The 124,647-nt window shown below is 37.6% G+C and overlaps 7 protein-coding genes and 1 pseudogene across 13 annotated transcripts; 4 read left to right on the forward strand and 4 right to left on the reverse strand.

The window, feature by feature from the left end:
• The first annotated feature begins 4,833 nt into the window (after positions 1-4,833).
• On the forward strand, positions 4,834-9,684 carry LOC114300736 (isopentenyl-diphosphate Delta-isomerase I-like). The gene is made up of 6 exons (XM_082922543.1): positions 4,834-5,182; positions 6,799-6,854; positions 7,052-7,143; positions 8,261-8,363; positions 8,485-8,622; positions 9,140-9,684. Exons 1-6 carry the CDS (start codon positions 4,860-4,862, stop codon positions 9,391-9,393), a joined length of 966 nt encoding a protein of 321 aa, XP_082778669.1. The 5' UTR covers positions 4,834-4,859; the 3' UTR covers positions 9,394-9,684.
• A 4,861-nt stretch (positions 9,685-14,545) lies between these two features.
• LOC114299533 (Pentatricopeptide repeat (PPR) superfamily protein) lies at positions 14,546-19,732 on the reverse strand. 4 transcript variants are annotated; one of them, XM_082922549.1, is made up of 4 exons: positions 16,242-19,732; positions 16,014-16,132; positions 15,214-15,281; positions 14,546-14,980 (listed from the first exon to the last, which is right to left on the reverse strand). In XM_082922549.1, the coding sequence occupies exon 1, from the start codon at positions 19,497-19,499 to the stop codon at positions 16,653-16,655; it is 2,847 nt and encodes a 948-aa protein (XP_082778675.1). In that variant the 5' UTR covers positions 19,500-19,732; the 3' UTR covers positions 14,546-14,980; positions 15,214-15,281; positions 16,014-16,132; positions 16,242-16,652. The 4 variants fall into 4 exon arrangements, 3 of the variants coding, with proteins under 3 accessions (XP_082778675.1, XP_082778682.1, XP_082778671.1); XM_082922556.1 differs by having other exon boundaries at positions 15,998-16,132; XR_014365422.1 differs by lacking the exon at positions 16,242-19,732 and having other exon boundaries at positions 16,014-16,235.
• Positions 19,733-28,760: 9,028 nt separating this feature from the next.
• LOC114300732 (Ribonuclease E inhibitor RraA/Dimethylmenaquinone methyltransferase) lies at positions 28,761-32,366 on the forward strand. Of its 3 annotated transcripts, none has more exons than XM_082922566.1 (3): positions 28,761-28,929; positions 30,177-30,597; positions 31,622-32,366. In XM_082922566.1, the coding sequence occupies exons 2-3, from the start codon at positions 30,555-30,557 to the stop codon at positions 32,134-32,136; spliced, it is 558 nt and encodes a 185-aa protein (XP_082778692.1). In that variant the 5' UTR covers positions 28,761-28,929; positions 30,177-30,554; the 3' UTR covers positions 32,137-32,366. The 3 variants fall into 3 exon arrangements, with proteins under 3 accessions (XP_082778692.1, XP_028101394.1, XP_028101393.1); XM_028245593.2 differs by lacking the exon at positions 30,177-30,597 and adding an exon at positions 30,882-30,994 and having other exon boundaries at positions 28,762-28,929; XM_028245592.2 differs by lacking the exon at positions 30,177-30,597 and having other exon boundaries at positions 28,764-28,929.
• A 2,606-nt stretch (positions 32,367-34,972) lies between these two features.
• Positions 34,973-40,070, forward strand: LOC114300739 (F-box protein At3g07870). The gene is made up of 4 exons (XM_082880039.1): positions 34,973-35,109; positions 35,263-35,341; positions 35,464-36,117; positions 39,598-40,070. Exons 1-4 carry the CDS (start codon positions 34,973-34,975, stop codon positions 39,670-39,672), a joined length of 945 nt encoding a protein of 314 aa, XP_082736165.1. The 3' UTR covers positions 39,673-40,070.
• Positions 40,071-40,134: 64 nt separating this feature from the next.
• LOC114300738 (Putative adipose-regulatory protein (Seipin)) lies at positions 40,135-42,670 on the reverse strand. Its single transcript, XM_028245601.2, has 2 exons — positions 41,953-42,670; positions 40,135-40,939 (listed from the first exon to the last, which is right to left on the reverse strand). The coding sequence occupies exons 1-2, from the start codon at positions 42,502-42,504 to the stop codon at positions 40,253-40,255; spliced, it is 1,239 nt and encodes a 412-aa protein (XP_028101402.2). The 5' UTR covers positions 42,505-42,670; the 3' UTR covers positions 40,135-40,252.
• Positions 42,671-68,827: 26,157 nt separating this feature from the next.
• LOC114300748 (putative WRKY transcription factor 34) lies at positions 68,828-74,680 on the forward strand. The gene is made up of 5 exons (XM_028245610.2): positions 68,828-69,630; positions 70,772-70,954; positions 72,578-73,233; positions 73,355-73,513; positions 73,711-74,680. Exons 1-5 carry the CDS (start codon positions 69,211-69,213, stop codon positions 74,435-74,437), a joined length of 2,145 nt encoding a protein of 714 aa, XP_028101411.2. The 5' UTR covers positions 68,828-69,210; the 3' UTR covers positions 74,438-74,680.
• Positions 74,681-75,288: 608 nt separating this feature from the next.
• On the reverse strand, positions 75,289-75,609 carry LOC114300749 (protein METHYLENE BLUE SENSITIVITY 1). Its single transcript, XM_028245611.2, has one exon. It carries the CDS (start codon positions 75,607-75,609, stop codon positions 75,289-75,291), a length of 321 nt encoding a protein of 106 aa, XP_028101412.1.
• Positions 75,610-78,979: 3,370 nt separating this feature from the next.
• On the reverse strand, positions 78,980-93,262 carry LOC114300757 (pentatricopeptide repeat-containing protein At5g04780, mitochondrial-like; annotated as a pseudogene). Its single transcript, XR_014365434.1, has 10 exons — positions 92,955-93,262; positions 92,741-92,809; positions 92,432-92,572; positions 92,075-92,173; positions 91,848-91,920; positions 85,350-85,435; positions 84,290-84,372; positions 83,996-84,055; positions 82,889-83,073; positions 78,980-81,863 (listed from the first exon to the last, which is right to left on the reverse strand). The product of XR_014365434.1 is annotated as a pentatricopeptide repeat-containing protein At5g04780, mitochondrial-like (transcript).
• Between the last annotated feature and the right edge of the window lie 31,385 nt (positions 93,263-124,647).

Here is a 124,647-nt window from a genome sequence, read left to right on the forward strand (position 1 = left end):
ATCTGAAAAATCCACTTTTGGCGACTAAAGAGGGACTTTTGGCGACTAAAAATTTAGTCGCCAAAGGTGATTTTTGTTGTAGTGGTGAGTGTTTGATAAAAAAAACTTAGTAGTTTTATTAGGATGTCTAGGATTTTTCAAAAAATAAAAATAAAAATAAAAATGAGGGCCATACCTACTCCCAAATTTAATAGCCATTCTGATTTATGACAAGTTTGTTTTACATAGTGTAAATTAGCTTAGCTTTGATGGCCTCATTTATTTATTTCACATTGAATTATTATTTTGTAATGTTAGTCAGACATGTACAACTGTAATATATTACAACATGGACTTTGGACTCAGATGGCAAATTTGACTGAGACCATTTCCTCCAAGGAAAATTATTCACTTCATATGTGATATATAATATCACAAATTCTATTTTTGTTATGATAATATCACAAATAGGTTTCACACAAAATGGATAGCTTAGATTAATTCCCACACATATGGACAGTCCAAACCTATTGGTGCCATGATCACATCATTGTCGGGATAGAGAAATTGGAACTCCTTAAAAAAAAATTTCCTTCAATTTAGTGAATTTATAATTTATGATTATGAGCTACAATTAATTGTAACAAATTAAAAATTAAAAAAAAAAACTTTCAGAAAGCTAAAAAAATATTTTTTTAACTTATTATTTTAATTATTAAATTATAAAAGATTACACCAAATCAGTCCTTTACTTATGTTGTGCTTTAGTATATGGAAAGAGTAATTGTCCTTCTGTTTAGGAAGAACTTTTTTAATTTAATTTTTTGACTATTTTAGTTTGGCTAAAAAAGTTTTGTTTGTGATGAATTTTTAGTTTTTTTTTTTTTTTTGTAGTTTTGTGAGAAAAAAAGTTAAATCATTTGATTTAGATGTGACATTTTATTTTATTAATTTTTTAGTGTATTTTATTTTTTAGTATACTAAATTAGCCCAACCATTTTACCAAACGAAGGCACGGTAGCCAAATTTAGGCCTTATTTGACCTCAAAATCTAACGTAACATTTTATAATAATGCTAGAAACACATAAACTAACAAGGGATGTGATCCACATGTCACAAGGTATAGTTCCTACACATGTGGACCCTACCCTTTGTGAGAGTTATATATTTGATTTTTGTATACATAAAATTACACTAAAATTTAATATAGTAATCTTCTTCTAAATAATATTGTCATGAATTATTAAAAAAAGTAATATTCTATAAATTAATAAATTTTACAAAAAAAGAAAACCATTTATTTATTGATGTTACCATATTATTGAAGTGGACCATATTTCATATTTTGAATTTTATTATTAATTTTATTTTAAAATTTGTTAATAAAAACTTTATTATATGGATTTTGATAGGGGTCATGACAAGGTATAGCTCCTCCCTCACAAAATTATGCATCCTTGTGAATTAACAATCTTCAAATCTAAAATTATCTTATATATACAAAAATAAAAACAACTTAATTTATTATTAATATAAATTGAAGGGTAAATTACACTTACACTCCATGAGATTTGAGTTTAATACATATCATCTCTAACGTTTGAAAAATTACACTAACCTCCTTGTCATTGTAATTATTTAGACGGAATGAAGACATTAAACTCATGCACTATTTCTTTTATTGTTTTGCTTTACTTCTTCTTCTTCTTCTTTCCCTTTGTTTTACTTTTTTTTTTTTTTTTTAGTGTAATTTTTTCTATTAGGAGTTGTTGCATTTTATATAAATATGGAGTTTGTGAAATAAGACTATTAACCATAGGGGTGGAAACACAATTTTCAAAGCGTTAGGGTGAGATGTAATTAGATCAAAACTCAGGGGTGTCAGTGTAATTTACCCTAAATTGACTGGATGATTATGATTTGTTGGAGGAACAACACGTGTGTCACGTGTATGCGATGTGAATAATAGAGAATCAAGTCCTCGTGTCCCTCGGGTCTGTTTTATGAAATTATTATTTTAATAAAAAGTGAAAAAAATAATAATATCAAAGAAAAATATTTGATAGCTCAAATTTGTGTACTTCGAATGATATGAATATATTAAAACGAATGATATGAATATATTAAAACGATGTCGTTTTACATCAAAATGATATCGTTTTGAGACATTCGAGTCATTCGGACTATCAAGTATTGTTGAATATCAAATTAGTGAAAATTTCTGAAACATTAAAAAAAAAATTATAAACTTTTGAAAAAATTAATGAAACATCTCTCTCCAACTTTGTATAGCAGAAGATGTTCAAAATGTTTTTTTTTTAATTAGCTAAGGTCCCTCAACATTTTCACAGGGCCAAATTTCTCTGAGCCGGACAAAATTTCTCTGAATCGAATTTCTTCTGTGAAAAGGGACCTTTACTATTATGAAAATATCATTTGTTCTTTATCTTATAAAATTTTAATATTACGGACCTTAATGTTGTGTTTGTTTGAGAAATTTGGAAAGAAATTTATAATATTTATGTGATAAATATTAATTATTATATATATAAATTCCCCAACCAAACACAGTATAAAAAAAATTTCCCTAAACTTTACTACTAAATTTACATTAATTATTGTACTTTCCATTAATAATGTTTTCTCAACATTTTATTAAAGAGAGAAGTGTCATTTATTATCATCTATATTTTTTTTACCATTTTACATCCCACCATGTCAATATTTATGTGATAAATATTATGTATATATAAAACTCATTGAAATCCATCGGGCCACATAAAAAAACAAATGAAAATAATAAATTTGATAAAATATTTTAGTAAGCTCTATTCAAATAGGCTTGTTAAAATGGACAATTTTATGGTGCACTGTTTCTTTTAAAATGTGGACACTACCCTAATTTAAAAAATAAAAAATAAAAACCAAGTTATTCCTTCGTTAATCTATTGATACGAAAGATTCAACGGGAAGGAATGAAAAGTGTCATTTGTTCTACATGTCTAGATTGTATTTAATGCATTATATTTAATGTCACAGAATACTATGTTACGTTATTTACGTTATTTGTTAGTAAATAGAGTCGAAGTTAGCGATCAAACTAAATTAAAAAAAAATTAGTTCATTGGCAAAACTTAAAAAGTTTAAACTTCAAAAAAATTAGTGTGGCAGTCTAGATTGTATTTAACGCCACGGGGTACTCTGACAAATTGAATTGAAGTTAGCAATCAGATTAAATAAGAAAAAAATTAGTTCATCGACGAAACTTAAAAAATTTAAAAACTAGTGTGGCAAGGGCACTCCTCCTAAATATTGGGACATAGGTTACTTTTGTATTTTAATTTGAGATTTATTATAGATTTATTTTATGGTCTGAATCGTTCATTTTGTAGGATTCGTTGAATTCTTCATGCATGCCAAAAATTATATTTATCGGATATCAATAACTCTGTGATCGGATTGTATAATTTTTATGTTATTTCTCAAAAGAAAAAATTTATTGTTTATTTTTTTATGATAAATATAATTCGATCATATAGTTATTGATATCCGATTAATATGATTTTTGATATATATAAATACAAAATAACGATTTGAATCATAAAAATAAATTCATAATAAACCTCAAATTAAGACACAACAATTATTGTTGTGCTAATCACTCATCCTAAGGTTGGGTTTGGAATGTTCTAAAAAAATGCACTTTTTGATTTATTGGCTTATATAGGTTGGGTTTGGGTTGGATTTGATATGTTGTGTTAGAGAGGTGATGTGATTTAAATAAAATGATGTGATTTAAATAGGATAGCGACTTTTTAACTTTTTGTATTATTTAGATTATGCCAAAATTTATTGTGTCTGCTATCCAGGGCAAGGGGGCCTACTTGTCATCCTTTGGCCATTTGGTGTGTACTACTCAAGATCAGCTCAGGCTATTTGGGATTTCGATTGTTTTGCATGTTTGTCTTATGTAATCTATTGTTTGTATAGATTAATTTTGATTTTGAGTCACCATGCGTTTGAATAGAGGAGGTTCCCTTATCATTAAGAACATGTTTGATTGATAGGATTAAAGTATGAGATTGAGATTATTAATCCGTAAGCTCAATAATCTTGTATTTATTTTGAAATTTTATTTTAGGATTATTAATCTAACAAATTTACAAGATCATTAATAATGGGATAGGGGTGAGATTATATATCTTAAGTTGGAAAATAAAATAAAATGATCCAATGTAAATCAAACAATGAATAAAGGAATAATTTATTATACAATTCTAATTGGATAATGAATACCACACTAATTTAATGAGATTATTAATATCTTTTCTATTAATCTTGTAAATCAAACATGACCTAATGGTATTGGTGGAGTCGAACCTTAATTGCTTTTCCAATCTAAAAAAAGAATTAGTGTGACAATTAAACAATATTTTATCATAATTTATCTTAGATTATAAATTAACAAAAAAGAAAAAGTCACTTAAAATTAATAGACAATGCGACTATTTAATCCGAATTATTGAATGATTAGGAGTGAGAAACAAAAATAGAAAAGGATAAAATGCGTGTGGAAAAGAATTGTTTGGGGGAAGAAAAGATAGGAGAGCCAAAAAAAAAAATAAATAAATAAAGGGTTCGTTTGGAAAGAATTAAAGTGAATTTTTTTGATTATTTTAGTCATAAAAAATAAAATAAATTATTTTAACCACAAAAAATAAAATATCACATCTAACCCATAATCATTACACTCTTCTCTAAAAAAAAAAATCAAAAAATTAAAAAAATCTTTTTCAAACCAAACTTTTTAACTCAAATTAAAATAACAAAAAAATCAAAAAAACAAAAAAACCCAACCCAATTCCTAAACGGAGGCAAAATGTTGTTAACATCTCATTTAACAGCCCCTATCTCTTCTACTAGATTTTGTTTCTCCTCTTCATTCACTTTGACCACCACCATATTTCCTAAATCTCCTTCCTTCTTCTCCTCCTATTTAAGATCAGCATCAACATCATCTACACCATCTATTCTTCTCACAAACCCTCCCATCTTCACGACTACTACTAGTACTAGTACTCGGAGGAGGACCTTCTCTCCTCGCTCTTCCTCCCCCTCCTCCGCCGCCATGGTTGACGCCGCCGCCGCCGCCTCCGATGCTGGGATGGACGCTGTCCAGAGGCGTCTCATGTTCGAAGACGAGTCAGTAACATTCACTCTCTCTCTCTCTCTCTCTCTCTCTCTCTCTACTTGATTGAATTTCGTTTTTTTTTTAATATTGTTTTTATTGTTTTGGACTGTTGATCTGTTTGTTTGTGTATTTGGTTGATTGGTTCATGAGAAGGTTGTAAAGAAAAAGAGAGAAAATAGCGATTTTTATTTTAGATACAGTTGTTGATCTGGTTTTTGATAGTTTCGACAGTTGCAGTGCAACTATACGAATCACTGTCGTAGGAGGAGATTTCGGGTTTTTAATTTGGCTGAAGAATCAATTTTTTTTTAAATTATTTTTTTAATGTTGATTGTTTGATGAAGAAGATTGTAGTAAAAAAGAGAGAGAAAATGGCGATTTTTATTTTAGATACAGTTGTTGATCTGGTTTTTTGATAGTGACAGGTGCACCTATGTACGAATCACTGTAGTAGAAAGAGATTTCCTTGCATCTGCATTTAATTTGGGTGAAGAATCATTTCTGATATATATATATATATATATATATTTGTATATACGATATATAAATAAAATACTATTTTGTTGCTGGTTTAAAAAGAGATTTGAAGGTGAAGGTGATTGACTGGAAAAAATAAAATTATGGAAGGAGCCAAACCCAGTATAAATTTGATTGTCAGTTTGTTACTAGTTTTGGCTTCCTCTTGATGAAAATGGTAAAAAAAAAAAAAAAAAATGGAAGATGTGTCATTTCTTGTGTCCTTCATCTTGCTTGAGTAGAAATTTAAGTTAAAATGATAGCGAAAACAAGTTTTTATTTTTAACCAAAAAAAAAATTTGGGGGGTTTAAGAAAAGGGATTTTGTGCTTTTTGTTTTTTGTTTCATGAGAAAATGACTATTTTGAGGAAATTTGTAGGAAAAAACTATCATAAACATGTCACCAGCAGCATGATTTGCTGTTTCGAGAAGAAAAAATTGTTTTTCTTTTTTGAAACCAAAAGTCATGGTGGGCTCTTGGGTCTATGTGATGATCATTTATGAATTAGAGGCAATGAAGGCTGGACTATTGATGGTCTTAGTGGTGTATGGAATGGGTTCCTGTCGAAGAGCAATAGACAGTGGATATAACTGAAATCATGGGGTTTACTTGGGAAGTGGTGGTGATTTCGATGTAACCTATGTGAATTAGATTGTGGTATCAAAGTACTATGGTAGACCTGTGTCGTATTTGGGACTTTAATATATATATATATATACATATTGATCAGTAAGGTAAGGAGACCCAGATTTGATTCTCTTTATTGGAAGAATGCAACATATAGGGAACTTATTTGTGACTATTATTATGAGTCTGCTTCTACAGTATGTTTCAACTTTTATGTTCCCTGAAACATTAGAAAATCCTATATAAATGAATAATTTGCATGCCCTGTTTATTATTTAGTTAAAAAATATCTCATATCAAATTTTGATTTTTTATGGACATTATGCATGCAAATTCTTCTGATGCACTGAAATGATTCTTTAATTTTGTTTTCATTATGCATTGTTAGGAAGGAGCCATTTGTTCTGTATACAGTTGGTTTTGTAAAGAATGTTTTTTGCTTCCTTGGTTTTAATAAGAATACTTCCACTTAAACTTTTGCAGGTGTATTTTGGTGGATGAGAATGATCGTGTTGTTGGTCATGATACCAAATACAATTGTAAGTAGATTATTATAACTAGATAAGTAAAGATGTTCTTCTAAGGCCACTTGGCTCTGGTTTAGGTAAATGAGAGGAACACTAATTTGACAATATTACATGGACTAATACCTAGATACTACAAAATTGAATAATTTGGCATCATTAAGTGTGAGATTGATTTTACCATATTTGTCCGATCATTTTCTAATATGCAGGTCACTTGATGGAAAAGATTGAATCTGAGAATCTGCTGCACAGAGCTTTCAGCGTATTTTTGTTTAACTCAAAATATGAGTTACTCCTTCAGGTATATATTGAAGTTTTATTGAAAGGAAATGTCAATTGATAGTATTATGTAACATATGTACAATTTTGGTTTCTAATTGTCCAAATATGTGTTTGTTTTGAAATAATGTGAATATATGAGGAAGGGACACTTTTGATTCTGGAAAGTTCTCCTTATAAGACTAGAGAAGTTAAAATCAAAAGGAAGTCTATATGTGTTGTTCCTAAGTGTGTGGAATCGTGCTAAAGTATGAATGTTGTTAAATATATAGTAGCATGTTAGGCTCCTATTCTTATCATGGTAAATTGAGCCTCAGATTTTTTTCCCCCATTTCTTAGTCGCTGTTCTTGTATAGGACAAGAGGTCAGCGTAGAAAGAGATGGATGATTTTTCTGAAATCATCTGATGTGGATTGCTGTAAACCCAATGGATTCAATTGATGGAGGGAAGGAAAATATTGGGATCAAGGTTAAATCTTGCCCAATATGTTATTTGTGGTCAGAATAAGGTTATTATTCTGCTTGGGTATGGGAACTGAGATCTGAATGCAGCTAACTCACATACTAAGAATATTGGGAGAGTGGATCCTTATTTATATCATGCAATAATGGATCTTTTTGAAATGACCATTGACAAGGCTACATTGGACTTGTGGCCATTTGTTTCATTTCTACCCATTAATTCTCGCACTTTATCATATGAGCGATCTCTAGCTGCCACTGCCAGCTCGGAACCTGTTAGGAAAACTTTTCACAGAACCTGAAGTTTATGACCAATTTGATGTTGAAAGGCATTAGACCAAAAAGTCTTATAATCTTATTGTTTAACTTAGTTCTCTTGAATACTTTATCAGAATTTATTGACCCATGGAGCATAGATACTAATACGAGATGTGCATAGGATACGATATGGATATGGTGATAAGAAATAATCTAAGGAAAATAGGATACTGGACATTGAAGTTTGGCCTTTGGACTCTATTACTCTTATCCATAGGATAAGAAAGAATCTAACACAAATATAATTTTTGTTTGGCCTTTGGACATTGAAGTTTTCCTTTTTTGGTGGGGCTTTTATTTAGGTAATCATTAATAGGATATTTATATTTTTAACGTTGTAACCTCTCTTGTATGAGCAGCAAAGGTCTGCGACCAAGGTAACATTCCCTCTGGTGTGGACAAACACTTGCTGTAGCCATCCGCTATACCGAGAATCTGAGCTTATTGACGAGAATGCCCTTGGTCTCTCTCTCTCTCTCTCTACATATATGTGTGTGTGTGTGTGTGTGTTAACTGTTGACGGACCATTATACTCTTATCCATCTGGACTTCTCATTGACTTCCATGGTTAATTACTTGCCAGGGGTGAGAAATGCTGCACAAAGGAAGCTTTTGGATGAACTGGGTATTCCTGCTGAAGATGTGCCAGTTGATCAGTTCACCCCATTGGGTCGCATGTTGTACAAGGCACCATCTGATGGGAAGTGGGGAGAGCATGAACGTAATAACTCTTGCTTTAATTCAATCTGAACCTCAGCATGTTTGTATCTGTTGATTTGCTCATCTTTTTCATAAATTCTGAACTAAGACCGTGATGCATCTGACCATTGGTCTGCCTGAAAATCCATTTAACCTAATTCAAAGTTGCAATGATGCCAAATATTTGATGAGATTGATAATCTCTACCAGCGGTAGTTTTTTCCGTTCTCTTATTAGACTATGTCTTTACATGGTAGAGTTATTAGTCATCAATGATCAGCCTCTGAATAGTTTCTTAAGAGATGATAAATTTCCTCTTCCAAAAAGAGGTGTTATTCCAGAATCTGCCTAAAGCCCTGAGTTTTTCAAAATTTGATCTCAAAATTTGACAAGCGTGGCTAGTCAGCTCAGTTGTTAATTGTTGAATCTGTCTTGACTTGATTTCATTGACATGTTATATACATTAGAGAACTGATCATGGAATTATTATTATTTTTTTGGTATACTTCAATGCTAAATCTCTTATACTCTATTTGCAGTTGACTACCTACTGTTCATTGTCCGGGATGTTAATGTGAATCCAAACCCTGATGAAGTTGCTGATGTCAAATATGTGAACCGGGATGAGTTGAAAGAGCTGTTGAGAAAAGCAGATGCTGGTGAGGGGGGTTTGAAGCTGTCCCCATGGTTCAGACTAGTTGTGGATAACTTCTTGCTCAAGTGGTGGGACAATGTGGAAAAAGGGACCCTCCAGGAAGCTGCTGATATGAAAACAATTCACAAGTTGATTTAAAATCCCTTGTCTCCCCTCCCTATGGGATGCAGTGCGTTTGTTGGATCATGATCTTCGGTTTCTTCAGACAATAAATTTATGTTGCATGCCGCCTCAGAAAAAAAAGGTTTTGCTGGCGTTACAAATTCTGTTCTGTTCTTGCCCAAACAAAGTGTTGTCATTTTGTTTTGTGGTCCTTATGTTTTCTCTTTAAGTAGTTATTGTGCTTCTAATTTAGATTTGATCTAAACCTTTGAGAACACAAAAATAAAACTTTTTGTGGAATGTGCAATTGTAAGATGAGTTTTATCATATCATTATGGTGGTTTTTATTTGGATTTGGGTAAATAGAGTTTTGATTGCCTTCCTTGAAATCAGCTCTCATGTTCCACAAAGGTTTCACTATTATATACAATGGAACTCTGGAAGGTTTGCTTGAGTTTGAGTCCTGAAATTTTGCAGCTCATTGTTGAATTTCTTCATGGTTTGGTTTTTACGACTAGATGTCCAACCTATTTTAATGGATTTTTAAATGGGTGTTGTCACGTCCCAAACCCACCCCTAAAAGTTTCGGGCATGACTTATTCAGAAACGGACACTTAACCTGATATACGTAATATATGGGGCCTGGACGGAAGCATTAATAAAATTAAATAACATAAAACATCATCCATTGAGCTACCATTACTATGCCAGGACCGCAAACATTACATTAGGTAGATAATACACAGGAAGCATACACCCGAGCTTTAGTTATAGTCATTTACATTCATACAAAAGTACTAAAGAAGAAAGGGGTTATTTACATTCAACCATAGGTAGACAATCAAAGCATAAACCGAAAACCTAGTTAAAGCTTTACAAAATGCACGGGTTCCATCTTAAGTGCCTGGACACACTGAGATTGACAAGAGATAGACAAGTGTCAAGGGTTAGGACTGGCTTTCCAGTTGGTTACCTACAGAAACAGACAAAATACAGAGTGAGTAAAACTCAGTGAATAATAGCACATAAATAATGTAATGGTTAACTTAAATAACAAAGCATATAACTGTGAAGGCATATGATTAATTACATTCTGTAGTCATTTCTAGAACGGCCATGGGCCCAATTTCCTTAACCGAGTGGCTTTAAGCCCAGTAATACACAGAACGGCCTAACGGCCCAAAAATAACAGAACGGCCTACTGGCCCAGAAATAACAGAACGGCCTATCGGCCCAGAAATAACAGAACGGTCTAGCGGCCCAGAGATAACAAAACGGCCTAACGGCCCAGAAATAACAGAACGGCCTAACAGCCCAAAAATAACAGAACGGCCTAGCGGCCAAGAGATAACAGAACGGCCTAACGGCCCAGAAATAACAGAACGGCCTAGCGGCCCAAAGATAACAGAACGGCCTAACGGCCCAGAAATAACAGAACGGCCTAGCGGCCCAGAAATAACTATGTATGAACTCAAGAGGTGGCTCGTACAGATTCTAGAGGTGGCTCCCACCAAAGTGTAGCACTTAATTCCATACAACACTTTGTTCCATACCAGAAATCATCAGAACAGATTAACTTCAGAATCATACAGAAAGTACATACATTCTTCCCATTGTTCACATGAATTACCATCGGTAATATAAGTTAACAGAACGTTGCTGATTATTGTTAGCAAAAGGTAACCACATTCCAGAGATACGTAGATACCATAGTTCCATAATGCACATACATCCCATTTGCTTGTCATGAACCAATACCACTAACTTGCAAATAATGGAATGTCAACATTAACTGTCAATAGTAAACAAACGTATGATCCAACGATGCACTTAGATTTCCTCATGGTTTTTTTGTAGGTCGACATACTTGTCTCGTAATTAGCAGAACATTAATATTACCAATAGTCTGAAGGTAAAGGTACCATTACATCAATAGGTCGGAACAGTTCATAACATAACATGAATCACGTAACAATGTTATTGATACTCAATTTCTTTCTATTAACCAACTTCACAGTGTTAATAGTTTGTATGCAATTCTTATGCAAAATCATGAGTAATTCATAGGATGGTACATTCACGATAATCATTAGCCATAGCCAGAATACAGCGTAGGTTCAGAGTCATACTAATGTTCACAAAAATCTTTCAATGTCCACACTGTTTCCCAATCAACATAATATTAACATAACTACGTCTGAAGCGCAAAGTGTTAATAAAAAGAATAATTAACGGTAATCAAATGTGCGATTACAGTACTATTACTCACAGTGTACAGGTGCTTGGTCCGCCCCTGTAGCTGACCCTACACAATTCACGTAATTCAAACATAATTCATCATAGTACAACACTATTCAATTCAATATTAGTCAACACAATATAATCCAACAAAGTCAACACCACTTAGTTCATTAACACCATTTGCAATTCAACATAATTCAAAATAAACCCTTGAATCTCATTTCAATATTCCAAAACTGAGTTCATATCATCCATGTCAGTCATAGATTATTTCCCCAATTTTCCCTTCACATTATACCATGAATTACAATGTTCATAACGTAGTTCATTCGCAAATTTTTAAACATAATTTTCAAACATTTCTAAATTCCAATTAAACTTGAACACATATAATTCAATACTTCAATTTCATTATTCTACTTTCAATTTGGGCCAAATCATTGGTTATCATCATTAATCAACCTGGGGTTTTAAAGAAAATTGGGGATTTTCCTCTTTTCTTAGTTAAATCTTTAAATCAACAATTACTATTTATCAATGTGCTAAAAACATTCAACATCCTTTGAAAATTGGAGTGGAAACCCCATTTGTAAGTAAACAACAAGCCATTAATGTTTCTAACCTATAATCAACTCAAAATTCCAAAATGTCAACAAAATCCCAAAGTGGCAACAAAATCACTTTGAATCATAAACATTCAAGGCTAAGAGAACCCCCTACCTCAAGATTGGAAGCAAAGAAGCTAGATCAAAAGCGTCCTCTCGAAAATCTCAAAATCTAATCGGTTGGAAAAGTTGATCTTCACTTCTTCTTCATCCTTGATGCACGATCCATGGTGGATTGTTGGTGAGAATGGATGAAATCAAAGGTTTGAGGGTTAGGTTTTCGGACCTAGGAAGAGAGGAAGGAAGAGGGAAGAAGAAAATGTAAGAAATGATCAAAAAATCCCGTTTTTACGCTGCTGTGCTCGCGAAACCCGCTCGAGCGTCCCTATTCACGCTCAAGCGTACCTGCTCCCAACACAGATTCCAAAACTTCAAACAGGTATAACTCTCCCATCCGGACTCCGTTTTAGGTCGTTTTTGTGTCCAAATTGAAGCCTCGGAAATAAGCTTTCCAATGGTTCTAACCTCACATTCAAATTCAAAGTGTGAAAAGAGAAAAGGGCAAATGAGTGACAGCTGATCCTAGAATAACTATCTGGATTATATTCTTTGGTCCAATCTTACTTTACCATCATACCACCACCTCAATCACTACCCCAAAATAAGATAAGAACATTCCAAATACACTAATAAGAATGTCAAAAATGAGTCCACGTGCCTCAGAAGTTCAAACTTAACCAGGCGGCCCGCTCGAGCGCCTAACCTTGCGCTCGAGCGCGTAGACCAACAAAGCCGTCCGCTCAAGCGACCATTTCTACGCTCGAGCGGAAAATCACCACTCCCAGAATTTCAACCCCCCTGCAAAATTACTGGAAACCCCAAAAGTCCGCTCGAGCGGAGAGAAAAATTTCAGATCGTCACAGTAAAGGTCGTCAATTCCAGTTTTAAAGTCATAACTCAATAGATAGTTCTTCAATTCCAATAGATATAGTTGAATTAAAACACATTACCCCTACTTCCTCTACGTATTTTGGAGTCATTACAGGTGTAATTCATGCAACCCAGTTAGGACCCATTTATAAGTCTGTACAAGTTTTAAGCAGATTCAAATTGAACAAGTTCACGGTTTTGGGTTGGAGATAAAATAGAGGGTTGGCTTTTGCAAAAAAGCTTGTTTCATACCACTATGAATCAAATCATAACCTTTTACATCCTGACCTAAAGATCATATATTTGAAGGGCTTTTTATTTTTATTCATTAAAGCATATATTATTGACTTGTATGGTATTATTGGATAATGGATATTTATTGACTTGATTTGCCTAGGCAAAGAGCAGCTATCTATAGTTTAAACCCACATTTGGTAGCTTCAACTTTCACTAGTTAATTGTTTGGCCCAAAGAGAGAGAGCTTCTCTCTAGAGATTTTTGGCGATGCGTCGGGGATATTCTGGCGACCTTATTTACACTTTTAAAATGTAAATCTACACTCTTAAAGTCTAGATCTGAACTAGAGTATAGAAATAAGTTTTTTATATCTGGAATAAAGGTTTTGAGTGTTTCTCTCCCAATTTCGGTATAAATTTTTAGATTTTCGATACCTACAATGATTCCCTCTTCTTTCAAGCCTTCTCCCATTCCATTATGGTTGTTCAACTCTTAACTTCAAGTGGTGTCTGAAGTACGGTGACGGCGATGATAGAGTTGGATAGCGACGACAGCGATAGGTGTTGATGCAAACCTTACTTGGTTTGTTAGAGATCGGTGATTTTTTCTACCTCGTAACTGATTTTTTAACAAATTTGTTTTTGTTGCTTGTAGTTTGATTGTTTACTTGACCTTTTAAGGTATTCTTGTTTTTCTTTTTAATTTATATATTGTTTATTTTATTTTAATATAAATGCTTTTCATGCTTTCAAAAAAAAAAATTACAAGTTAAACCTACCAGTCCACAATTCGTAAAGAAACAAAAACTAGATAATCAATAAATCTTTTTTCATTTGGAGCTATATTTGTAGCAAGTGCTAATTATCACTAATTTGTAACATTCTTTTGAGCTATAAAAAACAAACCTAAAGATTTAAATAGTTCAATCAAGATTTGTAAAAATCAAGCACATCCCATATCACATGAAATCATGGATGAAAAGACAAGATATCCTCTAAAAAGTCACTCATCTATAAATGAAAAAGCAAAGAAAAATATAAGGTAACATCTCGAAGCCAACTCCTGCACCTTTTCAATAGAAGGTCGGGTCTGAGTCGCTCCTCCAATGTACAAAAAAGGAATAAAAGATAACACCTCCAACAACATACCACATTCCATGTAGAATGTCAAACAAGGATGAGAAAAAAGCATTGTCATTCAATATGTAACCTTAAAAATGTATGTCTCTAGCTGTGAAAATATACAGCTTATGTTTATGTAACATACTTGTGATACCATGTATACACAATGCATTTGAGAAGGGTATACACTCGGCACTATTTTGCAACTCTTTTGCATTCATCTTCTTCCTCTCAACTGAACTTTTACAATTACCATATACACCCCCACATTAGCTTGCATCAGTTGTTTGTCAATAGTAATGTGAGAGACGCTAACAACATACCAACCAAACACAATGCCAGACTTCTGTGGAGGCGAAGATGTCTTTCTGTACACCACAAAGTCGAATTATTTTCCTTTGCCAAAAAAATGTAGAGATCTAGTCCACTCTTCTATTGCTGTTCTATGTGCTGCTAATCCAAGTGGGAGATCTCACTGCTGTTGCCTCACTGCGACAAATAGAATACACACATCATTTTTTATTTTTTTTCATGGAATTTAAACAAAAAGAAAAGAAGAAGCTTCGGATAAACAAAGTTAATCCAGCGAAAAGAAGAGAAAAGAATAATGAAATCTTTTCCAACTTTGCTCAAAAGAACTCAAGGAAGATAAAGTAAACCCTTTGTTTGTTCAATAGTTTTAGAAACTGAAATACAAGAAAGTTCTCTTTTAAGTCACTCACCCTCTTCCCAGGACACAAATGTAAATTTCTGATCAGCGATCAGTCCAAGCTCCTCTTTCTTTCATCTCCTAAAGAATTTTTGCAGACAGAAATTACAAAATAGAGCTGTGAAGAATGAAAAATGGCAATTTGAACATTGAAATCAAGATACTGATTTTTCAGTTCATATATCTTTTCTTGTGGTTAGATACTTATTTTTAAAATCTAATGAAAGGGAAACGGATACAAAAGTATGTTACCAATCTCTCTCTCTCTCTCTCTCTCTCCCTCAAATTTTTTATGACAATAAGAAGAGCACCTAGATTTCATTCATTTCTCAACAACAACAACAAAACACACATTTTGCAAGTTTTCAAATGAATATAAAAGTCATACTTGGAAGACTTTTGTACGGCACATGACCATATCACGTAAAACCAGTAATAGTTTCTTTCTTTTAAGAGTTTTTTTGTTTTTGTTTTTGTTTTTGTTTTGGCTGGGTTCCTTTAAGGGTTTAAGGAGGTGAAATTATGAGTTCCCAGTGACTCATAGCTGAATAAAGAGACTGAGGTAATGGCAGTCAAAAAAGAAAAACATAATTTAGAGTCCGGAATGCAAATCAGAGGAACAGGGGGTAGAGTGTAGCAGTTGCAGACCCCAGGACATCAGAACAATTACATCGACTGTGATTGAACTAAAAAATGTTAAAGTACTTTAGATTGGAATGACTGAATATTGACCAAAAAAAGGTTAGATAATGTCTAGGTAGTGAAAGACGGAAAGGGGAAAAATATGTAATTCATACCCATAAATTCCTTTACCTCATTTATCTTTTAGGCTGAAGGTAGCAGATCAGCAGTTCCTTTGACATTTCAATCTAGGTCAGCTTCTCGTATGTGCAAATGTACCATCAGTAACCACCAAAAAGAGAGCATTCTTTCTGTATTGCTTGCGAAAAACACAAAAATGATTCATCTAAAAGAAGGAAAACAAGACAAGACAGAAAGGATAAGGAAGAAAATAGAAACTTTTGGTAAACGGTCACTTGCCTCATGCTTGTCATTGACATTTGTTTATATTGTGTGGGGCTGCTAGTAGAATCAGATTTTGGGATATCCAAATGATATATGGGAGTGCTTCCCATATAACAACTGCTCGATTATTGAGAACAATTAAATCAAGAAATTTTGAGTATGTGTGCCAAAGAATTGGTTCCGCATCTGTATACTCTTAGCCTCCACCAATTTATGTGGGAGGCCAACCAAAGAGAACTCTTGGCCAAAATGTAAAAAATCTCAAGAAAATTGGAAAATTCATGTCTTCCCATCTTTTTATATCCAGAAGTCCCTTCTGAAAAGAGAACTCTTGACCCAATCATATCTGAGACCAACCAGATAGAGCTCTTGCAACACATTTTAAAGAATCTCACTGAAATACAAAAAAATAAAATAAAATAAATATTAACTTTTATGTCCTTCTGTTGTATCAAAAAGAAGTCCCTCAGTCAACATTGAATGTGTGTGAGGATTAAGTTGGCACCCCTTTTCCTCCATGATGTCTACCAGTTCAGAGCATATATCAACAAGACCCCTCCTAAGTAAGCCATCAATCAGAACGTTCCAAGCCACTTCGTCATGATTGTATCCTTGATGAAGCAAACTACAGAAAACTGCTTTTGCCTTTTCGATATTTCCTTCATCATATAACCCACAAACAAGAAGCTTGTAGGACTCTAGATGTGGTAAAAAACCCCATCCAACCATAGTATCTACCATCCCCAATGCTTCCCTGTACATTCCCAATTTGCAGTAGCAGTTAACAAGAGAGTTATAAACGTCTTCACTGGGAGATATTCCTCTTTTCTTCATATGATCCACCAACCTTGAGGCTTCTTCAAAGCGCCCCTCTCCGCAAAGACCTGTAGTGAGTGCACTGTAAGTGTTAACATTAGGTGTGCAACCATGTTCAATCATACTCTCAAACAGCTCCAAAGCAGTATCAAATTCCATTATTTTCCATACATCAGCAATATTGATGGTGGTGACATTTGGATTCAATTCTTGTGCTATTCTATTTTTACTTTCTTTCAACAACTTCCCGCTAGATAGATGTTTGATTAGAACAGAATAGGTATAATGAGAAGGTTCACATCCGGCATCAAACATACATTTGAAAATATCAAAAGCACGATGTATCAATCCTGCTCGCGCATACCCATCAATTAATACTGTATAAGTCATCAAATCAGGCAGAACACCTTTCTCCTTCATGTTAGCCATCGCATCTTCTGCTTCTTTCAACTTCCCTTGCTTGCAATATGCAAGAATAAATGGAGTGTAAGTGCAAACATCAGGCTTATATCCTAAGGAGACCATTTGGTCAAAAACTTTGTCGGCATCATCAAAGGCATATTCTTTCAACATTTGCTCAATGAGTATCGTATAACTAACAACTGTGGGCTTCACACCTCCAATCACCATCCTTTCCAGTAGTTGTGAGGCTTCATGCAGTTTATTCCCTTTGCACAATCCATCTATCAACACATTGAAAGTCCAAGAGTTTGGAAAACAATTTTCTGTAAGCATCCTCTCCAACAAACTGGACGCAAAATCAATTTTCTCTGCTTTGCAATACCCATCGATTAAAGCAGTATATATCACTTCATTTGGCCTTATGCCTTTTTCCTTGAGAGAATCAAGTAGGCAATGAGCTTCTTCCACCCTCCCATGTTTACATAAAGTATCTATAAGAGCACTATAAGTCCGCTGGTTGGGTACCACACCATTCTCATTCATCAAATTAAGCAACCTGAAAGCACTATCTAGATTACCCTCTTTACACTGTCCATGGATTAACAGATTATAAGTAATCAGGCTCGGTGACAGCTTCCGATCAACCATCTTACTAAGCAGTGCCATTGCCCTGTGAACCTTTCTAGCCTTACAAAACCCACAAATCAACTCATTGTATGTGCGAACGTCGGGACTGCAATTATTCAACTCCATCACATCAAATACTTCAAATGCAGCATCAATCATTCCCTGCTTGCAGTACCCATCAATCAAAGCATTGTACGTCACAACACTTGGAACCAACCCTTTCTCTGACATCACATTCAACATTTTCCTGGCTTCGTCAAGCTTCTTGTCATTACACATGCTATCAATGAGAGCAGTGTAAGTATGAACATTTGGCTCGCAACCTTTCTCCATCATCTCTTTAAAAAGATTCAATGCTTCCATTTTCCTACCCAATCCGCACAATGCATGTATCAAAACAGTATATGTCCGGACAGTCGGATGACAATCATCATCCCCCATATGGGAAAACAACTTGAGAGCTTCATCAATTCTCTCAGCTTCACAAAACCCATGAATGAGATTGGTATAAGAAACCTCATTTCTTCGACAACCCTTCTGCGGCATAACCTTGAACACCGTATAAGCACTATCTACATCCTTTCTCCTACAATTGCCTAATATCAGAGATGTGTATGTATGCACATCCGGGTTCAATCCGGCTTGCAAAATTTTACTTAAATACAACCCCGCCTCAGCCACATTCCCCAATTTACAATACACATTAATCATAGTATTAAAAGTATATATATTGGGCGAAATCTTATCATCCAAAATCTCTACATAAACACTCTTCATTTCATCAATCATGAGAAACCTCGCTAATGACATCAATAGCATATTATAACATCTAAGAGTGAGCTTAAATTGAAGTTCACCGTCACCATCATTGTTTTTATTCATCTTTCTCAACACATTCAACACAAATTGTGCATCTTCAACCGATTCACACGATTTGACCATCGAAACACGGATCTTTTCTGCGATGCCCAGGAACCGATTGCGTATTAGAATGGAGAGTAGAGAGGAATAGGACTGGACATTGGGTTTGAAGGTGGGCCTTAGGGAGAGAAAATTGAACAGAGCAAGGGCAGTGTTGGGGTTGAGATTTGGATTGTTGGAGAAGAGAGAGGTGAGATGGGATGGGGATATGGAGGGGATTAGCTTCTTGAATGAAGGGTGTTTCTGCCAATTAGGGAGAGAGAGGAGAGAGAAGAGTTGGGTGGCGGTGAGATCGAGTGGCGGCGGCGAGGGGTGGTGGTGGTGGTCGGAGGGTGGAGGTGGTTCGGTGAGTGGAGCGATTGAAGATAGTGATTTGAGAGAGGACTGACCTGTGAGCTTGGTGATGAGAGTGGCTCTTGATGTTGATGTTGTTGTGGCTGTTGAGGTTCGTATCATTGTGGTGGTACAGCAATGGATGGCGATGATGCAGAGGACTCCTCCATGCATGAATATGGGATTTTTTATTTTTTATTTTTAAATTGTTAGGGTTTCGAAAGCTTGAGGATTGATGAAGAAGAAGAAGAATATGAAGAGATATGCAGAGATTGGAGAAGAAGAAGGGAAATGGTGAGGCAGGCGGCAAGGTGGGTTGAGGCCATGGATGGGACCCCGCCCTAGTTCTACTTCCAAGTTGAAAACAAAACAAGCCTTTTTTTTTTTTTTTTTTTTTTTTTGGCAAATTACCTGCACCATATTCAGATTTAGCTAAATTATAAATTTTTTTTGAGATTTTAAAAACTCAAGTTTTATATTCACATAATAATTTAATTTATACCGTTAATTAAACGTTAAGAATAATTACTTGACATCACCAAAATATAAATTAATGCATAATATTGTCTTTGTTAAAATCTCTTTGATAAATTAACAAAATTTATAAAAAGAATTACATTAGATGGAAAAAAAAATTAAAATTTTTAAACCATGTTTGATTTGTTGTTTAGAAAAAAAATTTAGTTAAAAATATATATATATATATATATTTCTAATCACTCAAAAAATAAAATGATATAAAAATAATTAAAAAAATTATTTTTTATTTCTTAATCAAATTATTATTTTTAATTTAAAAACAAATTTCTAAAAATCAAACCAAACATATTTTAAGAATTTTTTGACAAGTTATTTCTTATATTTTTAACTTATTTAATTTTATGATATTTTCACCATCTGACACTACAACATATAAGAGTTTTAGAGTCCAGTTTTTTAATCTCTAAAAGTAAAAATTTTGTAGTCGCTAATTGAAAAATTAAAAAATAAGGCTTTTAATGATAAAATTTTGAAAATGTCAATCATAAATAGAATTTTAGGAACAAAATAATTTAGTCTCAAAATGATTTATTTTTTAGACACAAAATTTGATACCAAAAAGATAATAATTAACCACTACTATTTAATTTTCATTGCTAAAAATATAATAACGACACTTTTTGCAACAAAAATATTTGATCCCCTCAAAATAATTTTGTTCCTAAATTTTGGTGTCTAAAATCTTAATTTTTTGTAGTGTGATAAGTGTTTTTCCATTTTAATTTTATATTTCATAACTGATTTAAAAATGATAATTAACTAAACCTTAGGAGAGAATCTGTAATTTAGCTAAACCTCATGGGGTGTAAGTAATTTGCCCTTATTTGTCAAAATGGCATTTTAGTCAATTCATGATATTCGTTAACGGCGTTAATTGCGATTGGACAAAATGTAATTTTTGAAATCTCAGGAAGAATCTGTAATTTCGTTAGACCTCGAGGGAGGTGTAGGTAATTTGTCCTTTTTTTTTTTTGTTTTTGTTTTTTGATTTCAATGTTTTGCGAAAAAATGGAAAGACGTAAATAAATTTTAATTAAATAAGTTTATGCACCTTTTTTTTTTTAAGGTAAAAAATACTTTTTACTTTCAAATTTTTATCTTAAATTTATTTTTTTATTTTAATCCATTATCTTTTAATTGTAATAATTAAATTATCATACTTTAGCCCGTGTTTCAATGTTGCAAACGGATTGAGTTGTTCTTCAATTTGCTCGATTCGACGTGTTAAGAGCTTAACTCGTTCAGTAAACGAGTCAAACTCAAACTTGAATATTAGACTCATTTAATAAATAAATCGATCTCGAGCTCCATCTCGTTTATTTTTATTTAAATTATATAATAAATATATTATTTATGTATTAAATAATATAAATAATTAAAAACACAAAATCTTATTGAGTTAAGCTAAGCCAAACTTGAGTTTCATAAATATTATTGAGCCAAGCTGAGTTCGAGCTCAATAAGTAAACGAGCCAATCTTGAACTCAGTTCGACTTGTTTGCAACCCTACAATGTATTCATTTGGTCATTTATCATTACAAGTTTGAATAGAAAATGCTCGCGTTAGCACATTTTCTAGGTAGAAAAGAAAAAGGAAAGGGTTAAATCGAGAGAAATCACTATTTTTTTTTTTTTTGAAAGGGAATAAAATTTTCGTTGATAAAAGTTTGGATCAATCCGATGCAACACTATCACAAAATCTTAAAAATAAAAAAACAATCTTCATAGAATAAATAATCTAAGTCTCTATAAAGGAGGATAAAATCCTCCACAAGGATGGAAACAAACATCTACACATGAAGGATTATTGCATCAACAAGTTAAAAATTAAGAAAACCAAGCAGAAAAAAACACCACATTCAAGTTGCCATCGAACTTATCCAAAATTCCGCTGCTCTGCAGCATTCAACTTGGAATTTGAAGACTCCACTTTCTGCTGGTCAAGATAGAATATTGAAATTAAAGTGGTCGTCTAGTATGGAATAAACGCGTTATCCACCGTTAGCTTTCGGATTGTGAGAATATTTGTACCCAGATCTTAAAATTTTGAATTCAAGAATGGAGAAGGTAGTGATGACCAAATTGGTGAGGTCAAATCATATTTGAATTAAAGACCAAATCTGAAAGAAGATCGCATGAGGATTGAATGGAAGGGAAATGAGAGGAGAGGGAGATCGGAGAGATAGGGAGACCACCACCGTCTCCCTCTTTTATAGCAGGAAATCAGAGAAATGAATTTATCTCTCTTAGTTATTGTAGTGAGATTTGTTAAGGTTTTAAAAGATTAATTATTGCAAATTATATTTGTTATTTAAAAATATCTATAAATTTTATATAATACATTTTGACAAAAAAATTACATACAATAAAAATAGAAATAATACTATGATACATACTCTCGGAAAATAGATATAAAAATTTGGCATATCTATAGACAGTTTGTACATGGCACCATTCTTCTATTTTTAGTTTACAATTTCTACTAAAAATCAATGGCCATCAATATCTAAATATGTATATTTTAACTCTAGTAAGTTATTTATCATATGGATGTAAAATCGTAGTCTTAAAATTTTAATATTAAAAATATAAGTAGTACAATCAAATAAAATTGAGCAATCAGAACAAAAGTTACAGTAAACAGTAATGGATCCAGAGTAGGGTAGGAGTGGGCATCAATCGGGCTATATCAGGTTTGGGCCGAGCCTAAACTATAAGAAATTTGGTGCCCAAGTTTGACGCCCCCCCCCCCCCCCCCCCCAAAAAAAAAAAATTTTGACCCAGCCCAATATCAAGTCTAAAAGTTCAATATCAAACCCAACCCTAAATTGTTAAAAAATAAAATAAAAAATAAAAAACCAACCCTAAAAATATATTATTACAATTCCAAGCCTTCCCAATAAACTCATATAATAATTAAATAATCAATTTTATAAAATAAAGTTGGCACAACTATTTAATTTTTATTTATTATATTATAAGTTTTGAAATTAGTAGGTGCAAATTTTCCTTTTTAAGTGTATCTATAATTTAAACAGAAATGAAACTAATAAATTATATATCTACATTTATGTATAAATTACATAAAATATATTAATAATTATGTTGAGGTGAGTTTAAGAATGGGCCATGCTACAGACCCCCACTGGGGTGACCCCCACTGACAACCCCCAGTGAGGTGTCACCCCCTCATTCGTTGGAAAACAAAAAAAAAAAAAAAAAAAAAGGAAAGCAGTTTCTGACCAATGGGAGAAGATCCCCAGTGACTCCCACTGGGGGTGTTAGGCATTTTTCGTTTAAGAATCCTAAGTCCAGCCCATTTACTAAGTGAGTTCAAAAGTCCAATCTAATTCAACTTATATATTTAAATATCAACAATGATTCATCCCATTAAAAATATCACCACTAATAGTACTAATGTATTAAAAAAATAAAAAATAAATAAAAATACAACTCCAAAACTAAAACATCACATCATTAATGACGAGACTCACTGTCACCTAATTAGTGGGAGCACTAATTAGTACTCCCAAATATTTTTCTTTAAATATTAGTTTCAAGCTTTTAAAAAAGTGAGGTAGAGTAGACGGACTAAACAAATCAACATAGTAGTACCCATCCCAAAAATAGAGGAGACTTTGGAATGTTAGAATTAGATATAGAGGCAATGCTCACTGCACAATAACCAAAGTGGGATGCCGTATCCATAGTTCTCCATTGTCATCCATAATCATGGAGCAATTTTTGCATACTCATATGATATGATCATGGTGACGCCTTCCTATATTATGATTAATTTAAGAATAATGCTATATGCATTAATTAATATATCAATTGATAATGTAACATAATTTAAAATATTTTTGATATTTGTAATTTGTATAATGAGTGTAATCAATAATAATGTCATAACTAGTTTTTGTATACTAGTTAATAAATTAATTGGTGCATGTAATACTACTCTTAATTTAAACAATCAAGTCAATTGTATTTATGTTGGATTATGTGATTGATTTAGGCGTTGTTAATTAATGGGAGAAGTTATTGGTTGGTCTTGCAGGATTATTTTACACCATTTATTGAGAGGCAAATATCTTATAAAAATATGGTAAATTTTACTGATGTAACCAATAACAATTAAGTTGAAGTACCACATTAACTTTTATCCAAGATCAAACAATAATTTTTCTATTCATGGTGTGTGTGTCTTTTTTAGTAGTTTTTTTAAACTAAAATATAAAGTGAAAAAAAAATTTGAAAATGTTTTTTTTAACTTTTTTTTTTTTTAAAAAAAAAGTGTAAATAAGAAGGAAACTTTGACAAAATGAATGAAAATAAAATTTTAAAACTTTTATATAAATTAATTTATTTTAAATTTTTAATTAAAATAACCAAAAGGAGTCTCAATCACCTATGTGAAATTTTAGGAAATATCTTTTGTTTGGCTAATCAAACATTTGTTTTTGGGAGAAGTAATTTTGGCGTATTTTAAAAATTAGGTTAAAAGTTTATTTTTAATTTTTTTTAATTTCAAATATATATATAAATAACATGTGTATTTGGTTTGAGTTTTTTGAATTAAGTTTTTTGAAAATTAAGTTTTTTATTTTAGGTTTTTTATTTTTGTTTTTAGTGAATATTTTTAATATTTTAAGCATTTTTTTATATTTTTTAGATACACCTTACTTAGATGTATTTAAAAAGTAAAAAAATTATAAAAATATATTTTAAAAAATTAATAAATACATAAAAATATGAAAAATATACTGAATTCTTTTTTTTTGGTATTTTGGGTATTTAGTGAATTTTTAAAATATTTTTTGACAAAAATTATACTTTTTATGTGTATTTATGTTAAGTGTATCTAAAAATTAAAAAAATTACTTAAAAAATTAAAAAAATTCAGTAAAAATAAAAAAATATTAAAAATAAGAAAATAGAATTTTTTAAAAAATCAAAAATAAGCAAAATATAATTTTAAAAAATTAAAAATTTAATTTTTAGTTTAATTGTCAAAATAGGCCTTTGTCGACTAATAGCATGATCTATGAGTTGTGACAACATTACCGTCCAAATCACTGACGCACACGCCACCCAAAATACTAAAATAAGTATTGACTCATACAGCCCTATTACGTGTCCTCAGGTCTCACCAAACGCTAATGTTATAGTCCACACAAATCATGATTGCTATTTTTATCAATGGCGGTGCTACGTAGCTAGAAAGCTACTCTTGAATCCCCCTAAATCCTAAATAACGTTGCTACGTAGCTAGAAAGCTACTCTTGAATCCCCCTAAATCCTAAATAACGTTGTTTTTATTTTTGTTTTTTGGCAAAAGAAGAAGAAAAAGGAGGAGGAGGAGGAGGAGGAGGGGGCATAATATTCGGGGGAAGAGAAGGCGGAGGCGATGGGCGGGGGGCGGAGGCAACGAGCTGACGATCGGCGGAGGCGATGAGCTGCTGCTGCGACGATCGGTGGCGGCGGAGGCACATGAGACGATTGGCGGCAAGCTTTCTCCCTCTCTCCTCCTCTTTCCCTCTCTTCTCTTTCTCTCCCTCTACAGACTCGAAAATGGAAGGAAAAAAAAAAAGAGACTAATGCCCAAAACGACGTCGTTTTTGGCGTTAGGGGGATTCGGGGAGGCAAACTCTCGAGCTACCAAACATTATTCTTTTATCAATTACAACATATATTTTTTTATGGGCAGCTTCCTCCAGTTTTTAATCGAATTAGATGGTATTGTTTGATTCGTGAAAGTTTATTATAGGTCTTGTTTTAATAATTCAAATCGTTCAATATATAAAATTTATCGAATACTATATACCTGTAAAATCACGTTGATCGGATATCGATAACTATGTGATCAAATCAGTTTTGTATAAAAAAAAATGAACAATAAACAAATTAATGATTGATAAAAAAACTAATAAGATGAGATAACTATTGATATCCAATTAAATTGATTTTTTACAGACATATAGTACTCGACGAGTTTTACATATTAAACGATTTGAATTATCAAAACGAGACTCGTGATTGACGTCTACAGACCGAACAACACCGTCTAATCCAATTAAAGACAGGAGACAACTTCCCTTTTTTTTTTTTTTTTTTTTTATAATAGATTATCCTAGTCAATTTATCAACTTAGGTACCACTCAACTATATTGTTCAGTTTGTATTTTGAAATATTTTTTAAAAAATATTTTTTAAAAATTTATTTGATTATACATTTAAAAATATTTTTGAAATTTTGAAATTTGAGATGATTCAATATTTTTTTATAATTAAATAAATAAATGTGAAAAAAAATGATTAAAAAAAAGACAAGAGAACAAAAATTAATTTATACATAATAAGAAAAAAACAATTTTAATTTTTTTTTAACCAAACATGTTTTTAAAAACATATTTTTAAAGAAAAATGCTTGGGAGCACTAATTAGTGCTCCCACTAATTAGGTGGCAGTGGGTCCCGCCATTAATGATGTGATGTTTTGGTCTTGGAGTTGTAATTTTTTTTTTTTTTTTTTTACTTTTTTAATGCATTAGTGCTATTAGTGGTGATATTTTTAGTTGGATGAATCATTGTTGATTTTGAAAAGACAAACCAGTAACCACCGCATAAATCGTCCAATCCCGTTTTGTAGCTCAAGTTTTTTTTGGCTCGATTGGCTCGATTTTTAATTTTTTCTGTGCCATTTTGGGAATATTATAAAAAATCACGCTTTTGGATAAAATGTCTAAAAACGTGGCTGCCAAAAACGCCAGAAAAGTCATTTGGTAAGTGCCAAAAACACAGCTGTAAAATTACAAATTAGGGCCTATGAAAAAAAAAAAAAAATCTTTTATGTTGGGTAAAGGTATTTTGGCCATTTTAATTTGATTTGATACCATAAATAAATATTAAACTAAAAAGTAAAAAATCAACTTTTTACCAACTTCCCGAATCACTTCTAAAAAAACCAAAAAACTTAATAAAAAAATCAAAACCAACTTTTTACCAATTTTCCAAAATCTCATTCCTCTATTTCTTCTCTTCTTCTCTTCTTCTCTCTCTGTTCATCTCTTTGTCTCTCCCTCTGTTCAATCACCAAAACCATCAAACCCAAAAATTTAGGAAAGATGGGTTTGAAACCCAAAAACCAAAACCAATCAAAAATCAAAACCCAGAAACCAAAAAAACAAAACCAGACAAATCAAACCCCAAAACCAAAACCAATCCAAAAATATATATATATATATAATCTTTAATCTTCATCATTTACCTTCAAATCAGGATTAGGGTCCAAGAAAGACGCAGCAGAAGCAAATAATTTAGCTCCATCTTTTCACAGAAATCCAATTATTTTAGTTATATTTGGAAGTAGAGATAGCTATTTTGAATTCAATGGGCATGAGATTACTAACTTGAGTGTTAATAAAACTTGTTGACTTGTAGATTCGCATTGACAGTAGAGATTGACAACAAAGGTGCACAAATCTCAAATAAAGGTTTATTTCAAAACCAAACAAATCAAAACCCAAAAATCAAAACCAATCAAAAACTAAAACCAGACAAATCAAACCTAAAAACCAAAAATCAAAATCAATCAGACAAATTAAACCCAAAAATCAAACCCACAGCCACAAACTAAAGCAAATAAATCAAGAAATGAACAAATCAATGAAAATGGAGAGTTCAAGGGAGAGAATGACTCCACCCCTCCGCCCACCGGCGCCGCCATCACCTTCTCTGCAAGCAAACCCATCGCAACCCTCCTCTGTCTTCTCCTCTCTCCTTCTCGCTTTCTTCTTTTGTCTCGTTTTTCTGTCTGTTTGAGAGAGTAAACATGGAGGAGGAAAAAAAAAAAAAAAAGAGACTACCTAAAACGGCGTCATTTTTTATAGTTAAGCCATTCAAGCCAACAATGTTTCCAGTTAGGAAACATTATTCTAAATCGTCGCAGATAACAGTAACGTTCTTTCTTCCCACAGTCTCTTCTAAACCGCGTCAACAGTACTCTCTCTGAGACACTATCATCTGTAGACGTATATATTCATGCTATTATTGAAAGTCAACATCTCAATATGTTGGCATTCATGGACTTCCTTTTTTTTATTTGTGAAGTAACTTTTTTTTTTTTTTTTTTTTTTATGCGCTACAGTGTCAATTTTTTCATTTAAAAAATAAAAAATAATAATTAAAACCATTAAAATTTATTTAAAACACTTTTATCAAGAATATATCCCTATCCTATAAATTCAAATATTTAGGGGTTGTTTGGGATGACCTAAATAAGTGTATTTTTTATCTTTTTACGAAAAGATGTGCAGAAAAGTAGAGAGATGATGTGATGGAAAAAAAATAAAAAGATAAAAAATGTGTACTTATTTAGGATAGCCAAACTTGACCTTATATTTTAACGACAACCATCCAATTGGCTCACACCCTACCCTAGTATAATATATGTTTGGCATCGATTTTGAAATTACTTTAAGTCAAGTTTGGCATACTTAAAATAATCTATTTTTTTTATCTTTTTATCTTTTTTTCATTGTATCACTTCTCTACTTTTCTGTATATCTTTTTGTAAAAAGACAAAAAGTGCACTTATTTATGTCATCTCAAACAACCCCTTAGTTACAAAAAGATAAAATAAGTTAAAAATTAATAAAATAAAATATCACATTCAAATCATAATTATTTTATTTTTTTCACAACAATTAAAAAAGCTAAAACATACATCTCAAACGAGACTTTTTAATTTCAGATTAAAATAGTTAAAAAATTGAAAAACTAATATACATCTTAAACAAAGAGTTATTTTAAAAAAAATGATTAAAAATTAATTTTTTTTACTTTTCTTAAAAAATATATAAAATATATGAGAGGTGATAGGATTAAAATCTAGCTTTGGCTTTTTTCTTTTGGCTTTTGACTTCCCAAAAGAGGCCAAAGGCAGGGCTAGGGTTGGATTGGATTGGAAACAACAGTTCAATCGTTGCTGATTGGAATCCAATAACTTATTGTGATTGGGAATTCACTTCAGCTGCTCCACGATTATCTCCCCCGTTCACCAGGTTTCTCTCTCTCTCTCTCTCTTATCTACAATGTATTGTATTTGTACTCAATTTCGATTATGTTTTGTTTTGATGATCTGAATGTTTTCTCAGATTTAATATGTTTCATCGTTCTGATCTTTCTTTGTCTTTCTATTTGTTCTTCATAAAAGTGCCCATTTTTAAAAATTACATCTAATCAATCATTCTTCTGATTATAAGCAAATATCCTTTTTTTCAGTTCAACCCATGTATGTCTATGGAACATATTTCAAATCTTCTATTGCTTCATTAATTACCTCACTTATTAATTGCAGTATTTTGTTATAGAGGGGTACCAAGGTTGCTGAAAACTATCAGTTTTGGGCATCAGTTGGTCATCAATCTGATCTGATAATTTGCTTACTTTTAGTAAAGTATTATGTTTGAGAAAGCTCAAAGTCTAATAGACTGACAATAAATGTAACTCATTTATTTATTTATTGGCATAACTCCTCCAAATTACTGATGAACATAAGAAATCACACTTATCAATATCTATAATCGTTTTCAATTAAGTCCGTTGTTTTCGGAAATAAAATGTTTTTTATTTTTATTTTTATTTTTTATATATAAAAGTGATGTTTTCATATTCCAATATTGCTTGACAAGTTTTCATAGATTGAAAGTTATTTGAGGTTTTATTCATATGATTTAACCAAATCTGTCACCCAAAATTTAGTGACATTTTAGTGTGCATTCTCTTGCATCTTATGTCCAATTCAGATTGCTTATTCTCCTTCTAGTGGAAAGTGCGCTCACTGAGGGTAGATCTTGTTTCCTAGAAAATCATATGGTTGGTTTTATTTTCATTGTTTTTGTTTTTGGTTCTTGTTTTGTTGTTTTTTTAGAAATAAGAATGTTGGGAAGCTTGAAAACAAAATCCTTTTTATGTTGTTTTCATTTTTTGTATGAATCAAAATTTTCAAGAATTTAGAGAACAATTTAAAATTGGTTCCTCAAAATGGGTTGTTTTAGAAAAAAAAAAAAAAAAACCCCTCAAAAAGTATGTTTTTGAGAATAGAAAATAGTTTTCAAAACGAAACAGAACGCTCTTGTTCTTTGGTAGAACTAATGTTTAAATACCATTTAAGGAAACTTTAGCCTCTAAATGAGTTGTAAGTTTTTCACTAACATATATCTAAATTTTGTTTTGTTTACATTGTATGATGATTTTGGACATACAGATATGAATGTGTTTGCACTTTACATTGATTTTTGCCTTGCAGACAACAGCAATGGAGAGAATGAGGGGGTAAATGGGGTTTAAGACTTTGGACAACCTGTCAACATTGTGTGTGTGTGTGTATGTGTGTGTGTGTGTGTTTTACAGGCTTCTTAGCATTCTGTTAATATTCTTTTGTCTCAGTTTGTGTCTAAAATTTGCAATACAAAAACACTCTTTGGTGCATGTTATTGATTTGTAGAATAGCAAAACTGGGTGCATAAATGCTGCCAAAGCTGCTATTTCAACCATATGGTGGATTAGTTGTTTTGACAGTATGGAAAATATGGCCATCCTCATTATATTATTTCATGATACAACTTTCCGCAACCTTTATTCAGTTATCTAAATTACTAGGCTTATCTGTTTTGTGTCCCTGGCTATGAATAATTTGACAGAGATGATGGATGCAGAATTTGTACAAGGTGATTAATGAAGGATGAATAAGATTGTATCTTGCTTTATGTCAAGTGGAAGCTCTGGACAACTTGATAGTTCTTTGAATTTGCAAATATTTTTATTCTTTAAATTTGCATTATATTATTCCTTGTTTGGATGCACCCAACTATTTTTGGTTATGGAGGGTTTGTTATAGGCACATCTTTGATGCCTTATCTTTGTTTTTTTTCCTCTTCTAAAAAAGGTTAACTATATGTTAGATCTCAATCATGGCCCACTAAATGTCTCTGCTTCCATTGGTGATGCATAGGCAACAGGTTTTTGAATCAGTCCATATTTATGTTCATCAAACTCCACCAACATAATTTTCGTCCTCTACCTCCCTGAGTGAGAAAGAAGCAGCCGTATAGAATTTGCACCTGGGTATTTTATAATCAACTATCTACTGTCTTCCCAGGGTTTAAGCACTTGTTCTCAATATTGCATCCCATTAGAGTGACCAAATTTTTGTAGAGAAACTAATACATTGCATAAGGTTTGTGCATGGATAGGTAGAAAGTATCATATTTAACTTTTTAGAAGTTAATTTGTTTGCATGATCATTTCCAATTTCTTTCAAGAAACAATTAGGCTTACAAGTTACATGCTCTCCCCATTCTGATATTTTAGCTGACATCTATGTAAACAAATCATCTGTCTCTCCATGATAGATATGCACACACTCTTACATAAAGGGAACACTATGTTGTTTAACATTTTTGAAGCTTTGTCATGCTTTCTTATTATTGTAGACTAGTGCCCTGTGTAAGAACTAACAATATTGAAGTTGCGGGTTGAGAGACTAGTGTCCTTTATGGTTAGATAGGATTTCGATCACATGAATTGCATGCCCATCATGTCTTGTATTTCTAGTTCCTTCCTGAAAATGAAAATTCTAAAATGTTCAAAGGGAATTTTGATAATTGATCTGTACCTTTCTTTTTTTATTTTATTTTTATATTCCCTTAAAAATTATAATTCTAAATTCTAAATGTTTGCCCTTTTCTGAAGGTGCTTGGAATAACATGGCATTGGTTACTACTGCCGAAGTTTGTGATGCGAACCCACAGCTCATTGTGAGTGGTGAGCTTCGGGCACTTCAGCCAGTGTTCCAGATATATGGCCGGCGACAAGTCTTTTCTGGGCCAATAGTGACGCTCAAGGTATTTGAAGACAACGTTTTGGTTCGTGAGTTTCTTGAGGAGAAAGGTAACGGCAGAGTTCTTGTTGTCGATGGTGGTGCAAGTTTGCGGTGTGCAATTTTGGGTGGCAATCCTGTGGTACAGGCTCAAAATAATGGATGGGCGGGTATAGTAGTCAACGGTTGTATTAGAGATGTTGATGAAATCAATGGCTGTGATATTGGGGTGAGAGCTCTCAATTCCCATCCGATGAAAGCTAATAAGAAGGGTATCGGAGAGAAACATGTTCCAGTAACAATTGGTGGGACCAGAATCTGTGACGGGGAATGGCTCTATGCCGATACTGATGGAATTTTAATTTCTAAGATGGAGTTGTCTGTTTGAGGATTATTAATCTTCTATTTGGAGGCTACATTTGCAGGATATGCCATTTCTGGATGGCAAGGAACGCCATAATGCTCTGTTCCCAAACTTGTGTTCTAATGTTTATTGCTTAGTTATGGAACCTTATAAAATTGTGTATTGTGATATAAATTGATGGGAGGTATCGGAAGTGGTGTTGATGTGTAACAGTCCCATTGAAAATTAAATCTATTATTGTTATCATGATTTAATTTATGGCTATCTGGTGATATTGACTAACCACACATTCAGGAAGATTTGGTCACAAAGGTTAGTTTGAAAAAGCTCTTTTTAGAATTCATTCTCTCAATAATAGATCTTTTTCTCTTCCAAACTTCTAAGTTAAAATGACATTGATTTTTTATCCCTCAATTCATTTGTTTTTTTGGTATTTATAAATTCTTTGCATTTTCTTGAACATGCAATGTTATATGCAACGTGAATTTTGAAGGAGGTTCAAATTAGTTCATTTGGTCCAATTCCTTTTCTTTTGTATAGATTGAATGGAACCTAATTTGAATCCCCAAATTTTGGAATAGGTATGTTTCGAATAAAAAAAGTGGCGCTATTTAGATTTTCATGGAGAATAATTTTGTGGTTGTTTCATATTGAATGTATTTAATATGAATAGTCCAATTCATATGTAAATTTAACTGCCACAAAATTTCATGACTTAAATCCACAAATATTGTGGTAGCCTGATTAACACTTTTTAAGAAGCATGTACCTTGAATTTAAAGTGTACAACACAAATTCGGTGTGAATTTTGAGATATTTCTCCTATTTTTTATTTCAATTTTCAAATTTTGAATTTTTTTTTCCTTCATCTATATATATATTTTTGAGTTATGCTAAAGACCCTAAATAATTTATCAAATTTTTTACCAAACTTCTGATAAATTATTTGAGATCTATAGCATTTTCTTATATTTTTTTGTGTCAATCTATAAGAAATTAATTATAAATACGTGAACCATTACATCAAATTTGACAAATAACAATAATTAAAAAACTACTTCAATAATATTACCAAGGCCAATAATCCCAACAAATCTATATATCTAAAAAAAGGGTCCAATAATCCCGACAAGAAATAAATTACTACATAATTATTCAAGATGGCTGCAATTGACATCCATTTTTATTATTTGGATTGGAACCCTAATTTTAACTGTTTTTTTATTACAATTATAATTTAAAGTTAAATTATAATAAAAGACAACTTTCAATGGAACACACACCCACTAAATGAAGACAATTAGAATCATACTCTACAACATTATACACCACCCACTTCCACCCCACCAAACCATTAGACAGAAATCAGTCACCAGCCTAAACCTTATATGATATTCATCTTCCCATCACCATCATAAACCCTAAATCAGAAATCATTCTCACTACAAGTTGAAATTGTTGGTTCAAATCATTGCCACCATTCATTGATATAAGAAATCAACAGTTTAGATGAGTCAAGAAAACTATTTTTTCTTCAACAATCCCTGACCCTGAATTTTACTAAAAAAAGCTCAACAAATCATTTATGTTCGGTAATATAGTGTTGAACAAATCATTTATGTTCATCAACACAATGTTGAAAAAATCATATATGTTCGACAACACAGTGTTGAACAAATCGTTTTGGTTCGATAACACGGTGCTGAACAGAGAACCATAGAGATACAATAGTATAAAATCGAAGAGCCATCTTTCTTAGCTTTAGATGAGTTAGAGAACCATATAGATGTAATGGTATAAAAGAGAAAAATTATCGTTCACCGTCGTTTAGTTTTAGACGAGATGCAATGGTGTTTTCACTGTTAATGGGTTTAGGGCTTTGAATAAATCAAATAGAAAGAAGAATCGTCGTTCTTCAATTTGTTGGAGGAGAGGAACCGTCGTTCGTCGTTCACTAATGAAAAGGATATGCAAATGAGGTAGATGTGCATAACTGGGGTGATGATATTATGAATAAAAATAAATTTAATATTAAGTGAGGTATTAAAAGAAATATTATTAAAATATAAGATTTAAAGTCGGAATTCAAAAAAATAAAAGATTCAAAAAATAAAGATAAGTAATATCAGCCCTCTTATTAAAGTCATTTTAATTCCAAAATTTTCTTCCATAACTGACCAACCTTCCACGTTCGCAGACGATATCTCTCTCTCTCTCTCTCTCTCTCTCTCACTTATCCAGTATTTATTTCTCTCAGCACTTCAATTTCAGTACTACTGCAACTCTCTCTCTCTCTCTCTCTCTCTCGGCAACTGGATCCGTAGATGAAACCCTAATTATATCAAAACACATGCAACCTATTGCACAAGCGATGAGGATATACAAATCATCATTGATCAAAGAATGAAGGTCAGCAATTTTTTAATTTCTTTGTTATGCATTTTGTGTCTGTAATGAACTCAATTGTATTGAATTCCAAGTTTAATAGAACTGATTTTTTGTTGTTGTTGTTTTGATCTGGAATTTTTTTTTCCAATCGATTGCTTTTGTAGTCTTAGTAATATGATGTTTGTTTTGATTGATTTTTATGCATTATTACCTAATTTTAATTGCAGTATATAATGCCAAAAAAAAAAGAAGAAAACTCTTGCTTTGTGCAATCAATCATTAGTTCTTAGGGTTCTTTTCTTGGAGTTAGTTGCTGGGTGATTCAATTAACAAATGGAAGATATTTGATTGCCGTAATAACACAAGTATAAAGTATACTGGATTGTACTTTGCATTACTATTTCTATTCCTAACACCAACTCCAATTAACAAGCAGGAGTACCCAGAAATGCATCAAAACACACATACTATCATGAATGACAACAAAAGCATTGATAGAGGAGAGGAGCGTCATGGAAGGATCAACAAGGCATTCATTCTCCAACTTCCATGCCATGTAGTAATTGAAATCTTGTGCAAACTCCCAATGAAGGCCCTTGGCAAGTGCAGGTGTGTATGTGAGGCATGGCGTGATTTGTTCTTAGACCCACATTTCACTGAATCACACTTTTCATGAGCACACACTTGTCTCCTAGTTCAGTCGAATAGTTCTAGATATGCCGATTCAAGAACTCTTTGCTTTATTGAGTTTGGAGTTTCGAGGATTGATGCTGTCATGAATATCAGGCAATCTAACTTACCGAAATTTGGGATTGAGCTTGTGAGCTCATGTAATGGCTTGGTTTGCATGCAAAAAAATGGCCGTCTCTACTTATCAAACCCGACCATGGGTGGTGAGCATTTGACTCTTCCTGTTGCTACAGAGGACCTCTCTATTCCGTTTGTATGTGGGTTTGGCTGTAGCCAGAAGGTAATCAATACAAGGTGATTCAAATATTTAACCAATTGAGTTTTCATGATAAATGGCTGGCAAAAATATGCACAATTAGCTCTGGCACATGGAGATGCCTTGGCGATGTTCCTCATCCATTTCGCTATCGTTCAGTTGGTATTTATCTCAACGGATTTCTTCACTGGCTTCCTGATTATCCTCAGAGTTCTGAGTTAATCTATGCATATGATCTTGAAAGTGAGAAATTCCAACCAGTGCCACCGCCGCCTACGTTTTCCATGTACCCAGGTGGGAATATCTGCTGGTTGAACCTTGGGGTAATGGAAGGTCACCTTTGTATCAGTTGCTTCAAAGTGGATATTGTATGTCCTGACATAGACATATGGGTGATGAAAGATTATGGTGTTGGGAAGTCTTGGACTAGAGACCTTGTCATTAAACACCCTAGGGAAGGCTGGTGGGATCCCTATGGGTTTCAATTGATAAAAGTTCTGAAAAATGGGGGAGTGTTGCTATTGTATTATTTTAGCCCATTTGTTTACCATCCTGTGACAGAAACTTTCAGGAAGGCACAGATAGAGGGAATTAAGTCTCAGATAGAGGCAATTGTTCACGTTCCAAGCTTTGTTTCACTCGAAAGTGTTTTGGGGGAAGAAATCTTAAAGGTTTGGATTCTATTTAACTTGAGTTTTGATTATTTCATTTCATAATGTGTTCAATATTCCTATCATAGAGGTACTGTTAGGTAATGAAGGTGGATAGGAATCGAATGGTCATTCCATAGCTTCCTTATGGAATGATCACTCTTTTACAGTGATAATTCAATTTGCAATGCATTTTCATAATTTTTTTAGTAAACCAAATGTGAGAATGAACATTATGATGAAATGATCATTCCATTCTAGCTCATTCCAATAAACCAAACATAAAATAAGTGCTCTGTTTCTAAATACAAGGTGACCTATTTCTATGCATTTCTGGGCAACAAACAAGCATTTGATCCAATTTATCTGTAGTCTTATTAGATAACATCAGCATACCATGATCACCAAAATAAGTTTGATTCAAATATATATTTTGTGTCATTATTTGAAACACGTTTTAGACAATTAGATACTCGTCTTGGCATGTCAAAACTCACACATTCGACTCATTTTAGACTCTATTCAAATCTTGAATTCTCTGTGGACTCTGTTGTCTTCCATCTCATTTTTAATACCTTAATAAAATTTCTCAAGGTTTTGAAATTCTCAGCTTTTATTTAGGCAGCACATGCTATTTTTTTGAAATCTTGTCACTTGTAAATAGTCCTCTTCTGTTTTGTTTGCTGAGAGAGTTTTAATTGATCATTAGATATGTTTAATTGGCTTGCAAAATTTTATTCAAGGCCATATTTGTTTCGTAGAAAGTGAAAATAGGAGTAGATAGCAAGAGCACCTTTTTAATTTTTTGTTTCCAGTCAGATGCTTTCCCATTACCCAAAAATGCATTGAAACACATATCGATAAAGGAGAGGAATATCGCCGTTGGAAAAACAAGGCATTCATTCTCCAAATTCCTTGCCACATAGTAATTGATATCTTGTGCAAACTTCCAATGAAGGCCCTTGTCTAGTGCAAGTGTGTATGTAAGGCATGGCATCATTTGTTCTTAGACCCTCATGTCGCTCAATCCTACTTTTCAAAAGCACCCACTTGTCTCCTGGTTCAATCCAATAGTTCTAGGCATGCCGATTCAAGAACTCTCTGTTTAGTCAAGTTTGGAGTTTCAAGGAACAATGCTGTTGTGAAGATCAAGCAACCTAACTTGCCCAAATTTGGGATTGAGCTTGTGAACTCGTGCAATAGCTTGGTTTGCATTAAAAAAATGGCTGTCTCTACTTATAAAATCCTACCATGGGTCAGTGTTTGACCCTTCCCGTTGCTGCAGAGGACCTCACTATTCCATTTGTATGTGGGCTTGGCTGTAGCCAGAAGTGTAATCAATACAAGGTGATTCAAAAATTTAACTAACCAAGTTTTCATGATAAATGGGTGTCAAAAATATGCACTGTTGGCTCTGGCACGTGGAGATGCCTTGGAGATGTTCCGTATCCATTCCGCTATCATTCTGTTTGTGCTTATCTCCATGGAGTTCTTCAGTGGTTCCTTGATTATCCTCGAAGTTCTCAGTTATATATGCATTTGATCTTGAAAGTGAGAAATTCCAACCAGTGCCACCGCCGCCTACATTTTCCATGCACCCTAGCGGGAATATCTGCTGGTTGAACCTTGGGGTAATGGAAGGTCGCCTTTGTATCGGTTGCTTCAACGTGGATGTTGTATGTCCTGACAAAAACATATGGGTGATGAAAGATTATGGTGTCAGGATTAGGGGTGAGTAGCGGATATACCGATCCGTCAAAACTGACCGAACCGAACCGATCTGCCGCATTTTGGACGAATGCGTGATGATGAGCGAACGGTTGCGGATTGATTTTCTCCAATCCGCAAATCTGACGGACGGATGGTGGATTTGAGATTCCTTTGATCGCAACCGAACCGAACCGCCGAACCGCGAGTACCCCTAATAATTTATAAGACTTTGTGTTTTCAGTTTGTTTAAATATTTGTTTGTGTTTTCAATTAAAAAAGAGTTTAAATATTCTGTTGAAAAAAAGTTTTCAACTTGAATATCTTTTTTGAATTGAAAAAAATAAACGTATTATTTATCTATATTTTTTAATTTTTAAATCTATCTCTAAAAATAATAAATAGAAAATATGATATATGTGGGTTGGTTTTTGTTTTCAAAAACAGATATAGATGTAACAATATAGAGACATACAATCTCTACTATTGCTCTATTCATGGTTTTGGTGGTTTGAATTGTTTTTATATTTTAAGAACCACAGATTGTAATACTTTATGTTGATGAGGCATGCTGTGATTGTAGTATGTGGATGAGGCATGCAGTGATTGTGATATTCTAAAGTTTTAAACTTTCTTGCTTTGGATGAGGCATGCAGTGATTATAATATTTTTTTAAGTCATTGACTATTATACTTTCTTCTTTTTTTTTTGAATAAATGTACAAGTTGAATTATGTTGAAAATTTTAAAATTTTAAACCGCCAAACCGATTCGCATCCATATGCCAAATCACTAATCCGCTCAATCTACATCCGTCGGATTGGCGGATGGATGCGGATTGATTTTTTCCAATCTGTCAATCTGGCGGACGGATGGCAGATTGAAGGTTTTGTGGCCGCAACCGACCCGCGCCCACCCCTACTCAGGATGTCTTGGACTAGAGACCTTGTCATTAAACATCCTAGGGAAAAGGGGGAAGTCTTGGACAAGAGACCTTGTCATTAAACATTCTAGGGAAAAGGGGTTGCATCCCTGCGGGTTTCAACTGATAAAAGTTCCGAAAAGTGGTGGTGTGCTGGTGGTGTCCTGTTATTGGATGATAATTGCCTACTTATTTAGGTTCCCGTGACAGAAACTTTCAGAAAGGTACAGATAGGAGGGATTCAGTGTCACATAGATGCAATTGTTCATGTTCCAAGCTTTGTTTCACTCAAGGGTGTTTAAAGGTTTGGATTCCTTTTACCTTTGAGTTTTGATTATTTCCTTTCATAATGTGTTCAATATTTCTACCACTAAGGGCTCTGTTTCTAAATTCAAGTTGACCTATTATTCTATACATTTCTTGAGCAACAAATAGCATTTGATCACATTTATCTGTAGTCTTATAAAACAACATCTGCATGACCACCAAAATAAGTTTGATTTCATTTTTTTCATGGGACGTTGTCCATCTGTTTCCATAGGCATAGGTCCCTGCCATTTGGTCATCCTTCTTCTATCTTGATCCCTGTGTCTGGAGAGCTAGGAATGAAGCAAAATATTTAGAAATGCCCCCCTGTTAATCCAACCGTAGTGTTTACAAAGAAAGAATTCATTCTGTGAAGAGGTGCATCTTCCTCCTTACAAATCAATTTGCCATCACCCTTTTTGTTGGGTGAAATCTACCTATTGATTTTGTTAAGATAAATAAATGTAGATGGAGCTTCTTGCAATGACCCTGGCAATGCAGGTAGTATTGGAGGCAAGCTTCTTGCAGTAACCCCGATTCTGAATTTGCATTTATTGCTTTTTGCAGGAAGAAGACTGCCACCAAGTGCAGGCTGCTCCATCTTTGTTGGGACAACCATCAATAACTATGTTGATTCAATGAAAGCAAAGATGCATTTCTGCTATTGAGAAGCAAAGAGTGCTGTAGATTTTCTTGCTAAATTTGCCTCTTTCTCAAAGATCCAGCCCCTTGGTTTTGAGACCTGCGGCTCCAACAGGCAAATCGTCATTACACCTGGTGCGACCGTCTTTCTTCATTTTCTGATGAAATTTTCTTGTGTTAATAACTCTAGCGAGGGGAGGAAATTTTCTTGTGTTAATAACTCTAGCGAGGCTATCCCCCGCCTACACAATCATTTGACTTTCTTTCTTTGTTTACCTCACAGGTTTCTTCGTCTAATATGTTAAATAGATTACATGTTCATGATGCCTTTTACTATGAACTCGTTATCTTTGCTTGTATATATGAATGGATTTTCTTTTCTTTCTTTCTTTTTAAAACTCAGAGTTTTATCTATAGTCATTATCTTCCCACTTTTGAGTTCTGTTATAAAGATTTCTTTGCTTGATTTAAATTTACCTTTTGTACTTTTTTTTAGACAAAATTACGGAACTTCACTGATAACCACTGCATTACATATATTGAACAAGAAATATTTGAGAAACTCATCACTTGGATGGATTCAACCTCCAAAACAGACAGATTCTGAATCCCCTGCATCTTCTTCTTCGGTAGCCATAATCATCTCATCTCTAGTTATACTGATGCTTGAAGCAGATGAGCAAGTAGTGTCCGGTAAAACCCTATGCAAAAGCATTGCCTTCCTCTTCCTTCGATTTTGTTGCCGTTTTCTGAAAGATTCCAAAACATCTCTTTCCTCTCCACCTCTCTCCTTCGGCTCTTTTGATTCTTCCAAGGCAGAATCTTCCTTGCTAGGTTCACTAGAACTTGCAATCATCATTGGGAAAATGAGCGGCTTGAAGCAACAAACAAGAACTATGACAAATATAATGTACATGTGTAACGATGTCCACACATAAAATGTCCATTTCCATCTGCGCACGATTTCTTTTCTCCAAGGCAGCTGAGAGTTGATGATAATTTCAGCTTCGTACAACTGTGGAAGGAAAGTTGTTGTAGGCCGTGGAACCATAGATATTGTGATAGCTTTAGTTCTTGGATAGCCTTCTTTATGCTTCAATACTGGAATGTTTATCTTCTGAGTTTCATCTGTTATTCCTAGTAATAGTGGTATGCTCATGAGAAATGTTCGAGCAAGTCGAACTGGGAGGCTTCTAAACCTCAACATGCATGGTTGGCTTGATTTTGCTATTGCATTGCCCTTAGTTGATATTAGTTCTGTATTCAACTGGTGAAAAACACAAGTCATGAGTAACAAACTTTGCAACACAGGAATTGCATCAATTATTAATGGATGCTCTGAAGAAAGCTTTCAGGTCAATTTCCTAAGAAGCATGAACACTTGTGTCCATGTTGGACATGTATCTGATATTGACACTCAGTTGTATATATGTCTAAACATACCTTATTATTTTCTAAAATTCTTTAAGACTTGGACAGGTTTAGCATATTATTTTAGAGTGATTCCAGTAATGAGTGTGTGTATATGTGCATCAATTCGGTATCTACTTCTCAATGAGATTAGCTAAACAATTCCTGATTTAGCATGCAATAATGCTAACTGCATTGAATTAGATCACAAAACTAGATCACAGAATGTGTGCAATTTTGAAATCTATGATGGGTGTGATGTGGACTATATTGGAAATAAATTCCAACCTCTGTGCATATTTAGTAATTCTAATTTTGTGTACCTACATTATTGTTTAGCAGGAAAGTGTCCTTTATAACCACACGTAGAGAATTCCAAAATTCCCATTTAAATTCCACCTAGTCTTTTACTCTTGACATATCAATCCAAGAGATTGGATTCCTTTAAGTTAGTCATCTAAAGAGAATTTGGGCTTATCCATTTTGAGGTTGGTTTTGGTGATTTGAATTGTTATTTTTTTTTTATGATTTGAATCACATCATTTAAAAAAAAATAAATGACCATTATAATTTCAAAAATAATAAAATAAAAATATAATTTAAATATATATCTATTGATTTCCAAACATGTTGATAGTTTACATAAATATCGTACTTAACGAAAAAAGTAAAAGTAAAAGTAAAAGGTGAATTGTTTGGACCACTCCAAACAACTCTTCTAAAAGTGAAATGGTCAACTCGAGAAATCCTGTCAATAATATCTATTTGATCACCCTAATCAGGCCATTTAAAAATTCAAGATAATGGGTTTGTACCTGGTCCACGGTTCAACAGTCCACCATAGAAAAAGAGAAGAAATACGTGAATTACCTGAAACACCCCAACTTGCCTATTATAGTCAGATTCGGGCAACAAAAGAACCAATGAAACATAGAAAGTATGCCCAACCGGCACACCCGTCATCTTCTTCCTCCGCCTCCCTTGGCCGCCATCAAATGAGAGGATTGCATTTGGGTGAACTTGAGTGTAATCAAAATTCAACCTCTCTCTCACAACCACGGGCTCTTCCACCCATAACTCCACCAACCCAACTCCCAACACGATTGCCAGAGCCATCACCATTATCAAGACCATGCACACGTGTACAGCACCCAGAAGCCCCATCCCTATCTTCCGCACCAAGACGCTGGTTCCGTGTGCCACCGTACAGGGGGCTCTGGCGGCGGCATGGACCGCCGATTCGACGGTGTCTTTGGCCTCTTCGGCTTGGCGAAAGGACTCAGAAATGAGGGAGAAGAGAGAGAAGAAGGGAGAGAAGAGAGTAAGGAAACAGTTGTAGATGATTTCTAATGGGTTTGGTAGTATTGGGGGGAAGAAGTAGTTGTAGTAGTAGTAGTAGTCTTTCTTTTCTTCCACATCCATGATGGTATGATGGTGGTGGTTGTGATGGCGCTTGGTGGTGGTAGACCTAGACTAGTCCTCCTGGTTGCTGAGAAGCGATGGCGTCGTCTTTTCGGCGGACTTACCATAGTAGAGTTTTGAGAGAGAGAGAGAGAGAGGTCTGTAATTGGCAGAGACAGTTCCAGCTGTCTATTTGCATGAAGAGAAGCTGAGTAAGAGACGACACGTTGCTCAACTCCTCAGCAATTTACTTACACCTATCCTCTGCTATTCAGGAGTCAAGAGTCTCTCCTTGCAGTCCCGTCCTTGTGTTCGTCTTTGCAGGTTTTTGGGTCTATTTTTAGGTCCAATTTTGATAATCTGAACCGTTCATATTTTATAATTTATTCAATATATCAAACCTGTAAAAAATTAAATTGATCGGATATCAGAAAGTATGTGTTCGGAAAACTGTTTATTAAATTATTTAAAAAATAGTTTTTAGTTCAATTTTTCGAACACATACTTTCTGATATTCGATCAATTTGATTTTTTACAGGTATGATATACTGAATAAATCATAAAATATGAACGGTTCGGATTATCAAAATTAGGTCTAAAAGTAGACCCGAAGGCCTGCAAGGACAGGCACAAGGACGGAGGCTGTAAGGAGAGGATCCTGATTCGCTATTCAGACCCACTTTTTTGTTCCACTCTATACACCTAACGTCAAGTCAAGAAAATAATTGATTAATAATATAAAGTGAATTTAAAAAATAAATTTATATATTATTTTTCTTTTTTTATATCAATAATAGGGGTGGGCGAAGGTCGGTTCGCGGAACTTCTAATCCGTCATCCGTCTGTCAAATTGGCGGATTGGAGAAAATCAATCCACATCCGTCCGCCAATCTGGCAGATGCGGATTGGCGATTTGGTGGATGGATGCGGATCAGTTTGGCGGTTTGAAATTTTATAAATTTTCAACACAGTTCAACTTGTGCACTTCCTAAAAAAAAAAAATATTAATATTAAAATCAATAACTTTAAAAAGTATTACAATTACTGCATACCTCATCAAAAGAAAGAAATTTTGAAACTTTAAATTATCACAATTACTGCGTGCCTCATCCACATATTATAATGACAGCATGCATTATTCACATAAAGTATTACAATCTATGGTTCTTAAAATATAAAAATAATTCAAACCACCAAAATCATGAACAGAGCAATAATAAAGATTGTATGTCTTTGTATTGTTACATTTATATATGTTTTTAAAAATAAAAATCAACCAACATATATCATATTTTCTATTTATTACTTTTAGAATTAGATTTAAAAACCAAAAAATATAGATAGATAATACGTTTATTTTTTTCAATTCAAAAAATATATTCAAGTTGAAAATTTTTTTTCAACAAAATATTTGAACTCTTTTTCAATTGAAAACACAAACAAAATTTTTAAATAAATTGAAAACACATAGTCTTATAAATTACTAAGGGTGATCGCGGTTTGGCGGTTTGGTTGCTGCCAAAGGAATCTTAAATCCGCCATCCGTTCGCCAAATTGGCGGATTGGAGAAAATCAATCCGCAACCGTCCGCTCGTCATCACGCATCTGTCCAAAATGCGGCAGATCGGTTCGGTCCGGTCGGTTTTAGCGGATCGGTATATCCGCTGCTCACCCCTAATCAGTAATATTATACTCTTAACAAAATTTATCTAAATGAATATTTAAATATAATTAAAATTTATTTTAAATATGAATCATATTATATATATGAAAATAAAATTTGCATCATCTATTACCTTTGTAGATACAGATTCTAATTCAATATTCATTTTCTATTTCTCAATTCAAGGAGAAAGTTAGCGTTGACAGTTATAGACAATGGTCCGATTTTAATAAAACTATTTGACATTGGTGGGCCCACAAAAAGTTTTGACCCACCACTTAGAGTCCAATTCACGATTCAAGTATTAAAGCCTAACACTCTTAAGAATTCAATGTTGAACCAGGAACTAATGGCATCTAAGCATTTGTCAAGTAGGGAACCAGTCACGTAAGCAGACAAAAATTCTGCAGAGTTATTACACCATATATCAGCCATTAATGAGATTCTTACAACATTAAATGCAACGACCCCTTCACGTCGGAACAGACAGTCTCACCATGAACAATGCAAGTTAGAGTATAGACTTTCGGCCAACACGACAGGTCGGAGTAGACAAGGAAATGATAGACAAAGGATATAAGGAAGTTTCCAAGACACATCAAAGATTAAGTTCTCTATTCTTCTTCTCTCCCTCTCTCTCTACACAGTCAATCTCCTATTTTCTAACTTGATCGTCGGAGGGTCCGCTGGGGGACTCTTATTTCCCGTTAGACCTTTTTGCAGGCACTACCAGCAAGCTTCGAGACCTGTGAAAGGTGTTGGAAGCGTGGGTCGGCCCGACTCGCCTTCCTTTGGATCAGCAACATCATCAGTTCTACTGACATCGGTGGGCCCACAAAAGGTTTTGGCCCACTACTTAGAGCCCAATTCACGGTTCAAGTACTAAAGCCCAACACCCTTGAAAACCCAATGTTGAACCAGGAACCAATGGCATCTAAACAATTGTCAAGCAGGGAACCAGCCACGTAAGCAAACAAAGATCCTGCAGAGTTATTGCACCACACATCAGTCATTAATGAGGCTTCTACAGCATTAAATACGGCAACCCCTTCACGTCGGAACAGACAGCCTCACCATGAACAATGCAAGCTAGAGTATAGACTTTCGGCCAACACAACAGGTCGGAGTGGACAAGGAAATGATGGACAAAGGATATAAAAAAGTTTCCAAGACACATCAAAGGTTAAGTTCTCCATTCTTTTTCTCTCTCTTTCTCTATATAGTTGATCTCCTTTTTTCTAACTTGATCGTCGGAGGGTCCGCTGGGGGACTCCCATTCCCCGTTGGACTTTTTTGCAGGCACCACCAGCGAGCTCCAAGACCGGTGAAAGGTGTTGGAAGCGTGGGTCGGCCCGACTCGCCCTTCCTTGGACTAGCAACATCATCAGTTGGCGTCGTCTGTGGGAACGCCACTCCAGTTAACAGTTGTGCTCATTGTTGTTGGAGACCCGTTTCCAATAACTTCTCCTTACCGTCTATCGAGGTGGATGGTTACAACAAGATCCATGGCTTCTCAACACAATGTTGTCAATCCCTAAGCCGATCCTCCCAACCCAAACAACCTACCTTAGTACTTCACAGAGCTCACCAATAGCATTAATCACTTAGTCGAACAAAACTAGGCCTTGATCAACGCTTTATTCTAGCGAAATCTCTCTATATCTCCTCCATCACCACAAGATATCCCTGCCAATCGAGAATAGACCCCAAGCCATCCTTTCCAACAAGCCCACCTTTCCAACATGGAGGGTCTACAATCCCCACCTCAAGACATGAACCCACCACCTCGGGGCTTACATCCATCAATTCAAGCACCTGTCCTTGAAGCAGAGGCTAGTAGTGTTCAGCCCTCACTGCACTCTAGAGGGGACAATGTTCCCATTTGGAATGTGGAACTCTGAGCCATGAAACTCCAACTTCAGGGAGTCATGCAAAACATACAAAACAAACCCTCAACAACAGCTAACTCCCTATTTATCTCCTCTATCTGGGACAAACCCCTGCCCCCCAAGTTCAAAATGCCCTCGATCTACACCTTCGATGGCACAACTGATCCGGTCGACCATTTGGAGACCTACAAGACCCTCATGATTCTCCATGTTTTCCCTAAAGAGATCATGTATCGGGCTTTCCCCGTGACGCTTAAGGGGTCAGCTCGACTATGGTCTAGTCAACAACCGCCGGACTCTGTCTCTACTTTCCAATATCTAAGTGATTCCTTCTTGAGCCATTTCATTGGTGCTCAGCACCAGCGGCGCCTGGCAACTCAACTGCTTAATATCCAGCAGATGGAAGGGGAGTCACTATGTAGCTTTGTTACCCGTTTTAACACCGAGGCCCTATAGGTGGCAGAAAATGATGACAAGGTCATCCTCATAGCCTTCATGGTCGGTTTACGACTATCCAATTTCTTTTTCTCCCCTTCTAAAACCCCTTGACCGCCATAGCCATTCTCCTTTCCAAAGCCCAAAAATATATGAATGCCAAAGACTCTTTGGCAGCCCGCCAAGATTCCACACCCAAAAATCCACCCCCTAAGGACAAAAGAAAGGAACCTGAAACCAGATCCTCCCAATATACACATCAACACCCTCAATATACTGACCGAATTGCTCCAGCCAACCGACTGGCACCTACCCGACCACTCGGTCAGTTCGAACGATACACCCCTCTCAATTCCTCCATAGAACAAATCTTGAACCAGATTTATCAAGATTACAACCTGAAATGGCCCCAACCATCACAATCTCCCTCCAACCGGCGAGATCAATCCAAGTACTGTCGCTTCCATTAAGACCACAACCACAACGCTGAGGAATGTGTTAACCTTAAAGACCAGGTAGAGAATTTGATATGCCAGGGACGCCTCAGTCTGTTCACGATAGCCCGTCCCCAGCAACGACCGAGGACTGACCCGCCGGGGGACCACCGTCGACATACACCCTTGACAACCCGCACAACCTAAGCGAGACAATGATCGGCTCCTACCACAACCCCGGGCACAAGGTAATCCCGCCTCTCCGATCGAAGAGATCAGAGTCATCGCATGCGGAGGGCCATCTCGTTTGGCCCAGCGAGCCGAACTTAGCAAAATCAGACAAGGCTCCGATAAGGAAGTAATGACATTGGATCGCCCCTTCAAACACCCCAAGCAATGGTCTGAACCCATAACCTTTACAGAGGCCGACTGCACAGGCATTCATTATCCCTACGACGACCCCCTTGTCATCTCCGCTCTCCTATCCAACTACAAAGTTAGACGGGTACTTGTCGACAACGGCAGCTCTTCAGACATCATCTTCCTGAACACCTATCGTCAACTCAAGGTTGGAGAAGAAAAGTTGTCCCCTCTCTAGACCCCGCTAGTCGGCTTCACCGGCGATCGGGTGACCTCCATAGGCTCCATCGATCTTCCCATTACCATTGGAGAATATCCACTGCAGACCACCAAACTACTCACTTTCCTCGTCGTCGACTGTCCTTCTACTTATAACATCATCCTCGGACGCACGGCTCTCAACGCTTTCCAAGCTGTCACCTCCACATACCATCTAGCTATGAAATTTTCAACCGACCTCGGGGTCAACACAGTGAAGGGCGAACAGATGATGGCCAGAGAGTACTACGTCGCTTCGTTAAAGGAGGTCAAAATGAAGGAGGCTATGATCATCGAAGGTCTCGACATCAGAGACGAGGAAGAGTTAATCAGAGAGGTGCCAGTGGAGGAACTTGTCGAAGTGCCTATTGATCCTACCGATTAAGCCAAAACAGCCAGGATTGGCAGCCAACTGTTCTCTCAAGCTAAGGCTGATCTCACGGCTCTCTTAGCCGAGCACAACGATGTCTTCGCTTGGACCCATTCAGACATGCCGAGTATCAATCCCTCTTTCATTACTCATCGTCTCAGTATTGAGCCCCACTTCTGACCTTTCCGACAAAGACAGCGTATTTTTCACCCAGAACGCAATACCCTTATTGCCACTGAGGTGGACCAACTACTGAAGACACAGTTAATCAAAAACGTAGACTACCCCAGGTGGCTGTCTAACGTGGTCTTGGTCTGCAAAAATAATGGCAAATGGCGACTCTGCGTCGACTATTCTGACCTTAATCGAGCTTGCCCCAAAGATAGCTATCCCCTTCCCTGGATAGATTTGTTGGTCGACGCAACTGTAGGACATCAGATGCTTAGCTTCATGGATGCCTTCTCCGGCTACAACCAAATCTTGATGCACCCAATTGACCAGGAGTACATCTCCTTCATCACCGACAGAAGAACTTATCACTATCGTGTTATGTCATTCGGCTTGAAGAATGCCAGAGCAACTTACCAACGCTTGGTTAATGTCGTCTTTCAACACCAGATAGGTCAAAACATGGAAGTCTACATCGATGACATGCTAGTCAAGAGTAAACTCTCATTGGATCACTTGGCAGACCTGCGAAAGACCTTCAAAACCTTACGCAAATATCAGATAAAGCTAAATTCGGAGAAGTGCGCCTTCGGCGTGGGATTTGGAAAGTTCTTGGGCTTTATGGTTAACCAACGAGACATTGAGGCTAACCCCAAAAAGATCAAGGCCTTGATAGAAATGCGGTCTCCTAGAACAATCAAGGAGGTTCAACTGCTCACGGGCAGAGTTGCCACACTCAACCACTTTATTTCTTGAGCAATCGACAGGGGTCTTCCATTTTTTAAAGTCCTCCGACAGGCGTTCGGATGGAGCACCGAATCCGAAGAAGCCTTTCAACAACTGAAGCAGTGCATGGCCAACCTTCCCCTCCTCTTTCAAGCACTGCCAGGCGAAACCCTCTTCCTCTACTTAACCATGCCAAACATTACGGCCAGTGCTGCCCTCATCAGGGAAGACAACTCAGTACAACGACCAGTCTACTACATTAGCCGCGCTCTCAGGGGGGCAGAACATAACTACCCTCCGTTAGAAAAAATGGCCCTCATCTTGGTCAAAGCCTCCAGACACCTCCGACCTTATTTCCAAGCTCACTTCATAGTGGTTCTCATTGACTAGCCTCTGAAAAAGGTCATGCAACAACCAGAATCGTCAGGAAGACTTATGCAATGGTCCATCAAGCTAAGTCAATTTGAAATCTCTTACTGACCTTGAACAACGATCAAAGGCCAGGCTATCGTCGATTTTATCTTGGAGTTCACCAATCTCACTCCGAACATACCTCCTCCGCTAGCACACTTCACCACTAATGCAGAAGACCCCCACTCCTGGACCCTTAGTGTTGATGGTTCATCCTACAAAGAGGGTAGTGAAGCCGGTCTAATCCTCACCACCCCAGAGGGTGGGTACTTCAAGTGTACCCTCTGTCTCCTGTTCGACGCAAGTAATAATGAGGTCGAGTATGAGGCCTTGATACTAGGTCTTCGACTAGCCAAAGACATTGGTGTAAGTCATATCCACGTATTCAGTGATTCCCAATTGATTGTCAGACAGATTACTAGGGAGTTCAACGCAAAGGAGGAGACGATACGAGCATACAGAGACATTGCCCTTCCTCTTGTCCACCTCTTCAATACTTTTCAGATTAGACACATCCCTTGGTCAGAAAACTCAAGGCGGACAAAATGACTCAATTAGCCTCGGCTAACCAGTCAGACCTCAGCCATGGCATCCGCATTGAATACCTGACCCATCCGGTGACTTCGCCAAACCCGCAGGAGGTCCACTTTCTCCAGAACGAACCTATCACATGGGCTCAAGACATTATTCCGTTTTTGACACGAGGGGAGTTTCCAGACGATAAATAGTAGGCTGCTAAAGTCATAGCCTGGTTGTCTAATTACATCCTTATCAACGGCCTACTATACAAATGGGGATTCTCACGCCCATACCTCAGGTGTCTCAGTCCTGCTCAAGTGACCTATGTGATGAGAGAAGTCCACAAGAGAATTTGTGGTAATCATTCGAGTGGAAGATCTTTGGCCCATAAAATCCTCCGCACTAGCTACTTCTAGTCCATGCTCAATCAAGATGCCAGCGAATTTGTACTTAAGTGTGATAAATGCCAGCGCTTTGCCCACATCCCCCATGCTCTACCAACAAAACTAATTACACTCAGCAGTCCCTACTCCTTCGCTAAGTGGGACATCGACTTAGTCGGTCCTTTGTCCACTAGTAGGGGCCAAACCAAGTTTGTTGTGCTTGCCATTGACTATTTCACCAAATGGGTGGAAGCAGAACCCCTTGCTAAAATTACTGAGCGAAACACTACCAGGTTCATCTGGTAGTCGATCATGTGCTGATTTGGAATCCCCCAAGCCATTGTTTCTGACAATGGCAAACAATTCGACAATGCCAAGTTTAGGAAATTTTGTGATGAGCTCAATATTAGACCATGTTTCTCTTCCCCAGGCTATCCCCAAGCCAATGGACAAGTCGAAATCACCAATCACTCCCTTTTGAAGATCATCAAGACTAAGTTAGAAGCCGCCAAAGGACTCTGGGCAGAGGAATTACTGAACGTACTTTGGGCATATCGGACGACAGTTCGAACCCCCACTAGAAAGACCCTCTTTTGCCTAACATACGGCGCCGAGGCAGTCATCCCAGTGGAAATCGACCTGCCGACCCCTCGGGTTTTACATCCGAATCCAGAACTAAACAAAGAGTTGCGTCGGGCTGACCTGGACCTAATTGAAGAGCTCCGAGAGGCAACTTCTGTCAGACGGGCATTGTATCAGCAGAAAATGAGAACACATTATAACCACAAAGTCTGACCGCGAGAGTTCATAGTGAGAGGTCTCGTCTTGAGTGAAACAACCCTAGCCACTAAAAAACTGACCAAGGGCAAGCTAGCAGCCAAATGGGAAGGACCTTATGTTGTCAAGGCCAGACCCCGCCCGGGTACTTACTGTTTCCAAGATATGGAAGACAGAGACCTCCCACATCCATGGAATGCCGAACACTTGAAGCGTTATTTCCAATAAAATGGTGTCTCCTGTTTTTGTATCATTCAATTGTTGTATGATCTCTTTTGCCAATCTGAACACTTGTTTATTTTTGTTTTTTCCGTGCACGGTGTAAATTTATGATCGACAGACTGTGCCTTAATGACAACAATTTCACATCTCCATTATCTGTTTTGCGCTTCAATGACAAGTCTTAGACTAAGTCTCAGCCAGACTGAGCCCTCCAAATCTCAGCCAGACTGAGCATGAAGAGCTCAGCCAAACTGAGTTAAGCCAAGCCTTAGCCCGACTGAGCCCTCCAAGTCTCAGCCAGACTGAGCATGAAGAGCTCAGCCAGACTGAGTCAGACTGATTTAAGCCAAGCCTCAGCCTGACTGAGCCCTCCAAATCTCAACCAGACTGAGCATGGAGAGCTTAGCCAGACTAAGTCAGACTAATTTAAGCCAAGCCTCAGCCGGACTGAGCCCTCCAAGTCTTAGCCAGACTGAGCATGAAGAGCTCAACCAAACTGAGTTAAGCTAAGCCTCAGTCCGACTGAGCTCTCCAAGTCTTAGCTAGACTGAGCATGAAGAGCTCAACCAGATTGAGTTGAGTTAAGCCAAGCCTCAGCCCGACTGAGCCTTCCAAGTCTCAGCTAGACTAAACATGAAGAGCTCAGCTAAACTGAGTTAAGCCAAACCTCAGCCCGACTGAGCCCTCAAAGTCTCAGCCAGACTGAGCATGAAGAGCTCAACCAGATTGAGTTAAGCCAAGCCTCAGCCCGACTGAGCCCTCCAAGTCTCAACCAGACTAAGCATGAAGAGCTCAGCTAGGCTGAGTTAAGCCAAGACTCAGCCCAACTGAGCCCTCTAAGTCTCAGTCATTTTGAGTGAACCCTCCAAGTCTCACCCAAACTGCATAAGAAGCACCCAGCCAAACTGAGTTGTACATAGCGCCACTACTTAGTTAAATCCCAGTTTATTCTTATCCCAGGTCATTTTTACCATCTATACAAGTTAGATTACTTGTCCAATTTTACCATTCATACACTTTATTAACAATTTTACCATTCAAAAATAAATAAATAATAACAACACTCCATAACAGAACTGGCACCTTTATTTATTAACAACTTGCACCATTATACACTTTATTACAGAAAATACATTCACTTCATTACAAAAAACAAACAAGCAAACAAACAAACAAACAAACAAAAAAGAGAAAAAACACCCAGCCCTTACTCCCCTTCGCTGGACGCAAGATCTTCCTTTTCTAACCCCTTATCCAGGGGAGTCTGGGCGATGTTGTTCTCTTCTACTTTCACCAGACTGAAGTCCACATCTGGGAACAGCTCTTACGCCTTATACCTGGAGCTCATCCAGCCGCTGTCCTAGTATTGGCTCATCTCGTGCTTGTAGAAGTCTGACCGCTGAAAACTTTGGATTACTTCTTCTTTGTTCCTACCTTCTGCAGCCACTCCTAATAGTCCAGCACCCCCTTCACCCTCCTTAGCCAAACTCCTGGCAACCACCGTGTCGATGGCCATCTGGAATTCAACAGACCCCTTAAACTGATCCACCGTCGCCATACACAAGTTTGGGTACGCCGTTCTCTCAGAGGCCATTTTGGCCCTTTCTTTTTCCAGTATCATCTCCAATTCCGCGATGTGCCCATCTGCTTCTTCCTTGTCTTTTAGGGCCTAGTCGCACAAATCTTCATTATTGGAGAGGGCCTTTTCCAACCTTTCCTTGGCAGTGTTGCAGGTTTCTTGGACTTCGCCTACCTTCCTCTGTTTGCCCGCCAACTCAAACTCCAGCAATACCGCCTTGTGGCACACCACTCCCAGCTCCGATTTGGTGATGGCGAGCTCGGAGGCAGCGCGTTCTGCCAATTAGCTCTGCACCACCGCCAATACTTCCATCTTCTTAGCCCTTTGCGCATAGTCTAGGCCCTTTGCACAAGCACTCCGCGCTGCTTTTCTCCAGCCCGCCATCCTTCACCCCTTCCAGCTAGGCCTTCAGCGGCTCTGCCTCCACCTTCACGTGCGCCGCCTTATTCAACAGGGCCGCCACCAAGGTCGTCGCTTCCATCTGCACTGAACAGAACCCTCTCAGGAGGTCGGCCTCTGTAAATTGTGCCATCGACCGCACGGTCGCATTCTCCACTACCCCCAGAAGACGATCTGCGACGACCCTAGCTTCGCCCCCTTCTTTCGTAGATCGACTAGCCATCGCGCAAGCATGATACGTGGCGGCCTTCAACGTAGCGCTCGTCTCTGATCTGCTCGTTCGGCCTCTCCCTACCCCAGAACTTGGGGACACTTCTTGTACAGACACAATCTTGGGTGATTGCTCCTCCAATCTCTTGCCTCCTGCCAACTGCTTTGGCTCAGCTACTTCACTCAGTACTTGGACACTTGCGCCCATGGCCTCTCCTACCCTCATCCTTGTCTCCCCCACCTTTACTTCTAGGGTTGCCTCTGTCATCCCCTCATTTACCTTCTTCAACACTGGCTCCCCCTCGCTCTCTTCCGCAGCCGCCCTTCTTTTCTTTTTTTTCTTCAACACCGCCTCCACCTCTTTTTTGCTCATCTCCTTCAACGGATCCACTAGGGGTGGTAGCGGCGCAAAATCGGTCAGATCCTTATCTCCCAGAGGCTTAGGGCGTGGTTAGACTCGTTCATTCATGACCAGCTTAGGCGCATGGCCTAACTGTGATTCTTTATACTTGACTGCCTTGGCGAATGTCCTTTGATCATTTGCCTCCTGCGTCTTCCTTCTCGCCTCCAACTTTTTCGGCGCAGGGTCCTCCTCAGTCGGCTGTGGCCCTAGACTTAAGGCAAACAAGGTTGAAGGCTGGATAAGATTATCCCACTTCACGCCCTCATTCTCCCTCCACTATTTTACCCATTTAACCATATTCTTTGCCTCTGCCTCCAGCCTTGGCTCCACCGACTTGATGGGAATTTTCCACATTATGTGCAGCCCCCTCCTGCCATTTACTGATACGTAAAACCACCTTGGTCTCCACCCCTTCATTGACGATGGTAAACCTGCCACCGCCTGCAAGGTCACCCATGTTTCTTGTTAATCAGAGGCCTTATAGCAAGAAAAGAATTCATTCACTGTCATCGCTGCTCCCCCGGTCGCCCATGCCCATGCGATCGCGCAGGTCGGTAATATTTTCCACGCGTTGGGCATAAGCTAACCTGGCGCCACCTCCAACCGGTTCAGTATGTCCACCACTATTTGTGGGAGCGGTAACCTCAAACCCCCTCGCAACGCCTCCTTGTACAACGTAAACTCCATCGGACGTGCATCCGACGTCCTCTCCTTAGATATCGATAACTTCAACTCTATCTCCACTAGAATCTGGTACTTCTTATGCACCTTATCCAGCTCCTCCGCCGTAAATGTTGATTTGTTAGCCTTAGTGTGCCAGTGGTCAGATCCCACTTGGCTAATTAGCCTTACGGCCATGATCATTGTGGATGGACGAGGTCGTGCCGCTTGCTCTTCTCCTCTTTCCTCCCGCCTCTCTGTCCTATATTACTCCGCCGACTCCACCGCATTGTCTTTACCTAACGCCTCTAACCTCATGGCTGACGTTTCGTCTCGAGCCATTTCTTTTATGTTTCTGTATATTGCTTTGGACACAGGCACGAGGAAGTTCGCAAACTGTTGAAGGGAAGTTCGCAAACTGTTGAAGGGAAGTGTCACATGAAACGAATGAGGTCAGGTCTGGGATGTGTTGGTTTCTCGCAATGAGATATGTAAAACGGATAACTCCAAATGCCCACGGTTTGCCTATTTTCCAAGGATCGAGGTTAAATTTCACCAATTTGAAAATTTCAAAAGTTACAACCTCTGCCTTTTCCACGTCCTATCCTAGTCCTAACCTTTCACTTCCTACTAACACATCACCTCCCTCACCGCTGGTTTAGATCATCCCACATGTACCACCACAATTCCCCACTCTTTTCCCCTTCCCCATCTATTCCACTTCACATTATCACGTGCTTTATCGCTGCTCGAGCCCCGGGCGCCACCACTACCTCTCTTTCGGCCCCCCTTCGCGATCAATCCTCCTCTCGGTTGGTCTTCTCTCCTAGCCCCCCTTCGTGATCGGCCCTCATCTCGGTCGGTCTTCTCGCCCGGCCCCTCTTCGTAGTCGGCCCTCCTCTCGGTCAGTCTTTGTGTTCGGCCCCCTTTGCGGTCGGCCCTTCTCTCGGTTGGTCTTATCGCTCGGCCCCCACTTTGCGGTCGACCCTCCTCTTGGTTTGTCTTCGCGGTTGGCCCTCCTCTTGGATGGTCTTCTAGCTCGACTTCCCCTTCGCGGTCGGCCCTCTCGCTCAGCCCCACGCACTTCCCATCTTATTCTTATTCCCTTCGTTGGACTGAAGCTGCACTTGGGAATGGGGGACTACTGACATCGGTGGGCCCACAAAAGGTTTTGGCCCACCACTTAGAGCCCAATTCACGATTCAAGTACTAAAGCCCAACACCCTTGAGAACCCCATGTTGAATTAGGAACCAATGGCATCTAAACACTTGTCAAGCAGGAAGCCAGCTACGTAAGCAAACAAAGATCCTGTAGAGTTATTGCACCACACATCAGCCATTAATGAGACTCCTACAGTATTAAATGCGACAACCCCTTCACATCAGAATAGGCAGCCTCACAGTGAACAATGCAAGCTAGAGTATAGACTTTCGGCCAACACGACAGGTCGGAGTGGACAAGGAAATGATAGACAAAGGATATAAGGAGGTTTCCAAGATACATCAAAGGTTAAGTTCTCCATTCTTCTTCTCTCTCTCTCTCTCTCTACACAGTCAATCTCCTCTATTCTAACTTGATCGTCGGAGGGTCCGCTAGGGGACTCCTATTCCCCGTTGGACCTTTTTGCAGGCACCACCATCAAGTTCCGAGACTGATAAAAGGTGTTGGAAGAGTGGGTCGGCCCGACTCGCCCTCCCTTGGATCAGTAACATCATCACTATTAGAATTAATAATTATTAATTATCTTCATGATATATAAATTTGTTTCTTTCAAAAAAAAAATGAATATAAAATATATATGTTTTGATATTATACACGAGATTTTGATTTTATAATCAAATTCTATACACCTAGTAGAACTATTTTTGCATTCTCCCTCTTTTCGCGAGTTTGAATTATGTGTCCATCCTATGAAATAGAAAAAAAAAATTGCCATCATTTCATGTATACAGGTTCTTTTTTTATAACACTCAAATTGTTAAATGAAAAAACAAAAAAAAAAATGGGGGGGACAAATCACTCTATGCATAACGGATATATTTGGTCATTTAAAAGACAAGTGAGATGACACATGTTTGCATACGGGGACACAACATATAATCATATAATCTTTTTTTTTTAATGGCGAAATGTTTGAAACAATTTACACATTATATAAATATAAATGTGATGATGTGGTGTCTGTGACTTACTCGATAATTTCTTAATTTTTTATATTATTAATTATAATTGTTTAGATGTGACATAGGTGGGCCCATAAAGGATATGACACACCACTTAAGGCCCAATCCATGATTCAAATACTAAAGCCCAACATTCTTGGAACCCAACGTTACACCAAGAACCAATGACATCTAAACACTTGGCAAGTGAAGAACCAGCCACATCATCAGACAAGGATCCTACAGAGTTATTGCACCACACATCAACCATTAATGAGTTTCACTACAGCATTTATTGCCATAACCCTTCACGTCGGAATAGAACAGTCTCACCACGAACAAGGCAAGCTAGAGCATAGACTTTCGGCCAACATGACAGCTCGGAGTGGACAAGGAAATGATGATCAAAGAATATAAGCAGGTTTCTAAGACAAAGAAAAGGTTAAGTTCTCTATCACCATTCTATCTCGACGATCCATCACTCTTACTTCTCTATCTTGCTCATCGGAGGGTTCGTTAGGGGACTCCCCGTTCCTCGTTGAACTCTTATGCAGGTTTCTCTAAGGGCTCGGCAACCGGACAACGGTTTGGGAAGCGTGGATCAACCCGACCTATTCCCTCTAAAGCTCGCAGTATCATCAGTTGGCGCCGTCTGTGGGAAGCCTTTTGCTCCGTGTGGCAACTGTACTCATTGTCGCTGGAGACCTATTCTGGATAATCCTTACCTGCCACCCACCAAGGTGAATGGTCATAACTAGATCTATGGCTTCTCAACCCAACATTGCCGACCCCCAAGCCGACCCTCCTAACCCAAACAACCCACCGCAGTATTTCACTGAACTCATCAACTGTATTAACCACTTAGCCGAACAAAACCAAGCCCTGATCTATGCTTTGTTTCAAAGAGACCTTCCCATACCGCCTCCTCCTCCACCTCAAGATATCCCACCCAATCGAGAACGAGCCCCGAGTCATCCCATCCAACAATCCCACCTATCCAACTTGGAGCCTCCTCAAGATATGAACCCGCCATCTCGGGCACCACATCCGTTGGTCCAAGCACCTGCCCTCGAAGGAGAGGCCAATAGTTTCCAGCCTCCACTGCATTCCGAGGGTGACAACGCTCCTCTTTGGGATGCAGAACTCCGAGCCATGAAACTCCAGCTTCAAGGAGTCATGCAGAACATACAGAATAAACCCTCTACTACAGCCAACTCACCATTCGTTGCCTCCATCCGGGACAAACCCCTACCTCCTAAGTTCAAAATGCTCTCGATCGACTCTTTCGACAGTACAACGGACCCAGTCGACCACTTGGAAACTTACAGGACCCTCATGGTCCTCCATGCATTCCTTGATGAGATCATGTGTCGGGCTTTCCCCGTAACACTTAAGGGGTCGGCCCGATTGTGGTTTAGTCAACTACCAACAGACTTTGTCTCTGTTTTTTAGCACTTAAGTGACTCATTTCTCAGCCACTTTATTGGGGCCCAGCATCAGCGGCGTCCGACAACTCAACTCCTCAACATCTGTCAAACGGAGGGGGAGTCGCTACGCAGTTTCGTCACCCGCTTTAACATCGAAGCCTTACAGGTGGCAGAAAACGATGACAAGGTCATTCTCACGGCTTTCATGGCCGGTTTATGCTCATCAGATTTTCTTTTCTCCCTCTCCAAAAACCCTCTAACCTCCATGGCAACCCTCCTCTCCAAAGCCCAAAAATATATGAACGCCGAATATTCCCTAGCCGCCCGACAAGATTCCGCAACCAAAAACCCGACCTCCAGAGAGAAGAGAAAGGACTCTGAAACCAGAACCACCCAGTACACATAACAAACACCACAGTATGCCGACCGACCTTCTCGAGCCGACCGGGCGGCACTTACCCGACCGCCCGGGCGGTTCGAACGGTACACTCCCCTTAATTTCCCCATGGAACAAGTCTTGAACTAGACCCAACGGGATTATCCCCTGAAATGGCCCCAACCATCGCGGTCTTCTTCCAACCGGCGAGACCAGTCCAAATACTATCGCTTCCATCAGGACCACGGCCACAATACCGAGGAATGTGTTAACCTTAAAAACCAGGTCAAGAGCTTGATACGCCAGGAGCGTCTCAGTCAGTTCATGGCAGCCCGCCCTCAGCAACGGCCAATGACCAAACCTACCAGAAACAACCACCGACACCCCTCCTCGACAACTCGCACAACCTAACCCAGTCAATGATCGACCCCCACAGTAACCCCGGGCACAAGGCAACCCTGTCCCCCCGATTGGAGAGATCATAGTTATTGCCGGTGGGCTTACATGTGAAGGACCTTCCCGTTCGGCCCAACGAGCAGAACTTAGAAGAATCAGGCAGGGCTCCGATAATGAAGTCGCGATATTGGACCGCCCCTTCAAACACCCCAAGTAGTGGATGGAGCCCATCACCTTTACGGAGGCCGATTGCACAGGCATCCGTTACCCCCATGACGACCCCCTCGTCACCTCTGCTCTCCTGTCCAATTACAAAGTCAGACGGGTGCTTATCGACAACGGCAGCTTTTCAGACATTATCTTCCTAAATGCCTATTGCCAGCTCAAGGTCGGAGAAGAAAGTTTGTCCCTTCTCCAAACAACATTGGTCGGTTTCACTGGGGATAGGGTGACCTCCATAGGCTCTATCGACCTCACCATCACCATCGGAGAGTACCCAAGGCAGACCACTAAGTTACTCACTTTTCTCGTCGTCGACTGTCCCTCTGCTTATAACATCATCCTCGGCCGCACCGCCCTTAACACTTTTCAAGCTGTCACATCCATGTACCATCTGGCCATGAAATTTCCTATCGACCTTGGAGTCGGTACCGTGAGGGGAAAGCAAACTGTGGCTAGAGAATGCTATGTCGCTTTCAAAGAGGTCAAACTAAAAGAGACTATGATCATCAAAGGACTCGACGTCAGAGACGAAGATGAGTTAGCCAGAGGGAAACCAGTGGAAGAACTTGTTAAAGTCCCCATCGACTAGGGATGGCAATTTGAAACCGGCCCGACGGGGATCCCCGATCCCGACCCCGATTTAAGCGGGTTTTCCCCGAAAAATATCCCCGCGGGGACGGGGATGGTATTTAAAACTTAATCCCCGAACAGATTCGGGCCGGGGACGGGGATCAATTCTCCAACCCCGGCCCCGGCCCCGGCCCGACTAATCCCCGAATCTGTCCCCGCTGAGTGATTATAATATATATATATATATTATATTATTTGTTTAGGGTTACTATATATATTATAATATATATATGTATTATATTATTTGTTTAGGTGTTCTCTCAGATCTCTCACTCAAATCACACTCTCAGGTCTCAGCCTCTCTCCCTCTCTCTCTCTCCTGTGTAGATTGAAGATCAATGGTGTTCCCTCCAAGCTCACAGATGGTGTTGCAGCAGCTTCCCCGTCCCGCGCCGATCTCCCTCCCTTCCACGACGACCTCCGTCCGACGCCGATCTCCCTCCCTCCCACGCCGACCTCCCTCCTTCCGACCTCACTGCTCCACGCCCCGATCTCTCTCCCTTCCTCCGATCTCACGCCGATCTCTCTCCCTCCCTCCGATCTGCCTCACACCAACTCTCTGCCTCCCTCAGATCGCCCTCCATTCCGTCGCTTCTACCGCCTCATCCATCAGAGCTCGGATCTGATGAAGATCAAGATGAAGAAAATGATGTGTTATGTATTTTATTTTTTATTTTTATTTTTTACATAGTTCAGATCAGATCTGCCTTTCATCCAAAAATAAATAAAAAAAGGCAGATTTTTTATTTTTATTTTTTATGCAGATCTGTTGATGAAGTTCTTATTGTTGTCAACATGTTGATGGATGCTTATGATGTTGTTGTTGTTGTTTTTTTTTTTTTTTTTTAATTTTAGCCGGGGAATTATCGGGGTCGGGGAAACCCGATCTCCGTTGGGGGACGGGGGCGGGGGTGGTAATAGGCTCCCCGTCGGGGATCGGGGCCGGGGACGGGGAAATTTCTACCATCGGGGATCGGGGACGGGGAGTGTGATCCCCGGCCCCGCCCCGCCCCGTTGCCATTCCTACCATCGACCCCACCAACCCAACAAAAATGGCCAAGATCGGCAGCCAACTATTCCTCCAAGCCAAGGCCGATCTTACAACCCTTCTGACAGAGCACAGTGATGTGTTTGCCTGGACTCATTCCGATATGCCGAGTATCGATCTCTCCTTCATCACTCATCGTCTCAGCATCGAGCCTTATTTTCGACCCTTCTGCCAGAAGCAGCGTATCTTTCACCCAGAATGCAACGCTCTTATTGCTTCTGAGGTAGATAAGCTACTGGAGGCACAGTTTGTCAAGAATGTGGACTACTCCAGATGGTTGTCAAATGTGGTCCTGGTCCTGGTCCGTAAAAATAACAGTAAATGGCGACCCTATGTCGACTACTCCGACCTTAATCGAGCTTGCCCCAAAGATAGTTATCCCCTTTCTCGCATAGATCTGCTTGTCGATGCCACGGCCGGGCATCAAATGCTCAGTTTCATGGACGCCTTCTCTGGATACAATCAAATTCTGATGCACCCGTCTGACCAAGAACATACCTCCTTCATCACTGATCAGGGAACCTACCACTATCGTATCATGCCATTTGGGCTGAAAAATGCCGGAGCAACTTACCAATGGTTAGTCAATGCCGTTTTTCATCACCAAATAGGTCGAAACATGGAAGTGTACGTCGATGACATGCTTGTTAAGAGCAAACTCTCCTCTGACCATCTAGCAGACTTGCGGGAGACCTTCGACACCTTGCGTAAGTATCAAATGAAGCTAAATCTGGAGAAATATGCCTTCGGCATCGGATCTGTGAAATTCTTGGATTTCATGGTCAGTCAACGGGATATTGAGGCCAACCCTGAAAAGATCAAGGCCTTGATAGAAATGTAGTCACCCAGAACAGTTAAAGAGGTTCAAAGGCTTACTGGCAGAGTTGCCGCCCTCAACCGTTTTATTTCTCGCGCAACAAACAAGTGCCTCCCATTTTTTAAAGTCCTTCAGCAGGCTTTTGAGTGGACGACCGAATCCGGATAGGCCTTTCAACAATTGAAGTAGTGCATGGCCAACCCCCCTGCTCTCTCAGGCGCTCACAGGTAAGCCCCTTTTCCTCTACTTAGCCGTCTCGATCACCGCAGTCAGTACGGCCCTCATCAGGGAGGACGGCTCAGTCCAGCGTCCGGTTTATCACATTAGCAGGGCTCTCAGGAGAGCAGAATAGAACTACCCATTGCTGGAAAAAATGGCCCTGGTCTTGGTCATAGCTTCAAGATGACTCCGACCTTACTTCCAAGCTCACTCCATGTGGTCCTCACTAACCAACCTTTGAAGAAGATAATGCAACAACCAGAGTTGTCCGACAAACTTATGCAATGGTCTGTCGAACTCAGCCAATTTGAAATCTCCTGCAGACCTCGAACAACGATCAAAGGACAGGCTGTCGCCGATTTTATCTTGGAATTCACCAATCCCACTCCAACCATGACCCCCTCCAGGAAATTCAACACTAAGGCAGAAGATCCCCACTTTTGGACCCTCAATGTCGATGGATCATCCCGCAAAGAAGGTAACGGGGCTGGTTTCATCCTCATCGCCCCCGAGGGTGGTTATTTCAAGCGTGCCCTCCGTTTTTTGTTCACTGCAAGCAATAATGAGGCCGAATATGAGGCATTGATAGCAGGTCTTCGCCTAGCCCGAGACATTGGTGTAAGTCATATCCAGGTGTTCAGCGATTCTCAACTGATCGTCGGGCAAATTACGTAGGAATTTGACGCAAAGGAAGACACAATGCGAGCTTACAGGGATATTACACTCCCCCTTGTTCTCCTTTTCAATACTTTCCACATCAAACACATCCCTCGGTCAGAAAACTCCAAGGCAGATGAAATGGCTCAATTAACTTCGGCCGAGCAGTCAGACCTCAGCTGTGGCGTCCGCCTTGAATACCTGACCCACCCGGCTATTTCGCCAAACTAGCAGGAGGTCCACTTCCTCCAAGATGAACCTATCCCATGGGCGGCAGACATCCTTCTATTTTTGACAAGTGGTGAGTTGCCAGACAACAAACAGCAGGCTGTCAAAGTCAGGGCTCGGTCGTCCAATTACATCCTCATCAGTGGCCTCCTATACAAACGTGGATTTTCACGACCATACCTCAGATGCCTCAATCCTGCTTAAGTGATCTCTGTGATGAGGGAAGTCTACGGGGGTGTATGTGGTAATCATTCGGGTGCCAGGTCACTAGCCCATAAAATACTTCGCACCGGTTACTTCTGGCCTACTCTCAGCCAAGATGCCACTAAATTCGTGCTTAAATGTGATAAATGCCAACGCTTTGCCAACATCCCCCATGCTCCTCCTACAGAACTGATCACACTTTTCAGCCCCTACCTATTCGCCAAATAGGGGATCGACTTAGTTGGCCCATTGCCCACCGGTAGGAGCCAAACCAAGTTTGCCATCATCGCCATTGATTACTTCACTAAGTGGGTGGAAGCGGAACCCCTCGCCATAATCACCGAACGGAACACAACCAGATTCATCTGGCAGTCGATCGTATGCCGATTTGGATTCCCTCAAGCCATCGTCTCAGACAACGGCAAGCAATTCGACAATGCCAAGTTTAGGAAATTCTGTGTAGAGCTTCATATTCAGCCATGTTTCTCTTCCCCAGGTCATCCCCAAGCCAATGGGTAAGTTGAGGTTACCAACCATTCTTTTCTGAAGATCATTAAAACTAAGTTGGAAGCCACTAAGGGACTTTGGGCTGAGGAACTACCAAACGTACTCTGGGCCTATCGCACTACTGCCCGAACCCCCACTGGGGAAACCCCCTTTCGCTTAACATACGGTGCTGAAACGGTCATCCCAGTGGAAATCGGCCTGCCAACCCCGAGGGTTTTGCACCCTGATCCAGAACTAACTGAAGAATTGCGTCGGGTTAACTTAGACCTGATTGAAGAGCTCCGAGAGACCACTGTTGTCAGATGGGCCTCATATCAACAAAAAATGAGAATACACTACAACCGCAAAGTCCGACCGAGGGAGTTCGCAATTGGGGACCTAGTTTTGTGCGAAGCAACTCTTGCCACCAAAAATCCTACCGAGGGCAAGCTGGCAACCAAGTGGGAAGGACCTTACGCTGTTAAGGCCAGACCTTGTCCGGGCACTTACAGACTCCAGGATATGGAAGGCCGAGACCTCCCCCACCCGTGGAACGTCGAGCACTTGAAGTGTTATTTCCAGTAAAGCGTCATGTCCTATTTTTGTGTTGATTAATTGTTGTGTCCTTTTTGACAATTTAGACACTTGGTGTTTCTGTCCTTTTCATACATGGTGTAAATTTTTGATTAATTGGCTACGCCTTAAATGACAATGATTTTACATCTCCGTTATCTGCGTTGTGATTCAATAACGACTTGTTAAACTAAGTTACTTGAAGAGCTCAGCTAGACTGAGTTAGTTAAAGTCTCAGCCAGACTGAGTATGAAGAGCTTAGCCAAACTGAGTTAGTCAAAGCCTCAGCTAGACTGAGCATGAAGAGCTCAACCAGACTGAGTTAGTCAAAGCCTCAGCCAGACTGAGTATGAAGAGCTTAACCAGACCAAGTTAGTTATAGCCTCAGCCAGACTGAGCATAAAGAACTCAACCAGACTAAGTTAATTACACCTCAGCCAAACTGAGCACGAAGAGCTCGGCCAAACTGAGTCAATTAATGCTTCGACATATTACAACATTTTTAGTTAAAATCCAGGTCCATACTGCAAAATTTTTTAGCAAGTTTTACATTCTTAATTTTACATTTTTAATTCAGTTAAAATCCAGATCCATCGTCGTCCAAGCCAATCTTTCATTTTTAACATTTCTAATATTTTCATGTATGCCCATTTTTAACGTTTTTTGCGTCATGGTTTTCTCACAAGTTAGGCTGGCTACCCATTTCTAAACTTTTTACATCACAATCTACTAGTCAGCTTCACAATCCACGCACAAGTCTTACTTTCACACAAATTTTTCATTACATTCTGCTCAGCCATCCCCATTCTTCCAAATTTACAACTCAAAAGACATAAGGACAACAATGATACAAAGGAAAGCTCGTTATTTTATATAGAAACTTACGGTTACATCCAATTTGCTTCAGAAATTACACATCACAAAAAAAAAAAAAAAAAAAACCTGACACAAAACACACAAACACAAAAGCAAAATTTTTACATAGATTACTCTTTCTCACTAGACAGCAGATCTTCCTCCTCAATCCCCTCGTCCAGGGGGGTCTAGGCAACATCGTCTTCGCGTATCTTCACGCGGCTAAAGTCCACGTCTGGGAACAGCTCTTGTGCTTTATCTTTGAAGGTCATCCAACCGCTGTCCCAGAACTCAGCCATTTCATGCTTGTAGAAGTCCGACCGCTGGAAGCTCTGGATCATTTCCTCTTCACTTCTACTTTCAGAGGCCGCTCCCGACGGCCCAGCCCCCCCATCCCCCTTTCTCGCCAAGCTCTTGGCGACTGCGGCATCAATGGCTATCTAGAATTCAACAGACTCCTTGAATTTCTCCACCGCTGCCTTGCACAGGTCGGGGTACGCCGCTCTCTCCGACGCCAATTTAGCCCTTTCCTCCGCCAGAGCCTTCTCCAACTCAGCGATCTGCTGATCTACTTCTTCCTTGTCCTTGATTGACTGAGCACGCAGATCTTCATTATTGGCTAGAACCTCTTCTCACCTTTCATTGGCAGTAGTGCAGGTTTCTCGGACCGACTCCAGCTGCTTCTTTTCGCCTTCCAGTTCGATGTCACCTTACGGCGCTCTGCTTCCAACTCTGATTTGGTTGAGATGAGCTCAGCACCAGCACGCTCTACTGCGTAGCCCTGTACCATCGCCAATACTTCTATCTTCATCGCTCTTTGCACACTCACCAACCCCTTTGCACATGTAATCCGAGCGGCTTTCTTCCAGCCCACTATCTCTTCCGTTAGTTTCTGGAGCTACCCCTTCACCCCTTCCAGTTGAACCCTCAGTGGCTCTATCTCCATCTTCGCACACGCCGCTTTATTCAGTAGGGCAGCCGCCAAGGTCGCTGCCTCCATCTAGGCCGAGCACAATCCTCTCAGGAGGTCAGCCTCCCCCAGCCGTGCCATCGACCGAACGGCAACGTCCTCTAACACTCCGACCAAGCGGTCGGCTGCCACTCTGGCTTTTCCCCCTTTGTCCACCGAACGACCTGCCAGCGCACGCGCGTGGTACAACGCGGTCGTCAGCGCAGCACTTGTCCCTGGAGTGCTGGTTCTAGCCTTCCCTTCGCTAAGACTGGGGGTTACTTCTACCACAGTCGTCACCCCTTGGGCGCTCAGACCCTTGTCTTCCTTCGCGGCTTGGACGGTCTCATTTTTTGAAGCCTCCTTCACCTTCCCATCATCTGCCTTCTCCTTTCTTGCGTCCCCCTCCGCCCTCCTCTCCTTCAAATTCTTCAAAACTGGGGAATCCTTACTCCCCTCAGTGGCAGCTCTCTCTTTCTTTGTTTTCTTCAGCACTGCATCCACCTCTTGTTTGCTCCTCTCCTTCAGTGGGTCTACGGGTGGTGACAACGGGGCAAAGTCAGTCAGGTTTTTGTCTCCCAACGGCTTGGGATGCGGTCGGACCCGCTCCCTCATCACCAGTTTTGGGGCAGGCCCCAGCTTTGTCTCCTTATATTTGTCCGCTTTGGCGAACACTCTCCTTTTTTTCCATCTCCTTCGCCTTCTTCTACGCCTCAAGCTCCTCTCTCACCGGATCCGCCTCCATCGACTGCGGTCTCAATCTCAAGGCAAACAGGGTTGAAGGAAGGATCAACTCATCCCATTTCACCCCCTTCTTTTCCCTCCACTCCTTCACCTTTTTCACACTGTTTTCGGCCGCCACATCTAACTTTGGCTCATTCGATTTTGTGGGGACTTTCCATTTTGTGCGAACTCCTGCCCCACCGTTCGCTGACACAAAGAACCATCTCGGCCTTTACCCTTTCACCGACGATGGCAAGCCCGCCACCAGACCCCGGCCCGCCACTACCTGCAACGTCACCCACGTCTCCTGTTGACCGGAGGCCTTGTAGCAGGAGAAGAACTCCTCCATTGTCATCGACGCCCCTTCGGTAGCCTGCGACCAGGCGCTCGCACAGGCCATCACTATTGACGCCACCTCTAACTTGTTAAGAACATCCACCATTATTTGGGGGAGGGGTAGCCTTAGACCTCCCCGAAGCACCTCATCGTACAAGGTGAATTCTTCCACCCGTACATCGAACGCCCTCTCCCTCGATGTGGGCAGGCTCAGCTTTATTTCCGCGGGAATTTGGTACTTCCTCCGTACCTCTTCCAACTCCTCCGCCGTAAACGTAGATTTATTTGCCTTGGTGTGCCATTGGTCCGACTCCACTTGGCTAATCGGCCTAGCGGCCGCGATCATTGTGATCAAACGAGCTCAAGCCCCTTGTACAACTCCCCTCTCCTCCCCCCCTCCGATCGGTACTATTCTGCCAACTCCACCGCGTTGTCTTCCCCCAAATAATCTAGTCTCATGGGTGGCACTTCGTCTCGAGCCATCTCTCCTATGTGTCTGCGAATAGCTTCAGACGCTGGCACAAGGAAGTTCACAAAGTGTTGCAGAGGTGTATCGCACGAAACAAATGGGTTTACTTATGGGATGTGCTCATTTTTTGCAAAAAGGTAGGTAAAGCGAATAACTCCAAACGCCCACAGCTTGCCTATATTCCAAGGGTCAATATTAAATTTCGCTAGTTTGAAAATTTTCAAAATTTTCGCCCCCGCCTCTTCCACGCCCTATATCAGCCTATCCCTTCATTTCCTACAAACGCGTCACTTCCCTAGTTACGAGATGGTGCCACGTGTACGACCACGATCCACAACTATTTTCCCTTTCCTTGTCTTTTCCACTTCACATCATCACATGGCACGCCCTGCCTCGAGCCCTGCGCGCCACCATTTCTCTTCTCACTCGGTCACCCTTCGCAGTCGGCCCTCCCTGCAGTCCATCCGCTCCCTCGGCCACCCTTCGCGGTCGGCCCTTCTCAAGGTCGATTGGTCTGCTCGGCCACCCTTCGCGGTCGGCCCTCCTCGCAGTTGATCCGTCCGCTCGGCCACCCTTCCCGATCGACACTCCTCGCGGTTGATCTGTCCGCTCGGCCACCCTTCCCGGTTGACCCTCCTCACGGTCGATCCGTCCACTCGTCCACCCTTCGCGGTCGACCCTTCTCGCGGTCGATCCGTTCGCTCGCCCACCCTTCGCGGTCGGCCCTCCTCGCGGTCGATTCGTCCACTCGCCCACCCTTCGCAGTCAGTCCTCTACTCAGTCACCCTTCGCAGTCGGCACTCCTCACGGTCGGTCCACCTCCTAGTCGGTCTTCTCTCCGTCGACCTCTCACAACCCCTGTCTTCTTTCTTATTCCCTTCGTTGGACTGAAGCTACATTTGGGAATAGAGGACTACTGACATGGGTGGACCCATAAAGGATATGGCCCACCACTTAAGGCCCAATCCATGATTCAAATACAAAAATCCAACATTCTTGGAACCCAACGTTACACCAAGCACCAATGACATCTAAACACTTAGCAAGTGAAGAACCAGCCACATCAGCAGACAAAGATCCTGTAGAGTTATTACACCACACATCAGCCATTAATGAGTTTCGCTGCAGTATTTATTACGATAACCCTTCACGTCGGAACAGAACAATCTCACCATGAACAAGGCAAGCTAGAGCATAGACTTTCGGCCAACATGACAACTCGGAGTGGACAAGGAAATGATGATCAAAGGATATAAACAGGTTTCTAAGACAAAAAAAAAAAGTTAAGTTCTCTATTACCATTCTATCTTGATGATCCATCGCTCTCACTTCTTTAACTTGCTCGTCGAAGGGTTCGTTGGGGGACTCCCCATTTCTCGTTGAACTCTTGTGCAGGTTTCTCTGAAGGCTCGACAACCGAACAACGGTTTGAAAAGCGTGAATCAACCCGACCTGTTTTCTGTGAAGCTCGCAGTATCATCAAGATGGTACCCCATTAATTAATTATTAAATATAGATTGGTGGAGGAGATAAAAAAGCTGAAAATTAGGAGGCAGAACCAACACGTGTGGGGGTCGTATTGGGCACGTGCCATTTCCCTCGCAACGAACGATGTCCAGGCGCCATTAGCAAAACAGAATACATGTGTGTGTGTGTGTGTGTGTAGTATAATTAGATTTTGTATATCTATTTTATAATCTAATCAATCTAAACCTCCGCTCAAGATTTCCCGGCAAATCATTAGCAAGCGTGCTAACTATAAACTCTCTCTCTCTCTCTCCGCCATGGTTGGAACATGAAACTCAAAAAAATATTGAATTTGAATGACTTGATAATAGTTAGCAGCATTGGATTTTTTGTTTTTAAACTTTTGAATTTGTTCTAGTTTTGAATTTGAATTGTTGAGATTTAAAAAAAAATTGTTTCAGCTCCACCATTGTTGGAGCTGAAACTCAAAAAAAAATCTCCAATTCATGCCCTGAATTTGGTAAATTTTGTTATCAATCATGTGCATGTGAGGTTTGTTATTCTTCAAATGCAAGAGATGGAAGAGAATCGAGGGACTTTTGATGATTGAAGATTCATGGTTTCGAGCCCCAAAGGTCTGGTTCAGAGCTTCGTCTCTGAAGAAAAACCTAATATCATGTCTGATGTAGCTCTGAATGTGGAAAAAATTGATGATCCACCTCCTTTGAATTTGGTAAACAACAATAATGGCCGTAAAAGGGTTGATGAGAAAGTTGTTGCGAGTGTTTCTGATAATAATGTGTATTGTTCTGTTGAGACTGTGGTGGTTGGGGTTCGGAATGATGTAGGAGGCAGCATTGCTGAGCGAAGGGCTACGACATGTGGATTCAATTCTCCGAGGATTAACACGGTTGTACTTAGGTCTACAAGTCCTCCTCTGACTTCACCCGCTGCTCGATCGTCATACATTACTATACCGGCCGGTATTAGCCCTACGGCATTGCTCGACTCTCCCATCATGCTCTCCAATTCTCAGGTTACTCCCTCCCTCCTTGTAATGTTCCTTTGATAATGCCTAATTTCCGACTCTGATTGATAGATTGCTTGTTAATTTTCTCTTCATTGAAAACAATTTGAGTAAAAATTTGATTAAAAGCTTAATCAGGTATGGAAGACTTCAATCCTTTCTCTCTTTTTAGCTTTTATCTTCTTCTTTTTTTTCCTTTTCTTTTTTTTTTTCCATCAAATTTATTAAAAATAAAATTACAAATTTGTCCTACCTGTTTTAATAAATAAAAAAATTGGAGAGAAAATTATGTCTAATTATTACATTTTTCTAATTTAGTCAAATTTGACTAAAAATGACTTGTTAAAATTTTAATAAATGATTTGATTCATCCTTAATTTGATGAAAATTTTGCCAATTTGATGAAAGAATTTGAGCTCTTTATTCATCAAATTTGAGTTTAATGAAACAAATCGGCGAAGGATTGGAGACAGGAGATGTAAATGTAGAAATTTTATCGTATTTAAGTTTATTTTTTTATTTGTTTTTTTATATACATATCTAAACATGGTTCTAAGTAATGATCCTTATTTTTTTGTCTTTCTTTTATATATGTTAGACTATCTCCAACCCTTATTCAAATATTTCATCAGATTTGAATTTTGTGAAAAATGCGTACTTTTTCTACTCCAACTGTGTCATCAAACTCTTATCAAATGAGAGTAAAATCAAAACTTTCATCAAATCGAGCCATCAAATTTTGGAGATGACTGTTGGTGGACGACCAGCTAGATGACCTCCCGGACAACTGCATTTTGGAATGAATCTGATAAAATTTTACTCTTCACCGGACGATCGGCAGATTTGATGAAAACCGTTAGTGTATTGTATCAAATCAAACTATTTATCAAATTTTTACTCAAATTTGATGAAACGTTGGAGATGCTTTTAGTGCACACATACTAATTGTTGGTTGGAAAATGAACAAAATGATTATTAGAAATTTCTGAAGTGGAAAAGACATTCCTTTCAGTTAACTTTCCCTGCTTCACAATCACAAGTAGTTGCTACTCCTCGAGGTTTCCTTATGGCTTTTAGCTTTGTCAAGACCATAAGGATGGCCTATCCTTTGATATATGTTCTCTCTGTCTCTCATTTTGTTTTTTCATAGGCAGAGCCATCTCCCACTACTGGAACCTTTCAATCACCCTTTCTCAATCATGGAAGTTTAATGCTGGATTCAACGACCCCTGATGCAGATACAGACCGGGGGAGTGATGACGATTCCTCTTTCAGGTTCCAGCCTCATGGCAGTCCAGTTTCTTTGACACGCACCTCAGGTTTAGAAAGTAAGGTAAGTACCGTTATTTTGCTATCAATGAATTTGGATGCCTTCCTTTCAAACTAACAAGAAAACGGGGTTATTACATCTCAAGTTAGAAGTCTACGAGGATGCTGTTGTAGTAATTCCTCAAATTACATATTAAAAAAAGGGGCAGTTTAATCTCCAATCCATTGGATGGGGGTTTGGTTATGGATATGCAAAAATGCACAGAACGAAGGCTTTGTAGAGGCTTTGGTTATGTGCTCTTCGGAGGACAGTGATTAGTATGTAGAATTTTAAGGCAAAACTGAAGATCATGAAGGATTGCTTGATGCAATCTAGCTCAATAAAAATGGTTCCTGAGATTCTGGCTTTTAGCTTTATCAAACTGGTCTGAGTGAGGAAATGATTGTGAACATTCTTTGAAGAAGAAAATTTGTTTTTGACACGTTGGTGACTGAGGGTAAATGTAATCTCAAACAAGATGGTGGACTGTCAGTTTGCTGTCTAGGTATTCCCACGAATGTTGAGAAGAATCTCTGCATGGTAAGCGTGTAGTTTTTCTTAAATCTAGAATTATTTTTGAAGGATTTATGATGGGCAGGCAACAGATTCAAAGTCGAATTTCTCGCTTCTGAATGCCTAGACTGTTTGGAGGCGCTATCATAGATGTTGTTCAATCTGATCTTTGCCACTCTTACGGTTCTAGTTTTTCCAAACTGTTGGAACTGTGATATCTTGGACCCCGCTTCCAGTTCTCATTCATAAAGATTTTTTTTTTTTACTTTCCCTTTTGGATAATTGTATTGGTGTGTAGATTCTGGGTACTTTTTTTCCAAAATTTCCTCTTCCTTCTAGAGAAAAAGATGATATTTCCCTTCTCGTGTTGGTATGTTCTGCATGAAGGGGGCAAGTTACTTATTAATCAAATTAGAGAAGTAACAGTTTAGCTAAAAACAGATAAAAAATAGATAGGGAGGGTAGAGCAATTGGAGAGAGAAAGAGTTTAATTATATTAAATCTTAATTATGGAAAGAGAAAGTTTAATGGCTTCAGACATCTTATGTATTAGATTAGATTCATGTCCTATAGGAATATGTAGTATGTATTTTACATGTGTAATTGTTGTCTAAACTAAATAAAAACTCTAATTCTCCACTGCCGCTCCCTCTCTCTCTCTCTCTGCTGAAATGACCCATTTCTCTTCGGTTCACTCCCTTGGGACTCTAGTGCCTCCAGCGGTGCTTCTAACATGTTTTGTCACTCTCTGGTGAACCTTTGACCACCTGGTGAACCCTTCCACAATGGCAAAGCATATTGTTTCTATCTATGGATTATATATTTACCATGATTTCCTAGCAAGATTTGAATATGCAATTATGTTTGATTTGAATAGATTACCATGATATCCTAGAAACATCTGAATGTATATGTGATTATGTTTGACTTGAATAAATTTCTTCACTTTACCATGTTGAATAGAGCTAGGGATGAGTCTTCAATTGTCAAATTCTTTCTCCCATGAAGCCAGCAATGGATTCTGAATTTCCAGTTGAGTCTCCGATAGCTATTACAATGAACTGTGCTACAGAATCATCAGTTGTAAAAGTTTCTGGAAGTATTTTTCTAAACACCGACTTTTGTGCTTCACAGTCATGTCATACTGGTACAGCTGGTGAGCAAATGCCTCAGCACAGTGAACCTATTCATGGAGATGATGAAGGGGTACACCATCTTCTGGAGGGAGACCAAAAAGGGACATACCCAAAAATGGAAGCTGTAAAGACTTCCGAAGATGGATACAATTGGAGAAAGTATGGGCAGAAACAGGTTAAAGGTAGTGAATATCCTCGGAGCTACTACAGGTGCACAAATCCATATTGCCAGGTGAAGAAAAAGGTAGAACGTTCCCATGATGGTCAGATAACAGAAATAATCTATAAGGGAGCTCATTGTCACCCAAAGCCTCAGCCTAATCGGCACTCAGCACTTGGATATTCATTTTCGTACAATGAGATGATGTCGGAAGAGACAGGTGAAGTCAATGGATCTTGTGTTAAAATTGGTTCCGAGTGGAGGGCTGATGGTTTCAAGAGGACGTCTTCAACATCTGCCCTTACTGAGATTTCCAATCCGTTAATGTCAACCGCTCAAGGAAAATCTTTGGGTGTATTATTTGAATCGGTGGGGACTCCAGAGCTTTCATCTATGCTTGCTAGTCACAATGATGACAATGAAGATGGGGCCACCCATGGAAGTATTTGCCGTGGTGGTGATGCTGATGACAATGAACTTGAGTTGAAAAGAAGGTACATTTCCACCCTCCCTCATCTCTCTCTCTCTCTCTCTCTCTCTCTCGCCACAACTGCTGTTTGGTTGCAGGTCATAACAACAAAAGCATTCATCTTTTGCATTAACTGTTCATTTCAGAAAGAAAGATAGCTTCTTGACTGAAACAAATTTAGCATCACGGGTTGGTCGTGAACCAAGAGTGGTTGTCCAGATAGAGAGTGAAGTGGATATACTTAATGATGGGTACCGCTGGCGGAAGTATGGGCAAAAAGTTGTTAAAGGAAATCCAAACCCTAGGTATTTGATTTTTGCATTTCTTATTCCCGGAAGTTACTCAAACCATTTATTTTATTTTATTTTTGGAATTCAGATTATAGTCTCTAAATCTATTTTATTTTATTTTTGGAATTCAGATTATAGTCTCTAAATCTATGTTGATATGTATATATGGATTGAAAGTTTTGGTTTTCTTGGTTGTTCTTTCTCTCTTACAGGAGCTACTACAAATGCACCAGTCCTGGATGCTCAGTGAGGAAACATGTGGAAAGAGCCTGCCGAGATTTAAAATCTGTAATTACAGCGTACGAGGGAAAACACAACCATGAAGTCCCTGTTGCCAAAAACAGCGGTCATGTGAACTCAGGCAGTGGAATTTTAACTCCGACTGTATCCAGTACTCTGCCCACCTTGACATTTCCCAAAAATGATAATTCCCCAAAGCCTGAAGCACATGCTCAAGATCAAATTTGTTTTGCAAGAAATCTTGATCCGGGAAATCAATTTCTGAGGAGGCCGAGCTTACTCGGGAATTTTGGGAGTGATGTGAAATTCGGAGTTTCTTCCATGTACCAAATGAAGTTCCCTTTCTTACAAAATTCCATGCCATATGGCTCTTTTGTACTGAATCCTACCCACAGTGGCATGCAGGCAGCGGGTTCTATCGCTCCAGTTGTGCTGGATTTCCCAATGTCATTACCTTTGACTATCCGACAATCTGCAAGAGTGGCACCAGGTGGCTTCAGCTGTAGTAATAATCATGGAAAGTCATTTGGCCCTGTTCAGTCTTGCCTTGGAGGACAGCAGCTTAGGGAAAGTAATACAAGTGATGGCAGTTGTCTTTATGAAACCCACCTTCCCATCGTGAATCATTCAAATTTGCTCTCCTCCTCGTCGTCATCATCGTCTGTTTATTCTAGGTTCAAGGGAAGCTTCCCATCTTGAACTTATTTCCTTTCAGTTTGCTCCTAAAGCAGAGTTTTGGGTGGTGGACTCTACCAACCTCTCTCAAGTGATGAAAGGTATCTATCTATTAATGTCCTGCAATTTTGCACTTTCGATTTATTTTCAATTATTACTTTACTCTATAGACATGCAATTTTGTATTTATTATTTATTTTCCATTATTGGATACCTTATATATATATATATACATATCTATTCATTGAAGGTATGGTTACATGGTCACTCCTAAAGTAGAGTTTTCTGCTCTCTCTCTCTCACTCTGATGGAATTTGGCATTGAGAAATCAGAATAGATTTTACTTTTATTTTTATTTTTATTCATGAAAAAAAGGCCTTATTTGAACTCACCTATGCCCTTCTGTGTTAAGTCTGTCCATTGTTAGGCTTAAAATTGCAAGGTGAACAAGATCTAAGGGGGTTCTTAGGCTTATAATTGTTTTGCTCAGTAACTTTATTCAGTTTTGAAGAATACAGAGTCAAATATATCTGCTTCCCCTATAATTAAAAAGTCTTTGACTTCAAACACAATGATCTTAGAAATAGCCAGTGCAAGCAAATACTCAATCAGACACCAAAATTAATGGAATTCTTAACCCAAAATCTCGAATCCAACTTAAATAATCAGTTTAATCAATACAAGAGAAGACAATATATATATATATATATATATATCTGCCACAAGTATGATCAAAACTAAGATCAAGAAGGAAGAAACCAAGAAATAGAAGCATAGAAATTCGAGTCGATAACCATAAACCAAGACATAACAACATATAACATAATTAAGAGGGGCGTTATTTGAGTGATGAAAAGAGCAAAAGAGTTTTTTTTTCATTTTTTGAGGCTGCCGCGGATGCCAGGGCGGGGCTTGGAGGAGGATTCGGCGACGTGAACGGCGGCATGGAGATTGTTGAGCTTGGACTCATCGAAGGGGATCTTAGGGTGCTTAGCGTCGTGGTGAATCTGCATCGACTTGATGTCTGGTGCGGTGACCTTACAGAGAGGGCATTCGAGCTTGGCGTGGCCTCCCTTGTCCAGCCCTGACCTGTCCACCAGCCCCGCCTTGCCTCCGCCCTTGTTCGTGGTGGCTGCGTCTACCTTCGCCGCGATTTCCTTCGCCGTGTGCTTCTTCGGCTTCGCCTTCCCCGTCATCGTATCGTTCCTTCCTTGCTTGCTCCCGCTCTCTCTCTCTCTCTCTCTCTCTCTCTCGTATAAGGTTGGAAAAAGTGATAGAATAGAAGAGCCGGACAACAGTGGAAATCTGTAAACCCTAATTTTATCTTATGATATAATAGCAGTAGCCTAGTAGGGAAGCGAAGGAAAGGAAAGGAAAGAAAAGGAAATTGGTGGGGGGTCCGTGCGTGGGTCAATTACTCATCCCAACCCAATCGTTGATGTTGGAAAAAGCATGTAAAGTTGCTTATTAATTAATTAAATTGATAATTACACCTTTTATCCTTTAACTTTTTTAAATGGGTAAATTACACTGTATCTCTCCTAAGGTTTCACTTATTTTTTATTTTGACTATTTAAGTTAATTTTTCTTACTTTAACCTTTTATATTTATAATTTTTTCTATTTTGATCCTTCATGTTTATAATTTTTTTTCACTTTGACCTTTTAAATTTAATTTTTCTCATTTTAACTCTTCGTGTTTACAACCCTTTCCCACTTTGACCTTTTAAATTTAATTTTTCTCATTTTAACTCTTCATGTTTATAATCCTTCCCACTTTACTCCTAAACTAACTTTCATTTAGAAAAGTAACAGAATTTGTCACATCACTAACACATCAGTTCCATATGTGATGTAAAAAATTCACTAAAGATGTAAACAATAAAAAACAAAAAAATTAGAATTTTTTTTAGACTTAAGTAAACTTTTTTTCAAATTTATTCATAAAAATTATTAAATTAGATGCAACTAAAAAAAATAAAGACAAATTTAACTAAAAAAGAAAAAAATTTACTAAAGACGAAAAAAAACGATAGTAAATTTTTCATTTCAGAATTGACAATACAGGTGTTTGAGTCAGTATATTTTCATTTTTTTTGCCTTTAGTAAATTTTTTTCTTTTTTTAGTTAAATTTGTTTTTATTTTTTTAGCTGCATCTAATCTAGATGCATCTATAATGTAATAACGTTCATGAATAAATTTGAAAAAAAGTTCACTAAAGACTAAAAAAAATTCTAATTTTTTTATTTTCTATTTTTTATTTTTTGCATCACACATGGAGCTGATGTGTTAGTGATGTAGCAGATTCTGTTAGATTTTGAGATGGAAGTTAGTTTAGGAATAAAGTGGGAATGATTACAAATATGAAGGGCCAAAGTGGAATGAATTGCAAACATGAAGGGCCAAAGTAAAAAAAAAAATAAACTTAAAAGGCCAAAGTGGAAATGATTGCAAACATGGAGAGTCAAAGTGAGAAAAATTAAACTTAAAAAACCAAAGTGAGAAATGAGTGAAACTTTAGGGAGGCAAAGTGTAATTTATCCTTTTAAAATTTAAAATTGGATGAATTACATTAACGGTCCCTATAGTTTGAGCATTGTATCACTTTGGTCATTGACTTTTCAATTATGACACATTTGACGTTGAATTTTGAATCTTGTTTCAAAAAAGGACAATTTAAGATACCATTGCTCAATTCCAAGGGTAAAATTGTCAATTTGATAAAATATAAATTAATTTGACAAAAATAAATGTCAAAAAAATATTTTTGAATTTTTAAAAATTATTTCTATCCACTAAAGACAAAATTATGTAAAATTAATAAACTTTTTAGACATCTATTTATTTATTTTTTTACCAAATTAATTTTTATTATGTGCTTGGATGATGATCATGTAATGAATGGTTGTTTTTATTTTTATTAAATTAGTTTCTATTTTTTCAAAAGTCAAATATAACTACAATTTTGATATCATTATTAAATTAATCAATTAAATCAAAAAATTCAAAACTAAAAACATTTCATGTATTAAATACATCGATTACACTTTAAAAGCATAACAACTACCCATTACATGATCATCATCTAAGCACATAATAAAAATTAAATGTCTAAAAGATTTGACAATTTCACTTAATTTTATCTTTGGTAGATAGAAAATTATTTTTAAAATTAAAAAAATATTTTTTTGGCTTTATTTTTGTCAAATTAGTTTATATTTCATCAAATTGACGACTTTGCCTTTGAAATTGAGCAATGATATCTTCAATTGTTCTTATGTGGAATAAGATTCAAAATTCATAGTCAAATATGTCACAATTGAAAAGTCAAGAATTAAAGTGATACAAACGCCAAATTATAGGGACTGTTCGTGTAATTCGCTCTTTAAATTTTTTTATTTTATTTTATTTCATCCCTATCCACAATAATTTTAAGTGATAAAGTAAAATTAATTTTTGAGACTTGTGTATAGGTTCTGATAGGTAAACTTGTTTAATAGGTCTTGTAAGAACTAATGACATTTTTCATTAAACACTATTAAAAAACGTTACTAATTATTAATTTTTAGCTACAGTTTAAAAATTGTCACAAAAAATATCATTAATTTTTAACTTTCAATAACAATTTAAAAAAATTGTCATAAAAAAAAACATAATTAATTGTAAATTTTAGTGATAATTTATAAAAATTCATGACAAAAAAGTCATTAATTGTTAATTTTTAGCGACATATGTAAAAAATTATCACAAAAAATTATTTTTAGTGATAATTTTACAAAGATTTATTTTCAATAAGATTTGATTGGGAATTAAATACAACTATTAAGATATATTGATAGTTTAAGTTTAATTTTTTTATGCAAGTCTTTAAAAAAATAAAAGATGTAATATTTAAATTAGATGACTACATTTATTTTTTAAAAATAAATATGACAAAATTATATAATTACATCTGTGTGATTGTTTGATCAATTTAATTTTTTTTGTCTTTTACAAATATATGTAGAATTTAAAAGATGAACCACTTAAATAATCAAAATAAAAAAAAAGTACTGCAAGTACTACTAACAACCTTCAAATCTATATGAAAACAACCTTTTCTCATATATATAATACAAACATAAGATAATATTACATTTTGGGTTAATGGCACTTGTCTCCTATAATTTTATAAAATTTACATTTTCCTGCAAAATTAAAATTACACTTTTAATCAGTGACATTAAAGAAAATCAAAAAAAAAAAAAATCGAAAAAAAAAATTATACATCCTACACCATTTTTTGCCCCTCAATGTACCTGTTAAAACCAATTTCAAGGTTGCATTAGGTTATAAGAAACCACTACCTTAAAAAGAAAAACTTCACTACGATAGTGCATGACATTTTCATTCAACCTTTTTCACTCACAAAAAATATTTAAAAAAACCCACTCAACTCCCAATGGCATCAATTTTATTTAAGATTCTACAAACCCCCTCCCAAAAAAAAAAAAAAAAAAAGAAAGAAAGAAATATCAAAAAAAACAATTAAAAAAAATAAAACCAATAAAAAAGCCCTCTTTGACATAAATAAGCTGCATTATCCTTTATGAAAAGAATATATATAATGCCCAAAAAATGTAATAGTGGTTGAGATCTAAATTAATCACAAGATGATATAATAAAGTAATAGAAACTAATTAAATTTATAAATATCGCACAAGACCAACATGTATGGCCACCACAACAACAGCCCCTCGCTACCTCCTCGCCACCAGCTGAAACAATTCCCACGACTATGGCCACCACCATTAGCAGCCAGACACCTCCCTCATCAACCATGGAACGATTCCTCTCTCTCTCTCTCTCACCTTCTCATCCCTTTTTCTCTCTCGTTAACCATAGAACTACTTCTGCAACCATGATTCATTGCTTCTGCATTGTCCTACCTCCAAACCCAACTTGAATCACTTTAGGATTAGAGCTATCAAAGAGAGAAACATAGGAAATTAAGGGTCCATCTGCTTCTTCTTCATCTTCTTCTTCTTCTTCCCCCAAGCAAAATCCATCTCCCCTGCAACTCTCAACCATCAAAATCCCTCTCCCTTAAAATTGACTACCACCATCTACCACCGAAGTTTGTGGGTTTTGTAAAAATTTCATCAGCATTTGATACCAGACAGCCTCCACCTCAATCCTAAGATTTGGATCAATACAATTGGTCTCTCAGTGATGGCAACCAAATCAGGCATATTAGAATGATTCATAACTTGTAGATCATATGCATAGACTAGTCACTAGTCTTATTCACCAGTAGTCTGCACAAGAACATTTCCCATCCCTAAAATGGTGATACCGATGAATATCTCTGACAATTATTTCCCTCTTCAAAAGATAAGAAGTATACTTGATGAAGTTATGACAGTCTGTACAAACTCGGAGGTTCTTCATAACCCGAATAGGTGTTCCACAACTAGTGCTAAGAAGACCATAAGCAATTGCAAGTTTCTCGCTATGGAACCCTAAAAGCAATTCTTTCTGCTCATCTTCTACATCCTGCATCACCATATCTACATCAATCGAATACCCAATTTCCTTTAGCTTTTTGATTAGCTTGTCCAAGTAAGTATAAATTTCAAATTCCTGTGGATGAGACCTATCTCCCATAACAAAAGTGTAGACTTTGTTCTTCAATTGGATCCAAGATTGACCAGGGCTTTTCCTAACTCCCCTTTCTTTCATCAAAGCCCTCAATTTAGCTGCCTCTTCCCATCTAAGACCGGTTGCACAAGTGTTCGATAACAAAACATAAGGTCCGGCTTCAAACGGTTCAAGTTCAAGTAGTTTTTCAGAAACCCAACTAGCCATCTCAATGTTTCTATGAACTCGGCAGGAAGATAGAAATGATTTCCATACAGCACTTAGATGAGAGATACCGTTCTCATAAATAAAACCCTCTATCATATCCAACCGATCGGCACGACCAAAAAGATCTACCATGGATGTGAAATGCTCAACTGAAGGCTTGATGCCGTAAACTTCTTTCATTAACTTAAAATATTTGCAGCCTTCTTTGAACAAACCGGCATAACTGCATGCGGTTAAAACCCCAACAAAAGTCACTTCATTTGGTCTAATCCCCTCATTGAGCATCAACTCAAAAAGCCGAATGGCCTCCGTGCCTTCCCCATGTGAAGCGCAGCTAGATATCATTGAAGTCCATAACACGACATTCTGAACATTAGTGTGTCTGAAAATCGTCCAAGAATCTACTAACCTTCCACATTTTGCGTACATATTGATCATGGATGAACCCAAGAAAACATCTGGTTTGTGCCCAGTTTTAAGAATGTGGACATGGATCTGTTGACCAAAATCCAAAAGCCCAGAGTTTCCGCATGCCGAAACAATGCTTGTGAGGGTGAACTTGTCCACCTCAATGTGTTCACAAACCATAGTATTAAAAAGTTTCAAAGCATCTTCAAACCTACCATTTTGAATATACCCAGTAACCATTGAACTCCAAGAAATAGATGCAGCAACAGATTCATCTTCATCACTAGAAATCTTGGAATTTCTTGTTCTGAAATCTAGGGCCGAATTTCGGAAAACTACCAATGCCTTCTCCATCTGTCCACATTTACAATACATATCAATCAGTGAATTCTTTAAGAAACCATCATTGTGGATTCCAATCCTCAGCACCCTACCATGGATTTGTCTCCCCAATTCAAGTATAGACAAAGAAGAAACCAAGACCAAAGCTATGGAGAAAGTGACATTGTTTAATACTGATCCAAATTCCACCATCAGATAGAGAAGATCCAATGCAATTCTTTCAAACCCATTTCGAAGATGGCCATCTATGATCGTATTCCAGCTTGCAACATCTTTGAAGGGCAACTGTTTGAACAAATTCATAGACTTGTCCATTTCTCCAATCTTTATATATGCACCAATCATTATATTCCATGACACAGTATCTTTTTCAGCCATTGATTCAAATAGCTCTTCTGCATAATCAAAGAACCCGCACTTTGCATAAAAATCGAGAATAGAGTTTGCCAGCACGGCATCCAAATCAATCCCATAACGTAGTATCGACCCATGAATTGATTTACCCACTCGAAGCTCGTTCAAACTAGAACAGCACTTGAAAATGCTTGAAAAAGTGAATTGATTAGGGACAACACCCTGTTCACGCATCTTAGAAAAGAGATCCACTGCCATTCTATGAGAACCGTTTCGAGCAAAACCCGAAATCATAATGGTCCATGTTTGGACGTCTCTGTGAGGAATTTCATCGAACAGTCTTTGTGCATGACCCAAATGCCGGGACTTCACATAAAGATTCAAAATGTAGTTTCCATCTCGTGGTTGTAGAAGAGAACCGTTCTTGATTAGTTTAGCATGAATGATCTCGATAGAGAATTCGTTCCTCAGATTCAAATCAACCGAAGAATTCAACAATCTGGGTTGTGGGTCGTCAATGCGTAGTGACGATGATGAGGAGTGAATCAGACAATACGATTGGAAGTGGTGAATTTCATAGGAAGTGAGGTTGATGATGTTTCTGGTGAAAGAAAGAAGAGGAAGAAAGTGAGAACAACTTAATACTACGCGATTGCAAAAGTAACCACACATAGCTCCTCCATCCCATTGATATCCTCGCCGCTAATTCAAATATTAATAATAACTTTTATTTAATTCTTAAGCTATCATTTTTAAAAAAATATATAAAATACACACACACAAAAAAAAAAAAATCTAATAAAAAAAAAATCCCTATTCTCACTCCACTTTTCTCTAAATTCACTCTTTTCTTTATCCTTATTATACAGTATATTTAGCGCAAAATGAGGGGAAAATAATAATTATGTATAATCAACACAAAATAAGAATATATTTAAAACAAGATGGAATAAAAATAGCAGCTCCTTCAAAAAAATAATAACCTCATTTTATTTTATTTTTTGCGTTTAACATTGGTCACCACTAAATAGTTTCCCACTTTATCACTTCGCCAACATTGAGCTTTCTACAAATATAATTTACACAAATAAAAGAAAAACTTCTTAAACTACCTTGCTATTCCTTGCATTCAATTTACTTTCTAGTGCTTCCACTTTCCAACATCGTTTTCTGTCTAACCAAACAGAGCAATTAAGGACCTTATTAGGTACCATGAATCCATGATTTCATGTATGACAATTTGGTAGGGAACAATGAAAACTTAACAAGTTCACATTTATCGACAACTGAAAGTAACAAAAATTAGAAGAAATCGACACCAGACACAAGTTCACATTCGTCAATATATTTGGCCAGTAAAGAAATCGAAAGGAAGCCATTTTACATATTTTCATATGCTTGTATTGTACAAAAGAATATATCATGTCGAACCAAATGGAGTGTAATTTTCCTTTTCCTAGTGAACATATCAGAACAGTGACATTTCTTCTAAAAGTGAGGTCAGCCGACAGTTCAATTGGTTACAAAGGAGGATAGAAATAGGAAGATAAGGAAAGACCAAAGAAAAGCAAGCCAGCAACTGCTGCGACTGTTTTCTGTGAGATCTTGGATGCAAGCATTCTTCCTCCCACCACTGCCAGAGATGTACAGATGGTGTGTCCCAGTGTAGCACCCAAAGCAACTCCAATCGCATTTTTGTGCGTAGTGAGCTGCAAAATCACAAAATGTAAATTCCTGACACAAGTATAACATTCGTACAAGAATTTCTTTTTAGACCTTTGTTGATGGTTAAGGAAGTAGTAACTAAGTCTTCCATTTTGAATTAAATTCCGATTCCCCTAAAAGATATTTAACTGGAAGAAAATTGTTTGATTAGATACTTAGAATAAAATCCAAAGCTCCTTGTAGGATAAATTTATCGATAAACAAGCATAAATATTTAAACAAGTAGAAGTAGAAACAACTTAAAGGTTTCCTATGTTGGTTTTTTCTATTCTTCATCCAAAAACTATTTTCTAAATTAATGCCTTGAGCCTTTTTCTCAATTGCATTGCACAAAATTTAGAAACAAGAAAAGACAAAGTTTCCCTATTTCATGTATATGATCCATTAAAGGTTTGCTATGTTGGTTTTTTCTATTCTACATTGGCTTCATGCTCGTGTTTAATGCTTGCCAAATTTCAGGTCAATCAAAGATCAAGAGCTACCTCATCCATATAGCTCTCAAATTAAAGTTACATACAAAAATACAAGTCACCTAACTCTGGTCCCCAGTTGATCTGAAATTTGGCACCCATTAAATATATAAGATAAGCATGAAATTCAACAGTGAGATTGCAAAAGGTGAGGATAACAAAAGTTATTGAGTGTAAGAATAATTTTTTTTACACCAGGTGCAAATGGATCCCTCCCGAGTTTCAACTCCCAATTTGCTCTTGATAAATTAAAAAACTAAAATATGTGAGCAAAAATGATAGCATGCAGATAAGAAATGTCCAATTCAACTCAACAATTTTATTTTTTTCCCATTGTGTGTTTGGAGATGGAGCTTTGGGTCAAATCTCACTAATAGAAAATGGAAATATATATATATTATTCAATTAAGTTTCATGGAAAAGGAGATTATCTTACAGCAATTGTTGCAATCTGGCTCTGATCCCCCCACTCAGCTAGAAAGGTTAAAATAAATGACTGCAGGCAAAGTGATATTGAGAGGGCATAAAATTCAATCATGATTTAATTTATGAGGATCCAACAAAGCACAAGTGATGATGGACATAAAAATCCCCCAAAAGTAATAGCTTAAAAACCCACAAAAAAAATTGCTTTAAATCTGATTCACTTGGTGCTCAAAAAATAAACAACAAAAATGGGGGAAGAACCTGATTTTTCATTCCACCAAAATGACACTGACATACGACATACCTCCAAGAATATGGGAGTACAAAATCTAGACAAGAATGGCGGGCTGTTGTTTTCCCTTGTCCGGTCTCAAGCTTCTCTTCCAACTGAATATATGAAATCAGCATTGGCTTGGGTATAAATACTGTATCAAGTTTTGAAAAAATCATTGGGAATGTGCGAAGCAATCGTAGGCATGTGATACCTATGGAATCTTGGTACGATACCAAAAGTTTTTCCTTCTTTTCTTTCTCTTTAAAATTTTGATCTTTTTGCCTCCAAAATCCCCATAACCAGATCTATCATGTCACCCTTTTTAGGCTATTTTCTATAATCCTAAACCCATTCCCTTTCAATCTTCAACCCTAGCTTGCAAAAGATTACAAAACCATGAAGGCTATTGTTCATGGGTATTGTTCACAATACCTGAAGAGCCCACAAATTGCCCCAAAAATCTTTTCTTCATTCCCCATACCCCCTGTTTGTTAGGGGTATACAAGGGGCGGATATGAGGAGAGACCGGATATAATATGAGGTGGGTCCTACATGTTTTCTTGTCTCCCTATATCCCGTGTTTGGCTACTCCGAATATCCCGTGTTTGGCTACTCCGAATATAGCGAGTCCAGATAGTATATCCCCCAAAAGTGGGGGATATGCAATACCAACCCCCCTTCCATGGTATTGTATATCCCCCACTGTCGGATATAGGGAGTCTTTCATCCAAAGGTCAAAAATAATTATTCTCCTCTTATCCCATCCTATATCCTATCTTAATCAAACATAATATAAGTGACCCTACAGTATATATAATCCATCTCATATCCTACAACATATTATATCTCATCTTTATCCTTAGGTATTACATATTCTTCTCAAACCCTTATATCCAATCCGGACAATCAAACGGAGCCTAAGATTGTTTGTGACTATGTTATGGAATAGGTTTTAGCTTAAATTTGTTTACACAAGATTGTTCATGAGGTGGGATTTTGTTCAAATATGCATGCCGGATTTTGGACATGCTTTGTTTATAGGCATCATGTCTTAAAAAAATGATAAGCATACTGAGTAAGAAAAACATACTTCCTCTATTTCTTTTTTCTGAGATGCTTTTGAGTCTGATCTCCAAGCAATATAAAGTAATCGCATGCCAAAAAAGGCATAAAGAACTGCAGCAAAAAATGACAACTTCTTACATGCATTTTTTTTTGGGTGACTATTCTTACATGCACTACTAGCACAAGAAATCCAACTGGAAAATTTAATTTGCAAAACCATTTACAAAATGCAATGTAAAACTTCAGTTTCTTAGGTAAGATTTGAACATTCAAATGTTCTCATTTTGGATCATTTTCCCCTTGCATAGGAAAGAAGTATGAGCATTAAAATAAGAGCAATGCTATAGACCACTAATTTATCATCACTAACCCCACCACTAGTGAGGTGGCAATTGAAAAAAAAAAGAAAAAAAAAAAAAACAAAGCACAAAACACATGTGGCAGCGGGTGCGACCCACTACCACATCATTAGAGCTACCACTAATTAGTGGTCTAAAGCATTTTTGTTAAAATAACTGTACAATAAAGTCAAACGTGAACACACTAAAAAGTGACAGGACTAAGGGTAACGTAAGAAAATTAAATTGAAACAATAGTATTGAAGCTTTGAATAATCAGCTTAGGGTATGATGAGATATCACCCCTTATTTATACATGAAGATTAGGGTTTACAAACAAGACAATTACAAGATGATCCCTGAGGGCATCACAATGATTACAGACCCAAGTGCCTTTCGGCTAATAAAATACTAAGACTTTCGGTGATTATAATATGCCAACACTCCCCCTCAAGCTGGTGCGAAGATATCTCTCATGCCCAGCTTGCCTAATATGTCATGAAACGGTTTATTCTCAATTCCCTTGGTGAGAATGTCAGCAAGTTGTTCACCAGACTGAACAAAAGGAGTACAAATGGTACCACTAGTGAGTTTTTCCTTAATGAACTGGCGATCAATCTCAACATGTTTTGTCCTGTCATGTTGAACTGGATTGTGAGCAATGTTGATGGCGGCCTTATTATCACAATATAACCGCATGGAGTCCGTCTGAGCAATACCTAGATCACTCAACAATAATTTGATCCATAAAAGTTCACACACACCTTGTGCCATAGCTCTAAACTCAGCTTCTGCACTTGACCTGGCAACCACATTTTGTTTCTTACTCCTCCAAGTAACTAGGTTGCCGCCGACAAATGTGCAATACCCTGACGTTGATCTCCTATCAGTTACTGACCCGGCCCAGTCAGCATCTGTATAGGCTTCTACACGAAGATGGTCATACTTTGAAAAATACAGACCCTTACCAGGAGCAGACTTCAGATACCTCAAGATTCTCATGACAGCCTCAAAGTGAATCTGATGAGGAGCATGCATAAACTGACTAACTACACTGACAGCAACAGCAATATCAGGACGGGAGTGAGATAGGTAAATGAGCTTACCCACTAATCGTTGATAGCTCCCCCTATCCACAACTTCTCCTCCTTCATCATCTCCCAATTTTTGATTGGGTTCCAGTGGGGTGGCACATGCCTTGCAGCCAAGCATCCCAGTTTCCTTCAACAGGTCAAGCACATATTTTCTCTGTGAGATAAATATCCCATCCTTAGAGCGAGCAACTTCAATTCCCAGAAAATACTTCAAGCTTCCCAAGTCTTTGATTTCAAATTCTTTGGCTAAGTATTTCTTCAACAGAGGTATTTCCTCACTATCATTGCCTGTAAGAACTATGTCATCTACATAAACAATAAGCGCTGTAATCTTACCGCATGAGGAATGTTTCACAAACAATGTGTGATCTGCCTGACTTTGTTTGAAACCATATTTAAACATAGCCTGAGTGAATCTTTCAAACCAAGCCCTTGGAGATTGTTTGAGACCATATAATGACTTCCGAAGTTTGCATACTTTCCCTTCTGTTTGATGATCCTCAAAACCCGGAGGAATGTCCATATATACTTCTTCTTCGAGGTCACCATGGAGAAAAGCATTCTTGACATCAAACTGATAAAGCGGCCAATCTAAATTAGCTGCGAGAGAGAGAAGTACTCTGACTGAATTCATTTTAGCCACGGGTGCGAAGGTCTCCTGATAATCAATGCCATATGTCTGAGTAAACCCTTTTGCCACAAGTCTTGCCTTGTAACGCTCAATAGACCCATCTGCTTTGTGTTTCACAGTATATACCCATTTACAGCCCACAGGTCGTTTGCCCGTAGGTAACTCAGTCAATTCCCAAGTGCCATTCTTTCTAAGTGCTTTCATTTCCTCAATCATGGCTAGTTTCCATTCAGAGATAGCAAGAGCATCCTGAAAATGGTTAGGAATGCTAACAGAGGAAATATTGGACACAAACGCTCTATATGAGGATGACAAATGAGAGTATGATACAAACTGTGAGATAGGATGTTGAGTACAAGATCTCACACCCTTCCTTTTGGCAATAGGAACATCAAGATCAATGGACTCACGAGATTCAAAGTTACCTGGACTCTCATCAGAAGCAGGAGATGGCAGTGGAGTAGCAGAAACAGTCCCTTGTATCCAGTTAACTTGTTTTCTGTCGATGTCCCGGACATAAACATGCCCATCCTTATTCTTGGTGACAGTGGGTTCTATAGTTCCAGTAGAAGAGGGGGGTGCAAGAATAACTGGTTCTACCATAGGAGGCACAGGACTCACTTCTACCATAGGAGACACAGGACTCACTTCACACCAAGGCTCCCCCGGAAATGAGGACGGTGACACCGGAGAGGACAAGAAATAGGACTGGGATTCAAAGAAAGTGACATCCATGGACACAAACCACCTACGGGAGGAAGGGTGGTAACATTTATACCCCTTTTGAGTAGGAGAATAACCAAGGAAAACACACTTGAGGGAGCGAGGGTCCAACTTACCACGAGAGGGAGAGTGATTATGGACAAAACAGACACAACCAAATATTTTGGGAGGAATAGAAAACAAGGACTGAGAACCGAGGAGGACGTGAAGCGGAGCCTGTTTGTCCAAGACCTGGGTAGGGAGACGATTAATAAGATGGGCAGCGGTGAGAACAGCGTCGCCCCAATAGGGTTGAGGCACGTTCATAAAAAAACACATGCACCGAGCCATGTCAAGAAGATGCCGATTCTTGCGTTCGGCCACCCCATTTTGTTGAGGGGTATTGGTGCAAGAGGTCTGATGGATAATGCCATGAGTAGAGAAATAGTTTCCTAACCCAGAATCTATGTATTCCCCGCCATTATCAGAACGAAATATTTTGATAGTGGCCCCAAACTGAGTACAAATCATCTTATGAAAAGTGCGAAACACAGAGAAAACTTCACTCTTATCTTTCATGAGATACACCCAAGTAGCACGAGAAAAATCATCAATAAATGTAACAAACCAGCGATGACCTTTCACAGACAGAACACGAGAGGGACCCCAAACATCAGAATGTATTAATGAAAAAGGAACTAAGCTTTTATTCAAACTGGGAGCAAAAGAAGCTCTATGTTGTTTTCCAAGTTGACAAGACTCACAAAGAAAGTCAGACACATGATGATTTGCGAAACTAGAAGGAAATAAATGCTTAAGTAAATGAAATGAGGGATGCCCAAGACGCCGATGCCACAACCATACATCAGCGGGGGTAGTAGAAGACGCGGTGGAAGAATAAGCAAGTTTGTCCGGTTGATCTAGGAAGTAGAGACCATTTTCTGCACTACCACTGCCAATCATCCTCCCCGTGACAAGGTCCTGAAAAAGACAATGATCAGGAAAAAACGTCACACAACAATTCAAATCCTGGGTAAGACGACTTAAGGATAACAGATTAACAGAAAACTTGGGAACATGGAGAACAGAAGATAGATGCATGGTGGGAGTGACTTGGACTAAACCTTTTCCAGAAATGGAAGAAACAGTTCCATCGGCAATCCTAACTTTGTCCTGACCTGAAGAGGGCTTATAGGCAGAAAAAAGATCAGGGGAGCCAGACATATGATCTGAGGCACCAGAATCAATAATCCAAGGCAAAGATGTATGACACAGGAAAGCACAAGGAACAGATGCTAAGTTACCTGAGCGGGCAAAGGACGAGGAAGCGGTACTGAGAGCAGTAGAAGATCGGCGGTCCAACAATTGGCGCAAAGCATCCTCCAACTCAGTATCAGAAGCTTGGGTAACAGAAGTGGAATTAGAATCAAGGGTATCCACGGCACTAGACTGATGAGCCCGGGAATAGGAACCACGTCCTCGAGAGTGGCCTGACCGACCTCATCGAGAACCTGACCGATCACCTCGACCCCCAGATGGAGTCCCATGAAGCTTCCAACATGTCTCACGAGTATGCCGCGGCTTCTTGCAACAATCACAGAATACAGACTCCTTAGCAGCAGACGGAGGAGGCAGGCTGAGGCCATCTCGAGGAGTAGACAGTAATGCGGAACGGTCAGCAGAGACAGGGGACATCATAGCTGACCGACGACTTTCCTCATTTTGTACATAGGCAAATGCCTCCTGTAGTGAAGGAAGGGTGTCCATACTCAGAACTCGACCCCTAACTGGATCATACTCCATATTTAGGCCGGCCAAAAATTTAAAGACCCGTTCCCGAGCAATGAACTTCTTGTACCCGACAGAATCAGTAGGGCAAACGGGCTTATAGTCTTCCAGGTGGTCAAGGCGTTTCCAGCCGTTGGTGAGGAAAGTGAAGTACTGAAGAACAGTCTGCTCCCCCTGAAGTGTGCTTTCAATAGAGCGACGCAACTCAAAGGCCTGTGAAAAATTTCCTTTGCGGGAATAGGTAACAGCCACAGCCTCCCAAATGTCCTGGGCAGTCTCCATAGATAAGTAGCCCTCACCAAGTTCTGGAACCATCGAATGGATAAGCCAACTCATAATCAAAGAGTTAGTAATCTCCCATTGGTCATAACCTGAGTCAGTGGTACTAGGTGCCTGTATCCTGCCATCAACATCCCCCATCTTTCCTCTGCTTTTCAAAAACAAAGTCAAACTTTGAGACCATGCTAGGTAGTTCTGACCATTAAATAGAGAGGTGGTGATTTTCAGACTAGGGTTGGGATTCTCAGTCATGGTAGTAGGTAGAATGAGACTCTCACTCTTTGGTGTTTGAGACGAAGAGGACACACTAGTGGAATCTGTCATGGATACAATACTACCAAACCCACAACAAACTAGTAGAAATCACAAACCCGGAAGGTGGTAGTGAGATAACAGGCACAATGACCACTATAAAGACATAACAAAAAAATTAAGAAATGATGATTTTTTTTTTTTTTTTTTTTTTAAATATATATATCTATATATTTTTTTTTATTTCATTTTATTTTATTTTATTTATTTATTTTTATTTTTTTTTTTTTATTTTTTTTTATTTATTTATTTATTTTTTTTTGTTTAAATTGATTTATTTATACATGTCTTTATATATATATATAACTATATATCCTGATATATATATATAAATAGAGCCGGATATATATATAGTTATATATATATATATATATATATTTATAGACCACAGTGATCAGAGGCTGAGGACGAACAGAGAAGACGAGCGACGAAATGGCTGGAGGAGGTCGCCGAGCTGCGGTGCTGTCGGTCGAGTGACGATCGACAGAGGAGGTCGACGAGGAAGACGGCTGAGGAAGACGAGCTGAGGACGAACAGAGAGAGAGAGTTGACGGCCGACGATGGTGACGATGAGCTGGCGACGGGGACGATGAGCTAGCGATGGTCGATGATGGGCGACGATGGCGACAGAGAGAGAGAGCTGAGGAGATGAGGAGATTGACTGAGGAAGACGGTTGAGGAGATCGACTGAGGAAGATCGACTGAGGAAGACGGCTAAGGCAGATCCACCCAGGTAAGCTTCGAACCCTAGAGTGTTGTTGGTGAATAGGTCTGCCAACGAGGGTGAGCCGAAACCCTATAGGTTCAGCTCTGATACCATGAAGCTTTGAATAATCAGCTTAGGGTATGATGAGATATCACCCCTTATTTATACATGAAGATTAGGGTTTACAAACAAGACAATTACAAGATGATCCCTGAGGGCATCACAATGATTACAGACCCAAGTGCCTTTCGGCTAATAAAATACTAAGACTTTCGGTGATTATAATATGCCAACAAGTATGTGGAGTATGCAGACAAAAAGACAAGCTAGACTCATAAAAGCCAGGAAGAACCTTACAACAATTGGATGTCATGCAAGTGGAAGTGGCAAATATTTCTTCAATGCAATTGAAGCTCAACCAAAAACAACAATAGAACCATAAGCCTAATCAATAAACACTATTTAGTGGCCTGAAAGCATATTTGATGATCTAATCATAGGCTATGGAATCTAAAATTTATCATGCACTTCTGTATTTCAATGATAAAGGAGAAAGGCAGGCCCAAACCACAATTCTACAACTACACATCAAGAAATGGAGACTAAACCAAATCCAAACATAAGAGTTCTTTGTAGAGAAAAGCTGTATTTCCTAGAAATTCAGAATATACACCTGTAGCAGCACTGTTTGTGTGCTCCCTTGCTATCAAATTCAGCACAATCATTCCAAGACCAGCAGAAAGCACCTAATTCACATGGAAAACAAATTCAACATTGGCAACAAATAAGGTTAGTTACATGACAATAGTGCACCACAAGTGCAAAAAGGTGTCAGAAACATCGAAGGAGAATACACAATTAATATTTGCTAAATAAAACCCAGAAAAATTGTTAACTAACCGTCATTACAAACAAGGCACTAAGGGCACCAGACAAAACAATTGATTTAGGGTGACGCATTGCCATAAGAGCTGCAATTATGAAAGTCTCATCTCCAATCTAGCAACAAAAAGATTACTAAAAACATTCATTCGATCAATGTTTAACACTATCCGATAAATGACGCTATCAAGCACAGCAATTCATTGCAAATCACAAAGAAGCAAGCAAATTTACTTAAGATGGTCAACAGCCGGAGGCCGGGTTTTATTGTTAGGACAGTCGGCAGATGTCATTCTTATGAAAGTTGTGTGAATCTTTAGCAATGCACTTCAAGTATATATATATATATATACAATTTGGGGTAAATGAACAAACCTCACTGACAACCATCATCGATAAACTTGCAAAGAATGCATCAAAAATTCGGAGGCCATCAGAATCTGAACTGAGACCAAAATCAACTGATTTGGGATCAAAGTCGTGGCTTATAGAATCACCAAGTTTACTCAGAACAATCTGGTCCAACAAAACAATAATTATGGAAAAAGTACAGCAAAGCCAACTTGGAACTTCAAAATCTATGGCACCAATACATGGGAATGCTGATGAAGTAAACAGAAAAATCTGATATTCAAATCCCAAATTTTTATTTATTTATTTTTTTGTGTGCCCATTTTAACTCACTTTGCTACGCCGGCCAAGAACTTTGACTGATCCAATTAACTCATCCTTGTTAGTCTCATCCACGAATTCCTTGAAACCCAGAAAACACAACACTCAGATATATACATATATATAGAAATTAATTGATTGGTATTGATTGATTGATTGCCCGAGCAGAAACGCAATGAACAGCCAAGAGAAGAAAGAAGAGGAGGCAAAGGTTGAAAGAGACAACCATGGAACAGAGGGTTTGAGAGCAAACCCATGATTTATTATGGAATTTGAACCTCTGCTCCGTATTTGGATCCAATTCAACGAAAACGAAACACAAACGTAGGTGGGAGGCGAGAAATGAATCAAACAAAAAACTGAGAAATTTTAGGTGCTTAGTGTGGAATGGAATGGGGGGATCTAAAGGGAGGTGCAAGTGAAGAGATCGAACATGGATCTACTTCCTTCTTCTTCTGGTAATTCAAGTTCAAATTTTAGCAAAATTCAAATAATAAGGCCTATTTACGTTTTTTTTTTTTTTTGATTTTTTTTTTAATTTTAAAAAAAATTACTTATAAATCCCATTTTAACAAATGTTACTCTAACTAATCCTAAGTGTTTTTTCTTAAACTATTTAGCAAATGTTACTCTAATTAATCTTAAGTGTTTTTTCTTAAATCATTTAGTCTTGATGTAGTTGATGATTATCATTGTGAATATCACCAAACATCAACTACATCTTCAACCTCATCAAACATCAATAACATCATCAAACATGAACAACATCATCAAACATCATAAAACATCATCCAACATCAACTAAATCATCAAACATTATCAAGATCATCAATTAATATAATAATTAATAAAATTAAGCAAGAATTAGATGCCGAGAAAGTGTTGTGATTACCAATGTGGTTCAGAGACTAAACAATGGGCCAACACTGCTATATAATACTAGGGTTGCCAAAACCCATTTTAATAAAATTAAGCAAGGATTAGATGCCAAGAAAGTGTCGTGATTACCAATGTGGTACAGAGACTAAACAATGGGCCAACACTGCTATATAATACTAGGGTTGCCAAAACCCATTTGCAGAGATAAGATCAAATTGTGAGGCTGAGCGAGAAAATCTTCCACTTTTCCCAGAAAATTAGTGTTCAGAAATTTTTTTTGGCTCTTGATTCTTTCATCTTCTTTTTCTTGCCCCCCTTTCTGTAACATCCCCGCTTGGAGCAACATCAACTATGAGATCTAAGAATTGAAGTTTATGAGATCTGATGTTTGATGAGTTTGAAGATATAGTTGATGTGGATGATGTTCAATGTTAGAACGAAGCATGAAGGCGGAGAGGTCACCAATTCTCAAATCTCATATCTCAAATAAATCCCAATTCTCAGATGATGAACTACAACATTGGTCACCAATTCTCGGTTCGGAAAGGAGGCATAGAACGAATCATGATTCCCAAAAAACGGAGCAACATCACCTATGAGATCTGGGAATTGGAGTGTATGAGATCTGATGTTCGATGAGGTTGAAGTTGTAGTTGATGTCGATGATGTTGGTGATGTTGATGATGTTTGATGATTTTTTTTTTTTATGATGTTGGTGATGTTGATGATGTGTGATGATGTTAATGATGTTTGGTTATATTGATGATGTTTTGATGATGTTGGTGTAGTTAATGTTGCTAATGTAGTTAATGTTTTGATGATGTTGATGATGTGTGATGATGTTAATGATGTTTGGTTATATTGATGATGTTTTGATGATGTTGGTGTAGTTAATGTTACTAATGTAGTTAATGTTTTGATGATGTTACTGATGCAGGTAGTGTTGCTGATGTTTGGAAAAGAGAAAAATCTGAAAAATGCCTATAGTGAGATTAAAAATTTTAAATAGGATTTATTAGTCTATAAAATAAAAGACAGGACTAAATAATTTAACAAATTAAGATTTGAGATTGATTGGTGTTTTGTCCTTTTTTATATAACATTCCTCTCTATTTTTTTTATATATTTAAAAATTAAAAAAAAAAAGAATAATGCTTGGGATCTCCTTTTGGGGTCACCCCTTTGCCACGTGGCAGGGGGTGATTGGTGGAGCAAGAAAAAAAAGAAAAAGAAAAAGAAAAGGTAACCAATGAGAGAGAGAGGGGGTCAAAGGGGGTGGGGAGAAAAGGGGGATGAATCATTATTCAAAAAAAAATTAACTTCTAACCTATTCCTAAAAAAAAAACTCCGAGGATAATTTATATGCAAATAGAGAAGAAGGTCTGGCTAGGTGGCTCCGCATAATAAAATCACCAGATTACTATTAGTATGCCCTTTGGCAGAAAGATTTCGCAAGGTCCGCCCTCAATTTTGTAATTTCTGTAAAGTAATTTTGTAAATTAGAAGTATCACCCGATCAATTAAAATTGAATAGTTCAAACTAAACCAAGAGGAATGATTTTAATAGTCCCAGCAGATGGATTAATGAGATGAGAGACTATTTGGCCCAATTCGATTTGTCAATATCACTAAAAAAATTGATATTATTCTTTTATGCTTTGTGTATTAAAAAAAGATAATTTTTTTAAAGTTTTTGATATTAAAATTTTATAAGATAAATAACATACAATATTTTTATAATAATTAAATTTCCTTAACATTTTTATAGAGAAAATTCAATTTAGAAAAAATTTATCCGACTCAAAAAATTTTGACCCTGATTTAGAAAAAATTTAATTTTTATAAATAAATTTCTCTAATTTCATAGAGAAGTTCAAAAAAAATCTGAGTTAGGTGAAGTCAAGCAAATTTTCTCTTAGTCAAATTTTTTCTGTGAAAATGTTAAAAGACATTAACTAATAAAAAAAAATGTTGGACCCTCTACTACACAAAGTTAGAGAGGGACATTTTACTAATTGTCTCATTAAAAAAAGACATTTTAGTAGGGGTGGACGCGGGTCGATTGCGGCCACGGAATTTCTAATCCGCCATCCGTCCGCCAGATTGGCGGATTAGAGAAAATCAATCCGCATCCATTCGCCAATTCGGCAGATGTAGATTGAGTGGATTGGCGGTTTGGCGGATGGATGCGAATCGGTTTGGCAGTTTAAATTTTATAAATTTTCAACATAATTCAACTTGTACACTTCCTCAAAAAAAAAAAAAAAGAATTATAGTTAATGACTTAAAAAAATATTACAATCACTGCATGCCTCATCTAAAATAAGAAAGTTTGAAATTTTAGAATATCACAATCACTACATATCTCATACACATACTACAATTACAGCATGCATCCACATAAAGTATTATAGTCTGTGGTACTTCAAATATAAAAACAATTCAAACTACCGAAACCATGAACAGAGCAGTAGTAGAGATTGTATGTCTCTGTATTGTTACATCTATATCTGTTTTTTAAAACAAAAACCAACCAGCATATATCATATTTTCTATTTATTATTTTTAGAGATAGATTTAAAAACCAAAAAATATAGATAAATAATACGTTTATTTTTTTCAATTCAAAAAAGACATTCAAGTTGAAAACTTTTTCAACAGAATATTTAAATTCTTTTTTAATTGAAAACACAAACAGAATATTTAAACAAATTGAAAACACAAAGTCTTATGAATTACTAGGGGTACTCGCGGTTTGGCGGTTCAGTTGCGGCCAAAGAAATCTCAAATCCGCCATCTATCCGCCAGATTGGCGGATTGGAGAAAATCAATCCGCAACCGTCCGCTCATTATCACGCATCCGTCCAAAATGCGGCGGATCGATTCGGTTCGGTTGATTTTGGTGGATCAGTATATCCGCTGCTCACCTCTACATTTTAGTTAGTAATTATATTTACTATTTATGAAATTATAAACATTGAGACTTTATTTTTATTATAGAAAATGAAGAATAAAAAATTTTGTGTCCAAAATAATAAATAATTACCACGAATGCTCAAAATAGTAAAGTCGAAATTACCTAATTGATCTAGGGATTTTTATAGGCCAGTTCTATTTTTAAGAATTATTATCCAACAGGTCCTTAATAGCGACTTTTTTACCTATAAGTCCTGAACATTTTTATTTATTCCGTTTTTGCCCTTATATTTTTTTACACAGATTTGGAGATGAAAAAAACAAAAAAAACTCACTCTCTCTCTTTCTGCACATTTCTACACAGATCTAGAGATAAAGAAACCAGATTTACGAATCCAGATCCAAAGGCTGAGAGGTCGAGCATATCTACGCCATGGATGGTCGGGGAGAAGAGAGAGAGAGAATCTACTACCATCGTCACCGTATTCAAAGAGAATGTTCACTACGAAGTCTAGATCTACAACTGCTGTAGTCCACCATCGTCGAGCTACACATGGATGATTTCCTGCTTGGCCGAGCTATGTAGGGATGGTGAGATCGTCCACACTAAGATTACGCGACGTGGACGGTAGAATGGCGGAAGACAATGGATAGTGGTGGCGGCGATGACAATTCAAATATGAGATTAATGAGAGAATGAGAAAGAGAGAGAAAATAGGAGAGAGAGATAGAGAGAGAGAGAGAGAGAGAGAGAGAGAGAGAGAGAGAGAGAGAAAGAGAATGGGTTGAGAAGGAATGAGATTTGAACAGATCCATTGAATATGTAAAAAGAGATTTAGAGGTATGCGTATTAATGAAGAATGTGATAAATCTATTTAAATCAGTGATAAATTTGTTTAAATTAGTGATAAATTTGTTTAAACTAGTGATAAATTTGCAATGTTGAGTCTAGAGGTAAAAATGAAAATATTGTTTGATTTTTTTGGGTAGAACCTATTGGGTAATAAGACCGGTCCATAGGATCGGCCCGTAACTCCCCCATTGATCTACAATGTATGTCAACCTAGACAGTCTGCTCAATCCGCATCCCTTAGTGGATGGATGCGAATTGATTTTTTTTCAATCTATCCAATCCCATCTGTGAACACCCCAATAATGTAAGTGAAAGATGTACTTAATTTCTATGTGATCTACATATCTCATTCCACCTTATTATCTTATAATTATTAATAGTTTTCGGTTTTTGTAACTAGTAAGAGCATCCCTATCAGTTCCCTTGCTATTATAAGGGTTAATTTTTCAGAAATTCTTCTCCAACAAATCCCTTATACTATCTCTTAAATTTATGATTGCTACAGTGACTTCTTATTTGTAGGCAATCTGTAGCTTCCTTATATCTGATAAATTCTTATTTTATTTCGTTGAAAACATGAAGGAGAAGTCCCCTAGATGTTCCCCTGGACGTCCCCTCGGACATCTACCCAGATGTCCGTGAGTGCCCTATAGCTGAAAAAGAAAAATGCTAAAAAATGACCTAACCGATTGTCCACGGGGACATCCAGCCGGTCGACCCCCCGGACATTCGGGCCCTGCCTTTGCTTTTGCTGCTTTATTCTATAATTAATTCACTTCAAAGGCAGTGCTATAAAAACCCCCATTCTTGACTTCAAAGATATTGTTTAATTATTTTATTATTAAAAAAAATTCAAATTTAAAAATAATTGAAAAGATTATTTTAATAAAATAGAGAAAAAATAAGGAGTTTGTTGGGAAAAATAAATAAAAAAGTAATTTCTAAAATAAGAAATAAAATTTTTAATAATATTTTAAGATAAAATTTAAGTAAGTTGATGCTCTACGACCACTTTAGTAAGCAACCCCTATAATGTAAGTGAAAGATGTACTTCATTTCTATGTGATTCACATATCTCATTTCACCTTATTATGTGCTCATTTGGGAAGATAGGCGTAGGGTTTTTTTTGATTAAAATAGTCACAAAAGAAAAAAAAAATAGTTTAATAAGACAAAACATCACATTTAATCTAAAATTATTACATTTTTTATCTCACAAAAGTTAAAAAGTCAAAAAGTCCATTCTAAACGAGATTTTTTAACCCTAAACTAAACAAACTAAAAAATCAAAAAGGCAATCCACTTCCAAAATGAACCCTATCTTATAATTATTAATATTTTTTGTTTTCTGTGACTAGGAAGACCACTTCAGTTATTAGTATATTTTATATTTAGAAAAGACTATGATACAGAAAAAAAAATATATATAATTTTATATTTTTTAAATCATAATTATAGAAAAAGAAAAAAATTCATAAACTAACATAAATAAAGTATAATCAAATATTTCAAAATAATATTATAATTAAAAAAAATTAATAATAACTAAAGAAAAAAAATCAAATAACTAAATAATAGGGAGAATGTATAATAGAATTCTCAATTATATAAACATGGTTGCTTAGTTAATAAGTGGCCATCTATTAACACTCTTTGTAAACACAGTTGACCTATAAATCATTAAGGTAGTATTTAATACCGTTTATGTTTATAAAAATTTTATAAATTAATTTTTATTTATTTTTTAAAAAATATAAACTATAAACGCGTTTGTTTTGAATAAAATATTTTAAAAAATTTAAAAATATAAACTAAAAAATATGTTTGTTCATGCCTAAAATATTTATATTTATTTTTTATTATTTATGACAATGGGATCGTACACATTATAATTGAAAAAAATAATTAAAAAAAATTATTTAAAAAAAAATGAAAAAACCATTATTTGAAAAAAAAAATTTGTTAGTCAAAATTTTAAATTTCTGTTTAAAAACCAACGTAAACTTATTTTTTGAATTTACATTTTTTTCTCAAATTTACAAACTGAGACAACAATTTGTGAGTGTTTGGGAAGTGAGTTTTTTTGTAATTTTTTTAGTTGTAAGATATTATTGAAGATATTTTTTTTGTGTTGGGAAGATAGTTGAGTTTTTTTTTGTGGTTGGATGTGATGTTTGTGAAAGAAAAAGTGAAATGATTATGAGTTTTGATGTGATATTTTGTTTGGATTTATTTTTTTTTTTTGTTTTGTAACCAATTTGTCTTTATGGTAATTTTTAAAATTTTTGTAAATATAAATTAAAAATTAAAAATAAAATGATTGCCAAACAGATTCTTAAAAATGCTTTGAATTCCTTTTGTTGGAACCTATAACTGTCTTTAGATCTTAATTATTGATTTATGTGTAAGATCCAATTACGTATACATGAAACCCACCCTATCCATAGTTGAAATTTACAGAGAGTTGTGGAGTTTAAAAAAAACAAGAAAGATATCAATCATTATTAAATCATTAATATAAACTGACTTGTGATTCGACTTGCACGTAAAGTTCTATAATAATTTAAAAAAGTTGGCCAAGCTAATAACAATTCTGGAGATTATCAATTTTTGAACAAATAATATAAAATATTTATAATTTTATATATTTTTAAGATATCTCTTAAACAGTGCCAGCTTTAGGCACAAGCGACGCAAACGATTGCTTTGGAACCCGAAAAGTAGTGACAAAAAAAAACAAAAACTTGAAAAAATTTCACATAAGTTTTATTTTTTTTGTTATTATACTGGTTAAAAAGGACCTCTAAATTTTTTTTATTGATACAGTGAATTATCTAAAACTAATTGATGGTTATTTTTCCGAATATATGAATTGTATATAGAATATTATTGATTATAGTTATTACTTACAATTATTTATAAGAAAAGAAATGTTTCAAATTTAAATCGATTAAATCATACATTTAGTGAATTATGTTATAAGAAAAATTAAATGAGTTTGGTCGATAAGTTGATTAAAAAAAGCATGATTAGTAATTTTACAATTAAAAATGTGAAAGTTTAAAAAATTTAAATTACCAACTAATTTGATTCTGTCAAAAACTAATTCAAATATCAGTTCATATTAAAATTTTAATTTGAGCCATTTATATATATGTATAAAAATTTCATATTAGAAGCTTGTTTTGGACCTTGAAAAAGATTGAACCCGCTCTAAAAAAATATTTTGAAAAATTGCTATACACAGTGGTGATTTCAAAAAATAATTATAAATTCATAAAAATACTTATGATTTTAATTGTTAATATTTATAGATTTTATCACTAATTTGTAATTAATTTTCAAAATATATCCTGAATTGTTATTTCCTCGAAATATTTTTTTAATTTTTTTTTGACCAACGAGAATTTGATACTTGTAGAGTTGTGCTCCGTTCAAAAACAATACTCCCACAATAGTAAGGTCAAGTTTGGTTAAACTAAAAAAGTGTACTTATTTCATCTTTTTATTTTTTTATGTCACATCAATCAATATCTTCTCTCTATTTTTTCTACACATAATATAAAAAAAGTCAAAAAATATACTTATTTAACCTTCCTAAACTTGACCTAAAAGTTGGCAACTAGGCCCACACTTCCACTTTCATTTCCACTCCCAACCCCAATCTCACCAAGCCAATGAGACTCTCCCCAATGAGACGTGACGGTTTCACTTTTTAGGATCACTTTGAAGAATGAAATGTGTGTGTGGTGTGTGCAGGCCTGGCCAGATTTATGGAGCCCAAAATCGATAATTAATTGATTAATTTTTAAAGTCTTTTATATTTATTTTATTGAATGAAAAAAATTAAAAGCAAAAGATAAAAAATTTATATCAAAATTATAAAAAAATATTTAGTATTATATTTGTGGGGATGTATTTTCTGAATACCAACACGTGGCATGGTGACGCCGATGTGTCAGCCGAGGTGCCACGTGCCCTGGTAGTTAAGTCGAGGTAATCTCGGAGAAGCCGAGGTCATCTCCGAAGATATCGGAATCCGAGATAAGCGGATAAGGACAAGAGTCCTAGAATAAAGAGGGAACTCAACTTGGATATGGACAAGAGTCCTAGATTGGGAGAAGACTTCAGTTTGGGTAAAGATAAGACTCTTAGAGAGTTTATCCTAATCCCACTGGGAGTCCCAGATTAACAGTAATCCTAAGTCCATTAGGGCCAGGCTCCTTTTGGGACTAGGATTGTATTGGCTATAAAAGAGAGGCACCCCCATGGGTCTAAGGTATGTTTTTGAGACTCAAGCTTGTGAGTTTAGTACTTGATTTATCTTTGAGAGATATACTGACTTGATCGTCGGAGTGCCCCCGGGTGGTCGAAACCACCGCGGGATTCTTATATTTCTGTTGCAGGTCAGTCAGGTGCCATCTATTCTGCCAGTGCTCTCCAGCTGGTTACTAAGCGGGCAGTGTGGTCAGAAAATCACCCACACAATTTGGCGCCGTCTGTGGGAACGAAGGAAGAATAGATGGCCAGTAACGGACAACAGGAAAATATTGGGGATGACGCTCCCACTGGGAGTGGCAGACCAATTGACCTTGACGTCGAAGGAGATAACCATAATGCAGAAGCCCGTGACCAGGGTCACAGAGAGAACGACGTCATCCCAGAAGGCGACACGTCAAAAAGAGCAAACCAAGGAAAGTACTACAATGAAGATAACCTCCAGGTATGGAGGGACAGGTGCCTACGGAGGGATGAGGAAGTAAAAGAACTAGCAAACAAGTTGGTGGACCTCCAGTCAGTCGTCAACTTCATGATGCAGAATAATGTCATGCAGCCACCATACCCGCTGCAAGAAACGCCGATGCCGGCGAACAACGCTCAGAAGGATGGAAGAAAAACAATCCCCGAGGTCCCTCAGCATACCAGAAGCGGAAGGCATTCTCACCGGCCTTCCAGGGAAGTCGGACGGGAAAAGCCGAGGCAAGAAGAGTCCCGAAGGACACACTACATGAAGAATCCAGACCCCAAAGAACATCGACATGTTCAGGGGCAAGTACTCCATTTTGACACAACCTATGAAGAAAGATCCAAACGACCCCACCACGAGGCCGAAAGCAGTGTACCAAAAAGACTAAAATCCAAAGACAGCCGAGCTCCAGGGAGGAGCAAAGAAGACTTAAGGGACTACCTCAAGAGGAGGCAGCAGAATGCAGAAGCCGAGGTAAACTCCCTAGTAAAACCGAAGACAGCCTTCTCGGTAGAACTGGACAAATTCGAACCGCCCAAAAGATTCAGTATGCCGAGGTTTCAAATCTATGATGGTAAGTCAGATCCAAACTTTCACGTTGGACTATACCTGAATTCAATGGCGTTATATAGCGGGAACGAGCCGTTGCTCTGCAAAGTATTCCCCTCATCCTTTGGGGAAATTGCATCTGATTGGTTCCACAAGTTACCAAAAGGAAGCATAAAGACATGGGAAGGCTTGGCCGAGATGTTTGTGGCCAGATTCGTGACCAACAAGCTGCAACCCCTGAGGGTTGATGCTTTGATGGCTCTACGAATCACCAAGGAAGAAGGCCTCAGGGCCTATGCGAAGAGGTACTACGAGGTATTCAACCGAATACCCGAATGCAACCAGGAAGTAGCAGTCGTGTCCTTTAAAAACGGCCTGAAAGATGACTGCCCACTACGGAAGTCTTTGGCAAAAACATTGCCAAAAAGCATGGAAGAACTCATGGCAAGAATTGAGAAATACGCCAGGGCCGAAGAAGATACATCGGGAAACAAAGAGGTGAAACAAGAAAAAGGAAACGGCTCGCCAAAGCGAGGCCGAGTCAACAATGGGCCGACCAAACAAGAAATTGAATTAAGAAATAAACAGGCGGTAACCACGATATTCCGGATCCCAATACATAAAATCTTAGATCGGATTCGAAATCAACCTTATTTCAGGGCTCCGGCAAGAGCACCGGGGGAATTCATGGGAAGGAACGTTGGTAGACGTTGTGCCTACCACAATGAAGAAGGGCATCCAACTCAAGGTTGCAGAGCCTTAAAAGCACACTTGGAGGACCTGGTAAGACAAGGCCTTCTGAGGGACCTGGTCGATGAGGCCAGAACAAGGGAAGAGCAGGCAAGGTTGCCTCAAGCACCAGCGGCACCCCCTCCCCCAGCACAGCTACCACAAGCAGGAGAACCGAGGGTGGTTAATGTGATCCACTCAAGGGTCAACGAAAACGAAGTCAGAGGAGAAACCCAGAGGGTAAGACATTTACAGCATATCTACCAAGTCGGGAAAAAGAGACATCGGCCAGAAGAATGCCAAGGGCCAATGATAGCTTTTACTGAAGCCGACCTAGAACTGGTCCAACAACCGCATAATGATGCCTTGGTAGTATCCCTCCAGGTTGGGGAGTGCCAAGTAAAACGCATCCTAATAGATCAAGGCAGCTCCTGTGACATCATGTATGTCAGATGTTACAAAGAGCTGGGCCTTCACCCCGATGACCTAGAACAATCAAACGGCCCGATGGTCGGCTTTAATGGAACACCGACATGGCCACTGGGTGCAACAAGCTTAGAAGTACAAGCCGGCACTAAGAAGATCAGGACGGAATTCCTGGTAATTGACACACCCTCACCATACAACATCATCTTGGGAAGGCCGTGGTTGCATGCAATGGGGGCAATTCCCTCAACGTTGCATCAACTACTCCGGTTCCCAACAGAGCATGGGATTGAAGAAGTTAGAGGGGATCAACTACAAGCCAAAACTTGCTCCATGGCAGCAATAAAATTCACCTGTAGTATACGGGAGCCAAAGAAAGCAGAAGTTGAAGATGAGGACATGGAAGTCCTAGAAGATGTCGGGAAAGAACCAGCCGAGAAAAGCGAAGAGGCGCTAAAGAAAATCCTCGTCCAGGAGGGCGACGAATAACGATTTTTTCTTCTCGGCTCAGGCTTAGCTAGAGAAGAGGAAAAGGAACTGGAAGATTTTTTAAGGGCAAACATAGAGGCGTTCGCCTGGACACCTTATGAAATGCCTGGCATTGACCCCGAGGTCACCTGCCACAGTCTGAATGTTGACAGATCGGCAAAGCCAGTAATTCAACGAGCCAGAAGGCCGACGTTAATGCACGTCGAAGCAGTAGAAGAAGAGGTAGACAGACTCCTTGAAGCCAGGGCCATCCGAGAAGTCCAGTACCCAACGTGGCTGTCCAACACAGTAGTAGTAAAAAAGAAGAATGGCAAGTGGAGGGTTTGTGTAGACTTTACCAGCCTCAACAAAGCTTGCCCCAAAGATAGCTTTCCCCTGCCCAAAATCGACCAACTGGTAGACGCCACTTCGGGACATGAAAGGATGAGTTTTTTAGACGCATACAGAGGGTACCACCAGATTGCTATGTACCCACCAGATGAGGAGAAGACCGCGTTCATCACCCCAAAAGGCCTGTACTGTTACGAGGTAATGCCTTTTGGGCTGAAAAACGCAGGAGCAACCTATCAGAGGTTAGTGACAAAAATGTTTAAACATCTAATTGGCAAAACGGTAGAAGTTTACATCGATGACATGGTCGTAAAGACCAAGAAATCAGAAGGTCATCTTGCCGACCTAAAAGAGGTCTTTGACATACTCAAAAGATATCGGCTCCGACTCAACGCCTCGAAGTGTGCCTTCGGAGTTGGGTCAGGAAAATTTCTAGGATATCTGGTAACAAGAAAAGGCATTGAGGCCAGCCCAGACCAAATCAAAGCCATCCTGGAACTACAGAGTCCGACATCGGCAAAACAAGTTCAAGTACTCACTGGAAGGGCCGCAGCCCTAAACCGATTCATCAACAGAAGCTCAGACAAGTGCAGACCCTTCTTTAACCTGGTGAAAAAAGCCACAGACTTCCTATGGACAGAAGAATGCGAAGCTGCCTTAGCCGACCTAAAAAAATACTTGACCACAACCCCGGTCCTTTCTAACCCAATTCCAGGGGAGGAATTGTATTTGTACTTAGCAGTCTCTGAGCACGCAGTAAGTGCAGTGCTAATCCGTGAGGAAAAAGGGGAGCAGAAGGCTGTCTACTATGTAAGTAAGACTCTGGCTGACGCAGAAACAAGATACCTACCACTGGAAAAATTAATGCTAGCCTTGGTAATGGCCTCAAAGAAATTGAGCCATTACTTTCAGGCACACAAGATTGTGGTCCTAACAGAGCACCCACTGAAGTCCTTATTACATCAAGGAGACTTAACAGGAAGGATAGCAAAGTGGGCAGTAACACTGGGCCAGTTTGACCTGGAATTCAGGCCAAGAACAGCAATAAAGGGCCAAGTTTTGGCCGACTTCATCGCAGAACTCACACCTGAAGCCATCACACCTCGGGCTTCGTCGAGCCAAGATGAGCATCACCCCAACAAGCAAAAAGAATCCCAGACAAAGACAAAAAAGCAAGAGAAAGAAAAACTCAGACCGTGCAGCATCTACATCGGCGATTCATTCAGACTATTCGTCGATGGAAGTTCAAACCGCCAGGGAGCAGGAGCAGGAGTACTACTGATATCTCCAGATGGAGAAATTGTAGAACAGTCCATCCGTCTGGGGTTCAAAGCCTCCAATAATGAAGCAGAATATGAAGCATTAATTGCAGGGCTAAAGCTAGCAGCAGCAGCAGAGGCAGACGAGGTAATTGTTTTTTGTGATTCACAACTGATTGTTAACCAGTCAACAGGAGAATTTGCAGCCAGAGACGAAAGAATGTCGGCATATGCAAAGGAAGTCATCCGACTGGCAGCCCTATTCCAGAACTGCAGATTACTCCAAGTTAGCCGAGATGACAACACCCACGCCGACGCGTTAGCCAACCTGGCCAGCTCAATTCAAACTGGAAAAACAAGGACAATTATGATCGACTACATGTCGGCCCCGAGCATAGATAAACAGAGCACCGAACAAAAAGCAATGTGCGTGGGCTTTGGACCAAGCTGGATGGATGCAATCATTGCATTCCTAAAAGAGGGGAAGCTGCCAGAAGACCACAAAGAAGTACATAAAATAAGGCTGAAATCGGCCAGATTCAGCCTAACAGCGGAAGGTCATCTCTACAGGAGGTCGTTCACTGGACCACTTTTAAGGTGCGTACACCCTTTGCAGGTTGAAGATTTTCTTTACGAGATTCATGAAGGAATCTGTGGAAGCCATGCTGGGGGCAGATCGTTAGCCCACAGGGCCATTACCCAGGGGTATTGGTGGCCCTACATGCAAAAGGATGCCGAAGCCTATGTTAAGAAGTGTGAGCAATGTCAAAAGTTTGCACCTTTAATACATCAGCCAGCTGCCGACCTAAACCCAGTATCCAGCCCTTGGCCGTTTGCCCAATGGGGCATGGATCTGGTTGGACAACTTCCCCAAGCAACTGGGCAAAGAAAATACTTGCTGGTAGCAACAGACTACTTCACAAAATGGATAGAGGCAGAACCTCTTGCCAAAATCCGAGATGTGGATGTTAAGAATTTTATTTGGAGAAACATAATCACCAGATTTGGGATTCCAAGAGCAATAGTTGCCGACAACGGAACACAATTCGACAGTAAACTTATCAAAAACTTTTGTGCAAAATTCAAGATCAAGAATTATTTCTCAACACCAAGTTTTCCTCAAAGCAATGGGCAAGCAGAGGCATCCAACAAAGTACTCCTGGATGGAATAAAGAAGAGGCTCCAGGCAGCAAAAGGAAAGTGGGTGGACGAATTGGCCAACGTACTTTGGGCATATCGGACTACGCCGAGAAGATCAACAGGAGAGTCCCCCTTTGCCATGGCCTATGGCACAGAAGCAGTCATCCCATTAGAGATCGGCATCTCAGGGATCAGAACCCAGGGAGTAGAGAATGGCACCAATGACATACTCTTAGCCCGAGACCTGGATTTATTGGAAGAACGAAGAGAGAAAGCTGCAATTCAGCTCGCAGTATACCAGCAACAGCTTGCCAGAGCTTACAACAAGAAGGTTAATCCAAGAGATTTTCAAGTTGGCGACCTAGTCCTAAGAAAAGTCGTCGGGAGCAAGAAGGATCCTAGGGAGGGCAAGCTTGGCCCAAACTGGGAAGGACCCTACAGAGTTACTTCAGTATTAGGCAATGGAGCATATCGGCTTGAGGACAATGAGGGCAAAGCATTGCCCAGACCTTGGAATACTTGTAATTTGAAATTTTTCTATCATTAGATAAACATCATTGTTTGGCCGATATTATCAATAAAGTCTTTTCAGAATCCTTTCAACATGTTCGATTGATAAAGTTATGCATGGATGTTTATTGAAGACATATCAAACTCAGGCAAAGTTAAGCCGATGTTATTCCTTAATTCACTTGTTGAAATTTGTAGCAATTTACAAGTTGGAATTAAGCTGATTCCTTATCTTCACTTGTTGAAATTTGTAGCAATTTACAAGTTTGAAGTTAAGCCGATGTTATTCCTTAATCCACTTGTTGAAATTTGTAGCAATTTACAAGTTGGAATTAAGCTGATTCCTTATCTTCACTTGTTGAAATTTGTAGTAATTTACAAGTTGAAGTTAAGCCGATGTTATTCCTTAATCCACTTGTTGAAATTTGTAGCAATTTACAAGTTGGAATTAAGCTGATTCCTTATCTTCACTTGTTGAAATTTGTAGCAATTTACAAGTTTGAAGTTAAACCGATGTTATTCCTTAATCCACTTGTTGAAATTTGTAGCAATTTACAAGTTGGAATTAAGCTGATTCCTTATCTTCACTTGTTGAAATTTGTAGCAATTTACAAGTTGAAGTTAAGCCGATGTTATTCCTTAATCCACTTGTTGAAATTTGTAGCAATTTACAAGTTGGAATTAAGCTGATTCATTATCTTCACTTATTGAAATTTGTAGCAATTTACAAGTTTGAAGTTAAGCCGATGTTATTCCTTAATTCACTTGTTGAAATTTGTAGCAATTTACAAGTTGGAATTAAGCTGATTCCTTATCTTCACTTGTTGAAATTTGTAGCAATTTACAAGTTGAAGTTAAGCCGATGTTATTCCTTAATTCACTTGTTGAAATTTGTAGCAATTTACAAGTTGGAATTAAGCTGATTCCTTATCTTCACTTGTTGAAATTTGTAGCAATTTACAAGTCGAAGATAGGCCGAGGTTATTGCTTAAGTTCTCATAGCAATATGTGGGTTGTTTAAACCCTAGGGAAGATGCTTAACACTTGTTGAAATTTATGTTAAGCCGACATACGATCACCCGCTGAGGTACACAGAAAGTTACAGGTTAAAATAAAGGCTAAGTATATTACTTGTTGAAACTTAAAGCTTGCAAAAAGTTTACATTCCGAATTATATGTTCTATACTTGTTGAAATTTATGAAAAGATTGCAGGACAGTCTCTTGCCGAAGTAAAAGTTTTATGATTATACCCGAGGTATGTAACCCCGAGAAGATTGCACAAATAAAGCAACATGCAAAAGATTTTTTCTAAGTACAAGACTATGCAGAAGCAGTCAACAGAATATCACAAGATCAAAACATCCAGAGAAAGAACTGTTGCAGTTATATATTGAAGAAACCACGTCGGCCAAAAAGAAAGAGTTTTTGCATTATCCAGAAAGTAAAAAAGTACAAAGCACAAAAAAAAAAAAAAAAACAGAAAAAGAAGGAAAAAAGTACAAAGGACAATTTTTTTAAGATTCTTTAGTATTAGCCACTGCAGGGACTGGGACCTCGGACGACTCTGGTGGTACCTCGTCGGCCACTTTCTCCGCTTCTATCTCGGCATCAATCTCAGCGATTGTTGACTCAACACTTCTTTCTACCAATAAAAGATTGGACGATAGCTGCCCAGTGGCAGTCTCCTTGGGTGCCCCCTCAACCTCATCACCCTCCTCATCCAAAGTTAGGTCCATAACCTGCTCAGCAGGAGGAGGGGATTTGGCTTCGGCAGCATCCTTGGGTTTTCTCACCAAGGCGTCACGATCATCTTGTTCTTCATCTTCATCCACAGCATCGGCCTCAGACTCTGATTCACCTTCAGGAGGAGGTGGAGGAAATGGTAAGGGAATAGCGTCGGCCTTGCGCAATGGCGAGTCAGCAGGAAGATCAAGCTTCTTTATCAAGGACATCCAACCGAGGGAAAATCCTGTCACGACCCAAACCCGGCCCTATGGGTTTAGCACCGTAACCGGCCAGTAATCCGAGATTACCGAAGGCCTGCTTAACAGTAATACAGTGAAACAGAGTACAGGGCCGAGCGGAAGCCAATACAGTAATTAAGCAATGTCCAATGAGCTGTGACAGTCTGTATGCCAAAAAGATTTTTCATGCATTCATACATATACAAACAGTACAGTCTATACAAAATTTACAGTCACACAGTACAGGGACCTAATCCCTTGATAACAGTACAGTAACACTCAGTCTATACAGAACAGTAAAACAGTACAGAAAGGGGAATTGTAAAAGACCCCTAAGCCTTAACAGGTAGGCTCGGAACCTCGCAGTGAGGCACATAGGCTGGCTTGACAAAACTGGAGTCTAACCCACGCTCCTAGCTCCGATCTGGTGGCTGAGCACCTACATATATATATAAACAGTGAGCTAAAGCCCAGTGAATAACATAAAGCGTAAAGGGGTTTAGAATGAATGTCCTTACGGTAATGAAAACAGTTCAATTCAATCAGTATTTCAGTTGTTCAGTACAGTAAACAGTCATATGTGGTACATCCATTAGCATAACAGTAACAGTAGGTCTTAAAAGACCGAACAGTAATGATGGCCATCAGTCAGTAAACAGTAGTGGTTCCACGAGGGAACCGACAGAGATCTCTGTAACAGTAACAGTAAACAGTAGGTACTAAGGATGCCACAGTACAGTTCAGAAATAAAGGACATACATTCATTCAGTAATACCAGTTCAGTAAACAGTTCAGTTCAGTATTCAAAAGATATCAGTTGAACATATCTTTACACAATTGTTACTCACAGAGTTCTGGGCTACAGTATGCTAGAGCGTGTCTCCTCAGTCGCCAACCCTACACAGTTCACAGGTTGAACACACACTAAGCTACACAGTTGGGAAATATCATAACTTAATCCCTAATTTGCCTTGGTGTGTTCTACAACGATATCCTCATCTAAATGTCTTAAACTAGGCCTAAGAATGCCTAGGATGGGATGAGGATGCAAAAATACACTTAGAAAACATTTTGCAAACTTTGCTGAAAATAGGGGCCTCGCTCGAGCGAGACTTTCTTCGCTCGAGCGGAAGTCCAAAATCAAAGGCTTCGCTCGAGCGAGGAATCCTTCGCTCGAGCGGTCTGCAAAACAGTAAAAATACTGGATGCTGAGATTTTACGCGCGATGGTCGCTCGATGGTCGCTCGAGCGGAGCCCTGGACAAAGGTGCTTGCTCGAGCGGGGATCCCTTCGCTCGAGCGAGGAAGCCAAATCTGGAATTTCCAGATTTGCCTCCCAAGCTCAAACCAAGCATTCAACCACTCCAAACTCGACCTCTTGGGCCCAAATTCTGGAAAACATAACTAAATTCAATGTATAACAAGTTTCAAAGCTCAATTTATGAATTCAAGCCCCAAAGGTGAGTCAATTAAAACCATATTCAAACCCATTTTCAAGAACAACATTCAAACATGCATGGATGAGTTTTAAACCAAATTAAAGCTCCAAAGCTTGCTCAAATGAGCTCATTTCTTTTCAAAACCAGATGAAAACATGGTCTATAACAACAATATGAGCATGCATGTACTAATGTCCATGTAATCAACCTCAAAATGCAACAATACTAACATGCATGCAAGAGATGAGCTTCAATCCACCATTAATGAACCAAATCATGACTTAGCTCTACAAATTAACATGAACCATGCATGAATCAACTTAAAGACAAAATCAAAAGATGAAATTCATACCTAGGTTCCTCGAATGCAAGTCTAGAGGTTCAATATAGCAATCTACACTTCAATTCCAAGCAATTCAAGCCAAATCAACAAGAACAATTCTCTCTCTCTCTAACTCTTCTCTCATGGTCGGCTAAGCTCAGGAGAAATGGCTGATGGAAATGTTTTGAGTCAAGGATGCAAGGCTCTAGCATCACTAGGTAGTGTGCCACTAAGGGTGGCAATATGGTAAATAAACCAAACTCTTTAATTAGCTTATTTTAATCTAATTTAATCATGCCTAATCAGTTTTCAGATAATTATACTATAAAATCACATAAATTATGTTGATCATTAAACATCAATCAATTTTGGATTCGGCCGCCGATAAGGCCTTCCATTAGCAGTTTAAACATATAAGCATGAACAGATAATCATACAGTCAAACAGATAGAATGCAACTTAACTAACATATACTCAATCAATTCGGTTTCCAATTTCAGTCAGTCAGTTCAGTACTTTTAATCAGTTCAATTATCAGTCAGTTATCAGTCATTATCAGTTTCGTTTAACAGTAATCGGTGATTATCGGTAATCAATCGGTCATTAATCAGTAAACAGTATGGGGGTTGTTACAAATCCCCTGTTACATGCCTGCCTGACTTGAAGCTTATAGTCTTCTGCAACGTCGGTCATGCCTTGGGCATAGGCCTTTTCATCGGCCTCTTTGACCTCGGCCTCTTTGGTGGCCAGGGCCTGCTGGAGTTCTTTCTCCGCTTGGGCCTTCCTAGCCTCAGCCTCTCTTTTCTCGGCTTCAGCTACTTTTTTAACGGCCTCAGCAGCTTCGGCCTTCTCAAGAGCCAAAGTTTGAACTTTAGTTGCAGCCTCGGCTTGATCCTCCAGTTTTTTCATTTTTGCTTTAAGGGACTTGATCTCTCTCTTCATAGAAGATGCTTCCCTTTTCATATCAACCAACCTTTGACGATTTTCAAAGGATTGCATTGAAAATGAATGGGCATGCTGAATGGCCTGCAGAAAAACAGAAATGTGAGAAAGTACTCTCAGTGAAGAATGGAAGAAAAAATCACAAGTACAAACAGAAATAGTTACTTGAGCGGAGTGTTGGAGCATAAGAGCGTAATTTTCATACTCACTAAGCTTGCCATTTCGCTCCAAGTCATTTGGTAGAAGAAGAGCAGTGCTAAGGGCGACAGCAACATTAATGTCATCAGCACTTTCACTAGCCATAATGGGCCTATCCTCTAGGGATAGATTAGGGGCCCAGGGGACGTCGGGCTTCTTCGAAGCCAAGGTCGTCGCAGACGATGATCTTGGCCTCTTTGTTTGTGTAGACCCTGAGGGTTGGCCCTCAACAGACCTCTTGGTTGAAGTAGAGGCTGATTTTTTGCTTTCAGCTAGCTTCGAAATCGGCAAAGCATCCTCAGCCTCAGCATCTGTAGCCTTGGCCTTAGGCTGAGCCTTTTTTACTCTCTTTGGTTTGGGTGGGAGCATTGATTGCGTTGGTGCGGCTTCAGCGTCAGCTGGAAGGTCGGCGAGAAGGTCTTGGACGACAGGCCTTGGACGAACCATTTCGGCAGTCTTTACAAGCTTTCTTCGACGTTTGCGTTCAGAAATTGGTATTAAGTAGGGGGCCGAAGTTGATGGAAGATCGGCTGGGTCAGATGTGGACTCTTGATCTGTTCGGGATGTAGAAGCAGTTAAGGTTGTGGCTGTGGGTGGAGAAAGACTCTTCTTCCTTTTTCTTGGGACGTCAGGTAAAGTCGATTTGTATGTAGGGATGAAGTTTAGTAATACTGGGGCTTTTCGTTTATGGATTGGAAGGCCAAGAAGTGTTTTCAGATCTGTTCCTGGGAAGAAGGATTGACGAAAATTTTTCGGTGGCTGATGAAGATCTGCAAAGAAACAGACGTCAGAAACAAAAAGTATGAAAGTCTTAAATAAAAACAACTAAGTGTTGACTCAGGGCTCTTACTCTTGCCCTCTGTAATTATTCGAGGAAGAGGGTAGAGGTGGACATCTTCATCTGGGCCAAATTCCCAATTTCCAGAAGCGATGAGAAAATCATCTCCAGCCCCCTTGTTGGAGTCTGGGAGCTCGGCTATAATTTTGTACTGAGTGGATCTCGGCTTAAGGTAATAGACAAAACCCCTATCCTTCAGATCAAGAGGGCACATGGTGTAACAATATTGAAGGTCGGCTAGGGTGATTCTAAGGTTTTCTTGCCTAGCTAAGGCAATAATACCGTTAATTACCCTATAGGAATTGATAGTAAGTTGCATAGGGTTCAGCTTATAGAAATGGAGAACTTGACGAAAAAGGGGATCAAGTGGAAGCCGAAGTCCACATTCGGTAAAAGCAACTATTGGAAAAGGCATTGTATGGTCTGTGGGCACGATGGTATCATTATCCCCAGCCAGTTTAAGATGAACGTCGGCTGGGATAGAGAATTCTTGCCTAAAGTATTCAAGTTTTGTCGGGGTATTTACCCTATGCCTCCACATACCCATTATGTTGGCTTAAACTAAGAGGAATATGTTTCAGAAGATGGGCGTTTTTCAGGTTTCCCTAAAGATTAGGGGTTCTACAGACAAATCCCAAATCTATAAGGTATGAAGATAAAGATCGAGGGCACAGATCTGGGGCAGATACAAAAAAGAGAAAACAAAGACGAAGTTTCAGATTCAAGAACAGAGGAATAGTTCTCAGAAACAATAGAGATACAGAAAAAATCAAGGACAGCGGCAAAGAGAATGATGAAAAAGCATAGAAGTTCAAGGTAAAGCCACAAATTCAAGATACAAATAAATCCAAGACCTCGAACAAGATCAGTAATGGCAACAGACAGACCAAAGCACATAAAGAGAATGGAAGAATTAAAGGAAAGGGCCTTACCAGGACAAATGAAGCCGATACAATGCTCGTCGAACCCAGAAACCGGTTGCAACAGCAAAGAAGGCTTTGCGAGAATGAGGGATTAAGAGCAGTTCCAGAAGAGAGATTGAAGCAATGGCAGATTCGAGGAAGAAAAAGCTTTCAGAGAGAGAAAGAACAAGAAGACAGAATGAAAAAGTGAAGGAAAAGAAGAGGCAAAAAAGAGTTTTGTCAAAAATTTGAAACGACGGCAAAAATAGGGCAATTATTGCGCCTAGAGCAACGCACGCGTCAGACGGCGCAGACGAACGAACAGACAGCCTCCAGGCGCGTCACAGACACGCTCCAATGAGAACAAAACACGTGAAAAGGAACGGTTAGATATGCATGACAGCTCATGCGCGTGGGAAAGTACGATCGAAGCCTTGTTCTCCGAAGAGAACACATCGGCTGAGGGGGGATAATATTGGTCAAATCAGTTTATGCACCATTACTCAGAAAAGAAGTGGCAGAATATCGGAATAGATTCCATCACCTCAGAATGCCGAGGTAATAGAACCTAGGGGGCAGTTGTGGGGATGTATTTTCTGAATACCAACACGTGGCATGGTGACGCCGATGTGTCAGCCGAGGTGCCACGTGCCCTGGTAGTTAAGCCGAGGTAATCTCGGAGAAGCCGAGGTCATCTCCGAAGATATCGGAATCCGAGATAAGCGGATAAGGACAAGAGTCCTAGAATAAAGAGGGAACTCAACTTGGATATGGACAAGAGTCCTAGATTGGGAGAAGACTTCAGTTTGGGTAAAGATAAGACTCTTAGAGAGTTTATCCTAATCCCACTGGGAGTCCCAGATTAGCAGTAATCCTAAGTCCATTAGGGCCAGGCTCCTTTTGGGACTAGGATTGTATTGGCTATAAAAGAGAGGCACCCCCATGGGTCTAAGGTATGTTTTTGAGACTTAAGCTTGTGAGTTTAGTACTTGATTTATCTTTGAGAGATATACTGACTTGATCGTCGGAGTGCCCCCGGGTGGTCGAAACCACCGCGGGATTCTTATATTTCTGTTGCAGGTCAGTCAGGTGTCATCTATTCTGCCAGTGCTCTCCAGCTGGTTACTAAGCGGGCAGTGTGGTCAGAAAATCACTCACACAATATTATAATAATTAATAACTATCACTTGATTTTTGTTCTTCTTATATTTTTAGAAGCAAATAAATCAATCATACTTGTATAATCTAATTTTTTTTACAAAATCATTTTAAATGGATAATAATATTAATTATTTTAAATGGGCCTTTCAATTTTTTTAATGAGTCAATTTATTTTAAATTAATTTGGATCTTCCTTAATTTTTTTTGGACTTAAAACATACCTAATATATTATATTAAACGATAATAGGAGGGGACCCTTTTTTGAGTTTATTATCAATGGATAACGATGCTAATTTTTTTGGATAAATCTTTCAATTTTTGAATGGGTTAATTTATTTTAAGTTAGTTTGAACATTTTTCAAATTTTTTAGACTTAAAACATATCTAATATATTATACTAAGTTATAACAGGAAGGAACCTCTTTTTTAAGTCTATTTTAAGAGGCCTTAGATCATGTCCTCATGATCTTATGTCCCCACCGGCCCTGAGTGTGTGTTTTTTAGAAACACAACAACCTCAAAATTGACATTTGAGGTAATTTTCCAAGACAATGTTTTGGATTTACCTCATGCACATAGGGTTATTTTGGGAAGTTGGCTTTTAGTCACTTTTTTTGGTTTGTAGTAAAAGTCAAAAGTTGGCTTTTTTGTCTTTTTTTTTTTTTTTTTTCATTTGGGAAGTTGGTTTTTAGCCAACGGTGAAATTATAATTTTACCCTCATAGGTCAAAATGTATTACATAGGTTAAGTTGTAAATATTTTAAATAAATGGGGGTAGTTTGGTCATTTTATTATGATTTGACATCATAAACAAACATTAATAAAAAAAGTCAAAAGTCACTTTTTACCAACTTCCCAAATCATTTGTTTAAAAAAGTCAAAAGCTTGGTTAAAAGTAGGGGTGGGCGCGGGTCGGTTGCGACTACGGAACCTACAATCCGCCATCCGTCCACCAGATTGGCGGATTGAAGAAAATCAATCCTCATCCGTCCGCCAATCCGGTAGATGTGGATTGAGCGGATTGGTGGTTTGGCGGATGGATACGAATCGGTTTGGCGGTTAAAATTTTATAAATTTTCAACATAATTCAACTGTGCACTTCCTCAAAAAAAAAAAATAATATTACAGTCAATGACTTAAAAAAATATTACAATCACTGTATGTTTTATCCAAAACAAGAAAGTTTGAAACTTTAGAATATCACAATCACTGCATGTCTCATTCACATACTATAATCACAACATGTCTCATTCACATAAAGTATTATAATCAGTGGTTTTTAAAATATAAAAACAATTCAAACCACCAAAACCATGAACAGAGCAGTAGTAGAGATTGTATGTCTCTGTATTGTTACATCTATATCTGTTTTTGAAAACAAAAACCAACTCGCATATATCATATTTTCTATTTATTATTTTTAGAGATATATTTAAAAATCAAAAAATATAGATAAATAATGCGTTTATTTTTTTTCAATTCAAAAAAGATATTCAAGTTGAAAACTTTTTTTCAACAGAATATTTGAACTCTTTTTTAATTGAAAACACAAACAGAATATTTAAACAAACTAAAAACACAAAGTCTGATAAATTATTAGGAGTTTTCACGGTTTGACAGTTCGGTTGCGGCCAAAGGAATCTCAAATCCGCCATCTGTCCGCTATATTGGTGGATTGGAGAAAATTAATCCGCAACCGTCCGCTCGTCATCACGCATCCATCCAAAATGCGGCGGATCGGTTTGATTCGGTCGGTTTTGGTGGATCGGTATATTCGCTGCTCACCCCTCGTTAAAAGTCAAAAAGTCACTTTTTACCATCTTCTCAAAATAAGCCATAGTTGACGAGGATTTATATGTACATTAATTTCAAATTATGTATAGAGATTTTAGTCAAATTTAAATATAATTTTAAATTTATGAAGTTCTGAAATTAAATTTAACAACCTATTATTTAATTCGATAAAAATATATATATATATATATATATATTATAAAACATCTAAGTTACTCGGATTCAATTTATTAGGTGGTTCTTTTATAGGCCTCGTTTAGGAAGTGGTTATTTTTTAGGTTTTTTGACTATTTGACTATTTTAATAAGTTATTTTAATTTTTGTGTTCGGAAAAGATGAATGAAAATATTTTGAAATGATTGTATTGGAGAGAGTGTTTGATATGATATTTTGTTTTTAAATTACAAAATTGCCCCTGCATAACCAATCTTCCCGCCGTTGAACTCAGCTCGGTAAATCCCTCGCGTGGACGTACGGACTGCACGTCAGGATCTTTGTTTTGTCAAAGTTGAATTGTAATTGAAATAGTAAAAGTTAATTGAAAAAAAAAATTAAACAAACCTATACCCATTGTCATTTAAATGAAAAAATAAAAGGATTGTTGCTTTTAATTGAAAAAATAAAAATAAACAAACCTGGGTAACAAAAAAATAAAAAGAATTGTCATTTATTTTAATTGAATTGTAATTTTTAACATGTACAGATAAAATAAATATATATGTAAAACTTATACACAATTAATTACATATATGAACAAACCTTCAGTCATTTATTAAACCTGACTCATTAATATAATTTATAATTCTTTTAAAATTTATAATTTATTAAAAATGGCCAACTTATAATGATTTTTTTTTTTGAAAAATACATATTTTTCAACAATTATTTAGTCGTCAATTAATTTGCTTTTTCAAATAAAAATTCGGAATTTACTTTTTTTCCAAATTAATTTTGTGTAAATTACATTTTTTTGAATTTTTTTTTTCCAATAATTTTTTTTCAATTTCTGTTTTGAACTATTTTTCTTTTCCAACTATTTGGTTTTCAATATTTGTTTTTTCAAGTAACAACTTTTCCCCAAATAAAAATATTTTTTTCCCTGTAACTATTTTGTTTGCATTTTTTTTCCAAGTAATTTTGTTCCAACTATAATGTGTACGGTCTTATTATTATAAATAATAAAAATTAAATTGAAATATATTTTTGCCTTGACCGCGAACTCTTTTCTTTGGTTGATGTTTACAAAAAAATGAAAACATTTTGTCAAAATCTGTTAAGAATTAAATATGAATTTCTATGTTTTTCTACAAATAAAAAAAAATTCAGCTTATAAAATTATTGAATTTCTCAGAAATTGAATAAATTACCAAAAAAAATTATTGAATTTTTCAGCTATGTGTATAGCCCATACCCTTTGAAATAGTCAAAAGGCAAAATGGTAATTCCACCCCCCGTTTCTATCCTAGCTGTACCACGCATGCACTGTTCACGCTTTTTGGCTGAAATTTGAATTGAGGCTATAATAGCCTGTACCTTAGGTTCCCAAACAGCGCCATAGTTTTTTTTATTTGTTTGTCTCTCTGACAAGAGTTTTTTTACTTCTGACGTTGATATATTGAAATTGCCCATGTGAGGTATGATTTTACAATATTCCTTTAATCCAAATAGTCATTTGCTTAATCCTCGCTCCGGTACCTAAAATAGGAAACACTCCGATTAGGAGTGCCAGAAATAGTACTCCGATGGGTAGATGAGGAAGGGTGATAATCTTGTTCTTTAGAGAGAATGAGAGTTTAGTAGATTTATAGTACATACATTCTTTCTTCATTTTTACTTCCTTATACAGCTATTTGGTATATATATTTCTCCTATACTTCCTATCTTTCATCATTGTATGAATGTCAAGACCCAGTTTTCTACTACACCTTCAGAAAGACACATCTTATAGACCCACTTTATCTTTTCAGCATAAGTATCTTCTGTTTCCATCGATAACCCTTAGTCGACATTCTCATTGGTTAGCGACGGTGCTGGTGTTCATCAAGCCTATTCGGCTTGGTTGGATTTGGACTTTATAATGAATGACTCCTAATGTCTTGTTTTCCGTTTGTCTTTAAAAATTACTTGGCTCACATAGCCTATATAGCTCAATCTAAATTCAAAGATGATGGAGAAAGGATTTCCTACCTACAACATCAAATATGCTGGGGTGAAAGCCGCAAAGGGTGTGATGGAGTTTCGAATCCGATTTGGGCAGTCCAAGCAAAGATTTTTTTGCCAAAAGGAACATCAAGTGCTTACCCATTCCAATGATAAAGCTAGGAAAGTGGTAGGCAGGAAGTATGGAAGCAAGAGTCAGGATTTTATGCCTCTAACTTAAATTTATCTTATATTTACATTTTTCCATAGTATAGGGTAAAATGGATCTCTTAAAACCCGACCCAACATACTTTCATACAATTTCTTGTAGGGGTTGAATTTTACTAGTGCGTGGTACATGTAATGTGTGTGCAATTTAGATAAATAAGTATAAAAATAAATAATAATAAAATTAATATTATAATATGTGTACGGGAAAGAAATAAACCTTATCGTATAATCCTGTTGATCAAGTCTGTGCTCCTCTGTACGTCATCGCTTTATCACTTGAAAACACAAACGTGAGCTAGCCGGCGGATGTGTGCCGGAAACCTCTCCGATACCTAAGTCAGTAAGCTGGACAAATAGACAAAAGTTCTGTGTATTCAAAAAACAAAGCTGTGTGTTACCTCTCCAAAGGTGATGTCGTGAGCTTTTATAGGTTCCGTGTGGCACAATCCTAGTAGGACTTTTACTTCTCCATACAGAGTCCTCCTAGGATTTAACCTCCTGAAGGATAATCCTTATTCTCCAACACCCCCCTCACTGCTTAAACCAAGTGAGATGGTTCTTCTATGGCCGGGCTACCACGACCGAAGTAAAATGACCATGCTATGCTAGCAACCGCATGGCCGAGATTCAACTAGCCTGGTCTTTTACTTCGCAGTTTGTACCTCGGTTTCCTTATCGAGACCGAGCTAAATTAAGAGTGAGGTTTGCTTTCTCTTCGTCATGCTTTGGTTCCAAATAATGCGGTCGAGCTATCCACGCCTATGGTAACTGAGATACCTATGCAAGATTATGACCGAGTTAACTTTGTGCGACGATCAAGCTTACCTCAAGACCGGTGCAACTTCAAGATTCCCCTAGGCCGGTCTAATTCTATGGCCCTTTTACTCAGCCCTTCGTATTGCGGCCCGAAACGGCCCATTTACCCAGCTCGACCCAATTTTCCATACAAATTACCCTCACAATATGTATGTTGTCTAAATGGTAAGAATGTTCTTAATAAAATTCAAGATTTTGGATTTAAATTTTACTCATGCCTTCGAATAATATTTTTTTATTTTAGAATAGAAAAATTTGTCACGTGACAAAAGGAGAAACTACCATATTATTAAATACCAAGTCATGTGCTCATATATATAACACTATGGTAGTACAACATGCATCAATTAGTATACTAACTAGTGTATTAACACTAATTATGACATTATTATTGATCCTATTTATTATACAAATTATAAATATTAATTTTTTTTTAAAATTATATTATATCATTAATTAATATATTAATTAATATATATAACATTATTCATAATAGTATAGATAATCCATTTGCTTAGTTAATGCCAATGTCAATTGAAATTATGATAAAGAGGAAATGAGAAAACTTCAAGTTGTCCACATAAAAAGTCACGTGCATTCCAATAAATATAAATGCCATGACGTAGCAAGCTGAAGTAGGCACTTACGTTTGCACAAACTCCATTAAAAAGTTAAGGGTGAATTACATTGACACCATTATGACCTAATTTGACATAATATAAAAAATTAAAAAAAATTAAAAAGTTATTATCTTATTTAAATCACATCATCTCATTTAAATTATATTATTTTTTTATCACATCACTTCAAACTCAACCCATATTTTATATTTTTTCATAAAAAATTAAAAAGTGCACTTATTTAGATCATCCCAAACAATAAGGGGTTGTTTAGAATGATCTAAATAAGTGTACTTTTTATCTTTTTACGAAAAGATGTGCAGAAAAGTAGAGAGGTAATCTGATGAAAAAAAGATAAAAAAATGGATTATTTTTGGGTTACCAAACTTGGCCTAAGTTTGATTCAATTACTACCTACTCCTGACATTTTGAAAATTATATTTTCATCGCTGTGCTTAATAGTTTCATCTCAAAAACCACCTCTTTATATAAAAAGTAACAATTCTTAGCAGAAAAATAGAGGAAATAACATTAAAAAAAAAAGTAAAGGAAAGGAAAAAAAAAAAGAAAGTAAAACAAAGCAAAACAAAGCAAAAAAAGAGAAATTGTATGAATTCGATATCTTCATTCCGTCTAAATAATTACCATAAAAGAGAAGTTAGTGTAATTTCCCAAACTTCAAAGCATGATATGTATTAAACCCAAACCTTAAGGGGTGTAAGTGTAATTTATCCAAAAGTTAAAGATCCCTTATTAATTTGGTTTGTGCTCAAAATCACATACAAACAACGCTAGAAATCACCTCCGTGCTAATATGATATTTTAACAAATAACGGTGGTGTTACATACACTAATTAATATATAAAATAATGTTATATGTATCAATCAGTGTACTAATAAATATACTAATTGATAATATGGTATAATTTAAGAGATTTTTAGTATTTGTAATGTAATTAATGAGTGGGGTTAATAACAATGTCATAACTAGTGTTGGTACACTAATTAGTAAACTAATTGGTGCATGTAGCACCACCGCAATGTATATATTAGTATATTAATTAATGTTATGTCATTATTACTGCCCCCACCTATTATAAAAATTACAAATATCCAAAACTTTTAAAATTATACCGTATCATTTGTTAGTATACTAGTTAGTACATTAATTAGGAAAAAGCTTCGTAGCTCGAAATATTTGGCCCGAAAGTGGCTCAAATATTCAAAACAACGTCGTTTTGGTTTTTTTTTTTTTTTTCTCTTTTCTGGCTTTCGAATACAGAGGGAAGAGAAGAGGAGAGAGAGAAAGAGAGAGAGAGGAGATGAGAGAAGAGAAGAGGAAAGGAAGAGAGAAGAGGCGAGAGAGAAGAGGCGAGAGAGAAGATCGACAGTGTTGAAGAGAAGGAATATTGCTTGATGGTGATGGCGGTGAAGCCTCTGTGTTGGTTGTTGATGATGATGATGATGATGGAGTGAGCCCATGAGAGGTTTGAAATTTCCAGAGAAAAGAGAGAAAAATCATTACTCCTACCCAAAAAAAAAATAAAAAATTGGAGGTTTGAATTGGAGGTTTGAAACTTTCAGTGAGTTACAGAAAGGATTTCTGTTTTGGGTAGGTGGTTCGATTTTCTTCTTTTTGAAACTTCCAGTGAGTTACAAAAATTTGAGATTTGAATTGGAGGTTCGAATTTCTCTTCTTTCTTTTTTTTTTCTTCTCTTTTTTCTTCTTCTTATTTTTTCTTCGTTCTTCTTCTTTCTCTACTTCTTCTTCTTTTTTTCTTTTTCTTTTTTTCTAGTTGATTTGGATCTGGATCTGAAGGGGAAAAAAAAAAATCTCGATGATGATGATAATGTTGATAATCTGAAAGGAAAAAAAAGAAAATTCTCCCATCATTGCTGGTGAAAGCCTGAAACTGTGCTTCTTTGATAAAATTTTCAGCAAATCGTCTCTGTAGGTAGCAGAGGATGGGTTCAAACAGTTGGAAGAGAAAGAGGGTAAGACATTGATTTCTCTCTCCAAACCCCACTTAGTGAGAGAGTGACAAATGTTCTTCACAGATGGGAGAATCAAACCCATGTGGTGTTGTTGATTTGTGTTGCAGAGGACGATGTGTCCGACAACAATGGTGGTGATTTTGGAGAGAAAAAAATTGTGTGGCTGTGTAGAAGAAGAAAGAAGAAAGAAGGAAAAGGAATAAAAAAAAAAAATTCGAGCCATTCGAGCTTTCTACGTTCAAGCTACGTAGCGGGGTCGCATTAATTAATACATATAACATTATTCAATATATAATCAATATATAAATAAGGCATAGTTTGGAGGGAAAAAATACAAAATGGTAAAAAATTAAACCTCATTAATAAAAGATTGTATTATATATATCAATTAATTATTTTTTATAACTATTTATTCAACTAAAAAATTATTCTTAAGCACATTAAATTTTTTCACTTCACAATAAATTAAAAAAATAATAAAATTATTTAAATAATAGGTTCCCAAATGGGCACAATTCAACCTTAGCTCATACTCAAAGTGAAAAAAATTAACAACTCAATAGTCTTTGACAATAATTGATGTACTAATCTCTTATATAAGAATGTGTAAGTGTAAACCAATTAGTCATTAATTATTATTATTATTATTGAAATGGGTGTTTTGATAAATCCAAATGGAATAGTATATTGATTTCAATTTTTTTTTTTTTAATCTTTTCCAATAGATAAAGAGAATTTTATTACTAATAGACTAACTACTTCAAATTGTATGAAATTTTTTAATAATACCTCCTAAACATATTCAAGCGAGTGTATCTTGTATTATCATTTTTCATTTAAATACTAAGTATGGGGAATTAGAAGAACACACTAATATAAATTGCACATATGAATTCCTTGAAAAATCTCAACACACATGATTATTATCCCTCATAATAACACTTTAATGCATTAGGAATAAATATAAAAAAAATTTCTTGAAAAGTCCAATACATATGATTATTATCAAAATATTAAACTTTAATATAATATAATAAAAAAAAAGACATTTAATTCCTTAAAAAGTCCAACACATATGATTATTATCAAAATAATTCCTTAAAAGTTCACACTAAATTCTAGCCTATCACTCGTGCTATGCACGGGATAATTATAGGTATTTATATTTATTTTAATTTTTTTTAATATATAAATTATTTTTTTAAAGATTTTTTATAAAAATAATTTAACAATCTTATCACTAATCATAGTGTACAGGAGAAATTAAAAAAGCTATTGCAGTAACTATGCACGGGCTGTATCTATAATTATTTGCATGAGGGGATTTTAAATGCTAATCAGAGATTATGACCAAATCAATAAATGCAGGCATGTGGATTGGAAAAAATTAATAAATGTTAATCAGGGAATTTTGACCAAGTCAATAAATGCTGAGTTTTTTTATTTAAATAAAAAATTTAGAAAATTAAGATTGAGAGATTGGAGCTCCTACAAGGCTTGGGGTTTAGAAACCCCATTTTTCTTAATATATTTACAATTATCTATATATGTAAATTGCGATTTTTAAATGTTTTTTTTTAAATGTCTTCTTTTTTTTCCTTTTTTTATATAATATTAAAGTTTAATATTTTGATAATAATCATATGTGTTGGACTTTTCAAGGAATTAATTGTCTTCTTTTTTTTTATTGTATTATACTAAAGTTTAATATTTTGATAATAATCATATGC

Source organism: Camellia sinensis, chromosome 1, assembly GCF_055761805.1.
Source record: "Camellia sinensis isolate YWXY chromosome 1, ASM5576180v1, whole genome shotgun sequence".
NCBI lineage: Eukaryota > Viridiplantae > Streptophyta > Magnoliopsida > Ericales > Theaceae > Camellia > Camellia sinensis.

Bases quoted from the DNA above. Each gene is read 5' to 3' on its own strand.
- LOC114300736 (XM_082922543.1), top strand. From the start codon at position 4,860: ATGTTGTTAACATCTCATTTAACAGCCCCTATCTCTTCTACTAGATTT. The intron at 5,183-6,798 runs GTCAGTAACATT...AAACTTTTGCAG, and splicing joins CGTCTCATGTTCGAAGACGA to GTGTATTTTGGTGGATGAGA. The intron at 7,144-8,260 runs GTATATATTGAA...TTGTATGAGCAG, and splicing joins AATATGAGTTACTCCTTCAG to CAAAGGTCTGCGACCAAGGT.
- LOC114299533 (XM_082922549.1), bottom strand. From the start codon at position 19,499: ATGCATGGAGGAGTCCTCTGCATCATCGCCATCCATTGCTGTACCACC.
- LOC114300732 (XM_082922566.1), top strand. From the start codon at position 30,555: ATGAATAATTTGACAGAGATGATGGATGCAGAATTTGTACAAG. The intron at 30,598-31,621 runs GTGATTAATGAA...CCTTTTCTGAAG, and splicing joins GGATGCAGAATTTGTACAAG to GTGCTTGGAATAACATGGCA.
- LOC114300739 (XM_082880039.1), top strand. From the start codon at position 34,973: ATGAATGACAACAAAAGCATTGATAGAGGAGAGGAGCGTCATGGAAGG. The intron at 35,110-35,262 runs GTGTGTATGTGA...TGGAGTTTCGAG, and splicing joins AAGGCCCTTGGCAAGTGCAG to GATTGATGCTGTCATGAATA. The intron at 35,342-35,463 runs GTTTGCATGCAA...GTTTGGCTGTAG, and splicing joins TGAGCTCATGTAATGGCTTG to CCAGAAGGTAATCAATACAA.
- LOC114300738 (XM_028245601.2), bottom strand. From the start codon at position 42,504: ATGGATGTGGAAGAAAAGAAAGACTACTACTACTACTACAACTACTTC. The intron at 40,940-41,952 runs GTAATTCACGTA...GTTTTTCACCAG, and splicing joins GGCAAGTTGGGGTGTTTCAG to TTGAATACAGAACTAATATC.
- LOC114300748 (XM_028245610.2), top strand. From the start codon at position 69,211: ATGGTTTCGAGCCCCAAAGGTCTGGTTCAGAGCTTCGTCTCTGAAGAA. The intron at 70,955-72,577 runs GTAAGTACCGTT...TGTGCTTCACAG, and splicing joins CCTCAGGTTTAGAAAGTAAG to TCATGTCATACTGGTACAGC. The intron at 73,234-73,354 runs GTACATTTCCAC...TGTTCATTTCAG, and splicing joins GAACTTGAGTTGAAAAGAAG to AAAGAAAGATAGCTTCTTGA.
- LOC114300749 (XM_028245611.2), bottom strand. From the start codon at position 75,609: ATGACGGGGAAGGCGAAGCCGAAGAAGCACACGGCGAAGGAAATCGCG.